General features: G+C 45.8%; 1 protein-coding gene across 1 annotated transcript; it reads right to left on the reverse strand.

The window, feature by feature from the left end:
• Window positions 1-700: 700 nt before the first annotated feature.
• Window positions 701-113,878, reverse strand: PRKCH (protein kinase C eta). Its single transcript, XM_054286683.1, has 14 exons — window positions 113,519-113,878; window positions 86,575-86,638; window positions 67,390-67,540; window positions 66,554-66,588; window positions 65,529-65,617; window positions 63,809-63,938; window positions 62,813-62,940; window positions 60,543-60,686; window positions 59,642-59,815; window positions 44,580-44,734; window positions 19,677-19,815; window positions 18,618-18,806; window positions 2,744-2,887; window positions 701-1,436 (listed from the first exon to the last, which is right to left on the reverse strand). Exons 1-14 carry the CDS (start codon window positions 113,876-113,878, stop codon window positions 1,290-1,292), a joined length of 2,049 nt encoding a protein of 682 aa, XP_054142658.1. The 3' UTR covers window positions 701-1,289.
• Window positions 113,879-144,179: the final 30,301 nt, after the last annotated feature.

Below are 144,179 nucleotides of genomic sequence, written 5' to 3' on the forward strand. Positions count from 1 at the left end.
CTCCTTCTCCAGAAATTCGTATCTGCCCAAGGAAGAGGCTATAAACCTGTCACACAGCTTCAAGCCCAGCAAGGAGTGCAAAGGTGTGCCAAAGAGCTTCAGAAAAATCATCCAGCTTCAAGGAGAACAGGAAAAGCACAGAACCACCTCCCAGAGCATCTGGGTTCCAAAATCTGCACTGAAAAATCATCTCAGACTGCCTGTGGCAGAAGCTTGAGGATGCAACAGATAAGAAGTGCCCTGTGAGTAATGAGCTCTTAAATCCAAAGCAAACCAAGTCACTGTGTATCTTTAGATAAGGTTTATCACTCTGATGGTAGAAAAGCTGTCCTTTTGTGTTACCTGTTGGTTGACAACTCTGCCTTCAAGCAGCTTGCCAGCTCTGCGGCTCCCATCGCAATAGCGCTACAAATAATTTAAGTGCTACCACTTTGGATCAAAATTTTAATGAGGCACTAAACCCACAAAAGGGGCTCTGTGTAACATAATTAAATAGAAAGGGCCTAAATAAACAGTAAAACAAGTTATATTATAGTTGAAAACAGCTGGGAGGCAAAGAAAGGAGCATTGAGGATGCATGATGTAAAAAGGCATTTCACAGAATGCAAACACTAAAACTTTTCAACACGCACAAAGAGTAAAACACTACAAGCACATGACTTCCCTTTGATTTGGAAGAATCTTTGTGGGGCACAGGGCATTTGTTGTTTTTTTTTTTCCTTCTGCTATTCAGCACAATGAAATATTTCACATGGGAACCCAAACAGTGTCAAAAGGAGCCATTTGTGCTTCGGAAAGAAATAAATACTGCAGGAAACAGGTAAAGTCAGTGGGAACGTCTGGTTCAGTCAGGCCATGGGATGTTGGATGACATCTCCAAAACGCTGGACAGTGCTGGGACTCCTCTGAAGAGTCTTGCAAACAATCAGCAGTGTCACAAGTCTGTTTGGCTCAGGGCTGCAAGACACTTGTTCCATGCTCAAGCCGACTCCTGGAATCCACTGGTGACATTCAGGCTGAGCCAGCCAGCTCAGCATCCAATGCTCTGTCTGCATCAGCTATTTACAGTATCAGGTTTGTTCCACCCCTGTCAATATTTGATCCAAGAGCTGCAGAAGCCCTACAAACACAGGAAGGTTTCAATTTCACATTAAGGTAACACTGACAGTGGTGCTGCTGTATCGCGCCAGTCAGTGCACTGCTACTCCTTGAGAATGAAATTACTGGTAAACTTGGTTTTCATTTAATTTCGTCCCAGTCCTCTCATCAGCCTTTCTCCAGAGCCACAGCTATTCCACCAGGTCTGGGTTGGTGAATGAAAAGTGTCTAAATTCATCCTGGTTTATCATTGCAAGGATCCCTTCTTCAATGGGGGTCAGGATGGGCTCCTCTTTTATAAAATCTGGATCAAAGTTGCTCACGTCATCTTTGGATTTCTGTCAAATGAAGAACACAAAGAAAAGACACGTCAGAAGTATGTATGGTCTGCTTGATCCTTGCTCTGTATCTGAGTGCATTGAACCATCACTTCCATAACCCAGGCTGAGCTGACTGAGAGCTTTTTCTGGGCTTGCCTCTCACAGAGCAAAACCTTTTCAAGCCTCTGAAGGTTCTGACAGGGAACCTCTCTCAAATTTAACTGACAGCAACTCTGGGGGCTTCCAGGGCACATAAATCAGCCCCTCCCCTCAAGTGGCAGCACAGTTATCAGCTGTGTTCCCAACTGGCTGACTCCACAGCCCCTCCTCATCTGCAGAGTGTCTCAGCTGGGTTTTGGGGAGAGGGTAGAGGGCACTTCTCTCAGTGCCAGCCATTAAACTCACACAATTCTGAATTACTGGGTTGTGGGAAGACAAATGGCTGGGCTCCAGGTGCTGGATTCCTTGCTGTGTGCCACAGAGTGGGGCTGCTTAGAATGCACACACACAAACTGGGTTTGTGGCACATTTTCATGAGGCATGTGATTTTCCTGCACCCTTAGCAAGATATTTTATTGACACTGAGGTCAATAACATTTATTGACATTGAAGTCTAACATTCCCAGATCCTGCCCAGCTTGTGGCAGACTGAACAGGCTCCTTTAGCCTTTGATTCAGGTTAAGGGGCAACTTGAAATTCTGCTTTTGAGCTGTCACACCTGCCCAGGTGCCTGATCCTGAACCCACTGCCACTGAGAGCTTGCAGAGTGACCACAGCATGAGACAAGCCAGCCCAGGCAATGATTTGAATGACAAGGAAGCCACAGTGACAACCCCAGAGAGCTGTCCATGAAGTGCTGTGCTCTTCTCTCACGCAGCATCCTCAGGGCTGTGTGGCACCACTGGGGACAGGGCCAGCACTGTGTCCTGGGCAGCCTCTCTGCCATTTGAAGCTCTCACTGACAGTGGCCTGGGCAGGGAGCACTGTGCTGAACACAGAGAGGCAGGGGAGAGACAGCCCTGCTGTGAGGGGTCGGTGGAGTGAGCAGGATGAGGATTACTTACCCTGTTTTATCTTTGGGGCAAGCCAAAGGGTACTTGAGTGCCTAACCTGCTGCAGCTGCTTTTACAGATCTGCACCTTTTCACTGAGCTGCCTTTGACAATCCATTATAGAAGAGAAAAGAGGCAGCTCACCAGGTGCCCAACCAGCAACCGAGGCAGCGTCAGAGGCCTCACCTCCCTTCCTTCACTCCTTGCTGTCTCACAGAGCCAAACAGAGGGAACCCCCCGAGGGCTGCCCTCCCCAGCCCCCTCCCCACGTACGATGCGGGGCCGGAAGGGGGGCTCCATCTGCCGCCGGTTCAGCAGCTCCCAGTCCAGCTCCTTGAAGTAGGGGTGCCGCAGGATCGCGCCCTCGCCGCCCAGCCCGGCGCTGCCCAGCCGCAGCGTGGGGTTCTTGGTCATGAACTGCAAAACACAAAGGGATCTTTGTTCCCTCCCATCCGGCACGGCCACGGCACAGCGACCCAGCAGCAGCCACACAAAAGTTTGTCCTCAGCTTTCCTGTTGAACTCGGCTGCTGCTCAAGTTCCTCGTAAGGGAACCGCGTGTGAGGAACTCGACTCGCTCCCCAGAGGAAGAGGTCGGGGTGTGTTTCTCCCTGGTGCTTTTGGTGAAATCCTTGATTACCACAGTAAGGAAAGAAAGTTGAGTTGCATCATTTGCAGTATTACAAATACTGCCCAGTGTGTTTGGTCATTATTTGTTTCTGTTTGTCAGCTTGCTCTCAAACGCCGCCCAGCAGCCAGCCAGGCTTTGGCCTGGACTCAATCCTGAGCTGTCCCTTGTTCCTAAAGCTCTCCCTGCTGAAGCCCTGCCAGATGCCTACGCTTTCCTTCCTGTCATCTCAGGAAACAGAGGAAAATGGGCAAGGCTCTGCCTTTTAGAGCCCTCTGACCCTGAGCTGATGGGAGCAGACAGGTGACCGTCTCCTCTCTCGCTGCTGAAACACCAATAAAGGATTTCATTCTGTAACATTTTTATTCTGCTGGCAGCAAAAAGAAATCTCAAACCTCAGCCAAAGTGCCCTGACTTGCCAGGGAGCAATGAGGAAAGGCATACATCACACAGATGGTGTGAGAGGGCCCCGGTGGGTGCTCTTTAGGTCCTGATGAAAATGATGAAGTGTGAGTGCTGTGGATATTCCTAAAGGGGAGGAGGAGAATCCTTTCTCCAGGAAGAAAAAGAGCTGGTTGGCTTGTTAATTTAGAATTACAGTTCTTGAAAATTCAGTAATGAACAATCTTTCCCCCTCCCTCAAGCATTTCCAATTCACTGGAGAAATCAGGTTATGTTTAAACTGGGAAAATAGCTGCTTTTATTTGCCTATTGAAACAGCAGCATAAAGCAAGCTGCACTCTGGTGGAGGTGTCCAGACGATTTCCTGCAAGATGAAAGAGCATTATGTTTAGCAAACAGCTGAGGCAGCCAAAGCAGACAATCAGTCACTGTTTTGGGAATGGCCAAGTCTGCTGCATCTCAGCAATGGGGGGATGAAAAGAAGGGGAGGTGTGGTGAGAGACCAGCTTCATTCTGCCTGCAGGAGCCTCTCACAAGGTACCAACTCTCCTAGGACAAGAGGATAAAGGGTCTAGTCATTCCCCATCTAGAGAGAAGGTGGGGAGCAGAAAGATGACTGCCTGATTTATATAATTCTCCCCAACACCCCATTCTGAGGGGGCTGCAGGGATGAAGGAGATGGGGCATCTTGAGCTGACACCTTGCAGGACCTCAGACTCTGCTGGCATCAGCACAAACCCTCAGCTCTACTCTGACCCCCTGAACCCTTTGAGGACCCTCCAGATCAGAACCATTTTCCAGCATTCTACCCAAAACATGAGTAGAAAGAGCTGCCAGGTGCCCCCAGATTTGCAGGAGGAGTGACCAGGACAGGGACAAAGCTGAGGTGGCTGCTGCAGCTGGGCTCTCCCCATGCTCCTCTGGACTCTTCAGCCCCTGGTGATGCAGCATTTCCAGGGTCAGGCAGAACTTCTGTCTCCCCAACCCTTCCAGCCTGTTCTTCTCCCTTTCTACCATCAGAACTTCAACACAATTTCTTTCCCAAGAGACTGCCCCAGCATTTCTGTGGGATAGTGATATCCCCAGAAACAGCTTGGTTTCCAAACAAGAAATGGGTCAAGCCAAAATCTCTGAGAGATCTGGTTCAGACAAGCCTTTGCAAGCCTTGGACTTGGCTTCTTTGTTTTGCAAAACAGATCAGAAACCTCCTAGCAGCCCTGTCTTTCTCTAGAGATTCATTCTTTGTCCCCACAGATGGGTATCTGCACCTCACCAACTCTTATTTGCATTGCTGGAACACCTAGAAAGCTCAAACAAGAGCAGAGCTTGCTGGTGCTGGGAGTGGTGTAGACTGAAACATTCCAAAAAGACAAGAAAAAATTGGAGAAAATATCTGGGAATACATCACATGTCTCCTGGCTCCTGCCCTACCGCCACCTCCATCACACCAGGAACCTTCTGTTAAATGTGGAAAGGGAAAAAATAATCATGAAAGTAAATAAACTCTGAAAAGGACTGGCAACAAACTTTGCTTGGGTTCCCATTCATGCCCAACCATATAAGACCAAAACCTGAACCCAAATGCCCATTTCCAGACCAGTTCAGAGTCCTGAGGTATAAAAATATGTTTATACTCCTATCTGCTTGATGTATTCCATGTGATGCCAAAACTGCACCAAGCAAAGAAATCCAATGCAACAAGTGAAGAGCCAACATAAATTCATTCCTGGCTGCTTAAAACACCCTTTTTGTTAGGGCAATGAGGATTAGGCAAAGGCCATCCCTTAAGGGAACACAACATTCAAACCAAAACTGTTCAAATTCAAGTGGCCAGCTTCGATTTTTCCACTGGACCCAGAGACTGGGAAGCCTCAGCTGGGTAACGCTAGGCACCATCCACCCCACAAAGGAGGCAGGAGAAGAGTGAAGGATTCAAATTCATCTGCTGCTGGAGCACATTTCCCTGGTTGGCTCCTGAAACTGATGCCAGGTTTCCACAAAACCCCTCTCTGAATTATTCCTTGCCTCCAACAGGAACGAGCTGAGCTACGGTCAATGCTGCTGCCTCTGTGGCTCTGTAAAAACAGGGCTGAGAAGCACAAGGGGCTGCAGTGACCCCACAGCATCATGAACCACTCTGGAGAGGAGTCTCTAAGCCTGTTTCCAAGGTTCTGGAAGCACCCAATGGAAGCTAGCAGCACCTTGGAAGTGAGTTACAGACCATGAGCTCTACCAAGAGTATGAACACAACGTGAAGAGGCTCCCCTTCCATGGCAGTCACACTCACACTGGTCTGCTTCAGCAAAAATGTGGTAGAGGTAACCCAGAGAATCTCATCCCTGGGAGAACTTAAGGTCAGGTTGGATGGGCTCTGGGCAATGGGGCACGTGGAACACAGCCCTGCAGCCTGGGCAGAGCAGCACCATGCCAGGCCAGCCAGGCTGTGGGGGCACACACACCTCTGCACACAGGGGCTGCCCAGGGCTGCTCCTCCTTACAGAAAATCTCCTGGTGAGTTTTGGAGGTGGCAGGTCTATCAGTCTGGTGAAGGGAGTGTCTTTCTCTGGCAAGAGGCTCCAGTCTCTATCACAGTCTTTTATCATTTGCAGGAGTGCAAATGATGACTACAACAGACACACACTGATGTTCTGCACTGGAACAGTTGCCTGCTTTGCTCTAAGAGGTATACAAAATGACAGAATGAAATTTTGAAGCCTGCTTGCACTAAAATGAATAATAAAGCCTCTCAAACACTATTTGAATTCACCAGGAATTACTGCACTGACACAGAAATGATAAATTTTCAGTTTGTGTTGCCCAGTAGGCAGAAAAACCTGAAATACTCCAATGACCTCTGAAAGGCTCCAAAGCCCATGAATTTGCTTCCTCCCTGCCTGAGGCAGCACTGACATTTCTCTGCTGCAGCAGGGCAGCATCTGGCAGACCATCTCATGCTGCCTCTGCTGCCTGATGGCACTAACAGCAAAGCAAACAGCTCAAGATTTCTGTAAGCTTAATTACAAGCTCAGTCTCCATCTCTGAAATGAGACCCTGCAGCCCATGCCCCTGTTCTGACCATGTGAGAGGCTCTTGTGCAGCAGGAGGGGTGAAGTGCTGAGAGGGGAAAGCTTTTCAGAAGTGTGGCTCCTCTTCCCTGTGATCCCCTTGGCTGCACTCAGGAACAGCTGGAAAATGTCTTACAAAGTGTTTGCTGTTCTGGCATTCCTGGGAAGGCCAGAGGTCGACACTTGCTTCACAGGTTTGATACCCTCAATGTCCTTCCAAGGACAACTCTCCAGTGCAGGTGGTGAGAGATGTTCAGCAGAAAGATTTTTTGTGAAATGATGTAATCTCCTAATGCTTAATTATCCCTATTTCTCCACAATGAATGCATCACAAACCTCAGCCTCTGGCACAGATGAAGAAAAGAAGAAACACAAAGAAAAAAAAAATTAACAGTAACAACAAGGCAAACCAGAGAGGTTCCTGAGCAAAGAGAAACCCAAATCCAAGATGCCTCCCAGCAAAACCAATACCAACACTATCAAGCTCAAACCTGAACCAGGCTGTCAAGCCCTTGCTCTGTGACCACATCCAGCCATGGGAAATTACCCCATTCCCAGGGTAAGGAGCCCCTTGGGAGCATCCTCAGACTGGGATCCTTTGAGCTACACCAGTCTGCTGAGCAGCAAACTGGAGCAAGGCTCTCCCTGACCTCAGCTCACCCTCCCAGCAGCACTCAGCCAAAACCAGCAGCTGCCATGAGCCAAAACCATGACTTCACGAGATCATTTGAAAACCTTTACTGAGAGAAAACGCAGCAAGCCATGACAAGAAATTAAAAGCTGGAGATTAGTCCACAGAGGGCCCGTGAAGTTACAAGGAAAAAATGCTGCCATGGCTGTGCCAACCATTGGGGAAAATGTGTGTCAGCCCTGGGAGCTCAGCCTGCAGCAGGTGAGGGGATCTGTGCTGGTCCCCCCCTTCACTCACAGCTCAGACCATGCTGGGAAGGGCTCCAGGACTGCCAGGACACTGGGAAAGGCTGTGGTGGACTCTTGCAGTGCTGCCCACATCAGCATTGCACTGATTCTGTCTCAAGAGGCTGAGTCTGTAAATCAGTCGAGTGGCCTGGGAGTCACTGCAGGGATGTTTGCACAAATCAGCCATTTCCTTGCATTTATTTCCTTGAATTGCAAGTCTCCTTTCTCAACACTGGAATCCCTGATTGGTTTTACACAACTGATGTATGTGTTACTTGCATCAGGACAATTAATTTCATGAGTAATATCACAGATTACGTGAAATTGCATCACGTTCTAGGAAAACATTAACAAGGCTCAGCTCTGTCACTGCATTTCAGGAAGAGAAATACAACTTTCTGCTCAGCCAGTCCCTTCACACTGTCAGCCATCTGGACAAGAAAGAAATCATTATTTCTTGCACAAAAGAACCTTATAAACACACCAATTCCCACCAGGACTCTGGTGTATTTACCTTGTAGAAAAATCCTGTGTCCCAGCAGCTCATCCTTCAAACACAAGCTCACAGCAGAGAGGGAGGATATTCCCAATCATATAGGCATGGAACAGAGACCAAGCAAAATTCATAATTTTATTTTGCCAAGGGCAGCCTGTCACAGAGAGGGTGGCAGCACCTCAGTGTCACCTCTCCACATCACACATCATGCCTCACAGGCCCCTGCTCAAATTGTGACACTGTAATAGCCAAGTCAAACTGTTAAAGGAATGGAAGACTTCCCTGTTCATGGTTTTAAAATTTGCCTGTTGGTGCTTCTCTCCTGTTGGTACCAAAGTAAAGAGCAGCAGCAGCACAGGAGATTAATGCCCCACAGTCTCCCCCCCAGTAATGAGGGAGAGCAGGAGATCAGGAGATACCCGAGGTGCTTCTCTTCATTAAGATTCATGAGCTAAACTAACAGGGCAGAAATTAACTGGAAAGGAAATAAGATTTCTCAAAGATCCATTTGATCTGAGACAAAAGGGAATCATTATATAAATAGAGCAATTACTCTAATTAAGGCTTCCCTACATGAATCTCTCCACTGAATGCTGCAGTTGCTGAAAACAGTTTGGCTGCCCATTATGTAAGGCAAACAAACCCACGGTCTGGGGTGTCATTAGCCCTCAAACAAAGAAGAAAGATGGTTCTATGGTTCTGTCTGCTAATGCCTGTATTATTTTTAATGACTGGAAGCCAAGAATTTTTTATTTTTTTTTAAATACAAAGCTGCTCATTTTGAGCCAGAATTGTCTTTCGCTCTCCTGGGCAAAGCTCCCATCAGCCTCCATCCCAGTCCTGCCAGGTGATGCCAGGTGATGCTCACAAATGTGCCTCATTTCCCCATGTGAGAGGGAAATGGACACACCAGTGGGTTACAGGAGGGGAGGGAGGCACAGTTTCCCTGCAAGGTGAGGTCAGAGAGCCGTCCCATGCAGTCCTTGTGCTTGGGGCAGCTCAACTGTGAGCCAGGCTCTTGGAACCTGGAATCCTCCTGCCCTGACCCTCCCTGAGCCCTGTGCTGCTGAGAGCAGGTCTGGACTCACTGTGGCTCTCTCAAAAGCCACCTCTGTCTCATGTGGGGATTTGCTCTGACTGCAGGCATCAGAGCCCTGTGGTGTTCCTGCTCCTCTCCCGCACACAGAGGGATCAATTGCTGCAAGCCCTGAGTGCCAGCAGTGCAATTCAGAGGCAGGATGTGCCCCCAGAGGGTGTGGGCACCCCCCTGCTGCAGCCCTGCCCACCCCAAACTGGGAGCAGGTGAAACCCTTCCGTGCAGAGAAGGTCCAGCAAGCACAGTGCCAGGGTTCAGACGTACAAGACTGCCCTGAAAGCATTTAAAGGAGAGGGGGGAGGAGGAGACAGAGTGTGAAATATCTGTTATCTCCTTTTCCAGATAAAAAGGGGATGGGAGGTAAAAATAAGCCTTCAGCCCAGCTCCCTAAAAGCCAGAAGAATGTAACAATAAGCATGACAGAAGTCACATGTCCAGTGTGCCAGCCCCAGGCAAGAAGGACAAAATGTCAGTGCAGTGGGTATTAAGCAGATAAATTTGATCTCACTTTCCCCTGGTACAGAAATGGCTGCTTGATGCCGCCCAGACAGAGCTCGAGGGAACAAGAAGGATTAACTGGATTGCAAACAGTGCTGAGCAAGAGAACAGCAAAATAAACCAAGGTGGGCTGACTAGCAAAATAAACCCAGGTGGACAGAGCAACTCCCATGTGGGACAGACACATCTGGCTCCAGATCTGCCAGGGGTGTGAACTGATGAGACTTTGCTGACTACCACAATGAAATGCTGTCTGAACAGCTACAGACTTCCTCACTGTGCTAAAACCTACCTGTTTCATTGCCTCTCCCCACTCACCAACACTAATGTAGAATAAAAAGGCCACAAGTATCAAGTGCATTGGCTTCTGAGGATAAATACTGATTTTTGACACTTCTGCTTTTGCTACTTCTGTAGTCAGTAATAATAAGTAGACACTAATTTCAGTCATTTGCTATATGGAATATTTGACAAAGGTTTTAGTCAGGATGACACCCCAGAAAGCTGAGCTTTCAGACCTGAGCACTCACCCCCACAGGGGTCACCAGCTGCAGGGCTGCTCAGACAATACCCAAATCCTGCGGCTGGTTTTCAATTACCACAGGCAGGCTACAGGTACAGCATGGGGATATGCAGATCCATTACTAAATCAATACATCAATCAGAGCAGCACAAACATGAAGGCAAAATGAGCATCACACTTATTAACAGACTGGGAGCATGATCCCACTCTCATTTTAAGCAGGAGTAAGATCTCCCTTGGGTTGCGGGGGAAAACAATTAATCCTTTTCTGATAGTCCTGTCAAGAGGAACTGGGAATCTGTTACACAACCCTGGGTGGTCTATTTACATAGGGTCAAGTACAAAGGGGACTAAAGTGCCCTGAACAAACCTGTAAAGTCCAATAAAGAAAAAAAAAATACTTCAAAGGAGCTTTTTTTTGTAGTCCTGGTAATATTTAAATTCTTTTAATTTTAAAGTTCCTGAGAAGACACAGCATGTCATAAAGTTCAAAGCTGGAGGGATGAGTAAGACCTAAAGCCCTGGACAGTTCAGTCAGGCAGAGTTTTGTTACCTCTATCACAGTGTGAAGACCTCCCAGTGAGATGGACTGGCCCCTTCTGCCAGGGCTGCACAGCCAGAGCAGCAGCAATCATTCCCAAATCCAGGTTGGACACAGGTTCTCAAAGGAATCCTTAGGATCTGCCCCAAAACTGGATTTTAATGGACTTTACCAAACCCCTTTTGTGGGTCTTGAAGATCAGTTTAGATATGGCAGAGCTCAGGAAGGAGCCTGGGCCACAAGTCTTAGGCTCAGACATGGGAATTGCTCCTTCCTGAGCACCAGGGAGAAAGGAGGAAAAGAGATGGGGAAGACAATGTTGGCACTATGAATACACCTTCACCTTCCCCCACCCCTGGCAGGAACAGGAGGATGAGTCACACCAGGCTGCTTTAGGAGCCTTTTCTGAAGGAAATCTGAGCTTGCACAAAGCAGACTTAAATGAGAAGCTAATTTCAGCCTGTTGGAAAAGGAATGGTAAAAGACCTAATGATTGTTTCAAGATCAATTTGGCCTTGCAAGCTCTATACAGGTATCTGCAGTTTTCTTTCAAAGTGAATTATTCAGGAGTTTGGACACTGTCGGGAAGAGGAGTGCTTGAGAAAAAGGTGTGATCAATCCACAGAAGAGATTAAAATCACTGGGGAAAGCTGTTTGCTTTTTAAAAATTAGGAGGGAAAGAGTAAGGGAGAGCAGGTTACAGATATGGATGTGCAAGGCAAAAGAGGTAAGAAGGCAACCTGTGGTGGGGCACAGCCCTGTCACTGCAGCACGGTGTGTTTATGGCAGAAATGGTCATTTAAAACTGCAGAGCTCCTCCCCAGCTGGGGAACAACAGGCTCCAGAGCCCTGCTTCTGCAGCAGTGGCTGTGGAGCCAACCAGGAAATGCAAGATGAAAGCATTTCTGAAAAACAAAATAAAGGAAAAATGTGTACACAGATCCAGCACGGAGCTTCACAGGGAGATTTAAATATCAGCCTCATGCTGGAAGCCAAAGCTTAATCAAATTGTGCAAGGGAATTTATGGAGACTGCCAACTCTGAAGAGATGCCAAGGAGAATAATTTATTGGCATTTGAGGGCCCTTTTAATATCTATCTGCCTTTTTTAGTAGGCTCCTCAGCTCTGAGGATAAAGCAATGAGCTCATCCAGCTCCCTCTTTGATTTCAGTGGGTCCACCATCACCCTTTTCCTTTTGAACTTTGCCTAAAAAATACATCTGGTTCATTCAGAAACAAGTTCATTCTGTCTATTCCAGCACTGAATGGGAAACAGATTATCTGCCTTTTTCTGTCACTTGGAAAGGAAGAACCTGGCCCAGATCTGCACGATACAAATGCAAAGGGGAGACACAACTTGAGCAGGGTGACACAAGGGCACCATCAGCATCTGGCCACCTCTTTTCACTCCTTGGAGGTGCTCAGGAGAGGGCTGGGAAGCACCAACAATGGGGTTTGGCTGAGTTTATACAGGGGCCAAAGTGACTGCCCAGGACTTAGGGAAAAGGTGAGGATGAGGGCAGCAGAAAGCACAGAGATGTTGGAATGAGTGATGTGCTGAGGGAGGAGGCAGCTGCTTCTGACCTCCCCCTGTCCAGAGATGCTCAACCCCAAACAACTGCAGAATATGAACAGAATAAAGCTCTCCAAAGGTCCTCACCCTCCTGCTGATGTCAGGGGTGAGCAGCTGCAGCAAGTAGGCAGCTGGGCTCATCCACACCTCTCCTGAATTCAGACATCCTCGTCAGCAGTTTGGAACAGCCCCTTCCCCTCCACCCCACTGTCACAGCAGAGTGTTTGCTTTGATTACATTAAAAAATCTGCCTCTAAGTCTTTCTGCTGTAAAGCTCCATCCCTTTGCCTCCTCTCCTCATCAAGGCATTTTCAATTTGCCCACAGTGGTGGGGCCATTCTGGTTCAGCACAGAGCATTTCAGCCTTTCTGAAAATAAGGGGGTTTGGGCACTCAGGGGGGCACCTTAGGGTGGGCAGTTCACTTTGCCTTCTCTCCCTTAGTAAGCCCTGGATGAAGTCCCAGGGAATTTTCTTTTCTATCTGCATTTGGCCACTTGCAGTATTAAAAGGAAGCTTGTAAAAAGGAGGGAGAGGGACTTTTTACACAGGCAGATAGGGACAAGGGGAACAGTTTTGAACTGAGATAAGAGATATAGATGAGATATAAGGAAGGAGTTATTGGCCATGGGGTAGTGAGGCACTGGCACAGGATGCCCAGAGAAGCTGTGAATTATCCCAAGGCCAGGTTGGGTGGGGCTTGGAACAACCTGGTCTGGTGGAAGGTGTCCCTGCCCATGGCAGGGGGTTGGAACTGGCTGGAGTTTAAAGTCCCTTCCAACTCAAACCATTCTGTGATCCCTCCACTCTTTTCTTCTCAGCCCCCATTGCTGTAGGTGCCTGCACAGCCTGAATCTCCAGGGGCTCTGCTGGAGCTCTTATCCTGCATCCAGCAAAGTGGGCTGCCCTGTGCACTGACCACATGGGACACAGGTATTCAGGTATTCACTCCTCAGTATTTCTTTGGAATGACAACTTGTACTCCCCAGGTAATCCTGGATTCAAATCATACACACAAACATAGTAATAAAATTTATCTCACTTTATCATCCCTGAAAAGTGATGAGAAACACTGCTCCTTTTCATGACAAGGCGGGACAGAGGAAGGTACCTTTCAAATACAGTTTTTCCTCACCTAGTGTCAGCTGCAAGTTTTGGGAAGAAGAAAATCATACACCTAAACATACTTTCCTAACTTCCACCAAACTTATTTCTATGTATGCACATGGGTACACACAGGAAATCCCAACTTCCTCACCTTGTGGTCTGACAGCCAGAAACAAGTCCATAAAACACAGATCATCAGAGCAGGACCCTGCTGATCCCCAGAGCACCATTATTGCTGCAGCTGAGTCTGAAACACCATTCCCAGCCAGGACAGCCTCTTGGGTTAACCTGACAGCACAAAGGGGATTTTACACTATTCTGCAAGAACAAAGTCTCAGCGGTGTCTGCAGGGGGGAAAGGAACTCAGTGACACAAAGCAGGAGAGAGTTCATTCACCCAGACCATTTGAGTCACTTCCAGGCTGCTGTTCTCTAGAAACACAGCTCAAGTCTTACTTTTGCATCCTTGGCATTGTAGTCCTGATGCAATTTTTCTCATGCTTGCCCTCAGCCAAGCTCCCTCACCTTCCCACCCCTCTCACTCTTCACACTAATCCAGGGGCATTTGGGCTCCCCGGTGCTGCTCCACCGGTGCTGAGAGAGCACAGGCTGCTAAAACCACAGCCAATTTCCTCTGCACCTTCTTCTTTTCTTGTCTGGTGGTTATTTTTCACACAAAGCCTACTTGGAGGTGGATATAACCACTTCTGCCCACTCTCTTAACTCCAGTAGGGTTTTTCTCAAAATGCACGTCTTTACCCAGCTGGAGGAAGAACAGGCTTCAGTCTCATTTGTGTCCCCAAAATTGAAAGCTACAGGCAAGGCTGCCTAAGCCTCACTTTTGAGGGAGCATTTCAGCTAGGCCAGAAGTGTTTCAGAGCTCTCATTAAGACTGGGAGTTAGCATAAAAATGCCAAGAGACATCCTTGGCTTGAGCAAACTCAGCTGTGACAGGAATTTGAAAATCCAGGGTGCAGAAGGCAGAGCAGTGATAACACTTCCCTAGGGAGATGCTGCTTTCCAGCCCCTGCTGTTACCAGGCTCTGAGGGTGAAAACATCTAAGCTGCAATCTCTCATCCAAATTTCCAAGCCTTTGGGCCAAGCCTTGCTACTTGAGATCACCAGTCCATGGAGTGACTCCATAGGCTGAGCCCTTCTCTCCTCATCTGAAACCACGCTCAGAAAGGAAAATCCCTGCAGCTTTCCTGGGGAATTTGCTTCCCATTACACCATCAGTTTCTGAGACCTGATTTTCAGTGTGTCCCTCCATTCTGCCCTCAAACTCAGCTGCCTGTGAGCCAGGCAGGGTGGCTGAACTGCATTTGAGAGAGGCATGCACAAACTGAGTGAAACAGGCTGCCAAAAACCCACCCCCCTTATGGGAAGCAAGAGGATTGTATTTCATTTTGCAGTTCACTCAGCTTCAGCCTGCCTGGAAAGCTCCCCTCTCTGCTCCAGCACTTTTTGGTGGTGACAATTAACAAATTCAGAATATTGATATGCTGTAACAAAGTAATCTCTAGCTGCACTCTCCCTGTAAGAGATTTGGTGCAGCAGTCTCTGCTCTCTGCATGCTCACACAGTTTCTCCATGATCAGACCCTGACTGCTCTGTCAGCTGATGGCAAAGAGCATTTGAAATAATTTATTTGACACACAGAAACCCAATAGCTCCTTATAATTGCCATGAACTCCTGGTAACTGCATTCAGGTAGGGCAATGGAGAAATTAAGAATTAAAATCAAAGCAAAACTTATGTCTAGGATAAGCTGAAATGGTCTGGATCCATTCAGCAGCAATTCTCCTCTTCTGCACTTTTATTACTCCTCAAGCAAACCCATGCCCAGTTTGGCTTGCTCACACAAGCAGAGGAGAGTTCAGTTTGAGTCCTCTCCTCCTGCCTTGAAGCATCAGCACCTGAATTCCCCAGTGACACATTCAGGCAGGGCAGGGTACACAAGTGAGATGTTCAGCTTTCCTCCTCTGGGAATACTGACTCCATCAAGCCTTGCTGATTTACCTCTGTCCTACTCCCTCCCCAGCCCTCCAGGGGAAATTTCAAGGACAAAAAAAAAACAACATTAGAAAGGGAAACAGATAAAAAGGTTTCTTTTCTGGAGCACAAATATTCCCACTTTCAATTCTACACAAAGTCCCAGGGCACTGAGGTTAGTTTTGTTTTCCTTGGTACCAGTGTTCACAAACCTTCCAGGAACACCCAGTGACGTAAATGAGGTCCTAAAACGTAGTTTTGTTATTATCAAGAAACTGCAAAGATGAACAGGGTGCAATCTTCAGAAATCATGTGGTTTCTGATGGGGGGAAATTGGTGAAATGCAATTACGCAAAATGAAAGCCAAACGAGGCAACAGCATCTGTGAAATGAGTACTAAAACTTCCTATCCTTGTTTAAAATGAAGCTCTTCACAAAGGCAGATGGACCCAGTGCTTTCTAAACCTAGATATATCTATTTGTAGAGCATCTCTAAGCACCTGTACCCAAGTACACCCAACAATCTGATTTTCATTTCAGAGCTTTGCACCCTTCAAACTCAGAGAATTCTCACTAGTCCTGTTCAAGGTTAGAGAGCAGAACTTTTAGTGAGGGGATAATCCAGTTATTAAGGCTACTAAGGCCTTAGCCTGCAATACAAGAGAATCCAGGTTTAATTCCCTGATCTTCCACGGGCTTCCCATGCCATGTAATTACTTACAATCATTTATGTCACTGAAGTAGCTGGATGCTGATTTTCCAGAGCTCTTAGCATCATGGTTACAAAGCACTGTCACAGCTGCTCTAAATCAGAGAGCTCAAGTGCATGTTTTGTTGGAGAAAAACAAAATAGCAATTAGAAGATGCTCGTTTAGTCATAATGCTGCATCTAAGAGAAATATTAGCATCAAAAGTGTGTATAAAAGAAAATCTACATATTTAGTAGCTAGAAAATTTACTGTCTTTCTCAAAAAAACCCCAGGTTTACCACTCTGTGTTATACTAACTCCTAAAAATACTGACCAAACATTATCAAAAATATAATAAAAATTGTAATGCCTCAGCACTGATAATATTTGTTATCATTCAAAAGAAATCAAAGTGTTTGTGTGTGTGGTTTCCATCTTAATCGAGAGCCCCAGACAATCTCTTGACAGGATGTTTCCTTCCCATTACAGCCAACATGCTCTGATGCTTCTTTAGAACTCAGTGTAAGAAGGAAAGGAGGAAAGAAGGAGCTCTTCCAGTGAACAGCTCTTGGCCCAAAAACAGCTCCTGTGAAGCTGCAGAAATTCAGCCTGCAGGCAGCTATCACCAGTGCTGAAATTGGTGAAATAAGATGCAGCAATCACCTCCAGGCAGCAGAAACACCGAGGAGCTGAAGGCCCAGTGAACATCTCCGTGGTCAATTCCCAAGTTAGCCCCAAGACTTGTGGTGAATGCCCCAAAATTCAGCCTTTTTCCCCAGAGCAGACACAGTGCAGTGCTTCTCTTGAGCAGTGCATGTGCATTTCAGAGAGGCAGCTTTGATTCCATTTGTTTGTCACCAGCACATAACACAGCAGACAAGCAGAGGGGCTGGAGAGGAGGCTGTTTTTCAGGCAAGGAACCAGCAGTCACTGAGCTGACTGGGTTTTGGAGATGCTCATTGCTTTCTATTTGAATTCCCAGCTCCCTGCTCAATTCTGGCCTTTTTCCTCCAGTGCCCCTCATCAAGCTCCTTGTCTATTAATCACAGAAGGGACCTTAAGCTGTTAAAATCTGGGCTCTGAACACAAACTAGAGCAGCCTGGGGTGGCTGCAGCTTGCACTGGCTGTTCCTGGGAGGCCCTATCAGCATGAGGAAAACACTCATTTCATCAAGAGGCTAAAACACAAATCATATTTTATTACACCCTGAGATTCCTGTTATGACAAGCATCTACACGACCACAATTTACTTCTGTCTCATAATTATGCAATATACCTGCAACAAATCCACTCCTCTAGTACTTGTCACTGCAGAAGAGGAATTGGTACTTAAGAGGTACTTAGAGTTCCAGCTCAACCACATAAACACTGCTCCAGAAGCTGCAATGAGTCTGAAGTTCATGTTTATATTTAAAATACGGAGCGAGTTATTTCCAAAACCCAAGAGGGCCTCCAGCATCACAATCAATCAATTCTGAGCACAACCTGTGATTTCAAAGCTCCTCTTACTCCTCCAGGAGTGGATTTTATTGTCAGTTGACTTTGGTGAAATTTATCAGATGTATTTTCAGCTACAGGAAGCAGTTGCTTCACTCACATACAACAGAAACCCTTCGGCAGGAAATTTCCACATTTTTGCAACTAAAAACTCTTATCTTTCCCTCAAATGGTCCCATCACTGACTACCTCATTTCTCTGAGACAGTGCTCCATGAGTTCCTGTAAATTACTACCTTATCCTATTATTTCTTAGATCCTCTGTTACCATAATATTTACTGGTATCCACTCTTAAATGCATCTTTGTCCACAGTGCTTCCTCCAGAAAAGGGAATACTTTGATCCTTCTCTTTTTAAAAGGTTCTTAGAGATATCTGGTGATGTGATGAGGGCCAGGAAGAAGTCAGTAGCAAAACAGTCAAGTTAGGTCTCCCGGTTCATAGTTTAACACTCATGTCATAAATCATCTTTGGATTCCTTATAGAAAAGCCCAGGCAGTTCCAGTGCATTAGACTCACACAGAGCCCAAAATCTTAAAAGCTTAATTCCCATGTCACGGGCTAAGATGTGAGGCATGTGGATAAAAGAACTCCTGGAAAAAGTTGGGAATACATGGCAGGACAAGGACAGAGTGTCACCAGCAACATCTCTCCTCAAACTTTTTGCTGTTTCTTTTCCTCCCAAACACACAAAAATCAAACCCCTGTCTTTGCATGCAGATAGGCAGCAACCCTGGGGGATGCTGGCATTACCAGAGAGGATTATCAGCAAGCCTTCACTTCTTGGCCATATGGTTGCTACTGATTAAACCCCGTATTTACCTGCTGCTTCTGTTCTGGGAGATGACCACACACTGTCAATCATTAAGCAAGCAGGGGAATGCCCAGACACACAGACAGGCTCACACTCTGCTTGCCAAGTTGGCTACTAAACCATATAACTGTGCAAACACACCTAAGTGTGGCAGGATGTTCTTTCTGTTTACCCTTCACTCCCAGATAAGAGGAGGGTCAGGGTCAGGATCTCACGCCATTCCTACGTGCCAATACCCTGGCCCCGCTCTCTTTTGCTGGAATTAGGCTGGAAAAAGCTAGGACAGAGAGCAAAGAGCCAAAGGAACTCACTGCTTTGAGGATGGCCACTGCATCCTGCTGCAGCCACGTTGGGTAGACAACTTCATCGTTGAGAATGGCCTCGAAGAGATCGTCCTCGTTCTCGGCCTCGAAGGGCGCGTGGCCGCACAGCATCTCGTACAGCAGCACCCCCATGGCCCACCAGTCCACATCAGGGCCATACAGCATCTCCTGCAGGATCTGCAGCACAGGGGGAAAGAAACACCAACCCTGGAGCTTCACATCAGAGCAGGGGAGAAGTGTTTGGAAATGGTAACGCAGAGGGTCTCGCTAACAGCGCTCTCTGTTAGGATGTCCAGGAACATGAGGTGATCTCACTCTGGGAACCCCCAGATCAGCACAAAGGCACACAGAGGGCTGAATTACCTTGGCTGGGTCACCTGGGAAGCAAGGCCTTAGAATGGTGCTGGGGCTGAGCTGGAGGAGAAGGGGCACTCCAGCAAAGCCTGCTGAGCAGCCACGTGTGTGAGCTGACATCGCCTCCCCCTTGCCCTTGGGAAGAAAACACCAACCTGGCTCCTGCTGCACGGCTCTATGGAGAGGGGAACAGTGTGAGTGTGGGGGAATGGTGCAAACATCAACCACAGACAGAAACTCAATTGTGTTGAAGGATGTGAAACCTTGTTGGAACATCTGGCAGCATCTGGAGGGCAGCTGCTCCTTAAAGAGGTGTTTATTAAGTTTGTAGCGAGATTGGGGAATGACAGGGAGTGTGAGGAGGTAGAAAAAGGAACTGTGGAATGAAGGAGAATTCAATCTTCTTTCAAACTAAGCTGGGACAGCATCTGTATGTGCCTCTCAAGATTTTAGCAGCTGTATTTCCATTTTTCACCTCATATTTTCTAGAGAAAAATACAGGCTTATTTTGGTGCATACAGCAACCTGAAGATTTACTCATGCTTTACTACACAATGGGCTGATAATACATCTAAGGAGGAAACCTGGAGCTCAGCAATTAAACAAGGCAAAGCCAAAGACACTGGCAGTTCCATGCTAACCTACACTTTTCCCATGGTGCCCATTTTCCTGACCAAGGAAAGGTTTCCTTACCTCTGGAGCAATGTAGTCTGGAGTGCCACAGAAGGTGGCTGTGGTGATGCCATCACGAATGCCCTCTTTGCACATTCCAAAGTCTGCCAGCTTGCAGTGCCCCTCGTAGTCCAACAGCACGTTGTCCAGCTTCAAGTCCCTAAAATGAGAATATTCAGAGTCACTGTGTGCTTGGAGCAGCCCCACACAGATGCAGGCACCATCCCAGGCCTCAGAAGCTCAACCTGCAACCTGGGCACCCTCATCATCATAAAAAAATTAAGTCATGCAGGAGAGGTTTTCTTTTGCTTCATCTCTTACAAAAGGGAGGGAGGAAGAAGCCAGTGCCATTTAATGTGGGCAGGTGCCGCAGGAGTTTGCCCACATGGGTTTCCAAACACACCACAAACCTGGCTGGCAGGGCTCCTGCGCACTTAGCTCAGGGAATCACTGGAGCAGAGGTTGCAGAGCTGTCAGATTGTGTAAGGGTGCTATGATGCAGCACAATGCTGCACACAGGCTGCCCTCTGATTCAGCAAAGCTGCACTGGAGCAGAAACTGGGGCTGGGGAGCCCAGCAAGGCCTCTGCACAGGGCAAGCACCTTCCCTGCTCTCCTTGGAGCTTCAGTCCCAGATCTCCTTGTTATCAGCCTGACTGATAAACCCCATCTGGAGCATCATCCAAGCTGAGAAGAGAAGGAACTCCCTACTGACATGACACCACATGGGCAGGGGGAATCTTCAGGCAGCACAGGATGCCTCCATCAAGAGGCAAACTCCTGAAGTCCTCCCAGCTGTATCAACTCCAGCTGTGCACTGACATAAGCCGTGAACATCCCTCATAGCCCTCACTGGAGTGGGGACCTCCTTGTCACTGTCACAAGAGACCTGCAGCCCAACAAGCTGCAGGGGGACACTTTTCCCAGTACATCCCCTCTAACAGCCTGGGAGCTCCTCATGGAAAGCAGAGCTGCCAAAATGACAGAGCCCCAACAAAGCTTATCAGCTTGCCTGACCCTGAGATTGCCCAAGGGAACAACCTGCAGCCAGAAGCACTGTCAGGAACACCACAGAGTCATCTGCAGCTTAGGCAATGTCTGCCTGAAAATACAGCAGCTCACTGCACCTCTGCTTTGCAGCTGCCAGACGCGCTGCAGGCAGCACTGCAGATGCAGGAGAGGAGCTCTGATGGCAGCACAAACAGGTCACAGCTCATTTTTTGAACTGTCTCAGGTGTTGGGCCAAGAGCTGCCCAGAGCCATCATAGCAGCACTGTGATGGGGTGGCTTGACAAAGCCACCTTCAAAGTCATGCTGATGCCCACATCATGGTCAAAAACTAAATACATTCTAGGGTCTCAGAACCCCTTCATGTTGGCTCTAGATCCATTTTGCCCTTTGGTTGGATATCTATTTCCCTAGGAAGGGTGGTAACAGCAGTGGTGACATCTCCACATCAATATAAAAACCAGTGGTTGAGCTGAAATCTGAATCCAGCTTGATCCTGTTCATGCCCCATCTATGATCCTGAAGTGACAGTCAGGGGGTTGATGGCTCTGCTGTGCACTGGCATTTCCACAGCCCAAGGGACTCCAGACAGCCCTCCCTGAGCTGCACTGGAAAGATCAAGGACACATTGTGTAAGACAATCAGAGCCACATCCTCTGCTGAAGAGATAAGGAAAAGTATTCTTAGCTCTTTTGAATGAATGGGAAAGCAAAGGATAAGAGTTAAGAAATTTGCCCAGCATCCCCCAGAGACAAGGCTGAACACCAGCTTCCTGAAGGATCTTAATCACAAGATCACACATCCTCTCTCTTGAACTTTAGGATGCCTTGGCAGCACAAGCCAGCAAAAACCCTTCTGCAACACTGCTGCCCTTCCCAGCAGGCACAGGAGCTGCCCAGTGAAATCTGGATGCCAAGGACAGTGCCCATGCCTGTTTCAGGCTGCAGTGTTTGCTCTGGGCGGGATTCTCAGCAGGACACACTTATTTTTTCCCTTCTGAGAATCACAAATGATGGCTGAGGCATGTGGGCAAAGGCTTGTCCTGGAAAGGCTTTAGGGGAGCACAGGGAGAGGTTTGTGCGTGGTTGCCCACGACAGCCCATCTTCAGCAGCAGTTTACAGCCAAAGCTCCTGTTGCTCTTCCCTGTGGTTCCTGGCAGGGCAAGGAAGCCCTCCAAGCATGAAGGCAGGCCTTGTTTTCAGGAATCTGCCATGATGTGGCTGAAATGGACAGTTTATTCTTGGCTTGGGTTTAAATGCAGCAAACACCTTCTCTGTCCTGGGCAGTGCTGACTGTTGTGGTGCACCCCTAAAGATACAGCTGGAAGGGGAATTTTGGTGAACTTGCTTGGAGATCCTAGCAAACCTCCTTCTGTTCCCTGAAACATCCACCACGTCCTGGAACACTTTGGGCATACCTCAAAACACACCATCCTTACATGTGAGCCAGCAGAAACACAGTCCCAAATGTGGGAGAGCAGAGGCAAGAGACAGCTACAGGCTGGGCCAGCTCTGCTCACCACATCACCTCTGCCCCAAGGACATGCTGCAGATGTCCCAAACCCCTGTTAGCTGCACAGGGCACCATGCTCACCCCAGCTCTGAGATGGCAGGAGCCCTGCAGGTGTGACAGCGCTGTGCTGGCTGTGTCGTCCCAGAGAGGCTCTGTAATTACCATTAAATTTAAACTGTCTGCCTCTCTCTGGGTAGCTCTAACCACACGAGGCAGAGCTCCAGCCCTTGGCTCCTCCACACTGCACGTTAAACCCATTAACAGTGTCTGTTGTCTCCTCCTGACTCCTGTCCAGCAGTGTGAAACCCAACACTCGCATTTTCTATTTTCACATAACCTGTAATGTGACGTTGCTCTGGCTCTCACTTGCTCAGGCCCTTGGCTACGTGCAGATACTTTCAGAAGAGGACCTCCCATGACCACAGAAGGCTGCTCAATGCTCTCTGCTCAGCAAGGTGACAGGAGATCATCCTACCCTTCCTTCTCAGAGGTCTTGTGGGCCAGCACAGCGGTAGCCTCAGCCACGGGCTCCTCTGGAGCCTGCTCTCTCTGGCTGTCCTATATGATAAATCCCTGGGAAAGCTGTGGTTTGAGCATCTGTCCCAAGCCATCCCAGCAGTTGTGAGCGCTGAACTCACTGCTTGCTGCTGACAGGTCTCCCCATAAGCCAGCATGGCCACATGAGAGGAAAAACACTGACAGTTCTCCGAGATTTACAAGGAGCTCTTCATTTTCACAGCAAGGATTCCGGGAAGCTGATGAAACTGGAAGCCATCCAGCTCAGAAAGGCCAAATCTACCTCATTTCCTTAATACTTGCATTTTCCATCCAATATTTTTAGCAGTTCCAGGAAGCAGTAACGGCACAGAGGTTTTCTGAGGCTGCGTTTCTAAGGTCCAGCTGAGGTTCTGCCTCTCACTGGCAAAGCTTCCCTGGAAAACAGGCTTCATCCTGACTCAGAAAAGGCTGTCTTTGTCCTCACCCTCAGCTATGGCACCGTGGCTTAATGGCCTTGTTTAGTCTAGACCCAGAAGAAATGACAAAATGAGCTGCTTCAGTGTCACTCACTGGGAGAGGTGTTCTTTGCACATCTGCTGCTCGAGTCTGACGTTTGTAAAAAACCCAAAATTACAATTGCAGATGATCTGGTCCTTTTCCCAAGCATCTGTCAAATGCAATTTCCCTGCACCACGGACTTTTGCCAGGGAATGTGTGTGATACACGTACCTGCCATCTCACTCCTGATGTAGAAACTGTATTTGAAAGGATGAAGTTTGGGGAGTTTTTTTCCTTATTTTGGTTTCATCACCCTGTTTTGGTAAAGGCTGTACATGTAGTAAGGATCCAGAGGTGAAAGGGTGGCAGACACTGGCTTCCTGCCTCCCCTCAAGGTTATCCCAGGTTTGCTGATCTCAAAGGTCCAGTTTAAAGCTCATTAAAGCCTGGTGCTCCCATCTCAATGCAAATGCTGCCAGCCACAAAGGTAAGCGTGGCTAACATGGAACTCCAGCCAAATGGTTTTCAAAAAATACACAATGAAAAACAAAATCCTCAAACCTGAAATTAGCTAAATGAGTGATTTTGGCTTTTCTGAAGGGAAAACTTTCGCTTTAGACACTCCTTGGAAACACTTTTGGGTGAGCAAATGTGCATTCAAGTTCCCTTGCAAGCAGGGATGAGATTTTAATTTTTCTCCACCTCTTCTGCTGAAGTCATTTTACTTCACAAAAATACTGCAATCTCCATCACAATGCAGAAAAATGCATTTCTATTGCTTGCTCTGGTAGCCAAAGTAATATACATTTCCAACTCCTGCTCCAAAAACATTGTAATTTTTTTTAATGAACCAACTTCAACAGAGGAGAATGAAAGATGTACAACCTGCAGAATAGGACAGTTGGTAAGACAGTTAAGGCAAAGGCAGTAGTTTTCAAGTTGGAGGCTTTGCTCCACATACAGTGGAAAAGAGATTTAAACCTATACTTTGATTAAATAAAGAGGAGAACAGATGGAGGTCTCAGTTTTATGTAAAGCCCTAAATACTCCTGTGAAGCTGATAATGTTTCCCATTTTCCTCTGCATTCATAAGCAACATCCAAACTAAAATACTTCCTTTTACCTGAAACCAGTGCTGTCTTGACTTGCAAAAAAAAATAAAATATACATAATTGCTTTTAAAAAGCCTTAGCATTTATTTTGGATCCATAAAATGATTTTCTTTCTTTTCATCTTGGAGACTCAGTTACGAAACTCAAAGAAAATAATTATTTTCATGCATCTATTCCCACCAGCTTTGGACTAGGGATCTTCATATTTTGTCCCCAAGATTTTATGCCAAGATTTTGGAATTAAGGCAGTTTCTACTGTAAGTCTTGGGTTGTAGAGAACTTGCTTATAAATTCCTTCACAGAAAATGGATCACATCATCCACATTTTTCTAATAACAACCAAACATTATTTCTATGATCAGGAAAGCTTTTATAACCAGAACCTCACACTCTCACAGCCCCAAGGAAGCATGTCCTAGGCAGTGGTAGAGCTGAGTGGCAGCAGTAAACACAGGCTGAACTGACACCTGCAACATATTCTACCAGAGCTAAGGCATAAAAACCCAGGCTGAGCTGCTGGTATTTGCTTAGGCACATCATTAGGGCAGGAGGAAGCACTGAAATCACAAATGAAACACCAGCGTACTGGCCTTTGATAAAGGGAGCCACAAAGCTGAGATCAGAAAAGGATCAAGCTGCACCAAGCTGGAGAAAAAGAGTTGAAATCCTGAGTTTTGTTGCCAAATAAAAAGAGGTAGGACACTGCTGTTACCCAGCATATAAACAGTGTGTAGGCATTTACAAACACCACTGTGAGGGCATGGCAGGCTGAGATGGAAAGTGTTGCTTTACACACCTGCAGCTTCCCAGCACAATTCCCAAAATCCCATGGGATTCAGTCTCCATCCATCCCCAGCACTACACAAAATAATGTCAAAATACACAGGGACTCAAAACATAACTTCAACTCTTTGTTTCCTTGAAAAACATTCCTTTGGGTAAAGAAAATATTTATTTTGGTTTCCAAACAACCCCTGAGGTGAAACCCACCCAGACCACTGCCAGCCACACAGACAGCCTGGCTACAGCAAACCGCAACCTGCAGTGCAGTGTCACACGACAGAAATGAGGGGAAGATCTCTCCAGATATTTGTAATTCCTAATTACCAGAAAATAGGAATGAAACATAGCAAGTGCCCTTCTACACTGGCCTAACAGCCAAAAGTTGTTTTCAAAATCTGACCAGACTTCAGTGTTTAGGGACTGTAAATACAGCCACCATGGCTCCAGGCTGACCTTCTCATTTCTCACAACAAAGCAATAGCAGAAATGTGATATAATGATTCAAGGATCCAACTCAGACTCAGGGTAAGTGGTACAAATAAGTGAAACTCCACTGAAATCCACACTCATTGCTGGGCCACTGAGCAGTAGACAGGTGCCTATCCTGGCTGGCCACGGGAGGCAGAGGAAAGCTCCATCCTACAGCCACCTCAGCACAAGAGCAGGGCTCCAGCCAGGAGCCCAGCACCATTCCTGGGGCTTTTACAGCCCCATCCCACCACAGCACATCCTGCAGACTCCTCAGACAGCTGGGAGGGGAATGTGGCAGAATGCAAGAGCCTCCTGCCTTGTCTGTGCTTCAGCCAACCCACCCTGCTGGCACTCAGACCTTTGGGAATGCTCTACAGCCACGTGTTGGGATAAAGGTGTGATGGATTAGGGATACTCAGCCTCCAAAGCAGGCTCCACCTCTCTTGCAACACAAGATGTTACAGCCTGATGCAATATAGACTCAGGTCCGGGGTCAGACACAGCACTGGAACATGCTGGAAGCTCTCACCACAGCACATGGCCAAGGAGTGCCTGAGGGCAAGGTCAGGAGTGGAATTAACCCCAGACAGATCCTTACACCTGATCTGTGCTCTTCAGGATGTCCAAAGGCACTTGGTATCAGCCTTGCACACCCATGGGGTAAGGCTCTTCAGGATGTCCAAAGGCACTTGGTATCACTACTGCACATTCATGGGGTAAGTCTGATTCTTGCTCTGTTGCTGTTCAGACTAAGCAGACTGGCAAGCACTGCATCCAGAAGTGCTCAGTCATTATTATTTTAAAGTCAAGCAGCCCTTCAAGCACAAGCACAAGTTCCTACAGGCATTCTGCCTGCATTAGGGCAGCACCATGGGGTTTTTGGCAGAGATGGGCTGGCACCCAGCACTGCTGGCTGTCCATCTGCCTGACCCCTCCTGCCTGCAGGGGCTCCCTGGGAGCAGCTCCCAGCCCACATCAGAGCCCTGGCCCTCTCCTGCCCATCCCCAGGCTGCTGCTCTGGAGACAAAGCAGTGCCCAAGGCTCTGCCTTCTCTTCCAGCACAGGAGATGGCATCACCCAGCATCCAAGACCTCTCTGGTGGTTTGAAGCACCAGCACTCCCACCTCCCCTGCCTCTGGGCACTTCAGAAGGGCACCTGTGGAAGATTAACACAATTACTCACAGGATTTCATTGCTGCTGATTCATCCTCCAGTTAAAACAAGAGTGGTAGAGCTCAAGTATAAAGGCAGAGCCTAAAAACCCTGGGCACACCAGCAGAGATGATCACAGAGCTTCCCCCAGGCTGGTGGTACAGACCCAGTGGGACCTCACTGAGTCCTGTGGGGTCAGACACACCCACAAACTTCCCCTTTACTGCACCCACAGCAGCTCTGAGAGGGCTGATGACAGTGTCCAGAGGCAGCTTTACAAGGGCAAAAAGACATGGGGGACGTGTGAAATGGGGCAGCCACGAGCCAGAGCCATTACTGGTGAAACACAGACGTGCTGGAGGTTGCCACACTGGAGTAATCCCAAAGATGGCACAACCCCTATAATTTATTTATACATCCAAATTGGTGTGCGTGCATTTTTTAATAGATACTTATATATAATCTATGCATTATTTCCTGCACTTTTATGTGGGACTCTGCTCAGCTACACTTGAAGTGTTTCACTGAATCTCAGAGCATTTGTCCTCCCATTTACAGCAGGAAGGGGAGAGGTGGATGGAAAAAGCTTCTTGTCCAGTTTTTGGTATGGATGCCACGCTCTCCCTCTGGATGAGCTGCCAGCCTAGTCCTGTGATGGACTCCTCAGTCCCACTGGGCAGCAACACTGGAATTTGCTGGCCCTGAAACATTACTTGCTGAGTTGCTCCCAACAGAGCTCTCATTTTACTGTTGCCAGAAAAAGAGGGAAAAGGAAAAAAAAAAAAGAAGAAAAAAACCCCAGCAACCACAATGTTTCTTTTTGTGCATCCCATTGCCTGAAGTCTCCAGAGGAGGCACACAACAGACTCAAGACCCAAATGCAGCAACAAGAATCAGGAGACTGATGGAGCTAGGAGAGGTTAAAAAGCACAAGCCTGTTGTGTCACTTTGACAAAAATAGATCAATGTTGATTCAAAGCCTGATACGGAAATTAAAATGAAATCAGGTTTGTGCCTGCAGCTCAGCATGGCCCCAACACTACAAGATGGAGTGAGAGTTACCCAGGATTAGTCATCCCCAGCTGCCCACAGCCCACCACAGGGCTGCTGAAGGCTCCAAGCTGTCCTGGGAGCATCAGGGTTGGCCTGTGCTGCTTCCCCAGCACACAGGACAGGTCCCACTGTGTGCCACTAACCCTGCCCTGGGGGAATGAGCCAGCAGCCACACCAAAGGGACTCTCCTGCTCATCCCACAGCTGCCATGGAACCCACCCTCCTCACCCCAGTCTTAGGGGGAATATTTCACTCCTAGAAATACCAAAGAAAATAAAAATGAAGGTGTCCCTATCCATCAGTGTGCAGACTGCCTGTGGCACTGGCTTGGGCAGCAAACCAGCCTGTGCTGGTACTGGGAATGCTAGCAGGGCTCTGTGGGAAGGACACTCCTGCCTGGAACCTGTAAATCTGGTCAGGCAGACTTCTCCACATTCATCTGATACAGGTAAGGCTCACTGTACTCTGAGCATGACTCTAAATCCAGGGAAATCAGTGAAAAAAACCCAACTCCTGTCAAGTTTACTCAATTCTGAAATAGGCCCTTCCCTGAGGAAAAAAAAATAAATTACTTAACCTTATTAAGGCTCTGAATTACAGATCCAGATTTATAAAGCTAAGGCTACAGGTGCTAATCTCCTTTCTATAATGGAATAAACAAAGCTGAAGGTAGAAGTACTGTATTTTTAGACAGGATTTTTAAAAGCACCTTCCTTTGGCCTGTAGACTTCCATTGTCAAACTTACTATTAACTTTTGAGGGAGCATCTGTGCTGGGCCAGCATGGCTGGGTTTGAGAATCTCACCATCTGCACTGAATTTTTATGCAGAGAGCAAAAGAACAGTCTCCCTGCTAGTGACACATTGTGGGCACAGAGCACACAGCCACCCCACTGCTGCACAGGAGGGGGCTCTGCCTGGTTCCCCTTGGAATAAATGAATGAATGAATTTCCTAGGAAATGCTGTTTCTTAGGAAAATAAACTGACACCATCACTGATATAATTGGCTCTTTTTTTTCTAAGACTCCAGGGAACCTTTAGGCAAACACAGGGCTTTTGATCTCTCTGCTTTTGACCACAGCAATCACTTAAATATAAAATGGAAGAAGTTTTTCTAGGAGCCTAGAAGATGGGCCATTATCCCAAGATTTAGTTTCTCATTTCATGTGAATTACTGCTGTTATTCACTCATTACAGGTGATTCACCCAGAGCTATGTGAAGCCCAAGAATCCTGGATAAGCAGGGCAGAGCCAGGAGCAATTCCTGGCTGGGCATGCTCAGCTCTCTGCAGCCCCACTCCGACTCCTCCAGGCTGCCTGCATGCAGGAACCAGGGACAGTGACCTTAGTGCCAGGCCAGCAGGGACACACCAGACCCCATGTGTCACCCCAAATGCCACACAGCACCAAACAGACCCCAAACTGCCCACCAACAATGCTGGCTGCTGTTATCCCCATGGCAAATCAAGCACTCAACCCTCGAGTCTCACTGGTCTGGGCTCCCTCTTCAGCTGGCACAGGGGCACTGATGCTTTCCCAAGCCTCTAAATTTGCCTCACCAGCTGACAAGGCTACCAAAGTTCCCAAATTAGGTGTTTTCCTGTTAGTAAAGCAGCAGTAACCCAGGGCAGGAGTCAAGTGATGCTCACCTGACACAGCTGCCAGGCACAAGGAGCTGCTCCTGTTATGTATCAAACAAATTCATCACCAAATCAAATAAGCACTGTCTCCAGTGACCCCATAGAGGAAAAAAACAGAAATGGGATATGAGTGAGGAAAGTCTCTACACTGCTCAGCCCCTGAATTTTTAGCACATTCACACATCAAGTCCCTGCAAGTCCCTTTGGCCTCTGACACGTGTGATCATGGAGAAGGATGCCCAGGGTGCTGTGTGTCTAGCCTCACACAGGTTCCAATTATAGGTCTTGCTCATAAATCCCTTTGGTCAGGAAGAAGACACCACAAATCCTCACCAAAACTTATTTCTACTCTAGGGAGACAAGAAACATCAGGCAAAAACCTGTGTGCCTCTTGCTGAAACACCACATCAGATCAAAACTCAGAATTGCAGATTTTCTACCCAGACCTCCCATGTTTACAACACAGACCAGAACTGCACAACAACACATATTTTCTATCACAATACAAAAAAAAATATTTAGTCAACTTGAAGGCAAGGGGATTCTCAAAAAACTCCTTGTCTGTCCTCACTAAAGTTACACTCAGGTGGCATTTAAAGTGCACTGGTTTTTAGCTCATGTCCTCATCAAAGTTAAGCACTCTCCACCTACAAGGCCACATTTTTATTTTGTGGCAGGAAAGTACTTCTTAATTCCAGTGGGTTCTGCCATCAAGTACTTCAAACTCATCTCCAGAGTCAAGTACTGCTGCTCTCAGACTGGACTGCTGCTCTCAGATACTCTCCCATGAATAAATAATTGATAGAGGACTAATGGGAAACCATGGAGGCTCAGGGAAAGCAGAATGACTGTACTGTCCTGAGAAATAGGAATAAAAAGGGCATTATTTCAATCCCAACATGCTGAAATGCATCCCCCACAACTGACACATTAAAGCTAATGAACCCCTGGAACTTTTCCAGATGGGTTTGCAGACATGGAGCAACAGATGGTCCATGTCCCCTCTGCACTTTGGGGACATCATTTGTCAGTTTACCTGTCCTCCATCTCTGTTCTCAAACAGACTCCACAATGCTTTACTTCACAAATGGTTTGCAAACTTCCTCATGGTTTTGCATGAGGAATGACTCCACAGTTCCTGAGATGATCCCACGGCTGTGAGAGCACAGTTCACTGTTTGGGGGTGGTGCTGTGGGTGCTGCAGTGTGCTTTGTCCTGGGCTGTTAACAGGAAAGCAACCACACCATGCCAGAGCAGCTGCCTTCCCATCAAGGTTACGTCCAAGAGCATTTGGAATCAGCTTTTGAACACTGGGTTACTTCACTTCCCACCTCCCATTGTCCCTGTGGTGACTTGGGAAGCACCACAGTGATACAAATGCAAACCCACCCTGCTTCCTCTCCAGCCAACTCCTTAATTTGGCACTGCAGGTTTGGAATCTGAGTTTCCTTTGCACATATTGGCATCCCCACAGCCATCCCACCCACCTGGAACTCAACCCTTGGGCATTTGGTTTGCTGCCTGTTGGCACTCCTGGCACCACCAGCAACCATCACCATGGCTGGAATGACTCAAACCAGACAACATCCAACAAGATGATAATGTTTATCAACAGCCTCTCCTCCCTCCCCAGCAACCAGGGCAGCTCTGCCCAGGCATGGAGCTGACACCAGGGGTGATGCTGGGATGCAGCAGGCTGTGTCCCAGAGCAGAGATCAGGCACAAACACTTTTTCTGCACATCCCCAGATGAGCCTGCCTGGCAGAATTCTTTGGCAAGTGTTTCTCCACCCTGGCTTTCCACGTGGAGCAGGAGCACTGCACAGCCCTGGTGCCCATACAGCACCTTCATTCCAGAGGAGTCAGAGCTGGTGACACATGACTCAAACACGCTGTGAGCTGCTCTTAATCCCAGCAGCCAGCGAGCAGAGCTCCCCTCTGTCCTCAGCTGCCCTTTTCTGGGCAGCTGCAGCTTTTCCTGGCACCTGACTAGAAACCCTGTGGCTTTTACCTCGTGTGCATGAGGTAAAACGGGGATTTGGGCTTAGAGCCTTCCTGCATCCTGAAAGGGAAGTGTTGGGGTTTAGCACTGTCCAGCTGCTAAGGTGGCACTGGGGCTGCTTTTCAGAACCTAAAGACAGCAAGATCCCTTTTGGTGGTGATTTAATCTCCTCCTCCAGCAGCACAGCACAGTGCTCTTCAGCTGAACCTGCCCTGTCATACCCTGTCCCATCTGTGCTTTTCAGGGCAGTGAGGGTGCTGCAGCCATGGAGGGGGAACCCAGTGCTTCCCACACCCTACAAAAACCTCAAAGGCAAGAGGAAGGCCCTGTGTGTGGCACAGCTGCAGGCTCTGCCCCAGGACAGCACTTCACCTTACTCATGTTACAAGCACTTACAGGAATGGAGTCATTTCCCGGGTGCCTCTGGCCAAGCTCCCCCCACAGCTCTGTGTGATGCTACACAGGGAATCATAGAGGAGAATCACAGAGTGGCTGTGGTTAGAAGGAACCCTAAAGATTATCTCATTCCAACCCAGTTGCCATGAGCAGGGACATCTTTCCCTGAAGCAGGTTGCTCCAAGCCCTCTCCAGCCTGGCCTTGAACACTTCCAGGGATGGGGCATCCACAGCTCTGGGCAGCTTCAGTGACTTCAGCCTCTCTTCCCTATCACACACCCCACACTTTGCCTGACCCTGCTCATATTACACTCCACTGCTCACAGCACTGTCCCCTAGCACGGGCTGAGCCATTCCCAGGTCCAAGCTGAGCCATTCATTCCCAGGTCCAAGCTGAGCCATTCCTAGGACCAAACTGAGCCATGCCCAGGACCAAGCTGAGCCATTCCCAGACCAAGCTGAGCCATTCATTCCTAGCTCCAAGCTGAGCCATTCCCAGGACTAAGCTGAGCCATTCCTGTAGGACCAAGCTCAGCCATTCCCAGGTCCAAGCTGAGCCATTCATTCCCAGGTCCAAGCTGAGCCATTCCAAGCTCCAAGTATCACTCAAAGAGCGAGACTGGGAAGTCTCACCCACCTCCACACGAGTCCTCCATGGCTCTGCTGCCGGTATAAACCACAAGTTACTTCATGACTTTCTGGCAGCCACAACTGGCATCATCAGCCAGTGAGTGGGAAGAGCTGTACACCCATGAGAGCAAAACCACAGAGAATTAAACCCTGCAGTGGGCTGGCAGAAAAGCCATGGTACTGAGAGCTCCCAGAGTAGCCAGAGAGCCAGAGGCTGTGACTCACTGGGAGAGGCTGCACAAAAATAGGGCTTTCAGCAAGGCCCACAGGGATTTCTGCAGGGAGATTCCTCCCCTAGAGACAGGCAAGGGGCTCACCTTACCTTTCCCATCAGGGAGCAGATCCAATGACTGCTCTGCCAGAAGAGGAATTCACTATTGTCCGGCTGCTTGTTTCCAGCCTGGCTAAAAATGGGATCACAGGAGACTAATTGCTTCACTGGAGGAAAAAAAAGAACTAGTCTGGAGTGATGGAATTATTTTGTAGACTGTTGTTGTTTGGGTTTGTTTCCATCCTGGCTTAACGAGCATTAATGACTTCAGAAGGGGCGAGGAAAGCCATTAGGGAGAACACGATCCACACAGATACCTCTGGCCCAGCACACACTTCTGTCCCAGCCAACCTTTACAGCTCTAAAGGCATCCCTCCCTCCTCCAGCCCTTCAGAATGCAGGAAGGTGGCTGGGAGCAAAGGGAAATGTTAATTTTTTCCCTTTTAATTGGCCTGACTGGAAGTGCCAGCCTCCCTGCAGCTCAAATATTTAAGCATGTTAGCTATGCTCAGCAGCATCTCCAGAAAATCTGCTGTCCCTCCTCAGTGGCAGGGAAACAAAGGGAAAACATCCCAGAAGAGTGGATGCTCCTGGCAGAAACCAGCAAACCCTAAAGCCTGTGAAATAAAGTTTGTTTGTTTTGTTTGAGGAAGCCACGCTGAATCTTCTGAGATTCATTCTGGTGTCAGCAGAGACAGAAAGAAACCCAAAGCCAAGACAGGTAATTAATGTTGAAATTCCTCCTTACATAACAGCACTGGGACAGACACTCACTTGGCCAGGGCTGTGCAGGGCTGTGCCAGCAGAGCCCAGAGAGAGCCTGGGAGCCAGCAGTGCCTGTGCTACACCCAGAGGCTCCAGCCACCCCTGCATGCTGTGGGCTTCAGGGAAATAGGGATTGTCTGGCCATGATGTGCCTATTTCTATAACCCAGCTCTGCTAAGGACAGCTGTCTTTTAACTGCATCCCCCAGGGAACAGGAGAACAGCCTGAACTGCCCCAAACCACAGCAAGGACCCAAGGAAGACACAGGCAGAGCAAAGACACTTGGAAATATCAGGAGCTTCCCTGGAGAAGAGGTGGAGATTTTCAGCATGAGCTTGGTTGTAAGAAAATGAAGAGAAATTAGGGAAGGCTCTCAGGCAATCAAACAGTGACTTCAATTGCCCTGTTCTAGACATGACAGAGTGTGAAATACCCAATACTCCATTCCACATTTAACTCATGCACAGCAACAGCCAGGCCCCCAGACACCATCCTCTCTCTTCCATGTGTCCCCATTCCAATGGCAGCTTACTGGCAATATTTGGCATTTGCTGCCTTGCTTCCTGGCCAGCAGGGATCCAGAGATGCCACAGGCTGATGCTGGGAAGCAGCAGCATCCAACAGCTCTGGCAGGAACTTCTGACTGTCCTGTGGCTTGGGAAAACCATCAGTCCTGAAGGACCCCAAGGCAGCTCTGAGTGGAGATGATGAGGGGCAGTAAAGAGGGCAGGCTGCAAGATAGTGTCCCATTAATTTTACCACCCCAAATAGCTGTCCTTCCCCTGGGGCTATTACCAGTTTGAGTGAGCAGAGCAATTTCACAAGATCAAAAGAGTGATGGGGAATCTGTGACATGGAGACTTTCCACGCATGAATCCAACTTCAGCCCACTCAAGCCACAGATGACCTGTGGCTTTTGGGGTTTGAAGGCTGGCTTCCTTTGCTCTGGCTCATTTCCAAAACCTCATGAGTTCCAAGAAGCAGCACAGTTCAGCATTGCCTTTTCTGACAGCAGACAGGGAACTATGTTACAAGTGGCTCAGTCACTGATAAATGATATTTATTTAACAGATATGGTGCCACAAAGGCTTATTTGGGCATTTTCTCTGTGTAAGGATGGGGGGGGGAAAAACATTAACTCAGGCTGGAGTTACACCAGTCCTATGTCAAATCTACCATGGGTCAGGACCCATCCATGGGTCAAAATTAACTCTGCAGTGCCAGGCATAAGCTGACTGCCTGAATCTCCCTGGCTTGCTGCATCCCAAGCAGCACAAAGGACACCAAGAATTCCTGTGGGGGTTGTCCCTGGCCCAAAGAGACCCCAGAAGGAGCAGGACTGACAGACCCAGCCCTGGCTCCAGGGTCTGTGCTGCTCAAGGGTGGAGTGGCTGGGCAGTGCTGCCCCCTGACCTTCCCAGGGCATGGATTGTCTCTCTGGGAGCTTGGCCAGTTGGCAGCAGTCACAGCTTCTCCTTGGCTTTCTCATTTATCAAGGCTGGACAGAGTCGCTAGAAGCAGGAGTCAGCTGTCAAGGTTTTTGCTCCCTCTGTGCTCAACAGGGTCTGAAGGTAGAAATTCTGGCTGTAAAGCTGCTGTTTGGGCATCAAGTTTCAAGCTACTGCTCAAAATGTATGAGAAATTATATGAGTAATACTGGAATGGGAAGCTGCAGCTAGGAAGAATGGTTATAAAGTAATGGGGAAAAAAAAACAAAACAGAGAAGGTGCAGGAAATGTCAAAGGTTACAAAGCTGATAAGATTGTGTCAAAATCCCCAAAGCACAGATAAGCACACAATTCCTCAACCTATGGCTAAGAGACACTGACAAACAGAAATACAAAGCACACTAATTCAGCTTTTAGGCACGAGTCAACAAGGACGTGGGACCCTGCTACATTTTCATGCTCAGGTAAATGTCAAAAGGAACGTAACAAGATCCAGAGAAGGGAGGAGAAAACCCAAAGCCTGCTTGCTAAATGTCACACACCAGCTCAGACTCTCAGCACAAGTGCCACAGAGTCTGGACAGGGAGGCACAGGGCAGCCTCAGCGCCACAGCCCACGCTGGCTGCCTGGAATGTCCTTGGAGAGTCTGAAGGGAGCATTTCCCGCTGCCCCTGCTGCCACACAGATTTGCACATGGCATAATGTCCCTTGCACAGCTAACCCTGCTTTTCCAATTCACCCTCTCCTCCATCCCCCTTTTCCTTTTTCAGCACAACACCCACAGATGGCACAACCCACTCTGGCCAGGCACCACGACAAAAATGCTTCAGATCAGAAATGCTTCAGATGTGGATGCACACATCCTATTGGACAGACTTAGCCGTGGCAGAATGCCTGGATCAGGGATTTAGCTAGTAAATAACCTCACCTACTTGGAAGTCATTTTCTTGATTCATGAGCACTCCTCTACCACGCTGCTGAGAGATTTGTGCAAGCAGCTCTGGATGTTAATAATAAATCGTGCTTGTGAAACTTTAATTGATTCAGAAGGTATCAGCTCAGAGCATGGAGGATCTCTGTGGTTCTGAATATATCACATTTGTACACAGTTGAGACTTGAAGGCTTGCTCCCCTTTCCATTGTTGTCAGCTGGAATACTGCCACTGCTTCTTCAGTGGAATAATAACCAGGTAATACAATTCCAAGATTAAATTGTGCCCTCAGGCACAGCCTCATAAAAGGGGAGGTTCTCCAACCTATTAACAGCAAAGGTGCCGTGACTCAGAGGCCAAATGATGAGCAATGCTTTCCCCTTGCTCCATGAGAATAGGCCCATAAACAGCAGCCTGGCCTGCACCAGCAGCTGAGGACAAGCCCCAGCAGCAGTTCAGCTGGCACACAAAGCTGTGCCCACCATCCTGCCCAGGGAACCACTGACAGGAGAGGGAAATCTCTCCCACAGACATTCTGAATTGTAAAACACTTATTACTGCAGCAGTACCCTGTCATAGTTGACATTTTCCATTGTGTTGTTATTTTTAGTTTATATCTGTATCACTACAGGCAGCTCTGAAATAGAATCCATAGACAAGGTGTGACAGTGATGCACCACTGATATTAAAAGTTGCTGGATGGCTTTACAGAATTCCTCTGCTTGCACACAGTAACCCACCTGCTCCCTGGCACAAAGAACAAGATCTAAACATTGGGATTACTGACCAAGGAAACATCAGGTGCCAATCTTGCTGCAGCTAAAAGAGTAAGTCAAATTCTCCCTGGCTAGCTGCAGCTATTGCTGCAGGCCAAATATTTCAACACAGAGTCTCTCATTGTGTCTCTCACAAATACAATTTCACTCACTGCAACACGTTGTGATGCAAGAAATCTTCCATTTCAGCAAGTCAGAGGAGCAGATGCAACAGCATTTTGTCAGCATAATCCTTCTTTCGAGAAGTTGTACAAAACATTTATTAAGGTTGACAGAGAGACCTTTTCCCCAGCTATATATATCAGCCTCCCTAATGCCAACCCAGGGCTCATGTTCTCAGAGAGTGACACTGAAAGCTTCCTCCTTCTGAGATGGGTACAAAGATCAATAAAATTACTGGATTAATGCTGGGCAATTCTGGAAAGCTCAGAGCAAATGTTTTCAAAATCTGTGAAATCAAACACCTGAATGCCCTTGGTATCAGGGAACATGTTAAAAGTCAGATGAGCAGTTCTGGCTAAAAACATAAGAGTAATATTTAGGGGCAGTTTTAAAAAATAAAATTTAAGTAACATAAAATATATTTAAGTTTTATGTTTTCTCCTTCTGGTGACCTTTATGCCTTTAAAATAGAAAGAAGAGAACAGGAAAGACAGAAAACCAGTATTTTTGTAGAAAAACTTCTTTGTTTCAAAAGTTCTAATCTAAATATTCTCTGGTGCTCTAGGACTTAAAGATTGAGCCTAATTCTGGTTTCCAAGTCTCCATTCTTTGCAAACTTGTCTGTAATTGTTACACATAGCTATTTCTTAATTGCATCTGCATGCTCTTTAATTGTGAAATGCCTCCATGAGGATTTATTAGTCACAAAAGAATGCCAGAACACAACTCACATCTAATCACCTATCCCCTCCACAGATTAGGGGATTTTTTTTTATTTTTATATTTTTATTGCATGAGCACCAGAATCCTCAAACAACACCAAGCTCTCATTGCAAGCATTCCCTAAATGAGTCTGTGCCTGTAAGAGTTCACATATTTTAATATGTAAATGTAGCAGCTACACCAAAAAAAGTGAAAGTATGAGAGACTGGCATTCAGCAAAGGTTCTCCAGCCTTGGGGCAGGTGGATGAACTACACAAACTCTTGAGGCCCCTTCGAGCTGGGATTTTTAAATGATTTATACAAACTCATTATATGCAGGGCTTGCAGGGTTTAAAATCAGCCCCTTTAAATAACCATAAAGCAAAAGTAGACACTAGCAGAGCCAACAGCTTCTGTGGGCTATTCAGTAGTCCTTAGTCATGTGGAAAGTTCCACCAAAGTTCACAGACGATATACAGTGGAGTCAATGGGGCACAGAGATCTGATCTGTGCATCTCCAAACAGGACTGCTCTTGCTAAGCACAACTGTAAATCAGGCCTGAGCTGGCCTGCACTCTGACTGATTGAACATGACACAGAAACGTGAGAGGCTGCGATTTTTTTTTTTTATTCCTCTCTGCACTTTCCATTTGATCAAGTGCAGAGAAACAATCCTTTAAGCACTGCATGCCAGAGGCTGTAAGAGAGCCCATCTCACAGGCATGCAGCACCCACAGCAGAGGGGAACACTCCGTGCAAGATGCACTGTCTAGAAGCACAAATCAGTCTGCACGAGCTGTTGACTGTCAGATAAGATAGCCACAGACATCACTACACTCCTGACCCTCAGACACATCCCCTTATGTTTCCTAAAGCTGAATGGAGTGTTTCCAGAGACTCCAGCATGAAAATTCCGCTTCTACACTAGGCAGTTGTTGTAGGGATGGGATTGCTGGTGGGGCATTCTGTGCCAGTTTGCAGCTTTTAGCTGATTTGCTTCACTCATTCACCAGATAATCAGCTTACATTTCATCCCTTCTGCTGCTCTCAGAAAACAGCACATCCCTCATTTTGCTCTGCTTACATTTATATCCACTCTGGTCTTTGGGGCCCCAATCTCACACTACACTGAGCCTCAGAGCTCCCCCAAATGGAGTTCTGGAAGTGACAGAGGAAAGATCCCACAGCTGAGGTTATGGAGACTCACACCCATTCTGGCACTGGTTGAGCTGTTCCCACCCTTTCCTCAGATGCAAACAACTCTGCCCAGACAGACAATTCCACGGGGAAAGGAGGCATAAAATACATCAAATCAGCAACAGTTACCTAGAGAGGCATCGACTGCAGCACATTCAAGCAAAAACTTTCACTGAGCAATAAAACAGTTTGGGTTGGAAGGCACCTTAAAGATCATCTCATTCCAACCCCCACTGCCATGGGAAGGAACACCTTCCCTGTCCAACCTGCCCTTGAACACTTCCAGGGATGAGGCATCCACAGCTTCTCTGGGCAGCCTGTGCCAGGGCCTCACACCCTCACAGTAAAGAATTTCTTTTTTGTATCTAACCTCAATCTACCCTTCTTCAGCTTAAGGCCATTCCCCCTTGTCTTATCACTGCATACCCTTGCAAAAAGTCTCTCTCCACCTTCTTGCAGACCCCTCTTAGATATTGGAAGGCTGTTATCTGGTCTCCAGGCAGCAGCCTGGAGGTCTTTCTTTTAAGGTCTTTCAGAAAAGCTTAAAAACACCTGATTGAACCAAAGGGTTATCTTTATTTACCAAGAAAACAAAGCTCTGCACAGCACCTAAGCAAACCAGCAGTAATCCCTGGATAGCCTCCCAGCCAGGCAGTTTGCCTTGCAGAGACAGCACTGCTGCTATCAGCCACAGATCCAGCTCCACTGCTCATTTACCTCCCTGGGGAAAGCCCCTTGACTTCAGGGGAAACAAGATCTGGCTCCAGATGTGAAAAAAGGCATCAGAATAAACAAAATCAACAGCTGAAAAACACCCACCAAACAAAACACCAACAACCAAAAAACAAAGCAAAGAGTGAACATGAGGAATCCCATGTCTACACTGTCTTGACCCATGGAAAAAGCAAACAGCACACTAATAAAAGTTGCTCTGTTAACAGTGGCTGTATGTAATTAGGAAAGGCATTCAGCTTCTGTTTTCAGCATGTAATTTTTAATTGATTTTGCTGAAAGAAACCTTAGTGTTGTTTCAGTTAACAGCAGTCTTTCCAGCAAAACTGGTCTCCATAAAAGGCTTATGTAAAGCTTCCTTCAAGTGTCACAGGCTCATTGTTTGAACTGGCAGGGAATTAACCTGTTGCAAAAAGCCCATTCCCTATAAAAGCCAACAGTCATGAGACACAGAGCTGCAGACCTGATGGGTCTCCTCCACCAAGGAAAGGTGATGAATTCAGAGGCCTGGCAGTATCCAGCAATCTTCCCAGATCCCACAGGACAAAGTTTTTCCCTGTCATAAGAAGTCCCCCCCACAGTAAGGAGATGCTCTCAGGTGACACACAGAGGAGCAAAGAGTGCCTGTTAATGTGCTTATCTTATTTTCCCCAAGAGCTGGAGTTCAGCCCCAAGGCCAGGCCATGCTCTCATCTGGATAACTGCATAATTATCTTTTGCCTTCCAAAACCCCCATGCATCCTATTAAAGGCCTTTGAGTCACAGGACAGCAGAGCACAGGGATTCTTTGCACACCCTCCCACACCCTGAGGTGTGATAGGGCACCAGCAGACCCTCAGCCTCTCCAGACTGATCAGCTGCATTAGAAACACCAATAGAGACACAAAGGCAGTGAAATGAGCTGACCAGGAAGAGCCCTCAGGATAAAAACAAGGTTCTTCAGCCAGCCAATAACCAGCCCTTCTCAGCAGTGTTTTATCTCCTGTGGCTCCTGGCCAGGTGCATGACCTCCATGCTACACCACCTGTGGCCTTAAGGATGGATCTGCCCCTGTGCTGTGCCAAGCACTGAGCTGGGACATGGAGGCGTCCAACTCTACACCTGGCAAAACCAGCACTAAAGTACAGCTGGCATTGTGTCCTGCCTGCTCTATCACCTCTGCAGGCAGTGGAGGCGTGTTCTGAAGAGACCCTCTGAGCCCAGGCATCCTGCTAATGAGACATTTGCAGAGAGAGAGAGGGAGAAAGGTTTGTCACAGAAATTCAGGCTGTGCCTCTAGGCTGGGCTGATTGCTTTGTGTTGCCTTTAGAAAGGTCTTACTGTATTTTACTGTAAACCTCAAAGCCCCCTCCTCCAAAAAAATCCAACCCCACCACAATCAAATTAAAGGAAACACTTGCACCTGCCCTCAATGCTCAAGTAGCTGACCTTGGCATGTGGATCCACACCTCCTAAATCTGTCCCTCAGCCCATGCCAAGGTCTGAATTTGAGGGCAGCAGGGCAGGCCAGCCATTTTTACAGTAGTGCTACTCATGAGGAAATGCCCTGCTTTTAAAATAAACCCTTGCAGTCATCCACTATCTCTGTGCTTTTTAGCAGACTGTGAGTGGACCAGCTCCCTTGTACTGAGTAAGCCACTGTGCAACCTAATTCTGCTCAGATATGCTGCTTTGTTTTGTTTCTGGCAAGCACAGAAGCCAAAATATGCTTCCCCTACCCTGGGAACTGCTGAACTGGAAAGTGAAAGTCAGCAAGAGCTGCCTCAAGAAAAATAGCACATCCAGCCATTAGAAAAAATGACAAACCAACCCACCTATCTGCAACAGAGCCCAGCACTGTAATTTCCTTTAGAAATAATCCTAGAGAAAGCAGCAGTGCACAAATATTGCCCTGTGAGCAAAGATTTTATTTACAATAAGCATGATTATTACCTAACATTTTCCTGGCAGCATCCAGCATGAGCTGATCCCAAACACGTCCTTGCCCTACTCCTCTGTGGTTAGGGGTGCACAATACACTGTGATGTGACATGTGAAAAGATTGTTTTCATGTCTGGATGCACTCCCCTGTATGATGGGCTAAGGAACCCCCCTGTACTTGCTGATTTTCTTTTTTTTTCAGGAAGTAACTATAAATAGGTGCTGCTAAGTTGACAGCTAAATCTCAGCTCAGGGCAAGACAGAGACCTTTCCTTGATAAGGCCAGAAAGCCATCTCTCCTTTGTAGTGCTGCAAATGAAGAGAGGAAAATAAAAGTTTTTGAAACAGAAAGATTTCTTTTAAAGAGTCCCAAATACATACAATGTATGTTTATGGGACTCTTATTCTGGCCACAGCTTAGTAACAAAAAGGGAGTTTCTTCAAAATGAGAAGCAAACTCACTGAAAATTTCAGTTGAACCACAAAAATCTATCTCATGAGAGAACCAATCCAGCTGTAAGCCCAGTTTTAAAATTAAGAATCACATATAGCCAAAATGCATCATCTGCCTCAAAATCCCATTCTCAGGGACTTACAGCAGCAAATGCAAAAATATTGCTCTACAGCTATTTCAAATTGCTTGTGTGTGGCTGAATCAATGAACACCTGATTTTAGCAGCCACCAGCACCATCCTGTCAGGCCACAATGACAAGTTTCAGCTGCTTCTTGATGAACTTTCAGTGCTGTCTCTCAAACCTCTCTAGCATTTCAAAGAAGAGAAAACCCAGCTTTTGGCAGCACTTGTGGCAAATGCAACTTGACTTAGCAGAAGAATACTCATTGCACTGGTAAATGCAGATTCGTTCCTGAACTGCTCAGTCTTGAAGGGGGCAAAGAAAAATAGAGTATTATTAAGTTAAGCCCAGAATGGCACAGAGTATTCTAGGCCAGCAACCCTCTTCCTCCACTGACCCTGGAAACCCAGAAAGAAGACACCTTGAAGAGCTTGTGGTAAAACCCTTTCTGGTCAGGCTATTTCTGGTGTCTCTGCCCCCTGCTCCCTAAGCAAGCACTCACATTCTGATCATTAAATCTGATCCAAACTCTCTTACACAAGTGCAGTGAGTCCATTCTGAACATCCCCTTCTATCCTGCACATCCAGAGCCTGGTGTTTGTGACCTGACAGAAGCAACCTCAGCTCAGCACAGCCCCAGCCTGCAGCTCTCTCCTCTTACATCTTCCAGAACCCCAGCTAATGATAAGAATCCAAGTCACCCACCCCCCTGCAGACCTGCCCCATGAAGCTGAAGCTACCTGACTCCACAGCTCAACCAGTTTCTCAACAAGATCAAAGCCTGTGCAGTTGTTCGAGGAGCTTTCCAATTATTCCTCCAGTTTCTATCATGAATTACAGCAGCACTTGAAGAGTGCCAAAACCCAGAGGGATCAGTTACTCCTGCCCTGTGACAGGCAGCAGGCTGGGGCAGACAGGACAAGCTGTAAGCACAAGGCATTACATTATGCACAGACCCAGTTTTGCTGCTGAATGACTGACAATAACTACTGGATGTCACTATTTTAAGGAAAATGTCATTTGGGTAATTATCTGGCAGGGTCTCTCCTCAGTGGCTGGCATTATTCACAAGGGAAGAATTAGACTGAAATCCAGCTGTAGAGTAAGGAGATTTGCTATTCTATACAGACAATCACTGTGCTTTAGGAGCTTGATACATAGGGTATATATCACTACTCATCCTCAGGCTCTCAGGACATGGAGAATATTAAAATGACACTCCTCCTCTATTTCACTGTACCAATTATGTCACATGAGTTCATACTTAAAAATATTTTAATATTCTCTGTCCTCACCTGACCATCTGTTTCTTACTGCAGCTCAAGCTAGGAAGAGACAGAGGAGCTGCTTTTACTTGGCTGATCCTATCATGTGTCCATCAGATAGGAAAGTGCCCCTTGACAGCCCCCAGCCCTTTGGTCAATTTAGCCCTCAGCTATTCTGGATTTTTGAGTTGAAACCTGAGTTTATCCGTCATGGGAGGATGTCCTACTGACTGGGTTAAACTATGTCCCAAATCAGAGGACATTTGGCCCAACCCACAGAAATGGCATTAACAGAGCTGGACTGGGATTGGACCTGGTCCCATCCTGCACCCAGCTCTGGATCCCAGCAGTACAACTGGAACCAAGCAGCAAAAAAGAGAGCCTTGACATTATTCTTTGCAGTGCTGGCATGCCACAAGTGGGACTGAGCAGGGCTACAGCAGGCCATGCTCAAAAATACGTGCTTTGCTGCTGGATTCCAGGTAAGAGCATTCCAAAGAAAACAACAGCCTGTTCCTCCTCCCCAGTGCTCTGGGCACAAGGATATCAGAGGTGTTGTGTGAAGTATGGCAGAAAGAAACCTTTCTGTACAACCAGACTGTCTCAGTGCTGACAACTCCCTGCTCCAGCTGTCCTACTCCATCCCAGAAGAGGCCTTGCTCTGCCTCTGGGGCATGAGGGAGGATGCTGGTCAAATGGTGCTGCTGGCCTGCACGGCAGCCTGGCTCTGATCCATGCTGGCTGCCCTAGGCCTTTATGCCTGAACTGACAGGGGAGCACTTCAGCAGCACAGAAAGGAAAAAATATAACCAAACTGCCCTCCTGAGCACAGAAAAATGACAAATAACAAAGGAGAGCTATGTATGGGAAACAGCTTCCTGAGAAGAGCCTTGAGACGTAGGGTGGAGACTGACACATGGAGGCAACAATGCTCCAATCCTGCTGCAAACACAAAGATGCCAGACATGGGCAGGAAGGAAAAACTCCTGCTGTAGGACCATGGCAGGAATGAAAACACTTTTAGTAGCTGAGATGAGTGGCCCTGAATAATAGATATGAGAAATAGATAGGGTTCAAAGACAGAAGCTACTGCAGGGAAGCAGAGGCTTTGGTGTGACCAGCATGTATTAGCCTTGAAATAACACGGCACACTGCGGCCAAAGCAGCAGATCCCTACATTCAGAAGGATCCTTGCAGAAAATCTGGGAAGGTTTCATTTAATGCCTGCCCAGAAGTTTCACTCCCCCCTGGAAAGTGGTGCACCTTGGCTAGTGCGCAGGGGGAATGTGAAGGTAATGTGACCCCAGCTGACAACTCATTCCTGGTGGGCAGCAAGTGACACTTCTTTATTCAAGCAGAAAACTGCAGCTCTCATCTGAACCGTGGGGTTCAGACATAGGGAGGCCATGAATGCAGAGCTCACCTGTAAATGATGCCTCTGCTATGGAGAAACATGAGGGCTGAAATAATTTCTGCAGCGTAAAACCGAGCCCGATCCTCGTCGAAGCGCCGCGACTTCTGGATGTGGAACATCAAATCCCCACCATTGACAAACTCCATCACGAAGAAGAGGCGATCCTACACACAGGCAGACACAGCAAACATGAACAGCATTAATCACAGCCTCACTCAGGCCAGGAAAAGTCTTAGCAAAACTATTTTCTCCCAAAAAAACATTAAGTAAGCTATCAGAAAAACAGAGCAATCCTGATGAGGGGGAGAGAATGTTGAGGAGGACTCCACTGATATCAGAAGGCTAATTAATTATTTTATTATACTAAATTATTCTATATTATATTACACTATATTAAATTACACCTAAACTGATTCTGCACAAAGCACTCAACTTAATTTAACTGCACAGAATCTGATGATTGTCAGCCGACAGTCCTGATACACACACATGCTTGGCTCTGACAGGTCAAGGAAACAAAACACCATCACTTTGGGTAAAAAAAAAAAAGAAATTGCATTCTACTTTGGCACAACACAGGAGCAGCAAATGAGATGAGAATTGTTTTGATTATTCTTTTCTTTGCTTCTCTCAGGTTCAGAGAATGTGAATCCCACAGTAAGCATGAGACAGTGAGTGGGGGAAAAGGTTGATTTTTTCAGGAAACATCAAATCAATGCCAGGAAGATCTGTTAGTATCTCCTTGCCCTGCACTCCTCCCAGAAGTTTTGACCCCAGTGGTGAAATGAATTCCTGTTCATGTGTGGATTTGGCATGTTAGTGTGTGCTCATCAGTAATCAGCTCCCATTGGGTTTCTCTGAATTATCCTTAGCCTCAGCCAGCAGGGAATGATAGCCCTTGCTCAGTACTCTCTGAGCTGAGTGGCACAAGAGAAATCTGCAAAAAATCACTCCCTAGTAAACACCTCAGATCTTGGGGGAAGCTGCTCCGTAACACAATGTGCATAACCAGACTGCAGCTTCACCACAACAGCACAACATTGTCTTGAGGATACCCCAACATTATTCCTGGAGAATGTGGGCTGTTTTCCAGGATGGGATTTCCTGCCATACACTTGCATGGCAGGAGCTTTTAGGGCCCTCAGGTTCCAGCTTTCCTCTGACTAACCTGCAGACACCTCTGGGGAATAGAGGAACTGATAAGCACGAACCATAAATAAAAGTTTCTGCTGAGCAGAAAAGCAACCTGTTTGATGAAGTTCAGTTCATTAACCACAGCTGTTGGTCTCTGAGGTTTCTTTTTTGGCTTTGTTCTGGCTTTTGCAAAAGCCTACAGATAGGAAGGCACTTGCTTAAGCTGTGTGCTCCACAGTGAGTAGGGCTTTCACATGATTTCACTTGATTGTGAGAGGAAGGACACAGAGAGATTTGGCACAAAAATAAACCCTGGAATTGTTGCTGTCCAGTTCAAAAATTCCTCTCAGCAATTGTTTCAGGACTTTCAGTATTTGTTCTTAGCGTTTTTCTCTGAATATCAGGAACAAGCAGATTGGAAAACAGGCACAGAATTCAACTGGCATCAGCCAGGCTTTTAATGGTAATATTTGCCCTTCTTTCCCACAAGCCTCTTGCCAGGTCTGATGCTAATTACCTACAAGCTACTTTTAAACCCTCTCTAAGTTTAAGAGGATAAGCATTGTCGTGCTCCACTTTCTGGCAGCCAGCCAGCTTGAAATGACTACTGGTATTAACATCTTGAGATGCACATGGCAGAAGGAAAACAACCAGAAATTCCCTCATTTCTCAATGGACATGAGCAGGAAAGCAAGTGGCTTGTAACACATGAGCACAGCCTTCTTCACACAGCCAACCTGGGCTCTGCCCAACAGCTCCTCCTGGGCTCCTTCCACAAGGTAAAGATCATTAAATCATAGACTCATCTGGGTTGGAAAAGACCTTTAGAGACCATCAAACACTAACCCAATTCTGCCAAGTCACCCCTAAACCATGTCCCCAAGTGCCACACATCTACACTTCTTTTAAATATCTTCAATGATGGTGACTCTACCACTGCCCTGGGCAGACTGTTCCTAATGTTGGATATTTCCTATTATCCAATCTAAACTTCCCCTGGTGAAACTTCACACCATTTCCTCTTGTCCTGTCCCTTGTTCTCTGGGAGCAGAGCCTGACCCCACCTGGCTCCACACTCCTGTCAGGAGTTGTGCAGAGCCAGAAGGTCCCTCCTCAGCCTCCTTTTCTCCAGGCTGAGCCTCCCCAGCTTTCTCTCATCAGACTCTGCACCCCTGCCCAGCTCCTCTGTCTTTCCCTGGACACACTCCAGCACCTCAATGTCCTTCTTGCATTGAGGGTCCCAAAGTGAATGCAGAATTTGAGGTGCAGCCCCACCACAGCTCCCAGCACTCTCACACACTCCTGCAGCACCAAAGCCATGTGCTGAATTCTATCTCCAGTCCATACAGACAACATCACCTCATTGTTTCACTCTGTCTTTATGAGAGGGCACTGAAAGACACCTGAGCTGGCTTGTGTGGGCAGCAGTCTGAGCCACAGCAGTGTGAACTGTGCAAACCCATCACCAGCCTTGGCTCTTCAGCCCTCATCAGCCCTCCAATGCCACATCTTCACTGCAGAAGGTTAAACTCAGCCTGGTTGTGCTGTGCCTGCCTGTTCCTCTGCCTGCAGCACAGGTATCACCCCTGCCTCTCCAGTCAGGCCAGCTTTTACATCTTGTTATTCTTTCCCACCTCCTTCCTTGCTGATCTCTCCACATGACACATGCTTATCTAGCCCAGCTTGTCCAGGCATCTCCTCAAGCCCATACTTAAAAAGAAATCCCTCTTGCCAGATCCCCAACAGGAAGCAATTTAATTTACCAGCAGCCTGGTGAGGGATGGTGTGTGTATTTATGTAAGTGATACATATGCCTGTATAAGCATGCATGCACTTAGGGGAACACACATGGATTTTCTACTCTTTCCTTAAAGGTGACCTTCAGGGAAACAAAATTAAAACTTTCTATCTTAAAACATGTATATTCAGCTTCTCCAGAGCAGGAAAAACTCCATGGCCCACCTCAGACTTCTGGCTGTCCTCATCTTTAGATGCTTACAGAAAGATACTGCTTCTTTCTCAAATGTTCAGGTAAGCACCAAAACAGCAGATTTTAAAATTCACATCACTGCTGCCATGGAATTAGCAGCTTTTTTGCTAAAAACTCCTTTTGCCTCAGACTAACTGCAAACCTGAGCAAATATAACTGCACGTGTTACATGGTCACACCCACACATGGACTCATTTCACTGGTCAAGCAGAGATACAGAACTCTGGGCTACTGCAGCTTTGAAATTTTTTTTTTTCAATTTATTTTAAGGAGGTCCAGCTTATTGTCTGCCCACTTTCCTAACACTTAGAAATCCCACAGGGCTGCTGAAGAAAAGACCAGGATGGGTTTTACAACTGGTTTATAATGCAGCATTAGTGCACTGGTCAGCTACATGCCTGGCAATAGGCATTTGGAAAACAAGCAGTAATGACCATCCTTTGGAGAAAATCATCTAGAAGCCAGGAAAAGCCTTCCATTTTTAGTCTTAAGGAAGATCAACCACTCTCCCAGGAATCATTAAGAAATAAAATAAACAGTGGTATCCTATTGGAAAAAAAAAAGATGAGGAGAAGGAAAGGAAAAGAGGGGGAAAGAAGGAGGGAGTTCGAGGGAAGGGAGGAAAGAGGGAAGAAGAGAGAGGAAGGGAAGAGCAGGAGGAAGAAAGGAGAAGAGGGAGGGAGAAAAGGAGGGAGCAAGATGAACAGGAAAAAAGAGGAAAGAAGAAAAAAAGAAAGCAATTTGCAGCCAGAAGAGTAAGACTGAGTAAATAACTTAAGAAAGGGCCAGGAAAAGTAAATCTTAAAACAGCAGATAGTTCAGACACTTGCAAATTTGACCTAGAGTCAGTTATGTGTCTCCTCCTTTCTTGGGGACTATCAGTGGGAATTAGGAGGAGTTGAAAGCTAGATTGTTTTTTTGACAGGGCCCAATGCTGGACTCCTCACATGTCTATTTTCTATTGTGCTTTGCCCAGAAGCGTGCCTGATGTGGTATCTCTGTTTGACGTGGTAAGAAAGGAGCATTTGAGTCAACAGGAAACAGAGACACCAAAGGCTTCACAGCAAGTGGCAGCCACAGGAGGAAATCACATTGCACCACTCCTGGCCTGGGATCAGGAAGAATAAACTCTCAGAGCAATTGTTACTGTAAATTAAAAAAACACTTGGAGGAAATAAAATCCACGGGATCAAGCAGGTTTCTTTCAACCTACACGCAGAGATTAATCCTGTCCATTTTCACGCCAGAGAGCTGTCTTTTTTTATTTTTCTTGGCTTTTCTAAAAATTTATTTCTTTTCATTTCAGTTTTCCACCCCTGTTTGTTCACCCATTAGCAGGGCAGGGGCTGTTGGAAGCACAGCAGTGGCTGACAGCAGCTACATACACCCATTATATTTGTTCATTGTCTTAGGGGGTTTTGTGGGGCTTGAAGAAATTTCCTGACTGCAAGAGCCACCAGGAAGGACAACCCACACACTGGTTACTGCCCCTTGCAAACACTAAAATCCATCTCAAGCATCACTTTAGCCCTTTGTCCTCACCAGCTCCACAAGCTGCTTTGGATCCTCATATCTTTCTTCCTTGTCATCACAGGGGAAGAAAAAAAAATCCAGATTTTATTTAAAGAGCATCCTTTTTTTTCCTGTGCCCAAAAAGGACAGTGTGATGGCCAACTTCTACCCTCTTCCACTTAAAAGTCATAGCTTATGTCCATTTATAACCCACACAAGACCTCTTGGGACCTTATCACCAATCACAAGGCTCCAATTTTCCCCCACAAAAAAAATCAGCCCGGCTCAGGAATTCCGCTTAGTTTGCATTTGATCTTTTTGGAAATAATTCATGCACACAACTCCTTAGAAAACCAGCTTTGGGCTCAATCTGAGTTCACTGAAGCCAAAGGGCTTCCCCAAGAAAACAGTCATTTCCCCCTGTTTTGGTAGTTTATGCTTTGCAGAGCAGAAGGGAGGTTTTCCAAATCATCCCCAAACAGAGACAGCTGTGTCGCTGCTTCCCAGAGAAAATTTATTGTTTCCAAAAAGAGTAGCAGGGCTTAGGGAGCTTGCAAGCAAATCATTACAAGATAATTACAAGAGCTGGCAGGCTCTCTCAGTGTTCCCAATGTTCTCCCTTCGTGGTCCACAACCCCCACACAAAGCAAATCTGCCTTAGGTCTTGCTGAGAGCAAGCAAATAAACCATGGTTTCTCAGCACTGGGCTCCAGAAAGCCACATGTCCAACTCCCCAGCAGTGCAAGGGGCCATAGATCTGGATCTGGGTCAAGGCACTGCAAAGCACAGGATCTGGAGGAGGAATAAGAAACAGGCTTGTAACTGAATATTTATTTTTGCAGGACTAACACAGTCATGCCCCACTCTTAGATGCTGCTCTGTGAGGAAATGCCCATCCTCCATTCCCAGGCCTCCACAGAACCCATGAATTCCTGCTGGAAATGCCTCCATGCCCATCCCTCCACAGCATTCACAGATTCTGTGAATTCCTGTTGGAAGTGCTTCCCCTCCTCACTGTGGTTCTTCAGCATCCTCAGGAGGGAGGCAGAGGGGCAGGCACTGATCTCTGCGATGCCCAGGGACAGAACCCGAGGGAATGGCTGAAGTTGTGTCAGGGGAGGTTTAGGTTGGATATCAGGAAAAGGTTCTTCACCCAGAGTGTATGGTTATGCACTGAGCAAGCTCCCAGGGCAATGGTCACAGCACCAAGGCTGGCAGAGCTCAAGGAGGGTTTGGACAATGCCCTCAGGCACAGGCTGTGACTCTTGGGGATGGTGCTGTGCAGGGCCAGGAGTTGGACTCAGTGCTGCTGATGGATCCCTTCCAACTCAGCCTATTCCATGAGTCTATGATTCCATATCAGCCCTTCACAATAGAACACACAGATTCTATGAATTCCTGCTGGAAATGCCTCCCCTCCATACCCAGCCCTGGGCCAAGGCAGCCCTGCACCCCACAAGCTACTGCTGCTCCCAGCTCCAAGGTTAGGGAGAACAGGCTATCCGGGGGGGTCACACATGGTTTCAAACCCAAGGAGCAGCACAGGTGGCCTGTGAACAGTCCCACCATGAAGCAGCCACCACAACAACCCCTGCACAAACACAAGTGTGAGCACAAGAGCAGACCTCATGAGCTCAGTCCCAAATTTCCAGATGAAGCTGCTCTCTCTGGACTGCAGCGGAGCAAGGCAGTGACTGATGTCAGGTGAAGATTTGGTCCTCTGGTTTCAAATCACAGCCGCTACACCTCTGCCCCATGCTGCCTCAGAAGGAAGCCCATGTGGCCCAGGACTCTCAGACAGAGAGGCAGCAGGTTTTACAGCCAGCTGCTCTGTGGAGCTGCTCTTCCTCACTGCTCCAGGGGCTGCAGAAGTGCTGCCAGCCCCAGGAACCACTTCTGCCTCAGGGAACCAAGCCACAGATGGCACACACAGCCCTGGGGTTACCCAGATGAGGGCTCTCTGTGTGATGCAGGGAAGGTTTCTTTCTTCTGCTGGTTTTGGGTGGATTTTTAAGCTAGAAGGAGGTGCAGTGGAAATTAAGCCAGCTCAGAATGGGCATAAGGTGCTTGTGGTGTCTCCGCTGGGCTGGGCAGCTGGTAAGCACATTTCTGAGAATCTCAGGTCACTTCCCCACACCAGGTTCGTTTTTAGGTCCTTTAATTAAGAGTTCCCAAGCTAAATGAGGCAGTTATCACTGGTTATCACCCCATCACATTCTGCTCTCTGACACTGCTGACAGTGGGCACCACAAGGCTCCCTGTGAGGCCACAGCAGCAAGGCACATACACATGGCCCAGAGAATCATAAACTGGCTCTTGCCACTTGCATAAAGAAACTCTGCAGGGTCCCTGGGGGTGGAGGTGGCCCTGGCACTCGGGTGCACAGTGCAGCATCAACACCCAGCTCATTCCAGAGGAGCTCAAGGATGACAACCACAAACCAGGATGGGCTGAGGGGGGTTGTGGGTTTCCACTTGCCCCAGGGGAAAAAAACAAAAACAAACAAGCCCAAATCTAACTGCATCCTCCAAATTCCTGCTCCTATTTTCTCAACCACTTGGCTGAAATGTCAAGCTCATATGCTGGAGAGTTTTTGTAACAGGTAAATTCAGTCATTTGTCTGGAACAATGCATCTTCTGGGGTATTGAAGCGAAGCATACACACATCCTTCCTCCTCATCCCCTCCCTGCAAGGCAGTGTAATTCACAGCAGTGTTACACTATTAGCTCATCTTGTCACTAGAAACTTTTACACAACCATGTGCAAAAGGATGGTTATCCTGTTCACCTGTATCTGTTCCATTTTAAACCAGACCCAAATTAGAAAAAAACCTCAAAACTCAGATAAGCCAATCAATTATGTAAATAAAGTCTCTTTTTAAAATCTCAATTAAAAAACAAAAGGACACTTTGAGCATCATTAAAGTGAAATATTAAAAGGATATAAAACAAACTGAAAAGAAGAAGCAATACAAAATCTTCCCTCTCAGACCTTTTAAAATGGTAAAGAAAAGAAATACTTCTTCCCACCTCAAAGATTACAAAAATTCAAAGGACTGACTGAACTTAGAGGGGAATAAATTGAGAAATAAGGAACTAGAGTGTATGACACTATAGACATTACCTGTTAATCAAAGATTTAAAGGTCATCTGCACCCCTCAGCTGGCTGCTGCCATCTTGGTGTCTCAGGAGAGAATAGCCCTGTAAATACCATGCCTTTTTTACAGCCCTCAGCTCAAAAAGGCTACTGAAATTGGTCTTTTCAGTTCAGAGTGATCAACCTGCAACAGCCCTTCCCATTTTACAAAATACTGAGCTCTGCAATATCTGCTGGCTCAGGCAGGGCTAGGCAAGGCTAGAGACCTCTACAAGCTCAGCCAAAGGTCTTCACAAAAATTAAGAGTGCCAAAACACCCAAAAGCCACTTGGAAACAGCTTGCTGTGAGGATTTGCGAGTCACCTTCTCACCTTAAATATCACCTGTAAATCAATATGGATTCAAAGAGACTGAAAGCTAAAGCACCAGTGGCTCACACCTCAGTTAGTTACCTCTTCTCTGAGCTTAGATTGCCTTTGTTTTGTTCTTCCCCTTCCTCCTCAATACTGACTGGCACTTGCTTGTTCAGGGCTGCTTGAGAGCTGCTTCCATTATGATCTCTTTTTAAGCCTCAAGTTGAGGCTTAAAAAGAGATCATAATTTTGATTTTAAGGACAAAAACCATTAGTTTCACATACTGTGGCTAACCATAGGCAACATATTTGGGTTACCCTTGCAGTGAGCTTGATGATTTTGTCCAAGCTACAAAGTCTCTCCCTTAAGCCAGTGCAGATGGAGACAGGCATTTCTATCAGCTTCATGAAAATTCAAATATCCAAAGCCCCTCAGCCATGTGGGGTCAGCAAGTTACACTGGGGGCTACGACAGGACGATGGCAGCTGACCCTTCCAAGCCTGCAGCTCATGTTTTCACCTCAGCTCTCACTGCCCCAGTGTGCATCCCGAGCGTGGACATCCAGCAAAGTTCACAGATTAGAGTCACAAATGTCAGTCTGATCTTGTTTCACCTCCTGCCTGCAAAAAAACCCCTGGCCTCAAATGTTCCTGCAGCAAAGTGACCACTGCAAGGTGGCACTGCAGATGGCAGAAAAAGCAGAGATTTTCTGAGCAGGTTGCACAGGCCTTGATGTCAGATTTACTGACAACTGGAACCAGAGTGCCAGCAAAGACATCAGGGGGTTTTGGTGATGCGGACACTGTCAAACCACAGGAAGATGCACTTTCAACCAGCCTGGCTTTATTCTGTGCTAAACAAGAGCCAGAGGAAAGCAGAAACTGGCTGTCCCTGCTATGGTCACAAAGCCAACATGAGGGCACAGAGCTGCAGGATCTGCATTGGGGAGTGAAGGGAGAGATAGGAAATTCCCCTGTCCCTCCCTGTCCAAAAACCAACCTGCCACCCCAGGTAAAGAACAACTGCAGCTCCTTCCAGCCTGACTTGCAGAGCCTTCCAGCAGTGTGGCTTGGGGCTAAGACAGGTGCCAAGTCTCAAGAATAAGAGAAAAAGTCTCAATGCCTGCAGAAAAGCATCCAAGAAGTGCATTTATCTGTCATGTGAATGCACACATGGAGCTGTGCCTCCACAACGTGCCACAGAGGGAATGCAGGGGGTTCAGAGCCTGGGAGTGCATCAAAGCCATCCCCTCTGCTCCCAAAGGGCTCCCTCCCAGAGCTTTTCAAAGAGAACATCAAAGAGGCCTCACTGCTTCCTGAACGCCCACCAGCACACTCCAAGGTCTGTGTCAGGGCACTTGTTCATCTCCCAGAGCCCCAGGAAAGCTCTCACTGCCTCTCCAGCCTCCCTCATTCTCCACCACACCGGGCTCTGCCCTGTGCTCTGCCCATCTGGTGATGCTGGAGTGGCTGGTGGACAAGCAGGCTGATGCTGGAGGTCCCCCAGGGGGATCCACGACTGAGAACTCCCCCGGACATGAAAGGGCACTTAGATCTCCCTTGTGGCACCTGGGGGCAAAGGGTGGGTGAGTTGCCACCTCTCAGTGCCAGCACTTCGAGGCCCTCACTTAAAAATGATGCTCCTGTTGAGGGCTCCAGATCAGCTCTAGCACTTCTAGGAGGTGAAATACAGGCTCATATCTCTAAGCCCTTGACAAGGTGATCACACTGACTCTGGCAGAACTGCCTGAGTGCCCCAAGAGCCAGTGGAGATGTGGAGAAGCCTCCCCTTTCCATGCTGAGAGCATGCCATGAGCCCTTAGCCAGAAATGGGGACAAAAAGCTGTGTGCCAAACAGCAGCTGCCCTTGTAAAATGGGAGCAGTTCCACGACTGTGCTGTCCTGGAGTTCCAGGCCAGGCCTGCCTGGCTTGAAGAGCACCCCTGCTCATCATTATCTTGAAGGACTCTCGTTATAGAAAATCACAGCCTGCTGCCAAGTGCTCCTGTCTCACTATTTTTGGAACAACAGGGGCAGGCTCTGAGCCTCAGCAACTGTCAGCAGAGCCAGAGGGAAAGCAAATCCATATAATGATCAGGCTGGCTGATGGGGACAGTGCTGGGAACAGCATTGCCTGGGGGACAGTCCCCTGGAAGGACCCTTTGGTCATGAGAAAAGGGATAAGGGCAATAAACCTAAAACCAGAAGCTATTCAACACTATTGGCATGGGAAGCTGATCTCCCCCAGCCCTCTTCATTCTCATGCATATGAGTGGAGACAAAAGGATTTAAAAGCAAACCACCTGTGCAGGAAGGATGGCTCCTAAACCCCAAAGACAGGAACTGCTTACTGCAAACTGATTTTAATTAAAACATTCCAGGATTCACATTCCCCAGGATTATATTACTGACTTAGCTATTTATACCTATAGCCTCTTTCACCCCTCCTAGGACAGTATTGTTGAGGTGTTGGATGACACCAGGGTCAGGTAAAAGGAAACAAACACTTTTTGGTGCTTGTCACCCCCAATGATGGATCCACGATTATCCACAGGTCCCAGCACCTGTCAGCAACTCACAGATTACTGGAGCAGAAGCATAATCCTCTCTGGCACTAAAGAATTATCCTAAGGCCCTAGAAAAAGCAGAGGTAAATGGCAAAAGAGAGGTGGAAAGCTCCCAGGGCAAAGCCTTCAATTAAAAAAAATTAAAATAAAAAAAACCCAGAGAGGTGGTGAGCAGGAAAGACCTCCTATAGATGCAGCTGAAGCAGGATTTAAACCCCCCCCCCCTGCACTGGAGCATCTGGACTCCCTCCTTGTCTTTCATAGGAAAGGAATCCAGAGGTGCAGGTCCAAAACTGCCCAGGCCAGTGCTGGGCACACAGATGGCTCCATCCAGCCTCTGCCAGCACTCTGAGCTGCTGATATTTCATCCTTAAGCTCTGAAAACTGTGACCTACAGCAGGCAGGGACAGCCCTTGCAGCTCCTACCACCTAGTGGCTGCAGGATTCAGCCCCGATGGAGTGAGGAGGTGCCTGGAGCCCACCCTGGGCAAATAAAGCTGCCCCTGCTGGAGGGCATCCCTGAGGCTGCAGCTGAGACTGGGGCAGGCTCACACTGAGCACAGGGGCAGCACAAGAGAACAGAAAACCTTTCTGGAAACCATCAGTGGCTAATGTAAGCTCAGAAAAACCTCAGCCAGCTCTAAAATAGGCAAGCAGAAAAAGCAGCAGTATAGATGAGCTCAGGTAAGGCATTGCTGTTTCAGGTACTTGTGCCTGCTCAGCTAATCGTGGAATCACAGAATGGTTTGGGTAGGAAGGGATGTTAAAGATTATTTAATTACAACCCTCCTCTCCTGTACAGGGACACCTTTCACTAGATCAGGTTGTTCAGAGTTTCATCCAGCCTGGCCTTGGACACTTCCAGGGATGGGGCACCCCTGGAACAATGCTGCATTCCTGGCACCACACAACATCACACCCTGCTGCACAGACATGCCCAGGCTGCTAAAGTCACCCCCAGGCTGCTTAAGCCAGGGGAAGGTTTTGCTGCTTTGGGTGGGATTTTTACAAGAAGAAAATTCTGTTTCTTTTTCTTCTTGTAAAAGAAACAGAATTCAAGAGGCTCTGGATCCAGTCAAATTCTCAGATCCTGTGAGTGCTCTGTCCTCAAACAGCAGCAGCATCTCAGGCACTTCCAAGAGCCTTCCTTTGGAGTTTCCATGATTTCCTCTTGAACTGGGATGGGGGAGGCTGTAACTGGACACCCCTGTGTCAGGTGCAGCCTCACCAGTGCCAGGCAGAATGGATAATGACTCTTCCAAGCTCCTGAAGCAGGCTGGTCCATAATTTAGCCCACATTCCATAGAGCTGCACTGCTGGCTCAGGCTGAACCTGGCACTTACCATCAGCCCTGTCTGCCTTCCAGCTGGGCTGCTCCTCTGCCAGTCAGTCCCAGCTTGTCCTGATCTTATGGGATCAGGCTTTGACTTGGTCTTGACAAATGGTAAGGGGCCTCAAAGTGGCCAGTTCTTGAAAAATTCCCAAAGGCAGGCCCTGTAGGTCATTATGTATCCAGGATCTCCATGGCAGACTGGAGTTGTGGGTTTTTTTTTTATAACATGAACCATCAATATCACATTTTAAGTGTCTGGGCTGTAACTGTGATACATGTGATGTGGTTTCCATGTAATTGCAAGCCGGGTATTTGTGCTACCATGCTCCCAAATCCATAAATTTTTAAATATGGCTGCAGGATGACATTTTGAATAAGTGGTTGCTCTTTTCATAACTATAATGTTTTTTATATATAGATATCTTTTTCTGCCAAGGTCTTGCTAAGGGATATCCCCATGCCATACAAGCAATTAACAGAAACCCCAAGTTTGTATCAGCCTGGTTAAGCCTTCCTGGAAGGATGTGACCAGTGAATACCCTGCTGTAGCAATAGTTTCTCTGCTATAGCAAAGGGGTTTAATTGTGCTTTCATAAGCAATTTAAACCTGGTTATTCTGGACTGAAGTTGGTGTCACTGAGTGCAGACCATGAGCAAAAGATATCATGAACCACCTAAATTTGAAATCTGCATTTTTTGGGTAAAAAATACTTCCCTTTTCTGTGTTGTTTATCAGCAGAGGGGAAGTGGGATTCAAGTGAAAGAGGAACCCAGGAAAGACTGGAAATAGCAGGGTCCTGCTACACAAGCACCACCCCTTTGGCACCATTTCAAGGAGTGACCAGCTCTGTGTTCAGGGCACCAAGGGCCGAGGGGTTCTTCCCTCTGCTCCTCTGATGACAAGCTGGTCCAGAAACTCCTGTTCCAGACTGCTCTTCTGCTTAGCAACCTCCTTTTAATTTCCAGTCTAACTGTACCCATGGCCAGTCTAGACTCATTTAATCTCAACCAGCATCTTGACAGCTTTGCTTCCCTCCTCAGTGCTTGACGTCTGCAGACATCAATCAGATCCTCTTTTTGCTTTCAATTTGCTAGTCTAAACAGGCTGAGTTCTCCCCTTTTCTTCCTCTTCGCAAAAGACTCTGCAATTACTCCAGCAGCCCAGAAGAGCCTGCCTGCACCCACAGCAGACTGTGTTCAGGTTTTCTGAATGTGACAAACAGTTGCTCACACAGACCTTGAATCCTCTCTGAATTCACAAGAAGCACTCTGCACAGCCCAGGAGCACACTTGCTGCTCTCACATTCACACTGCAAATTTAGTAAGCAAATTCAGTAAGTAATGGCTTTCCTGCTATTTCAGGAAAGCCATTGCAAGTTGAAATATCACAAAATAAAAGTTTCTTTGGTTACTAGTGACAACAATGAGCTTTAAGTTTCATTTCTGCTATACAGCACAGCTGCTCTGTGAACCATGTGAGCTGTGCATTAAATAAAACCCAGCACAAACCACTCATTTCTATCAGATGAGTCTACCCAAAGGCTCCACCCTAAATGAGCACAGTTCTTCACCTCCATAGCTGGCTGTTGCATCACCCCAGTGAAAAGAGAAATGGGTGGGTGGCTGAATATATTTGTCTGCTCTTTTTTTGGTTTTTTTCAAGGTATTTTGGGTTTATGTAGGAGGAGCAAAGCTGCAATTAAAAGGGCAAGTTTCTCCTACCTTCTGTAAGAGGAAAACAAGCTCCACTGCCCTTTAGCTAAGAACAAAATGCAAGTGGAAAGGAGCCCAGGCAGTTTTGAAGAGCTACACTGCATGAAATGCTTTGGTCCTAATAACAGCTTAGCTGAGGGATTCCCAAATTCACCTTGCCATACATGGTTGTGGCCACTGCCTCCATCTCAGCCACCACCCACACCAGCAAGAGGCTCCCAGCACCAGCACACACCAGCTGAGGCTCCCAGCACCAGCACACACCAGCTGAGGCTCCCAGCCAGGCACTCAGCCCATGTCCTGTCCTCCACTCAGGTACACAGGACACAGGGGACAGCAATGCTGCCATCTGTCTGCCCTACACAAAAAGCAACACCAACCATACACGGATCTGACTCAGTGTCCACCCCTGCCAGGTAGACCCTTCCAGTAACCCCTAAAGGAGCTTTTGTTCAGTTCTGAGCAGTCTACAAAGGCTGGCAGACACCAGAGGCTACCTCCAGTTCCAAGTGCCAATCTTAAAGTTTGCAGAAAACTCAATGCAAATACAGCCTTGTTAAAAATTCAGGCAGCAACAGAGCAGAGCCTGAGATCCCAGAGCAACCAGAGGATACTGCAGGTGTGCAGACATTTGCACTTGGAAACGTTCAATGGCACAGAGATGTTTCTAGGGAAGACACAAAGAAAGGCTTTGTGCCTTACCAGTTTGTTAGGGAGCTCAGAAAAGGCCAGCATTTTGTTTGCCAAATGCCCAGCAGATGTCAGAGGTGCAATACAGCACAGTGCTCTGTTCATCCTTGTCATGGATATATTTTATGAAAAATTCTCTTGCTAGGATTTTTCTCCTGAGAAGCTGAGAGGCCTCAGAAATGAAATGTAAACATTGATTATCTGCTGCTGTGGAATACAACAGGTGCATCTGTGATTGGTCTCATGTGGTTGTTTTTAATTAATGGCCAATCACAGGCCAGCTGTCTCAGACTCTCTGGTCAGTCATAAGATTCTATTATCATTCCATTCCATTCTATTCCTTTCCTTTCCAGCTTTCTGATGAAATCCTTTCTATTTCTTTAGTATAGTTTTTAGTATATAATTTTCTTTTAACATAATATATATATATATCATAAAATAATAAATCAGCTTTCTGAAACATGGAGTCAAGATTCTCATCTCTTCCCATGTCGGGGTTGCCTGCAAATTCCACATTTGGTGACCCTGAGTGAGGAGCATTGCCACACATCCTCGAGCAGAGAGGTTTCTCCTGGGTCTGAGGTGGACATTGGTAACAGGCCAGGGGCCAAACGCAGAGTAAGGTTTCTCATGGCAGCCAGTGCCAGGAGGAAGGCTGGCCACTGCCTGGGCTGTACTTACAGGAGTCTGGAAGCAGCAGTAGAGCTTGGTGAGGAAGGGGTGGTTCCTGGATAAGGAGAGGATGCGTTTCTCAATCATGGTGCACTCAACGTCGTCATCCTGGAGAATGACATCCTTCTTCAGCACCTTCACTGCATACAGCTCCCCACTCTCTTTTATCTTGGCAAGCATCACCTAAAACCAAAACCAGGGGTGAATGTCAAGTGTCTGAGCAGCACAGAGCCTCTCACACCTTCCCAGGCTGGAAATGTCACCCATCTCACAACCAGGCTTGTGGACCAAAGTGAGTCAGCCTGTCAGCATGGGCATCAGTGTACAATCAATGACACACACCATGCCTGCAGCAGGCTGCTCTGGACAGACTGCCCACATGCGGCTCCTGTCTGGCACAGGGCTGCCTGGCTGAAGGTCACCCACTGTGCCAGCACAAACTGCCTGAGCAGGGCCTTTCATTCCACCTCCCTCCTCAGTTATAAAACTCAAACACACTCTTCCACATCATCTTCCTGGCAAAGCAGAGAAACAAAACCACGTTTGAAACCACTGCCTTGTTGCCTTTAAAGGAAAAAAGTCTTTACATGCTCCAAGAAATGCTGCCCAAATGGGTGTTAACACACACTTGCAGCTCCTGGTATAGGCCCTGGCATGCAGATGTTCCTTCAGGTGCTAACTTCTTTTTTGTGATATCCAGCTCTTCACTTTGCTGTCAGCTTTCTTTCTCTTCCCTTCTCTCCCAGCTCTCTGTAATCAACTTTGTTGCACAAAGCAAGTACCACTTAGTACTTGCTCTGGAGTACCACTGGACAGCCTGTGCACCATGTTATGAAATCATTTCAGCTGCCTTGGGGCTTCTTAAATAAGGAATGTGGTTTCTCACCAAATAGCCAGGAATAACTCTCACCTTTCCAAAGCTCCCCTTTCCCAACACACGAAGGAAGGTTAAGTCTTTGATCCCAAGTCTGCTTGCTGACATTTCAGTAATGGTGTTGCCATCCTTCAGGCTGCCTTTTCCCTGATGTTTCAATGTAGATCTGGAAACCAGTTTCTGTGGAAGAAAGCAAAGAACTGTCAAGTCTGCAGAGGAATTGTACTTCTGCTTCAGAGGTTCTCACAGGCAGTCAATCCACCAACCAGGGTATTTGGGGCCTTTCCAGGGGCACTTTATGGCTGCAGAGACAGAAAGTTGTGTTGGTAGAATCACACAGCTGCCACATGTGACCAGCCAAACTCAGCACTGCTCAGGGCTGTGCTGACATCTCAACAGCAGCTCCTCACATGGCATTTGGGGCTGTAAACCCACTGCCCAGCACAGCCCAGATAATCACAGAATATGCTGAGTTTGGAAGGGAAGGATCATCAAGTCCAGCTCCAGGCCCTGCACAGGACCATCCCCAAGACTCAAGAGGCAAGGTTGATTCTCTCCATCCTTACTCTCCACAAAAAAATAAAGAGAATGAGTGGGAAAATCCAAGTCTTCTATCTATCAGCAAAGTAAGGAGGACTGCAAAATTTCTGCAATAGGCAAAGTGCTGTGGAGATTTAGAACCCTAGCAGATCTCATCTGAATTTCTTATGTTTCTACTTGATTTTAAGACTCTCACTCAAAGCCCAGCTCAGTGGGACCCCAACTTCAAAACATGTCTCTTTTCCACATTTGGGCTGCTGGCTTGCTCCACCGCTCCAAATTTGATGGAAAGCTGTTCATTCCCATGCCAGCAGCGAGGTGCTGCATATTCAGGAGTTGTACCAGTATCAGCTCACACTTCCGGAGCTCTTAATTTTGAAGTCAGAAAGATCAAGCCAACCTCCAGTGCCCTCTGCTCGCAGCTCTCCAGGTGTGCATGCGCATACAAACGAGCACTTCTGTTCAGTTTATTGGTCTGGACAAAGTCACAGGGACTTCGTGAGCTCCATCTTGTGACTACTTTGGTGTACAGCAAAGTTCCTTCTGCACTGGAGACTCATCACCATGGGCAAAGAACCAAGGGCAGTCACAGAAACACAGAGAGGTTTGTGTTGGAGATCATTCAGTTCCAAATCCCTGCCATGGGCAGGGACACCTTCCACCAGACCAGGGTGCTCAGAACCCCATCCAACCTGACTGTGAACACTTCCAGGGATTGGGCATCCACAGCTGCTCTGGGCAACCTGTGGCAGGGCCTGACCAGGCTCACAGCAAAGAATTTCTTCCTAATTTATTGTCTAAACCCACCCTCATTCAGCTTAAGCCATTCAGGGTTGTCCTTAGAGCACAGTCTGAGCATTTTCCTAGATTCTCTATGTCATGAATAACAAGCAGAGATCATTAAACACCAAACACAGATTTGTTGTTGTTGTTTTCATCTCCTTTTGATGTGCAGATGATGCAAACAAGTGTTAACAAGTGATTTTTGCAGAATGGAGAAGGGAGTATGGGATTTCCCTCTAACTCCCAGGATAACTGTTCCCCAAACTGCTACAGGGGGAAGAGCAGGATAAGAGTTTGCTACAAACCAACTGAAATCAAAAGGGGCAGCGAAGTCCAATGAGCCTGCTAGGCTGATACAGCCTGATGTGGTTTATCAGCATAGCTGGCCAATTGTATCCAAAGACTTACCACATCTGGAAATTATGGTTTGGGTTTTAATCTTATTTTTTTGTTGTTGTGTTGACAGGGACCACAGATTTTTGGCCAGGGATGTCATGAAGAGTGAAATGGTATCCCCAAAATCACACAGAAGAAGTAACAAAGCTGGGGAAGGAACTAAGCTTCTTCTTGAACTCTTTTGCTCTATCACAAGCCATGCATGCAGATAGCATTTGCACTTGCAGTAAAAAAAAAAAAATGCATGGCATGAATCATATTGATCACTAATTAGTCATAAATCATACTAATCACTAATTAGTCAGGGGGTCTTATTCTCCTCTCATTTGTGATAAGCAGATGAAAGAGTGTTGAAGAGTCACAGCACTGTGAAACATAAGCACATTGCAAAGCAACACTTATAGAATAAAACCTGGATGTCAGACATCCATTTTCCAGGGGAGGCCTTTGCCACAAGCCACAGACCTGCTCCTGCAGTCCCCCACCCAACATTACCTGTCCTATGGGAAGCCTCTGCCCCCTCCTACACCCATAAAAGACTCAGTTGCAAATGCTTTAAATAGAGAAGGGAAAAAAGAAATACTCACTGAATTTGGGGAAATGCTTCCTGGCTGCAGACCCATGCAGGCCAAGGTTTTGGCAAGCTCTGCTGAGTTCACCCCACAGTTTGGAGCAACGTTTGCTTGGCATCGGATGTGGACGTTCATTTTACAGACTGACAGGGGCAATGGAAAGTAAGAGCAAAGGAACAATTAAAATAACTTGGAGGGGTTTGCTGCTGACAAACAATTTACTAATTCTGCTTCAGGAAATACACCCATCTGGGCCTACCCTTCCAGATTTACTAGAGGGATGTTTGTCACTGATCTAAATAGAAGCAAAATTAGGACTCTTACAAGAGAATAAACTCTTGAAAACTAGGAACAGACCCCAAACTCTCCAAGCAGGATGCCATTATTGCCTAAGGCTTTTCATAAGCACATATTTTTGAGGTGCATAACTACCATTGCAGCTATGTCTGTAAGTACAATTAATACTTATAATGCCACAGAATTTGCAACAAACATCCCCTGCATTTTCCTGCATCTAATTTTAAAGGCAGTGTTCAGTGGGAAACAAAAATAATTCTTTCTCTAACTCATGGGCACACACACACCCTCTTGTGGGAGATGAAGGCAAGGATTTTACAAGCTGGATCACTGAAACAAAAACTTAACACCAGAACATGCTTAGTCATCAATTAATAGGCAGGGTAGTCAGCCTAAAGCAATGACCTTTTTTCCCCCTCAGATGCCTTTTCACTGCCTTATCTCATTAGCTGAGGAAAAACCTTCAGGTAGAGGGAAAATACAAATGCAGGAAGCAGAATACTTTTAATAATGCAAGTGAAACAAAGTGCAAAGGGGAGTCCTTCGGGCAGGCAGAGATGATAAAGGAGATCAGCCTTTTTTCAAACTCTTACAGAGATAAATATTCATCACTCAGCTTTCTCCTGAAGGTTGCACAAACCAAGCCCACACAGTGCATCAGGAGTCTAAAAATAAATCAATTTTGTGAAGAGGCAACAGAGAGAAGCTGCTCACTTTTACACTGCAGACCCTGTCGCAGGATCCCCCAGAGCAAGGAGCCACAGTGGTCACAGAACGTTGGGACTTTGTAGTTGTGGATGCCAAATTTATGAGGAATGTTGATCCCAAACCTCTGTTCAGCCACCTGCAGCACCAAAAGGAAAGAACAGGTTTAAAATTCAAACCCATATTTGTAAGCTGGTGTTCATTTGTATACAGGCATTTAAGTGCAAATCTAAGAAAATAATTTCAAGTTAGAAAATATCCCAGTCCATCACCTCACTGAGGTTTACAGCAAGTGAATACTGAATTAACAGCCTCACCCGCTGTGAGCCAGCCCTGCTTTCCTTGCTGGCCAGGCCAGACTACCTGGCAAAGCAGATTTTAAAAGCAGGGCTCACTAGCTAATTTTAAATTCTTAAACACAAGTGAGAATTAGAATGCCTCAAAACAAACCAATCCCACTGCAGTGTGAGTTACAGCATTTTTTTAATCACACAGTTTCAAAATTATTGACTTGCATACTATGTGCAAAAACATGTAACTTTAGGTCAAACTGTTGATTTTATTAATTTTAATACAGAACTGCTTTCACAGCTCCTCCTAAAATTCTCATTCCTCCTTTTGCCCTCTTTGTAACTAACAGCCTTTCAGGCACACATTTCACTTTATCACTTGCACTCAATCCCCTTTTTAACCCTGTTCTTTTCCAATTGTGAATCATTCAGATCTCAAGGGCACCTTTAAAAAATGTTTCAATGGCTGAAGAAAGCAGTCCCCATTTAGCATATTCATCACTTTTGACTTTGTTTCTCAACATGCAGATCCTGGAAAGCTGAGGCGGAGCCCACAACTCTATTAAAGAAAAAGTCAGGGGTGTGACTGGAACAAGAAGTTCAAGGTGAGTGGTGCCTCCTCACTTCTGGCTTCTTTTAAAGTAGTTTAAATGTGTCATAAAACCTTTATAATCCCAAGAGAGGGGTGAGGACAGCCACTATTTAACCTGCACTCTACCCTTAGGCTTCTTAACTCATTTTCATCTGGCTTGTCAAGGGGTCATTTTAAGGAGTTCAGCTCAGCAGTTTGGAGGCAAGAAATAACAAAGGCAACTGCATGGCACAAAACACAGAGCTGCCTCGTGAATAAACAGATTTGATTTGATTTTTCCTCAGTTCTTGAACCATTTCCAGTTCCAGAAATGAGACACGCAATGCACAGGGCCGTGTTAGGTGGGGATGTTACTCCCATCCAACACAGCCAAAACCAGCAAGAAGGAAAACCTACAGAAACACAAGTTATGCAAGGATTCTTTATTACAATGTATTTCACACAGCAAAGGTGTGGAGCAACAACTAAATGAGCCCTTCAGGCAATCAGAAAAGAAAAAAGAGGCAAAACAAAGACCAGTGGTTGGCCAGAGAAATCCACATTAAGAACTGGACACCAGATTCTCATTGCACCACAGTTAATCATGCAAGAAAATTACCAAGGAAAACACTGGACTTGCTACTTATTGATGTCTTCCAGTGAAGATATCCTGACTTCTTAAACCATGTGCTAGTCCAAGCAGTTAATGGCATTGACAGAACAACAGGATGACATTGCATGGCTTTTAAGCAGGTCCCTATCACTCTTTCCCACTTTTAAACCCATGAATAAAGACAACATGAAGTTTAGGACAACCCCAGCAACCCAGACAAAGTGTGATGACCCGAAATAACCAACAGGACTTTACCTTGACATCGTTCTTGCTGGCATTGTTTTGGCACGTGCAAGCTGTGACAATGAGGTGATGGCAGCGCTTGTGTACAACACAGGTGCACACTGAAATAAAAGAGGCACACTGAAAAGAGCCCTTGGAAGACTCAGAACACATCAATCCACCAGCTGGGCTCCTTAAGGCTCAGCTGCATCATCAGCACACAGTACAGATGTGAAAAATAATTGGTGGCTTGGAATTTACAACAGATGTGGAGATGTATCTTCAACCCACGGCAACAAAAATTCTGCACTGGATTATTCACACAGTCTAGAAAACAGTTGCTTATATCAAATATGGGTGATGAACACAAAAACAACTATGTAGCTTCTAAAATACTCAAAAATGCTGTTGAAATAATTATCCAGGTAAGAGCGTTTCACACAGCAATATCCATTTTGTTTACATTTACATACATTCCTTTCACAGGACACCAGTGCCCTATTATACTGCCCAGGAACAGACTGTGTTAGGCTATTCTGAATGACCATGAAGCAGGCAGTTCTGGGAAAAAGGGAAAGGCAAAATAAAGGGAAAGGCAGAACAATAATTAAATGCAAACAAGCACCACATCTCCACACCCAGTCAACCAAACCATGCATTCAGGCAGAAGTGCTCTGCCAGCCCATGAAGTCACAAACTCCCAAATTTTAATTTGTTGAAGGGAGAGAAAGGAGGGTGGCCATTCCAGCAGGGTACTTTGTGTCCCAATACCAGCTGAGCACTGCCCTGAAGGGATCCTGGGTGTCTCAAGCCCAGCTGGGTGTTGCACGTAGCAACTGAGTGGACCTGCAAAGGGTGAAACAGCACCCAGACATGCAGGTGTTTGCAGGAATGTCAGTGGCAAACAGACAGGGGCTCAAAAGCACAGATCTGGCTGCCTGGGGAGGAAGAGGAGAGAGAGAGAGGGAGAGACTCCAGAGCAGCTCACAGCTGCATGGGAAAGCACTCCCAAAGCAGCACATCCCACACACACACCACACAGGAACAGAGGACCTTACCTTGGCACTGGTATCCCTGCTTCCCAAACACGCCCCTGGCCAAGAGAAAACAGACACAATTCAATGGGAAGGATGGTCATCTTGCAGATTGTTTACAGAGGGCAGAGCCCCAGAAATGCAGGAGGATCCCAAATTATCAGATCCCATGGCAGAGCTGCTCAGCAGCAGTGGTGCAATCCAGCACAGGGGTGTGAGAGCACAGGAAGGCACTGCACAGGCAGGGCTCACAGGGCAGGCTGTCAACATGCCTGTATTCCCCATATTCCCCCTCACTCTCATTTCTCAGATACCTCACTTCATTACAACACACGCCACACATATTACACTGATCCCAGCAGCCCACACCCTGTTATTATTTCTCCCACTCGATGTTCTTTTGAGGCATATCTACGTTTTTCTCCTTGCTCTGCCTACTCCTCCACGTGCATCACTTCACACCTCTCTGATGGCTTTTCTGTTCTCAGGAATTTTCTCTAAACTTTCAAGCAACTGGCTTTTTTCCTCAGTGCAATCTCAACACTCCACTCCAGTGAGTCGGGTCTTTCTTCATGTTGCTTCATACTTTTTTACCCTTGAAATAAGGGGAATAATCTGTGGTTACAAGGGAGGGACACTGCCACATCCCCACATCAAGCCAGTTTGTTTCCAGCATCTAAGATACACAACACCTCTGGCCTCTCAGCAGCACAAATGTACCCTCCCAAACCCGATGGCCAAAGGGATCACATCAGAGGCCCTGGGTAAAGTCCTAAGTGACATCCAGGACTGGGGGTGCCTTGCCCCCAGAACACAAAGGACTGGGCAGCCCTGTGCCAGGGTGTTAGGGCTGCTCTTACCAGATGAACTCCCTGCAGTGAGAGCAGTAGGTGGGCTGTCTCAGGTAGGTGGCCATGAACTTGTGCCCGTTGACCTGGTGCACCCGCCTGCGCATCGCCCGCTGCCGCTTCCGAGTCAGGTTCTTGAAGATCCGGTCCCTCTGCAGGGTCCCTGTGCAGGGGGAGGAGGAGAAAAGAGGACAACAAAACATTGAGGGCATCACACACAGTTCTTGCTTCTGGTTTTGCTAGAGCATTCAGTTTGGGCCCTCAGGCTAAGGAGGATGTGGGCCCAGAGGTGGCCATGGAGATGATGGCAGGGCTGGAGCCCCTCTGCTGTGAAGCCAGGCTGGAAGAGCTGGGACTGTTCAGCCTGGAGAAGAGATGGCTCTGGAGAGACCTTAGAGCTCCTTCCAGTGCCTGAAGGGGGCTACAAGAGAGCTGGAGAGGCCATGGAATGACAGGACAAGGGGGAATGGCTTCACACTGAAAGACAGCAGGTTTAGATTGGATGTTTTGAAGAAATTAATGACTGTGAGGGAGGTGAGGCCCTGGCAGAGGTTGCTCACAGGAGCTGTGGCTGCCCCATCCCTGGAAATGTTCCAGGCCAGGCTGGATGGGGCTTGGAGAAACATGGTCTGGTGGAAGGTCTACCTGCCCATGGTAGGGGGTTGGAATTTGATTATATTTAAGGTCCTTCCAATACAAACCATTCTATGATTAACTGCTTTCAAAAGCCACAATTACATCCCTGGTTTAGAAGTCAGGGGACTGTGGTCTAGAACAAGGGTGGCAGCTGGAGCAGGTACAGAACTTAACTGCAATGTCCCTTTTAGCTCAAAATTGTATTTTTCATCTAGAAATATCTGCCTTTTCCTATTTTCCCCTCACTCCTCTCCCATGTTGAGGCAGGCCAGTAACCTATTAACTCACAAGATGTAATTCCAGAAGCTCAAGGCTAATGAGTTGTCATAACTCACAGCTTTTTGGGCAATAACTCCTGAAAACAAGACTACACACAACCAACTTACCACCACCACGCTTGCTGAGTGAAAGCAGTGCCTTTCTTTGAGATCAGTGTTCATCCACCTTTGGTAATCTCATGCTACATTTCTCTATCACTATTTGCAGCATTTTTACATACTTCCAGTACTTCCTGTGTTAGTAAAAAAAAAACAGGCTGCTTTCTCAATGATGGCTAGTTGTTTGATATGTGCCACACTCAGCTTCCTTTAAAGGGTTCATTTTCCAAAGGTTAGGTAATATTTGATAGTTCTAGAAAGCAGGGATCTAGGAACTGCTGGCATTCACATCTGAATTGTCCCAAAATATAATTTAATTTTAGAACAGAGTAGACTATTTTAGTTAAAAGGGACTTACAATAATCATCCAGTCCAACTGTCTGACAACACCAGAATGGACCAAAAGTTTATGTACTTTAAGAGCACTGCTGAAACAGTTCTTAAATATGACAGGCTGTGGGCACTCACTACCTGTCTATGAAGCCTTTTTCCATGTCTGAATCATCTCTTATCAAAAAATGTTTCCTCATGTCCAGCCCAAACTCCTCTGGCACAATTTAATAACACAATTAAATTATCTATCAATATAATCTAATCTTTTTACTGAGTTTAGTTCAACCACATAACAATTTCCTAGCAAAGCTCAATTTACACAAAACAAGTGTCTCTCAAAGGGCATGAACTGAGCTCTAGACCAAGACAGCCATTCCCATTTTGGGAGCAGCTGTCCAAACTGCATATCCCAGCCAGCTGGTCTCAGGGATCCTCACACAGACCTGGGCAGACTCAGCTGAGCTTCCCACATCAAAGCCTCATCTGGGGCACACTTGCCTCAGAAGAAAGAAATTAAATTTGTAGTTTTCAAGTTAGTTAATTTGCAAAGTAAAGGCTCTGAAAACAAGGGCATTTTTGGGGGGGAGAACAGACCAGAGCCTGACAGAGGTGACTGTACAACAATGTTCTGTACTCAGGAGTCTTGTTTTGAGTGTGGACTGGATGCAAGAGCAAAGCCAGCTCCTGCCAAACCCTCTGCATGGATATAATTCCACAGGAATGGACAGGTCTGTGAGCTCCCAGAGCAGGGGATTAGCAGCAGGACCCAAACACAGCTGTCACCCTCCCACTTATCTTGCCACAAAAAGGGGGCAGAGCAATCCCCTGCTTTCAACTGGCTTTGCTGATTAACCACTGGGGGGAGAGGGGTGCGGGAAATAGAGGAAAAGCTTCAACCTGATCAAGGCCTGAAATGCAGGAATCCCACATCACAGGCATATTTCCTGGTCCTCTTTGTAGGAGTCAAGATAAGGGAAACCATGCTGTCAGTACTGAGCCCAGCCACTTCAAGGGGCTGTGAGCCACAAGATGTATTCCTCTTGGTACCCTTGCTACAGTTTTAGAAGCAAAGCCAGCCATAAAGCCCACGGGTTTTCTGCCGAGTTCTCCCAGCCATTTGTGCACATGTCCCTTCCACAGGCCCTGATGGAAACCTCCCACCCAATGGCATCACTGTGACACAGAGCATGGTTTGACTTTGGGACAGCTTGCATTTATTTTTTAAAATGGAACTGCATGTTATAAATTAGGATTTTCCCATTTCAACACCCCAAGAAAAAGCATGTGGTAAAGCTGATCCAAGCATTTAACAGAAACCTGCTTTCTCCAGTGCAGAGCTCCAAGCAGCTGGGCACAGACTGGCTCAGAAGTGTCTGCCTTTGTGGGGAAGTGCTTAAACATGTGTTTAATTCCCTCTGAGGTCAACAGGACTCAGGGGACCACAGGAATTACCAGACTGGATCAGAACATTGGTCCATCTAGCTCAGCATCCTCTGTCAATGGGCAACCAGAAACACATGACAGCAAGCTGGAGGAACTCTGCAGGTGGGAGATAATTTGCCTCTTTCCCACGCACGAGATGTCATTTTGATCTCCAGAAGTGAGATCTGATTTGTGGAGGTTTAATATTCCTCTGAAACATTCAACCATCATTGCACAAGTTCAGCTGCCTTGTTATCTACCACAGGAAACAAGCCCAAGAAGAACCTCAAGAGGTCAACCAAAAGGTTCTCTAAAAGAAAGATGAAGAGACTCTGCTTTGCTGAGCCTGAGCCTCCTGCAACTTCATGTGAGAATAAAAAAAAATAAAAATATTTATAGTATTACAGAATGTGCCCAACTTCAAACTGAAGAGATCATCACTTTGATCTAGGTTCAGGCAAACACATAATTGTTTTTCCTGGATTAGGGCCAAACACCTCAACTGGCAAAGTGTCCTGTATGGGTGTTCAGCATGCAGAGGAGAACTTCTGAGGCATGGAAAGGGAAGCACAGGGCTTGAGTGGGTGGTGAGCACCTGAGTAAATCACCCAAACAAGCAATCCAGTTACCAGCCTGCTCCATGCCAGCTGCTCCATTAGAAGCCCAACAGCTAATGCCCTTTAAGCCCCTTTTTAGCAGGGTTTAAAAGAGTACGTTCCCAATTTAGCTCCTACACTTTCTGGTTTTTTTATGGTTCCCATCAAGAAGTAGCATGGGGTAATCACCTCCCTGGAGCGCTCCCATGCAGTACAGACCAGACATGGCAAGAGGAAACCAATCCTTGGCATCAGAAATAGGGGACAGTTGATGACAGCCTGCAAAGCCACCCATGGGACACCGCTGCGCATCCCTGTGGTTTGCCCAGCTTCACACAGACTGCAACTTTGAAACAGTTCACAAAGCCCAAAAAATTACAGGCACTTGCTTTTTCCTGGGCTACAGAGGAAGTCTCCATGCTGCCTGCACTGGTGGATCACATCCAGGGCCAGCCTGAAGTCTTCTCCCTAGAGCTGTACTTGGTTCCATCCTCCATTCTCCAGACACCCAGACCCCACAGCAGAACAGTTCCATCTTGCAGACCTGCTTGCCATTAATGCACATGCCACAAGTTGGGGCATTTTCTTTACTAAAAGCTAACTCGTATTTAAAACACTCCCCAAATTTCACACTTTCTCCCACTACTTGGCTGTCAGACCCTGCTGATACTGCACATCTTTCAGGTGATCCTCACATCCATGCTTATGCTCACCTCAATTTACAATATAACAAAGCTGAGCATCACTGAGCAGGGTTTAGGAAGGCCTGGATTATTTTCACATGCCATCAACTCTTTTGGGCACTCTTCTTCCTATTTCCTGGTGATGGCTCAAGTGAAAAGGAGAGGGAGAGCCCAGCACAACCTCAGCCATACCCTGAGCCCAGGTGTAGCTGCAGGAGACCATCCATCACATGATTCTGTGGATCTACATATACAACCACATCCCACAGTATAAATCTCTGTCTCAGGGCTTGGGTGCTCATGCATCCCACACACCACACCATGGAGCTGGCAAGTTCATCCCTCCAACAAGCTGCAAGTGATTTTGAAATGGTGAAACATATGGCTACCAAAACCTCCTTCCTCCCAACCAGCAGGATGGCAGCTCCTCAGCTCACACCCAGCACATCTGTTCAGCAGGTCCCAGTGCCACTGGGTGAGAGGCTGTGGGCAGAAATCATCCATCAATACAGCACTGGAGCCTGCTAATGGAAAGGCCGAGAGAATTGGGATTGCTCAGCCTGGAGGAGGCTCTGGGGTGACTTTAATGCAGCCTTCCAGTAGCTGAAGGGAGCCCACCAGGAATCTGAAGAGAGACTCTTTGCAAGGGTATGTAGTGCTAGACAAGGGGGAACAGATCCAAACTGAAAGAGAATAGATTTAGATGAGTTATTAAGAAGAAATTCTTCCCTGTGAGTGTGGTGATGCCCTGGCACAGGTTACCCAGAGAAGCTGTAGCTGCCCCATCCCTGGCAGTGCTCCAGGCCAGGCTGGATGGGGTTTGCAGCAGCCTGCTCTAGTGCAAAGCGACCCTGCCCATAGAAGAGGGTTGGAATGAGGTGATCTTTTAAGGTGTCTTCCAACTCAAACCAGTTTGTGATTCTGTGACAAGGAGCCCCTCATGCCTCCCACTCTTGGTGTCAGAGGATACAGAGATGTTGTCTTATATATCAAGAGTTCTATTATCATTATAGTGCAAGGATTCCAGATCACCAGAGTTTCACACCTCCTCACTGTTTCTCATAGGCATCTCCTCTAAGCACTGACTGTTCCTGGCCCTTACAGCAGCCATCTGACTGCAGATCCCACCAATCCACTCTTTTATACCACTGTTCTTATTGGCTACAGGTGTGGCCTGTTAACATCAGGCCTGCTCCTAATCTTTAGTAATTGGTTCAGCTGCAACTCTTTTAGGGGATAAGATTACATTCTGTAGCACCTTCATTCACCCATACTGTATCCCCCTACACAGAGAAGTTTTCCCAGCTCATGTTTTGCATTCTGGCCAGTTTCCTATAGGATACATATTTTCATTCTGGACACAGAGATTGTTTTACAAAACAAAGCCATTCTAGACAATTAAAAAAAAACAGACTTTTAAAAGCCTCTAACCTCTGGTAAAGCAACAACCACCATGAACAGTTCAAATGTCCAAATACTGCTATAAAAGCAGACAAATAATTGCTCAGTGAAGGGAGGTTCCACATCCGTGGTTCAAATGGGACATCTGTAACTATGGGGTATCCACTGTGCCTGCCTATCTGCAAACCTTAACTACAAACTCCAACACTAAAAGCCTCTTCCCCTTTCCTCCTCTGCACTCACACCGAACATGTGTTTATGGCAGTGGAAATTATACATGCAGCGGGAGAGGAGAATAAATAACCCACCAAGTCAGCTGAGGACAAAGGCAAGCACCAGCACAGCCTCACCCACCCCGCAGCCTCCATCCCCAGCCCACCTGGCCCCTGAGCTTCCTGGGCAGAGATCCCTCCTTTCCCCCTGCCCAGTTTGTATTCCAGGGGTTATGTCAGGCAAATCCTTACAGTGGGGTAAAACTACAGCAGGGAAACAAGAGGAAGGGCTGCAGGATGAAGTGGTGTGTTTGGAACTGTTTGACTCAAGGTCTCATCTGCTGGAAGTAAATCTCACCGTGGTGTTATCACCACTGCTGTAACAGCAGCACAGCAAAGGTCAGCCAGGTACCTCCTCACACATGACAGCTCCTAGTGCTACCCTCCCATATGCACCATGGCATTTTAATTTGGAAGAAATAAAGATATTTTAAAAAATAATGTAAAAGCCTTAAATCAACCATGTTAATAGGCAAAAACTTAATTAAGCCTTTTTTTATCAGTACCAGAAGCAGTATCCACATTTTCCTCCCCCAGGAGCACTGCAGGCAAGCCCCCCTTGCACTGAGTGACACACTAGCACAGAGCAAAGACCAACCACTGATTTTACTGGAGTATAAAAATCAAGATAGGAGATTAAGAGATCCCTCACTTCTTACAAGCACTCAGCACTGAAAAACAACCCCAGATCATGCTAAATGCTCATCCAGCTGATGCCCTAACAGTGAGTAGTAGTGGATGTTTTAGGAAAAGAATACATAAATCAGATCAAGTAAATGAATTCACCCCCTACACCCTCCAGCCATGAGTATGTAGGTGTTCTCTCAATATTTACCTAACAGTGGGCTTCCTCACATCTACTGAATATAAACTGAGGCTAAACCAATATGTTTATTTTTCTGGCTGGAAAACATGTAAGTTATGACAAAAATCCCTTACTAAGGTTTTGCATCTTTTAAACGGGAGCTTTATCACCATAATCCTGTGGATGGTCAAAACCACAAGAAGCTTTGCTAATTAAAATGCTGTAAACACAGACAATTGAAGAAGCCTGACCCTGAAAAGGGAAAAGGATTTAAACATCCTATTCTGTTTCCCTAACATTAGTCCTGCAGAGTGAAAGCCTTTTTTTTTTTTTTTTTAACTACAAAGCTTTTCTTCGGTTCTCCTCAAAAGTTAAGTTGGATACACAAATCAGCCAGGTGGAGAACAGCCACCTCCACAAAGAGGTGACCACATGGGGTTTCTCTCCCAGCAGCAGTGGATGCTTCTGCTGCTTTTGCCAGTCTGTGCATAACCCAGTCTCTGCACTCTGGCTCCAGCCCCAGGAGAGGCTCCTTGCAAAGCAAACATGTGGCACATCAAACACAGGCTGGGACCTATGTTTGATCCAGCTGCTGTTTTGCCCTCTGAAACTGGATAAAGTTTTGTGTGAAGATCAGAGAAAGAGACAGCTAGGGCTGGCACAATTTGCTGACTTCCAGGACTTCACAGAAAAGCCCATGTTAAGGGCAGCTCATCTTTTGAGATGCCAACCTGTTAATACTGTCTGAAAGAAGGAACAACGATGCTCTGAATACAAAAAAAGTTTTCCCCACTCAAGAGTATGAAACAGCACTATCAGCAGTCTTGGAAATGCAAACATGCAATCATCCCTGCATCCAATCACACAGAACTGTGCACTGGAGGCAAGACCTCTGTTTCTTGTCCAAGCGCTGAAGCAGGGCAGATCCATCTTCCTTGTTTTCTTGCCAGATCCAGGACACAAATTCATCTCAGCTCTCAGTGATAACAGCATTTGAGGAGTGAAGGATGATGCTTCAGTGTGGCAGCAGTGAGAACAGGATCAGTGAGGTTCACACAACAATATTGGTGAGCATGACAAAAAGCACACCACAGGCTTATCTCTAGAATTACACAAGGATGCCAAAGCTCTGGTGGTACCAGTAGCTAAGACAGAAGAGCAACTTTTGGGGGGCTCAGTTTTCTTCAGCCTCTTGGACTTGGCTGTGGCAGCACAGGGAGAGCAGGACAGCCCTGCAGCTCTCCCTGTGTGTGGCTGCTGGGAGCATCCTCATCCTCAGGAGGGGAGAGGGCTGCAAAGCCAAGGGTGCAGCCCAGAGCTGGGGCTGAGGCAGGAATGGCTGCTTTTTATCTGTTTGCATAACTTCTGTGAGAACATGAGAGCAGGAAGAAGGCAGCTTGAGAACCTCTAAAACAAGTATTTTTCTGCCTCTTCAAGTCTCCCAACCAGTTATGAACACCATACAGGTTATTTTGCATAGAGTTTTAATCCCAACTGCCACACAGGTTTTCAGACATGCACAGAGCAGCTTTTCCACATTTGTTATTACATTATTTTTCTTGGAAAAGTTTTTTTTTCCCCCCTAAGAAAAGTTGGTTTTAGACATTTGCTTGCAGATGTTGACAGCTGTGAAGCAAGGCACCACAATATGTTGCACGATGCTGAAACATGTCAATGGAAAAGCCTTTCCACTCATTTCTATAGTGAGTAACCTTTCCATTCCATCTCTGCAAGTTTTTGCATTCATTTGCAAAACCTCAGGATATATCTGTTTGCCAGAGAAACCGGGCTTGGGCAATGATGGCAAAGAACCATCTCAGCTTGCACAGAGAGGAGACTCCAGGAGAAAAGGATTTTATTTAGAATTCAGAGGAGGGATTTGAGGGAGACAAGAGAAACCCGAGCACTGAACTGAGGCAGTCAGAGCCCCAGACTGGCACTGAGACCAGAATGCCACCTTGTATCTGTCCCTTACCCAGCAAAACACAATTTCAAAAAGCAAAATAAATCAGTCTGGTTGTATCCCAGACAGGTGCTTCCCTCTGGCTGTAGCAGAAGCAGAATCTAAAAGTCACCCCAACCTCACTGTTCCCTCCTGCCACCTCAGACCTACCTGCATCCAGCTGCTCCATAACCCACTCCTGTCACACTGACCTACATAAGAACAGCCAAAAAAACCCCAATAAAACCCAAAACGCTTCTCACTGCATGGCTCATTAGAGCCTTAAACTGATTCCTCTCCCTCCTCCCCTCACAATTACAATCATTACTATTTCCTTGGGCTTAGGCAAGCAAATTTCCTTTGTAAGACCTCCTGTTGGTCCTTCCCACTTACTAAACTCCAGAGAAAAACATTGAGATGAGATTTACTAGGGGAGGAAAACATTTTAATACATTATTCATTAAAAGCAACTTTGATCTTTGTCATGATTAATTCATGTGCCAGGAGCCCTCTGATTTAGAGGATCTCAAACCACGCTGGCTGCAGAAGTAGCAGGAACAGAGCGACAGCGTTTATAAGTCAGAGCTCCCATCACTTGTGCAAAATCCTGCAGAAAAGCAGAATTGGTGGCAGGGAGATCCTGAACCCCCCTGCTCCTGCTGCCACAGGCACCAGCAGCTCACAGGCTGTGGGTGATTCCACAGCAGGGATCACAACTCCCTCCTGGGAGGCCCTGCCCTCACAGGGAAGCACCAGAGCCAAGTCAAACCTATTTTTAACCAAGTGCAGCTTAAAGCTGTTTTTAAAGTGGATGCTCTGGGGACATCCCCCTTTTGGGGCAGCTTCAGAAGTTGGCTGCTTTGGTATTGAAATAAAGGTGTTCACACAATGTCTGACAATCAACTAAATCTGCTGAAAACTCACATTTTTATGTCCAGGCAGTGTAGTTTGCTAGAGACACAGGTCTAACATCAACCTCAAAAGAAGGAAGAGCAGGAGAACACTATTTACAGAACACAAAACACACAAAGCAACCAGGATGAACAGAAAGCCAGTTGAGATGGGAATATCAAGCAGCTTGTGTTCAGAGGGCCCAAAGTTTTGCAGCATCTCCACAAATAAGTAACCATTACTCAACACAGCAGCCATCCCTGGGATGAAATCTCAAACCTTCCTCACCAAGGGCACTGCACTTTTCTCCACGAGAAAGCAAACCGGATCCCAAAGCACAACTGGAATCTAGTCAGGAGCAAAGTACCTGGGAAAGCTAATTCAACAGGACAAGTTAAACATTCCCCTTCTTCTGCCACTGGGGCCTCTGACTGCTGTCATGAGAGGCCTCAGCTTTTCCCCTGGAGCTGCACTGGCCCTGGGCTGGCTGGGCAGGATGATCAACCCCTGAATCACCACCCTGGATTCTCCTGGTGGACTGCTCACCCCACAGCTGAGGAGCCCAAGTGGTCCAGCAACAAACTGAGCTCTGATCCCACAGCTGACCCAGGCACTTTGGAGATTTCCATGTGGCAGCTTGCCAATGAGGCCTCTAATTTCCACAGCCTTAAAAAGCAGGTTGTTTACCATGCTGCTCTCCCACGCAGGTTCCCACACACCATGGGCTGAGTAAGACACTGCCACAGCAAAGCATCTGTCAAGAAAAACAAATTCAGCCTCTTGTATTCCCATCTTATTGGGAAGAGCTCTGCCAAGAAGCAGCACCTCTTCTCATCAATACATCCCCAATTTCCCTGGCAATGCAACAAGGAAATGCTCAGTGCTCAGGCTGGGGATGGCATAATCCATCCTGAAATTTCTGCAGATGGCAGGGACCATGAGTGCTCTGCCCCTCCCAGTGCCAGGGGATTACTGGGATTTCCCAGAGGGATTTCCCAAGGCCTTCAGGAAATGAATGCAGTTGGCCCCAACAGCTTCCCAGCAGCTAACACAGTCAGACCTGATTCTCTCCCCTTCCCCATCTCCTCCCAAACATGATTTTCACCCTGCAATACATATTTCTCCACTTCTGAAATATGTCTCTGGGATTTCAAAAGCAGATGTCCCAAATCCAAACAAATACAGCTTTAAAAATGCTGGCTGCCACATGGAGAGGGTGCTGCTTGCCTCGGCTCAGGCTCACAGAATCATAAAGGTTGGAAAAGACCTCCAAGATCACTGAGTCCAACCTTTGACCCAACATCACATTGTCAACAAAACCAGAGCTCTGAGTGCCATGTCCAGCTGTTTCCTGAACACTTCCAGGGATGGTGACTCACCATGAGACTGCCTGGGCTGGCTGGTGCCAGCAGTTCCATGATGTGACACCATCAATTTCATTCTCCCAAAGAGGTGCCCCTTTCCAGCAGGTGTAAGAACAGCAGTGAATTCATACCCTGCCTCCCCATGGGCTCTGACTCCTCTCAATTAACAAACAAACAGAGGTGGGGGAGCAGGAAGAAAGTCACTTTCCCCAACAGCTTTTGAGAGACACCTAAAACCTGCACCTCACTTCATCTGTTTTCCCAGTCCTTCAATGGGGAAGGAACACTTCAGGAGGGAATTTGTTTAGGTTCAAATGACAGGAGATGAAAGGCAGCCCATGGTTTGATGGTCACAACAGCCCTCACACAGGTTTAAGCAGTTCTCCCCCCACACGGCACCCTGCCTTCCCACACAGCCATTTTTCAGCCAGATCATGGGACACAGGGATTCCTCTGCCATGGCCTTCATGCTCAAGCTGTCATCAGCCCTTTTGGATGCAATAGAACCCTTCCCTTGATGGGCTTGTTCTTCCCACTTTGCCTCCCATTCACAAGTAATATAGAACCAGAGTCAATGCAAATAAAAACAGGAGTAGGACTAGACTGAGGCTGTCACTCAGTAAAAATTCCTCACTGAATACCTAAGAAGTCTGAGCTGGGCAAGCTGGATAAGAAACATTTACCTGCCTTTATCCTTGCTGACTTGCAAGCATGATCTGCAAGTTTATACTGTGAACGTATAGGAAGGACACATTTTAGAACAAAAATTCAGCATTGCCTGACCTCTGAGAGTTTTATTTTCTAGTGATATCCTTCAAATGAAAAGGTTTCTGGCTCTAAGGCCATTTCCTACATTTTATAAACAAAGAAAGTTATTATTGGAAGCAAGTTCCTTTGCTGGAACTGCAGCAGTCTCCTTGGTCCTGGCTCAGCAGCAAGGATGTGGTTTGAGCACACAGCTCCAAGGAGAGAGGAGAGCACTGACAGGGGAACACTTGCCAGGAAAGGACTCTGCTTTAGTGAGGGATCAGTGCTGGTGACAGACACACATGCTCAACAAGTCTGGCAGCTAGACGGCAGAAAAGAGCCGAGATTCTGGGATTAAAAACAGTTCCAGGCTCTAGCAAGAAGCTGGCTTTGATGGTCACAGCTGTGCTGCTGCTGCAGCATTTCCCTGTCCCCTGCAGCTCCTCTACAATCCCCTCTGTCCATATTCTCTCCTCCCACCTCCTTTAACCTTTTGGGTTTCTTTAAGCTGCTTCTTTCTGACTACTCCTGCCCATACTCATCCATCAGCACCCTCCAGACCAATCTCCTACTTCTTTCTCTCTCCTTATATTCTTTAACTCTGGCCTTCTTCTAGACCCTTATGGCTCTATTTCTTCTCCAAGCAACTTTCCCCAGCGTTTCCACCATTCACTGCCCCTGTCCCTTGTCTCAGCAGCTGGGGCAAGGAGAGCAGGACACCTGCTCAGCCAGACCTCCTGCCTTCCTCCCTCCCTCCTCTGCATCACTGCTGGGGCTCCCCCTCCCGCCTCCCTGCAGCACCCAGGGCAGGGCTGAGCGCAGTCAGGGGAATTCTGGCCCAAAACCCAACCACAGCCCTGCTCCAATTTCCCACTCCAGACAGCTGGGGCAGAGCTGGCCTCACTCAAGGCAGCCCCAGGGAAACCCAAGAGCATCCTTTTCAGACAGACAGATTTACCCTCAATTATGAAACTGCCTCATTCCCTCACCTGCAACCCCCAGCAGGAGCAGCAGCCACTGAGGTGGCTCAGTGCAGGTGGTGTCCACAGCACCCCAAGCCATGCTGATGGCATGCAGTTTATCCCACATCACAAATGAGTAAATATTCCCCAAAGACAGCAGACAGGGACAGCAGAAGCTTTCATCCCTCTCTCTCTTGCCTCTGCCAAGCTTGAGATCACCCTGGCCAAACAATGTCAGGATCTCTTTGCTCAAAGCTCTGTTTTGATTCAGCTTTTCATTCTGGAAAACAAACAGAATCATTGCTGCTGAAGCACTCCAGGAAACAAAAACAACTGGCACTGAAGAGCAGGAAACTCATTATTTTCTGCTGGGCATGGTCTGGAACAACCTAAAACAGAGGTGTATAAATTGCAAGTGTGAGTATTCACCTCCTTAAGCACCACTGGAAGGTGAGCTCTGATTCCTGCAGCTCCATGCCAGCTCACCTAATGCTGAACACCCAGTCAGGGGGCAAGGACTTCTGCATGCTGGACAGGCTGGGCTGCCAGGCACCCAGACACAAGGAAAACCCTTGGCTGGGGTGGTACCACCTAAATCAGGAATCTCCTCCAGCAGCCAGAATTGAGAGACTCAGATATTAAATTGGATACAGCCTAATTGTATCCAATTAGTGTGTGTATATATATATATAAATATATATATATATATATATAAATATACTATAATTGCATATATATATAGAGAGAGAGAGATGGATGGATGGATGGATGGATGGATGGATGGATGGATGGATGAAAAAATGAACAGCATGGCTTTGTTTTTATTTTTTCCCCTGCAGTTTCTGGCACAGATTTACACAGTGACCCCTGGTAAAGCACTGAGGCTTCTGGACAGCCATTTACCTATTCCATCAGTCAGGAAGTTCACCAACTGTGGTCTAGAGAAACCCAGGCACAGCCTCAGGTGTGCTATTGTCAGGGTATCCCTTTCATCCCAGTCCAGGATATCATCCAGGTGCCTTCAACCACACTGGGTCCAGAGAGGGATGGCCATGAAACAGCATCAGGGTGTGCCATCATCCCTGGATCCCAGCACTCACCTCCTACAGCTTCATGTTTGTCTCCTTCCATCCTACACATCCCCATCCCCACTCCCAGCAGCACAAACACCAGCTCCAGCACAGCCCTGTCCTCCAAGGCCAAGCAGATTTCATCTCCCCTCTTCACCTCTTCCAGGAATCACAGGGAAATAAAGCAAAGCAACCTCTGTTCTTCATTACAGCCAGGAACACCGAAATCCCACTGATTTCAAGCTTGCATATTTATCTCTAGGTTTCAGAGCCCAGACAAAACACAGCCCACTGAGGAAGGGAAGTTAACCCTGATATTGCTGTTTGTGGCATTTTTACAGTGCCTGGGTATCTCTGCAGTTGGCAGATCTGGGCAAGTCACAAATTACTGACAAAAAATCTCCTGGCCTTAGACACACTGCAATAGCTGTGGGGCTCACATGGATCATTTTCTGAGAAACACAAGTAATCCTGTGGATATGTGGCAGGCTGGGGTGCTGTTTTCCTCCTGCCTCTGCATTATAGGCCCTTCATAAACACCAAGCAAATAATTTCATTTCCCAGGGTCTGGCTCTTCCTGCTACCAGGAATAAACAGCTTTGTTTGTTTACTTCCCTGTTGGAGTATTTTTTCCCTGTGAAAATTCAGAATTTAACAAACTTGCCTGGTTTTGTTCCCCCCCCTTTTTTTTTTTTTTTAAGGCAGAGAGACATATGTGAGATATCAGAGTTCCAGGGTGTAAGTTCTCTCAGGTTCTCTCAGCAATATTTACAAGTGAAATGCAAAGTGCACATTTTGAAAGTTTCACTTTGAAATACAAAAAAAGGAACTCGTGGAGGCTTCAGGACAAGGACAGAGCTGCTCTTGCTCCTCCTGCTTGGCTGATAAACCTCTGTTGGGATGTGCAGAGTGTGACCTCCAGGAGACCAATACCTGCTCAGGACTTCAAGATCAGCTTCTGGAAACATTTTATTTTTTAACCTGGCATTTTATTTTTTAACCTGACTGAAATCTTTCAGCAAGGATGGGGATCCACTGAAGTTCTCCTGCCTGCCCCACAGAGATGCACAGCATTTGTGAATTACATCCCTGGTCCCTGCAAGGGCTCAACCTACTCAGGGTGGATTTTCTCCCCCATGGGACTCAACACTGTCCTGACCTATCTCCATCTGAAAATGCAGAGCTGAAGCAACACAGAGTGGATCTGGAAATCTCTTGCCTACAGCACACAGGTGTGGCAAGTGTAAAGCACTGAAAAAAGTGTAGACACTGGGAAAAAAACACAGAGTGTAGAAATGTATGTCTCCTGCTGGTCTCTGCCACACAAGACTTTGGGCTAGACATTAAAGGCTTCCACGTCCTCAGACTGTGAACCAAGGACAGCAGAACTTTATTTATCTTATTCTGCACTGATCTATATTTGGACCAGCAATTTTTCTAGGTGGCGTCTACTACAAATTTTAAAACCCTGCTAGACCCAGTAAACCAAAAGAAAAGAGTGGCCCTAAACACAGGGTATGAGAACAAGGCATTTCTTAATTCCTGCTTCCTAGTTTTCAGTATTTATTCCCTTAACTATAAAAGATGGGCTGAAAGCAGTCATTATTGCAGTTTACAGAGAACTGGTAAAACTCTTTTTCCTCCCTGTTGTGCAAGAACCTGATAACAGATCTATCAATAGAAATTTTATGGGGCTGAGGAGCTACATTATAGTGCAGAGCAAGGATCTTGTTAACACAATATTTAGGTTCCACTTGACACTTTAAGGCTGCAGATCTTTAGTGGTACCTGTCAGAGAAAACATTATTTCTTAAAAAAAAACCTTTGTGTTAGAAAAATGTATTCTAAGAAAAATGACAGCAAAAGACCAGGAGTCTCTGTGTTTGAGGACAAACCATTTGAATGTGCCAGCTGCAAAACAAAGCAGCATTTCCTGGTCCAGAAACAGGTTTGGGCTTCCTGAACCTGCTCCTTAGGTTAACTGTAGGCAAGCAGGTTCAGCTTCCTCCTTGGGGGGATGGAACCAGATGATCCTAAAGGTCCCTTCCAATAAGATTCTATGGTTCCTTGCTGCTGCAAACCCTACCAACATGAAATATTTAGTAACAGGTGCTATATTCACTCTACCGACTCACTTGGCTTTTCAATATTCTTGTCTTTCTATTTCTTGCCCAGAGCTCAAATTTGTCATTGTCTTTACTGACACTGAAAGAAAAGAAACAAACATTACTTACTTTAGAACTATGAAATTAAAACTGAACTTCAAATCAGAATTATCACTTTGAGTGACAACAGGGAAAAAAAAAAGGCAAATTTCAAGAGTTCAAAGCACTAAAATAGAAACACTCTGTTTTCTACAGGGCTTGCTTCATTCATTAATTCAGTCAAATACTTCATTTGTATTAATTTAATTAGCTTTGCCCAGAATTAAATAGGGCAAACAGAAGGAGAGGTGGCAAACTGAGGGCACCTTGCAGGCAAAGCTGTGAGGGGACTGGGCTGCCCTGGGACTCCAGGGCTGCCAGGGGAGAGGTTCAATCCATCCAGGAACACACCCGGGGCCTCTCAGTGTCCAGCCTGGCCCAAGCACCATCACCAGCTCTGGGGAATCTCTTCTAACATCTCACAGGGGTCCAGAGGCACAAACCACAGCAGGGGTTCACCACGCTCACTGCAAGGCTTTTGATTTCAAATCAAACATATCCTGCCCAAAAGTTAACTCGGGTTTTGCTCTTTCACAGCTGAAACCAGCATTCAGTGGGAAAAGCAACAAGCACTGGAGAGCAGGTCTGAATTCATGTCACCAGCTGAGCAAAACCCTCTGGAGCACCTCAAGAGCCCTACATGTGTAAGAGAGGAAAAAAGCAGATTTTCACTCTTTAAAGAGGGCCTGCAAGAGTTGAGATCTTGTGGATTATCCCAGAGCTCCTGGCACACACATGGATCACAGGGAGGGCTCTCTGAGTTCTGTTAAACCACAGCTCCTGCAGTCCCCAGGGCTGGGCAGAGCTTGGTGGGGTCCCACACACTGCACACCCTGCTCCTGTTCCAGCTCCTCAGCTGACAACGTGCCTCACATCCTCTGCAAAAACACACCTCAGGGAAGGCAAATTCACTATTTTTAAGAGAGCAGAAGCAAGGAGACACAAAGACAGAGAGAGATGCTAAAGCCACCCTTCTGGGAGGAAAAATCGTAAAAGGAATAAGAAAGTTTTCAAAAGGAATTGTATGACTTGGAAAAAATTTGATGACTTGAAAACAAAAACCCTAAAAGGGTGAAATAAAGAAAACCCAGAGAAGAGTAAATAAATTCCTTTGAGAAGAGGCAGGAAATCAATCCCTAAGCAATGCCTGAAGCCTGGCAGGCAGAAGTCAGCCCTCACCTTCTCTATGCAACAGCCTGGACTGAAACAGCTCCTGGGTCAGTGAGGAGATGCCTGGGGATGAGGGTGCTTCCCTCCACCCCAGCTGGGTGCCAGGGCCACCAGGGATGTGTCACCCTGGGGAGTTCAGGAGCTGGACTTTGCTGACCCTTGTGGGTCCCTTCCAGCTCAGAGTATTCTGTGATTGGTAATCTCCTCCCAAGGTAAGGAGATTTTCATTTTAATTTTGCACTGGGTGCTTTACACAGGAAACGTCAGCTGAATGAGGGTAGTTAATATAATCAAATACAGCTTAGCACAGCAAGTATATCCAAGCAGAGAAAATAAAGAGAGGCAGGTATAATTTCTCTAGGCCTCCCTCACTTTCTATTGCTCTGTTCCTTTCTTTTGCTGAAAACATGTATTTTTAACACATCAAACAGGCAGATCTCCCTGCCTCAGAACAGCAGGGTAGCAGTGATGGACAGAAGAGCCAAATGGGAACCTGCACAGAACTGACCCCTTTGCAGCTGCATGTTTGCTGTACTGCCCTCACATCCTGACAGTCTCAAATGTCTCTGTCAGACTCACAGGAGCCACACCCTGCTCCCCCATCCCTGCTGTAGGTGAGCAGAACCAAATTCAGGTTTTGGTGAGAAGAACTTTTAATCAAACCATAAAAGCACCACTCCTAAAGGTAAAGTCTAAGCACCACCAGGACTTACTGTTTTGAGTAACCAAACAGGACAAACAAAATAAGGCAGTCTCACATGGGCCTAAAACCCAGTCTTGATTGTTTTGTTGGGGTTTTTTTGGGTTTTGCTATTTTTTCTTCTTATCCCCCTTATTTCCTCCCTCTCTTTGCCCACTTTTTGGACTTTTACTGTACTGGAGGTAGACAATGGTGACTGAGACCCTGTGAATTTGGCTATTTCCACAACCAAAACAACCAGCTCAGCATAAGAAGTCATAGGGAGCAGGGAGGATGTGGCAGTGGCTGCCCTCCAGATCAGAGGAACGAGTGGGGAGCTGCTTTTTGAGCTTTCAAGTCGTGAATTATTCTCAGACTTTTTTTAAAAAAAAACCCTTAAAATTTCAAATACCATTCAGAGCCTCCACACTTCCAGCAAAAGAGACAAAAGCAGAATTAAATATGATATTATGAACAAGACCTCTCTGTGTATCAGAGGGAAACCCCTGATTCCTCATGAATACCTCCTTTACCCAAGGACTGGGAAAAGTCAGTATCTGCAAGCAGGCTTGCCATGGATTAAGACTTTTTTTGGAAACTCTAAATGTGCCCATACATGGGAACAACCAGACAAGAAAAAACCCAAGAGCCACCTTTGATGTTCCTGTTCTGTAAGTCTACACATCCTCAAGAACAACAGAGGAAAGAGAAGTAAATTATTTCCAACATTTCCCATTCCCCTTGGAAAGCAGTAGCTGTACAAACATCTGAGTTCTGCATTTCTCATCTCTGAGACCTTGCTAGCAACATGCTCAGCCACCAGCACAGGTCTGAAGCACACTCTGCATTTATGCTCATGCCCACCATGCTGTAAATGGCCAAACAATGGATACAAACTGGGATGTAAGTCAGTAAAAGCACTCCAGTTTCTTCTCTTTCCATCCCTGGCTCTATCATAAGACATTAAAGCCAATTTCTAACATCCTTTTCATCCCTGCAAGAAATTCTTCCAGGCCTCCCCAGCACACCTTGGCATTCTCCTGCTCTCTGGTTACAAATACAGAGATTTCCTGGGTTGCTCACATGCACACTCATAACTGGTATCACAATAAACAACAGGGACATCAAAACCATCACAACTAAAAAATGTAGTTACCAAAAAAAAGTCTGCCCAGATACTTTTTGGGGCAGCTGTCACACTAAAAACTTGCAAGCTTCCTGTGCAAAGTGAACCCAGGAAACAGAAACGGTCGTGAAGTAGATGCGAACAATTACAGAACAAAACCCATCCAGATGTTTCAAACATGTTCCATTTTAAACATGCTCTGCTTTCTCCTCAGCTTGCCCTTGGAGAGGCAGCCAGGTGAAAAGCACCAGTGACAAAAACAATCTGTCTGAAGGCCAGCTTCATGGAAATAAACCAGAGAGAACAGAACCAGCGAGCTCCCCAGGTCTGGGATCAGAGCAGAGGGCACACAGAGCTCCAGCTGCCACCAACAGCCCCTTCCAGATTTCCCCCATCACTCAGGAAACCTCAGGCACACCCCAGCATGGGGCCCCTGAAGAATCCAAATGTCTGCACTGCTCTGGAACTGATGGCAGGGACACAGAGCAGTCCAGCTCCAAATGGAAACAACCCTTACCTTCTGTGAAGTTTCCTGTGAGAGTTATCACAACAAACACTTTGCCTTCTGGCTCCAAATCCACCTGAAAGAAAGCAAAGGAAATGTTAGAGGATTGGTTTCCTTGAGGCAGAAATTTGATAATATTTGAAGGTGCATTTATTCTCATGCACACCTTAATTGAAAAAAAAAATAAAATCAAGCATCTGGTGCCCAAATTGTTCAGCATTCAGGGCTCCATAAAAATAAGGAAATTGAGTCCTACGTTTTTCCTGGAAGTGCTGAACAAACTCAGCCTTGCTAGATAAAAAATAATTTAAAAAATAATAAAATACAGTTAATAGTGTTCCAATTCATGAGATACATGAAGCAGGACTAACACTGAATTCTCTGAAAATATCAGTGTGCAGCTGTGTCGAGAATTACATGGATATTTCCTCTATTATATTTTGTTTCAGTCTCTCAAAATACCATCATTGCTGAGGTAAATGCTGATTTCTTACATAAATCACCTTTTGGCCTTAAACCATAGGAAATAGAAAATTGTTAAGTGCTGTTACCTAAGGACTTCTTGTCGTTTAATCTAAATTAGATAGAGATACAGAACATAATTTTAGGGATCAGAGATTCAATCCTAGCATCAGTCAGCCTGTCCTTGAAAGATACCATTTCTTTTTTGGTGGGTAGATTTTTCATTTTGAGATACATTTTTAATAAAGGTCTTGCTTTTGGCGTTTTTGTTGTTTTTTTTTTTTTTTTTATTTACCAGCTAAGGATTCCTGATGTTTGAGTCAGGCTGTCACACAGAAATCTCAGTTAAAAAACAAAAACAAAGAAAGAAGTAACAAGGCACACCCTGAATTTACCACAAATTTCAAGGTTAAAATTAGCAAACAGGAGCTTTACACCTCGTGGGTATGGATCACCTGTGCAGAACAGGAATTTTGAAAATGCAGATTTCTGGGGGAATTAATGGATTGCTGATCCAAACCCTCCCTGCTCCTCCTGTACAACCACAGGATGATGACCTCAGGCTGCCTCCTGTACCCTGTGAGCCCTTTGATTCCTCTGCAGTGTAAACACCCAGCACATCACTGAAACAAACCCCCAAAAATCAACCTGAGGAAAGTGTAAACACCCAGCACTCACTGAAATAAACCCCCAAAATCAACCTGAGCAAAGTGTAAACACCCAGCACTCACTGAAACAAACCCCCAAAAATCAACCTGAGCAACGTGTAAACACCCAGCACTCACTGAAATAAACCCCCAAAATCAACCTGAGCAAAGTGTAAACACCCAGCACATCACTGAAACAAACCCCCAAAAATCAACCTGAGCTCCCCAGGCCAGAGCTATGGACCACTCCTGATCCAGACATTTGCTCCTGGTTTCTAAAAAACGCTGCTGCCACAAACCTAACAGGCTATAATGTTAAAATACTGAAAAAACAGAAAGGTGAACCCTAAACAGAAGCCAAACAGCCAAGCTACAAATGGAAGGAAAGCACCTGCACAGCTGTAGGTGGGAGGAGATGTCTGAGCTGGGCTGACTCTGCAGGGTTAAGGCACAATGCTGACACAACCCAGATGAAACAGCTTTCTGGGGTAAGTGAAGGAGAAGCACAGACAGTCATACATTTCCCTAGCCCACAATTTGTGGCAGAAGTAGAGAAATTGTTATTTAAACTGCTGGGGATCTGTTAGGATGAGCAAAAGGAACGTATTCAGGAAAAAGAATGAGAATCATCTCATTCACATGATTCCAGCTACGGTTGTAAGGTGCCACACACGCACTCCTATCAGTGGGACACAAAACAGGGAGGCTACAACTGCTTGGGAAAATCCTACCAAAATGCTGATTTTATGGACACTACATTCTCCACTAAAAAAAAAATAAATTAAAATCAGTCTCACATGGAAATTTTAAAGCAAATATTTAGTCTTGACTCAATATTAATTTTTGTGCTTGTTTGCACTGCACATTACACTGGTTTTAGGAAGCTGTGTTTGAACAGCCCTCTGTCTCCATTAATATTGAAGACGATTCCCAAATAGATTTCAACTCCAGCAATATCATGCATCCTTTTTGCCTAAATTTCAGTTCCCTGGAGAGATGTGCAGCTTTGTAAAGAGATGGTCCTTTCCAAAATATATAATAATATATAATAACATATAATCATGCAAATTGATTTTTGGGATACCAAGAATTCAGGTTTTATGGAAAAAATCCTTACTTACATAGGTTTCCAAAATAATTTTTCAGTGCTTATAATTTTCCTGCCAGTCTCCATACAGGGTATGTCACATTCCTGCTTCCACACTGACAAACAGGATCCTTCCTCCCTTCTTCTGACACTCAGTATCTCTGCTGGGATGTGGAATAAATCCTGCACTCCTTGTTCAGTCTCAAAAGCAAAGGATTGTCAGGACTCAAGCATCTGGGATGAGGCCAGGGAATCCAACAAAAGCATCACCCACCTTTGACACGGCACAGACAAAATCTGGCCCAAAGTCCTAACTCACCTTGTTCTCCATCTCTGCAGAGAGGATTCCTCTGCCTCTAGCACAGCACAGTCCTCTGCCTACAGCAGTCTCACACAACAGAAACAAACTCATTCAGAAAGCAATAGCAGGAGATTTATGAGGGTTATAAACAATCTCTCTCCCCTCCAGACTCCAAGATTAAAGACCAGTCAAATCCTCTACACCTACCAAGCAGCTGTGCTCATGTTGTAGCACAGTCCAAGAGCACTCAGCCAAGAGGACTTGAGCTACACTCAATGCCTTCTTACAGAACATCTAAGGGGGATCTAATTAAAAATTACAGCTGAAAGGCTCCAAAATGAGGCTGAAGCCCCAGCTCGCCAGGAGCTGCTGAAACTTTGGCACACCAATGCTGATGGATGCAGGACCTATGGGGAATTCTTGTCCTAGACAAGGGCTTAAACCAGACAGTCTTAAGGGTTTCTGTAGTCTTAAATTGATAGCAACAGAACAATAAAAGATAACATACTATGAAATTAAATGAAATGAAATAATAACAGAGCACAGGGAAAAGTGGCTTTTGGACTTGCTGTGATCTCCTTTAAGGATGAATTTGACCAGCTAAGTAGCAGCCATCTCAGTACCTGAGGTAACTCTCAGACGTGGAACGCGCCCGAAACAGAAAATAACGCCTAAAAACCTGAAAGGAAAATGTCTGACCACAGAGCTGAGCTGGCCTGAGAAACAGCAGCAGCTCCCCTCCACATGCCTGACAGGATGTGCTCCCCACCATCATGGGGACACCCAGAGCCATGGCCACACTCCAGAGTGGCCCCGTGCTGGCAGGTGACACCTGTGAGCTGCTCACACTCGCTGGACCCGCAGTGTCCGTGCAGCCCCGCGAGCTGAGCTGGGTGTGAACAGCTCAGGCCCTGGGGGTGACCTCAGGCAGCTCTCAGCACAACCCCTGGTGCTCCTGCCCCTGCTTCACACCCTCAGCAGCACCTTCACACCCTCAGCACCGCTCCCAGCCTTGCAGTGCAGCCACAGCTGAGCACACGCTGTGGGAAACTCTCCTGACACAGCAACTGCAGCCAGAGCTGGGCATGCAGAACCAGCTAAAACCAGAGACCCACAGAGCAGAAGTCTGGCACTCCACAGTGTCCTCAAAAGGAGGAACTCCTGATATCAGCCCTTGTGGGAACCCAGAACATCCCTCTGGCTGTCCAAGATGGCCAAGACCCCTGCCAGGGGGCTCAGAGACCCTGGCACAGAGCCCAAGATGCTCCTGTGGGTTTGATTATGGCCCATGGAGCAAGTTACCCACCTTATATGAAGGTCAGCAAGCCACAACAGTTTAGGTAGGATAACAGTGAAGTTATCACAGGGTGGAAAAGTAGATTTTAGGGTTTTTGGTATGGGGGTTCAGGAGGCAAGATGGAGGGATCTGGGCATGTCCAGCCTTTCTCCTTCTTGGCCTCCATCTTCTGCTGTGATGTTGGCACTTACAGATTGGTTCAGAAGCTCACTGTCTAACACAGGTGATAGGTATTGGAAAGTAATTGTAAACACTGTATATGTAGTTTTTGGTATAAAGACATAACACCACCCCAGGGGCAGGCAGAGTGCCTGGACTGTCCTGCTGAGAGAACCTCGGCAGGACAGGAGAAAATTTTTTATAGATAAGATACAATAAACAACCTTGAGACTGAGAAATGAAGAGCCCTGACTCCTTCTTCAAGACCTGGGCTGGGAAAAGAGACTTTCTAACCTTTCTTGGGGTCACTCTGACCAGCGAGAGATCCCGATGAGCCCTCCTTCAACCTGTCCAGTCACCAAAGCACTTCCAGCACCAGCACCTGCTTCCACAGACAGAGAGGGCTTCTCACCGTGTTCTGTTACTTCACAAGACCTGAGCACTTCCAAAGGGAGCAGCTGCCAAAGGACTGGCCCTCCAGCCATGGAAGGGATAACCCGAGCTGGGCTGGCAGCCCAGGGCCTGGCTCCATGCTGGCACAGCTCCAGGGATGCCAGCACCTCCCAGCACCAGCAAACACCCTCGGGATCCAGCCTCCCAACAGCAGCGGGGGTGGAACAGGAGCACCACGCAGATGCCAAGTTTTGCTCCTCACTTCTGCTCTGTTTTTCATTTCCCAGCACGGACATTAAAGGCAAAACCCCTACATTTCTACAGAGAAACAGGGTGTCACAGTATTAATCTTGATAGAGTTGATAAAGCCCAAAGTAGATCATAAAATCAGTTTGGGTCAACAAAGCAGATGATATTTATTCCTAAAGCAAGCAGGAGAGGCTCAGAGAAGCTCAGCAGCCTGAAGGCAGCACAGGTGATGCTCAGGGGGAACTCCTACACCACAGCATAAGAGAAGTGATACAGGAATGTAACCATCCATATGTATTTGACACAATCATCAAAGGGTAATATGTACAAAGTTTCCTAATGCCAAAGATCTGGCATGGGATAACTTATTTTAGGGAATCACAAGCTTATGCCTGGAAGGTTTAGTATCAAAGCCAAAGGAAAGTCCTGTTGTATTGGGAGCAAAGGAGAATTATGAAATTCTATGCGTGCCTGATGCTGTCACTGCTGTGAGGTGCAGTGATCTCAGAATAAATCAAACTAAACTGGTAGTGTGCAGCATCATATCACTGGCAGGCAGATCTGTAAACAATCATCACATTACCCCCTCTCCAGCACTTTCATCCTCAGCCTGGTCCCCAGGGAAGAACCAGGGGGAAAAACACAGACTTTCTGGCTGGTTTAGAGGTAACTTGGCCAAGTTTTAGCTCACTGGGAGACGAAAGTATGCTTATCAGTGTAGTAAATCCTTTAGTCACCCTCAAGGAAATGAAGGCAGCACGTTTGTCCACAGCACAAGGGGTGGGAAAGATCAACTGCTGGAGCTCAGCTGTACCTGTGAGAACAGCACAGGATTTTGGCCCAGAGCTAAACACACACTTTAACTTCTGCTGAACTTTAGAGCCCAACCAGGGAAAGCAAGCGCTGGAGGATTTTGGCAGGCAAGCTGGAAAGGGGCAGGTAAGGATGAGGAGTTCAGCCATGGCTCCATTACACCTCCCCTGAGAGGCACAGGCCCCAGCCAGGACACTGTGCTGGGAGTCAGGAACTCCACTCCTAACCCAAAGCACTCACAGGGTGCCCCATGCCTGAACTTGCTGGGATCCTGCTGCTCCACGTGACTTCAAAGGGAGCTGCCGGGGACTGGCTTCCCACAAGGAGGGGCCCCAGTGAACCATCTCACAGAAAAGGGCTGTGCTGACATCCTTCCCAACCACAGGCCAGGTGTTACTGACTCCCCTTCTCTGCATTACAAAAAATAAATCAGCTCAGGAGCAGAGCAGATGCAGGGAGAGCAAAATAGGGCTCCTTAATCACATGCCTTCACATATGTAATAAAAACTGGCCGTGCGTGATTCATCAATGGAAGAGGTTTGGAAAACAAATTCAGAAGGAGGGTAATCTCTCAGGCAACATATCAACACCCAGCTGAAGCATCCACTGAACCTGCAGAGCAGGTAGAGTGAGTTGGCCTCGAGAGAGCCCAGCCTGCCCCGGGAAAGGATGGGAAGAGGCACATCCAAAGGGTGCCTGCCTGCAAGTCGCTCACTCTCCAAAACCAAGATGAGGTAGATAAGGTGGCACTCCAGGATGAAAAGATATCTTCAACACTGAACCTGGCAAGAGCACTACATCTCACAAACACAAGTTCTTAAGATTTTTTTTTCCCCCTCCCATACCCTAACAGATAATCCAGTCTGGGAAGTGTGATCTGAAGCACATCAGAATCAGTGGGAATCTTTTCATTGTGTTTGGATCAGACACAAAAGATTATTCTGTTTACCCTGGAGCCTAGAACATCCCTTCTGCCATTGCTGCCCTGTCCTTCCTTGCCCACAGGCACAATCCATAACCATCCTAGAAGTACAGCCTTTTTCTGAGGCATGTCAGTGCTGACATGGCTTCAAAAACAGAACAGGCCAGACACTTGCAGTGAGTAAAGCAAATATAAAAGCTACCTAGGGACTTCATTAGCTTAATTAAACAAGTAGCTATATCTTTTGACTTCCTACATAATTTTTAATTTTAATTAACAGAACTGCATATGTAATCAGTCGTTTGTAGAGGCAATTCCCAAGGCTCAGTCGAAAGAGCTGAAAATTTGGGTTAGGCTAAAGCTGGTTTTTCACATGCCTCTAGTTATTTCTTGTCATCTTTCTTGTTTAAGCTCTTACCAGATCATGCTTATGGAATGTCAGATCTTTCTGTATTTTAATAAGGCAGCACCTCCTTGGACAGGTCAAATGGCAATTTTCTCAGCCAAATACATAGTGTCTGGATTAATCAGTCCCTCTTATACTTTTTGAGGCTGACAGACACCTGTCTATCAAGTCAGACACCTTTGAAAATCCTCAGGGCTGTCTAGTACAAAGGGGATTTTGCATTTCCACACCAACACATTAAAGTGTTTTTCCTACAAACGCACAGCATGCACTTTTTAAGATTCAAATTAGGGTGCCTAAAAAAAAAAGCAAATACACATAACAGACTATCAAGTATTTTCTTATTGCAGCAGAGGCTGGCAAGTGCTCAGGGCAGCAATTCCCACCACAGGTGCTGGGGCAGACCTGGACAGCACTGGGAAAAGCTGCCAATCCCACCTGCAGTCAGCAGGTCCAGGTACCCTGAGTGTGGAAGCCCTCACAGCTCACCTGAACACAGTTTAACACTCAACAGCTAAACTCACACATGGGTGGAAAGTCAGTCTCTCTCAAAACTCCCACAACCAGTTATTCCAGCTATTACTGTAATATTGTCATTCTAATTTTTTGTTTCAGGACAGCTGCTTAAAATATTACTTTTGTTTTTGTTCAAGCTGCCTAATTATAAGCTGTGCACCAGCCATGAACAAGTATGCATAACTAATGACTCTTAGCCAATCCTGGACTCTTTAATCAATTTTAGTCTGGTTTCATCCAAGAGATCATCCACCTCTACAGGAGATTTGCTGAAGTGGGAACAAGATTTATTTATCCTGTGAAAATTCCTGCCAAGAAAATCTGCTTGAAGAGGTGCAAATATAATACAGATAAAAAAGGAGGTTTCAAATCTTAAAAAAAAACAAACAACAACTTTTGAAAGCAGGAGCTAGAGCCTGCTCATATGGTGTTACAGCAATTTATATTGCTTTTGAGAAATACCTGTAAAGCAATGAATGATTTACAAGTAATGGTTGCAGGAAGATGCTCTTTAGCATATTTGAAAAAAAATTAATAAGTTATAAAGTTATAAAGAGAGAAACACAGACACAACTGGTTCAGGGACTATTATGTTTTTGTTCTCCTTATATTTTCAAAGAAAAACAACAACAACAACAACTCTTCAGAGGGATTTTTTACCTTTTTTCCCAAGTTATGTGCCAGGGGGAAAGGAGCCAATTGCCTGTTTATAAATCCCGTGGTACTGAAGTTTTTTGAAGACAAGGCACTGATACCAACAGTAACAGTAAGAACACACTCCTTTAGAAATTTAAGCGAAATTTAAAATAAAATGGGGGGATGTGGGAGAATCTAATAAATCGTGCACACACTGGAGTCTGCAGCAGGGGAGAGCTTTCATCCACAGCCTCCTACAAGTGTGGGGCTAGAAATGGCTGGGCTGGTCAATGGGCTGAGCAGAAAAAGTGAAGGATGCCCAGACCCTGCTAACGAGGGTCCCTTTCCTGAGGGCACAGAACATGCCCAGCGTGGGATGACTCTGAGCTGCCACGAACAGCAAAGCTGCTGGAACCCCCAGTGACAGCACATGGTGCCAGGGGAGATGCCAGGCACAGAGAAAAGGCTGCTCTGAGCCTCCCTGAGCAGAGAGAAAGGGCAGGAACCCCCCAGCTGCCTCCCACAGCCCGTGTGAAACCACAATTGTGTGGGCAGGATGGATGCTGCCTTTCCCTACCACAAGCACACACAAGCACAGCTTTAGCTCTGCTGAGCACAATTAAACCTTAATTATTCACCATGCATCTTTGTAACAGCGTGCCAAATACCATCATGTCCAGTCCATCACTGTATTTTCCTTCCAACTCCTCTTGTCTTCCTCCTACAGCTAGTTTTTTTGAAGGGATGGGAAGGAAAATCACAGATTACTTTAATTTCCCAAAGGCAAATGTTGACATCAATGCAGGACCACTAAATTAAAGGATGGCAAATGCAGGGCTTCATTTTCAGCTGTCTGAACACTTGATTACAGCAAATCCACCCCTGCTCACATTCAGTAGCTGCTATCAGGCTATCAGCTTTGCATATGCAAGGTATGGAAATCTGCCTGCAGACACCTGTGTGTGCAACTGCAGGTAAAAGAGACAGTGGGACAGGGTCTCTGCTCTTGAGGGGACTTCAAAGCATTGACCAATAACCAAACAACAAAAAATCTTCTATTTCCATTCAATTAACAGTGACAATATAGCAACAAACCTCAACAACCAGTTATTAACAGCAAAACAAAAATCTTTCAACAGCTGTGGAGCTGGAGTTGCAAAGGGATGATCCTGACAGTTCATGTTTTAGGTCTATCACTGAGCACACAACACAGGAATTGCCCTTCTCTATCTCCAAGATCTGGAGATTATCAACAAGAGTATTTTCTGTCTCCTACATGAAACCAACATAACTTGGCAGAAAACACAGGAAATTGTGCCACTTTTTCTGTTTGCAGCCATAAAGAAATAAATTCATTGACTGGTGCCAAGTAGGCAAGTTGGTGGCACTTCCCACATGGAAACATTCCAAGGGCCACCACAATGAGATGCTGAGCAGAGCTTCCTCAAAGTAAAGCAGTGACACAGATGTGCTTAGAACTGAGGCAATGCCCCCCAGGAAGGAAAGAGCAGTGCAAAAGCAAGGCCAGTGCACACCAGAGACCTGGGTTTGGCCCAGAGAGGAACAGAACAGCCACCAGGCAGAAATACGGAAGGAGAAACAAAAATATTGGGCAGAGGAGCAACAACAGTTCTCTCAGTCTTGAGAAGTCATCCAAGGCACAGCACTCACCTTCAGCTTTAATTAAGCTCCCTAACAAATCTAGGCAGACTTTATGAATCATTTATGACTTTACATTGAGCAGCACAGTCTGCACATGGTCTGAGGTTCTGTGTCTCGCTGGTTGCCCAGGGACCATCACTGCACAGCTACAGCAGGACAGAATTTAGGGGTAACTCAGGGGCAATCCAGCATCAGACAGAGCCCCCAATATCCTGTTCATGGGTCCAACTCAAGGAGAAGGGACCTCTAAACCAGCTGCATCTCTATGCAAAGACCCCTCTGCAGCTGTGTCCCCAGAACTTTGCTCACTCACCTGCTTGTGTTGTTCTCCACTATTCAGTGCTGGGAAATATTTTTTCGTTATTCATAGGCTTTATTGCATAATCCTAAACTTCTGAGAAATTATTCTCATTTGAGTCTCTATTAGGCGTGTCACTATTTTTAAAATATCTTCCTACTACATGTAATTCATTTGGTGTACTGCTGCTTTTCCATTTTTGTCCAATAGCTCTTTCTTCTTTCTAAATCCAGGCCACAGCAGATGAGATCATGAACCATTAAAATCCATTAGTCCTCAAGATAATCCATCAAATTTCTCAGCACCTCAGGTAAAAAGGGGAAAGGTCACAACTTTCTCCTACTCCAACCATTTCAGTCAGATACTGAGGGGCCAAATACCATCCTTTTAACAACAGCTAAAAGTTAAGTCCTGGTGCTGCAGCAAAAGGCAGTCTGATGGAAAAGTTCAGTTATTTATGATGCTTGATCACTAATAATGAGCACTGTAAGCTAAAAAAGGAGGATTCTGGAGTGAGATGTGCTCAGCATCTTGATGCTAGGAAGATGGGGTTCTACAACACAGAGATACAGACACAAACCAACAGCTCTGCACAGGACCTGATTTACAGGCACCTTCCTTCTTCTTCCCTCCCTTCAACACCAAGTGTTGAAAATACTTTAATGATCTTTCCTGCACTGGGGACAGCTGGAACCCTAAAAAGTGGATGTAGAAGTTTCAGGAAGGCCCACAGTGCTGGCTGCCATGCTGGTGTCACATTCCTGCAGTGCTGGAAGCCAACGTGACAGAGGGAAGGAGCAGCACAGGAGATCATGCACTCCAAACACATCCCCCACATCCAACCCTTCCCACACATCTCCACCCTTCCAAACAAAGACAGCAAAGCCCCTCTGTGTGCTGGGCACATCTCACACCATCAGTTTCACAGAAAAGGAAAGCCATGTATGGGGATGGCAGGAGCAGAGGTAGAAACAGGGATTTGGGTCCTCAAAAAACAGACCTAGCTCACTGCACAGCAGCCACACTGCTTGGAAAGTGCAAGGGAAACCCAGCAAAACCCACAAAAACAACGTGAACCTGGACTCCACTGAAGTCCAGACATCAAGAAGAATCAATTGTTTCAAAGCACCAGAATTCCCAGTTTTTTCAATGACTAAAGTCTTGAGCTAAGCGATTGAGGGGCACACACCACCTCTGTCAGGATCACAATGAATTAATTTATGTGCAGGATCAAGTTACCAGCAATATTTCTGGCAAATCCTAAGATTTCAAATGGCATGTCTCAGGGGCATGCCAGTCTTTAGAAGTACAGCTCCCAACACAGCTCATATTCCCACTTACAGTGCTAATCCCATTACTCATCCTTAGTGAGGATACAAAAAGGAGAGATTAAATCCAGCAACTTTAAACCTTGGCATGGGCTGTAACACCATGGGAAAGCCCAAGCACCTCAGCTCTGATAATTCTTCCCAGATCTGGAATTGATCACAGTGACTTCCTCCTTCCTCCTCTCACTTCCTCACCTGGCAGTTTCTTAGCACTGAAATTATAAAGCATAATACCTAGCCAGTATTAATCCACCACATCCCCTCTCCATGTTGCAAGATGATCTGCCCAATGATTTGAGACAGGGGAGAAAAACAAACTATCAAATATGAGTGGCATGTCACAGGAGAGAACCTGCTTGGGACACAGGGAATGATGAAAAGAAAGGTTTAAAAGTACTTTAGCCCACATACTCCCTCTCCCATTCCCTGCCAGCCATTTGTGGGATTGCCCCATCTCCCTGGTACACACATCCCAGAACATCATGTAAAAGCACCAGCAGTTTCTGGCTGCACAGCCAATTAGATACTTCCAAAGGTACAAAAAAAAAAAAAAAAAAAAAAAAAAAAAAAAAGGAGTGCCAAGGCATGCACTCCCCCAGCATTCCTGAAGGTATGATGCTTGCTCCTGCTGTCCAGATGTTACTGCTCATGTCTCTGCTGCAATCCCATGAGGGCCACTGCTGGGAGCCACAATCAAGTCTTCAGGCAGCAAAAAGAATGTAGGTTGCAGCTGACAACACCCAGAAAGGACACACCGCTGCCAACACTTGCCTTGCCAAGTTAGATCATATCCTATTTGTACAGTGGGTTTTGTTTATGTGTTTGGTTTTCTGTTTGGGATTTTTTTCTTTTTTTTTGGTGGGGATGATGGAAGATTACAATCAAAATATTTCCGTGAAACAGCAGTTAGAAAAAAGGGTGCAGAGGTGAGGTTTTTCATAAGGAAGGAAAAACCTTGGACATCAGTACCAAAAATAATATGGAAAAAAAAAATTGCCCTGAAATCCTGAGGCCAAGCATTACAATAAGAGACAGACTGTCCAAGACCAAGCAATTTTTAGCCCTATCAAGTCTGTGATTACAGCTTTCCTCATCTACCTCATGAGAAGATGATCTCACTACCCACTTGTGACCATAAAGCCAGAGCTGTGACTCCAGCACTGAGGCTGAGGCAGGAAGGAGCTGCACAGCCCTGGCCTCCAGCCCTGCCCAGCCACCGGACGGTGACGAGCTGCTGTGTCACTGGGCCATGCTGCTCAGCTGACCCAGCTGCCTCCTCTCAAGGACAGCAGGCTCTCCAGGGTTTGGTGAACAACTGGAACTGACAGGCAGCTCCTTGGGACCTACCAGCAGCACTCTGTCACGTATTTCCCCTTTTTAGTGTTTCTTTTTCCCTTTCCAAAGCGTGGTTTCAAGATGAGGAACCAATGTGACCAAGATTTACACCTTAGATCAAATAAACCAGAGGGTTGAGACACCCAGAAAGGGTATGCAGAGGAAAAGGTCAGAACATGGTTGGAGTGGTTTTGCTGACAGGTCAATGGAGAATATAACTTGGGTGCTGACCACATTTCCCATTCAAAGCTCAGCATGACCCACAAACCTGCAGATAAACCTCCTGCTCTGCAAACAAAGCTTTTGCTGAGGATTGCCACAAACCCCAGCACACGGCAATCCTGGGTAAGCCAAGAGCAGGACAGGCTCACTTACAAAGCCAGTCATATTTAGGACAACTGTTGCCATGTTCCCTCCTTGACAAATGTTTTAATGTTTTATTTCTTTGTGAATGGAAGGCCTGGCATTTTATCTGTGCCAGAGTGTTGTATGTGTTCTATATACAAACACACATGCTTTTAACTCCAGCACACTAATGTGTTTAAAGTATAAATTCCCTCCTGGAGAAAAGCACATCCCCACCTGGGTGGCACAGCTAATGTGCACCTCATGCTCCTCTTCCTACAGACAAACAGCCCTTGCTGTGTGTGGGGACACGTTCCTGTAATTCCCAAAGCAAGATTTTATTCACTCTGGGAAAAGTCACATCAGTTTTAGTCTCCTACCTTAATTCTCACCAGCTGAGGACACAAATCCCTTGGACAGCATTTGTGTCCTCTGAAAATAAAGTCAATTCACTTCCTTCTTTAAGATTTACCAAGCCCTGTAACATAAAGCCAAGAAGCCACTCAGTTCCTGTCCTCTCAGCAACCACCTTGCAGGGAAGTAAATTAAGGGATCCAGGCCCTTTTAATGACTGACCCACATTCAGTGAAGGGAAACATTACAAACACACTTCCCTACGAAAGATAAAAAAATACCTAACACTGTTAAACTCCTGATACACTTTACATTGGAAGAACCTGAGATAAGATTACAGTAGTGAGGGGTTTGATGGAACCATAAAAAAAAAAATCATAAAACAGGAAGGGACCTCAAAGATCATCCAGTTCCAACCTCTTGCCATGGGCAGGGACACCTTCCACTAGATCAGGTTGCTCCAAGCCCCATCCAGCCTGAACTGGAGCTGCTGATAGATCTTGGCCGCACCACGAATTTCGACTTTTTGTGATTCTAAAAAACTCCTCTTGCAGCCCAGCAGAGTTTGAAAGGCTTCTGGGGCATTACCACACATGAGCAACACGAAACAGGGGGGTGGTTTCAGATACTGAGATAGAAAGTCTGAACAGGTACTGACCCACTGGAAAATTCACAGCGAGAGATGGAAAGATCTGGTGCTCTTCAAACACCTACATGTTCTGGCTGTGGCTTTGAAGCAAGCCACAACACTGTCTATTGTAAAGAGCACAGTTCCTGTGGAAACACTTGCTTAATATTGTCAGAGATGGAGGAAGAAGAAATGCTATAGGTGTACAGAATTTTACAACTACCCATTTACTGGCTAAAATATACATATCTATTCAAAAGAGAAAAAATTCTTTATTGTTAATGGCAAAAAACATTATCAGGCAATGAAACAGCATATTTTTGTGCAACTGGAGTAATTAAAAAAGAAACAAACAACCAAAACCAGCTAACCCAAATTCCACAGAATGGTTTGGAATGGACTTAAAGATCATCTCATTCCTACCCCACTGCCACAGGCAGGGATATTTTACCTAGACCAGGTTGCTCCAAGTCCCATCCAGCCTGGCCTTGAATTCACACTTCCAGAGATGAGAGATTTGCAAGTTTTTCTGCAAATGAAATTTCCCCCCACCAGAACTATTAACATAAAAAGATAGTTTAGTCAACCTAGAAATGAACCACAAAACTTATACTGAGAAAACACTGATGAGCTTTTTTGAGGTCACAAAGATGTTTTCAGAGGAATCTTTCAGAAACAAAGGGACACCAAGGGCTACTTAAAACCTGCAAGCTCAGTTACTCTTTTCTCACCTAATGTTCATGTCCAAAACAGGAACAGGAGCTTCAAAAATGTTACTAAAATAAGAAGTGCATTGCTTAAAAACAATGAGTATTGCATATGCATTGCTGAGACAAGTATCTTTGCACTAAGCTTATTTATATATAGAAATAACATCAGTGACCTCGTATTAATCACAGACACAGCTTTCTCCAGGACAAAGGGAAATGACAAACTTGCAAGGACACACCAGAAACCTTCTGGAGATCACATCCACATAAGCCAAAACATGTGACAACTTGAATGATCTTTTGCTCCTCCTTGAAGAAATCCACTCAGGTCCTGCAATATTATTCTTGACTAAATCAGAATAATGCAATTCTAAAATGAATCTAAAATGAATCAAGTGATTTTAGATATGGCTTCCACTCTCTCTTCTGAGCTCCTTCTCAGAATTTCTGAAGCTTTCAATTCTAAGAATTTTAACCAAGATAGGGCTAACCAGAAAGAACATAACCAGCCAAAAGGGTTTCTCCTTGCTAGACACAGTGCCAAGCAAGAACTAAAATGAATGTGCATCGTGTCCTGTCTGTGCCACAGGACACAGGCAGCTCCACACCACAGCACCAACATCCTGCTCTCCTGCAGATGGGCAGCCACAGGCAGTAACTCTCACCCAAGACAGAGAGGAGAGCAGCCACAGCTCCCAACACCCATCCAGAGGAGCACAGGTAACCTCAGAATGGGGCTTGGTACAGTGGTCATCAGAAAATGCTGAGGAAGCACAAGGTTGATGATAGTTCATGCTGAAGGACGGTAAATATTAGAGATTAGGAAGAAATTCTTCCCCCTATGAGGGTGTGAGGCACAATTTGCTCAGAGAAGCTGTTGCTGGCCCATCCTTGGAAGTGCTCCAGACTAGGGGGGGATGTGGCTTGGAGCAACCTGGTCTGGTGGAAGGTGTCCCTGCCATGGTCCCTTACAACCAAAACCGTTCTGTGATTTTATTAACTGATAAATCACTAACCAAGTCCTTTGATAGATACAAAATACAGGGAAAAGCCATGCTGGCATCAAGCTTTGACCAAAAGCAGATTAAGGGCCCCAGCTGCCCCAAAACTGTGCTCCCGCCTCTTCTTCCGGCCGCCACCGCTCCCGTGCCGAGGCAGCACAATGGACGGGCGCCTTCGCACGACTCCAAAACCACAGCCAACAGCCCCCCACACTGACTGATGCCTCACTGATGGTTTCTTTAGCAAGCTCAGCTGTGAAATGGGGTAGGAGAGAAGCAGAGACTCAAGCAGGAAGCTCTCTGCCTCTCCTGCTGCACAGCGACTGCCCATGGGGCAGAGGAGGGCAAGAACCTGCTGGGCGCCCTCCTGGATCTGCCCTGGACAAGCTGCCAGAGCCCAAAAGAGCTGAAAAAGTGCTCAATCACATTTAAACACAAAACTCATTCCTGCACTGGAGGACTTCCTAAGTATTATATTAGCCCAGATGGAAAGGGTCATAGTAGAACATGAACATGTTTTGTCTACAAGAGGGTGAAAAACACTCTGCGTGGATGTGCAGCATAGCCTGGATTTTTGATGCTTTATTCCTGATCCTCCAGAATCCAAGGGTCTGCTCTTCCTTTCAACACTGTCACTCCCAGATGATGACAAGCCCTAAGGATGTGGACACAGTGAGTCTTGGCCTGCAGAGACAGCTCCTTAACAGTAAATAGGGGGGGATTCCACTGTGCTTTAGGTAGGGCTGGAGAAATCAGCCTCAACCTGTGCAAATGTGCCAAAGAAACTTTTATCTATTCCTGTACCATTTATTTGGCCTACATCTTACCCTTTTTGTCCCTCAAAGGGAAAGAGAAAAGCTCCACTATCTGGGCTCATGAGAACAGCTCCAGACCCTGCTCCTTTCTTGGACGTGAGCATGAATTTGAAGATCTAGGTTTTGATAAACCATTCAGCAAGAGCATGTTCCTTTCTAGGATGAAGGAAACAAGGGAAAACATCATCCCTATTGGCAATACAGGCTAGATGTTACCCAAGCTAATTGTTTGAAAGCCTGGTCAAAATGAGTTACTATCATTAGGTATTGATAGGATTATTGTAACAGGGGCTAATTTTTGAGAGGAAGATGATTTATCTTAGTACAGCTGGGTTTCCACTCCGTTCTGCTCCACTGTAAGCTGAGAACAACTTAGTTGTTTGTAAAGTAACTACTAAATGACCATAGTTACATCCCATTACATTACAGAAAACTAAATAAACCAGCATTTCTTCTTGGCTGCCACATCAGGAGTCCCTTGCAGAAACAAAGGACAAACTTCTACAAAAGAAAACTGACTGCGGGGTCATTTTCAACCATCTCCAGTAAATCCTCCTCCCTTACAAACCAGTCTGGTGAGCAGTTCCTGGGAAGTACCCAAAGCTGGACTTATTACTGCTACTGAGTAAACCGGTAATGAAGTGATAAGCATGGGGCTCCATGTAGAAAACTGATTATCAGCAGCAATACTCCCACCAAGCCCTATTAGGAGATGGAGGCTCACCCTACACAAAGCTCTGTAGCTTCTGTATTAGCAGTGTGTTCCAATGAGCAGCTTTGACAAGAAATCCCACCATGGATTTGGACTGCACAGGAATGTTTCCTCACATGGTTATATCTTCTTCAGGCTCAGGAGCAAACTGCCTCAGAGAATAAATTTTCATTGAATACATTAATGTGAGATGCCTCAGTCAGTGAATGACCTAGATAATAAACTCATTGACAGAAGCCAATTCCTTCCCCTTTCTCAGAGCACCATGGGCACTCTCTGTGCCCAATAAATAATGTACAGCCCAGCCAACATTATCAACTCTTGTTGCATGCAAGAAGGGGGAAGGAAATGTGTCCAGGTCTTCTCTCAGTTAGTCAGTGCAAAGCTGGCAGTGTAATTCCATCGAAGCCATGGGGAATCCACTGATGTGAACCTCACAAACAACACCAGAAGCAAACACCAGGCTCCTGTTCTGCTGGAATCTCACAGAAAACACAGGCAAACTTTTTAAAAACAAGTGAGAAAGGAAAGAGGCAACTTTCACATTGATGTTATTAAAAATTGATGCCAGAAAGAAGTGAGGTACAGAGGGCTTCATGTATGTGTCACTTTACATGTGAGGGAAGGATAACATGTAAAGCATGTAGAATTTAAAAGAATTGAAGGATATGAGATAGAATAAATCATGCTGAAAATCAATCCCAAATTCCACTACTTGGAACTCTATTTTTCCTCTGCTCCTCAGCCCTGGGGAAAAGGCCAAGAAGCTATATGTCCTTGTTTACCAAGAAAGCAAATACAGGACAAAGCAGGAATTCAAACAGGACAAGCTAGTCTTGCATTAGTCATTCCTGATTTAAACAACCTTTGTTATTCTGAAGGAGCAAGGCCCAGAACTGAATACATTTAGCATGGGGTGAGCACACTGACCAGTCTGGGTGGAGAGAATCCCTCCAGGAACTAACTCACACATAGACAATGCTATCAGGGACAGCATTGATTTGCAACTATCTTGTCAGATAAAAGCACTTTGGAGCACAGACATCCCATGCTGACTTTTACTGTCATAGTTAAACTGTCATCCTCTTTCCCATCCTGACTGTGGAGCCAGCCAGCTCCAGAGAGCTGCCACAACCCTAAATGATCCCTCTGACAGTGCACAACCCTGAATGATCCCCTGTGACTCACACCCACAGCACCCAGCACCACTGGTCCTGCTTGAACCCACCACAGCATCCATAAGGCTGCGAAGGATGGCAAACATTTTTCTATCCAAAAATGACAAAAGGATTCCCAAACTAAGATGCCACTGCTGTCACAGGAGGTTTAAGACACTAAATTTAGCAAGTGGAGATGTACATGAAGAATTTAATTTCCAAGGGATGTCTTGCTCACATGACAGAGTAAAATTAAATGTACTCATGAGAAAAAATGCAAAAGACCGTGCTATGCTAAAATGCAGACTGATGGCAAGGAATTAAAAAAAAACCAAGAAACAAGCAAAGGCAAAACAGAAACCACAGAGCAGACCAGAGTGTGAGAGAGCTAGAAACCAGAGGTGGTGTTAGAGAGGTGTGAGCTGCTTTTTCACACCAAATGAGACCAGCTGGCAAGTCAAAAATCCTGTCTCTGAGAATGGCTAACATAGAATATATGAGAGAAAGGCAGGAAAAACACCACAGTGTCAGATCTGGAGGTACCAGCTCAAACCTCTCCTCAGCCCCTGGATGCACATTATCAGACAATCTGTCACTGTCATTCTTACTATTAGATGTAAAGTCCTGGGACAGCAGAGACCCACAGCCTATTTCTCACATCCTGCCCTTTACTGCCTCATTCTGAGAGATTACTGGGCTCTACTGATCTGTTAGGTGATTTCACACTGCAAATGATTGTACTGATCTTTTTTTAAACATACAGCAGACGTGCAACACTCATACAGCAAATCACACATTTAGAAACGTGTCCTGCATGGATGCATTTTCCTCCTCTCCCCATTTTGACAGAAATATCTGTACTGCAATGAAAAGTAAAAAAAATAAAAATAAGAGAGAAATTCCACTAAGGCCTAAATAGCATTCTCATGTTGGTTAAATAAAATAGATTATTTATTCTATCTCCCATTTCCCAAACTGAAGTCAGCTACCAAAGCTGCCCAGCTTGTGTTTCTGCACCAACACTTCATCTCCTGCCTGTTCCACAGAAAGGAGATCCCTCCTGGAAGGAGTCTGGAGAGCTGCCACTGCATCACTGACACAAATACAACCAACTCACTCACAAAACTCAAAATTTACCAAAGTGGGCAGGTGAACACCAAGAAAAAGCCTTTAAGTAATGCCATCTAACAGATTCATCCCTCCCTTCCTCCATCTTCCCCTGCCAACATTTTTTTGTGCTGGCAAAGCTCGTGGGTAAGTACAGCGACAGCAGCTGGGTTTCAGCTCTGTGCGAGCTCTGCTGACCCAAAGGACAGCCCCACACCACATGATGGAGCACAGAAATTCCCATCCAGAGCCATGGACGTCCAGCCAGCAAATGAAAATCTTATCCCAGACCTGACATCCCAAAATTCCTGTGGTTTTGCAGCCCAGGACAGATCTTCCCCAGGATGGGCTTAATTGCTTTGCAATGTGGCACTCAGAGGCGCCAGCCCTTGGTGTGACATCCATTTGTCACACAGGTCACAGGCATACTGTCTCTGTCTTGAGGGCTGCATCTGAACACAGAGCACTGATGGGCTGGAGAGCACGAGGCTCTCTGGAGATGCAGTGGGTCTCACAAGGCACACCAGACAAAAAAAGACCCTGGCAGTTACCAGAACAACTGTTGTGCCTGCAGCCAGCCCCACACTGGAGGAGCCCCAGGACAGGGCAGCCAGGGAGCGGGGCCATCAGCCGGTCAGACTGCTCCGGCCGCCTGCGGGATGGATCTGGACATCGATCACATGCCTCTGCTCCAGCACAACAAGGGCACAAAAGGTCTTGCAGGGGCAGTGAAAAAGCAATTTTTTCCATCACCTTGGGCCCAGGACAGACACTGAGTATCAAGAGCACAGGAGTTGCTGAGGGATGCTCGTTCCCACACAGCGTTGCTCAAACGTGACAAAAGCTGGCTCACATCTGCTCGTGGTGCTGGCTCCTAAATTAAAGCAAAATGGTTTCCTCAGCAATTGACCTCCCTAAGTGATGAGAGCATCTCATGATATCAAAGCATACAAAAATATCATTGGCATTGCAGAAATACAGTTGCTTGTCTGGCTTATCCTAAGTGGTTTAGCAATGTTAATGGGACGCTTCTGGATGCTCTTTGTTCCAGATACACATTTATCTTTGATATCATTATTCTAAAGCAGGGCTTTCCCTCACAAGCAGCCAGCAGAAGGGCATGGCTTGGGGAAGGAACAGCCACGTGGTGATCTCCACCAGGACACGGCGCCAGGTGAGTTATCCACAACTCCAAACTGGGTCCAGCACTGCCCTACAAATAGCACAGGGGTGGAGCAGGCAATCAGAGCAAAGATTGCTCATTGTCTCCAGAAGAAATTAAATTTGCAGCATGGTCTGACATGTCTTAACTGCATGCTTAAATAGGATGAAATCTGGGAGGCAAGAAGGTGCAATGGCTGATCCAGAATCCTTATAAAAGCTGCCAGTAACTCATTTCATGTGGCAACTCTGCTGTTCATCTTTTTCTCCATGGTTACACAAAAGGCCCCCAATTTCCTGGCTGTATTAGCAAAGCACAATAGCTAAAGCCTAAAACATCAAAGGAGCCTTGATAGTTTGTGAAGAAAGGGTGGGAGTCTTATTCACTTCAGTAAGGGATATGTTTTTCATATTGAATTGCCCTGTAAATCAGTAGACTTTCTAATGGCATTTCAATAGCTCAAATGGCCCCCTTGACAATCCATTCTGCAGAGTTTATTGCCTATAAGCTCAAAATGGCCAGAAACCAAATCATTACTCAGAAAATACTCCAAACAAAAAGCCTCTGACAGCCTGGGTGAAATGTGCTTTACTAAAAGACCTGTGGAAAAAGCTAAATATAAACCACCAAGAGGGTGAGGTGGGGCCAGCAGGGCTGGGGACAGAGCTTCCTGGGGTGCTGGGCTCGCTGGAGCTGCTGCGGTCAGCCTGCTGCCCCCTCCTCCTCCTCACAGCCTCTCTGCAAAAAGCACCCCCAGGGCTGCGGGTGCAGGTCTGCAAACACCTTCTCACGAGCTTCTAGCCCGACCAAAGGCAATGTGGGCATCAGCCCTGGCTGCCTCTTCTCCCTCCAACCAGGGCCTTCACCTGGTCAGCAGCAGCACCATCAGCAGAAATGTAAAGGTGCCCTGGCATCAAAGGCAGCCCCCCACTCCAGCCAACCACATCAACAAGGGCTTGATGGAACCACAGAGCAGAAGGGACCTTAAAGACCACCTCATTCCACACCCTCTGCCATGCACAGGGACACCTTCCACCAGACCAGCTTGCTCCAAGCCCAATCCAGCCTGGCCTTGAGCACTGCCCAGGATGGGGCACCCACAGCTTCTCTGGGCAACCTGTGCCACCCTCATTGTCAGAAACTTCTTCCTTACATCCAAGCTAAATCTCTCCTCTATCAGTTTAAAGCCATTACTCTTTTGCTGTCTCTCCATGCCTTTGTCCCTTCCCCAGCTCTATTTTAGCCCCCTTAGGCACTGGATGGTGCTTTAAGGCTTCCCTTTTGCCTTCTCCAAGCTGGAAAGCCCCAACTCTCTCAGCCTGTCCTCACAGCAGAGCTGCTCCAGCCCTCTGAGCATCTTCATGGCCTCCTCCGGACTCCCTTCAAAAAGTCCATGTTCCTCTTTTATTGGGGCTCCAGGGATGGATGCAGTACTCCAGCACCTCATTCCAGTCACCTCGAGGTGACTGCCACTGCTCTTGGTGGCAAGAATACCCAAAGGGTGCCCATTACCTGTGTGACCATGTCCCTCCAGGTCACTGCAGCACCTGATTGCCTGGACTGTCCTGCCTTGTTCTGCACTCCTGGAATTCTGGCTCTGCCCCAGGCACAGAATTCCCCCTCTCTCCATCTCAGCCACAGTCCCTGATGAATGCAGTGACATCTTTGGAGGGGATAGGAACACTGTCACTTCACTGCCTCCCAGAAAACCTTGAGAGCCAAACCCACATCTTGCTGCACTCAGTTCAAAGCCAGGACATGAACTCCAGTCCCACACCCCCCTACTGGTCCCAGCCACTGGAAACTGGTTCTTTTCATGCTTGGGTCAAATCTTCTCACACTCAAGCAAAGTGCCCACATTCTCCAAGGATTCTCACAGCTACCAGCCAGGCCTTTTACTGGGGAGGAGCAAGAAACAGGACTCCAAATAGCTCCACTTCTGATGCTGGAACAGGGCAGGACATGTGCAGCTCTTTGTGACAGTCAGCTGTCTCATCTGCCTCCATCAGAACAACTGTTTTTAGCATCACACCCCCACAGGCTATTGAACACCTGGCAAATAGCAACAATTTTTCCCTTGGTTATCACAGCCTCTGTTTTAGGATGCAGGGCACTCTCAGGTAGTCATGGTGCATGGGTCTGTTGGCATTTTGAGGGGATCTCTTCATAGGGCCAAAGGACAAATTTATGCTAAAGGAAAGAAGGAAAAGCTGAACTTCCACTAGCTTTCAGACCTACCTTATCTTCTGCAGTGGGTGTTTCTCTCCACAAGTCCTATTCAACTGCATATCAGTAATAACAATTACAGAAACAACTTAAGGCTTACAAAAAGTTGGGGAAGGAGCTCATTTTATTCAAGCCTAATTAATATGCAGTGTGACCTTCACAAGATCAGAGATCTGCACTGTGTACATCACTGTCATGTGCATGGAAACAGAAGTCAAATGGACTTCACCCCAGTCTGCTCCTGCCCTGTGAATGGAGACACCACTTATTCCACCTCTACAAGCTTAATTTATCTCTGCAGTTGGACAGACACAAAATACTGCACCACAAAATCCTCTGTCAAGAGCTATAAAGTATTTTGGCTTCCTGAAGCAACTTTTGCCCACCCTGCAGTCAAGCAGGAGCCAAAAGAAGCAGCAAACATATTATATTTGACCTGCAGTACCCTGCCTCTCTCTCATGGCCAGGGTGCTCTGAAGAGAAGGTGACTTATCTTTTAACTCTTGAACTTCACATTCAACAAACACAATTGTATATAAACACGGGTAAAACATGATTATTTCTGCCTTAAAAAAAATAGGGAAGGATACAGGCAAAAGAGCTGAAGTGAAGGAACACACAAGAATTGCCTTAATCTCTTCCTGCACACGAGCAACAAACTCATCAGGAAGTTGTGACTGGCTCACTAATCTTATAGCCCATCTGTTATGTGATTTCCTTCAGTGTACTCTCATGATTTGCTACTTCAAGATCACGGTTTAAATGTCTATTCCTTGTTAAAGTCTTACAAATTATGGCATCTCCGCCCAGGGACTAATAATTTTTACAGTCGTGAATAAATAATTCCCTTGTAACAATGCCATTCAGTATCTGTAAAGAGTGTTTCCCCAAGGTTAAAAATTACTTCAGCTACTACATAAAACTCAGGTATTGTAAACATTTCCCATTTCAGCCACACTGAGTACTCCATTCGTTTCACTGATGTGTGACAGCTTTCTAAACTGCACTCAGTCAAAGAGGAGATAACACCTTTTAAAGGTGCATATGTGAAGCAAAAAGATCCTAGCACAGGCTAGAGCAGAATTAAATGCTTTCAAGAGGCAAGTTTGAGTCCCAATGTAAATCCCAGCAAACAGCTCCAGAGAGCAGGCAGCCCAGCTCCCTCCCTGCACCTGGTCATGCACACCTGGGTAAAATGCAACCATTCAGGTTTGCACAACCTCACACCCACACAGGCAATGCCTACCAGAGACAACATGGCACTGGGGAGAGGGTGCTCAGCACTCTGAAGGCACGATGGCATTTAATTGACAATGTTGGCAAAAACTGCTTTGCTGAAACCTGACAAGTTAATATAAAAAAGGGGAAACAGCAAGAAGGATATTGGAAGTTAATAAGCTCTTGCAAATTTGATCTGTGGAAAATTAGTCAAATGTGTGTAACAACAAACTCACAAATTAGAAGATATCCAGACCATGCTAATGCGTTTACTAGAAAGACTTTGGCAAACAACCCAAATGGTTGGAAGGAAAAAGGGTCAGTTTTGAAGTCTCTGAAACATGAATTCTAAAGCAAACCATGAACAGAGAACACTGCTCCAGTGGGATGACTCAGGTGTATAAGCATTAGTGATGAGACAGCTCATGTCCATACACTTACTCATCTGCATAAGTGTTCAGGTCATAATTGCAGTAATGTACCTGCAAGTCATCTGGGAAGCACCAGCTCTTACACACCAACTGCTCCTCCTTACCTCTCGCTGAAACCTCCTACAGTTCTCACAAAAGGTGCTGAACAATGTTACAACTAATCACTTTTTTCTTTTTTTTTTTTTCCCCAGCAGGAGAAAATCCATGTTTATAAACAGAGCAGCATGAGCCTGAGAGCTGACAGCAGCCACCTGCCCTGTTTTCCTGTTATTAATCATTTGGATTTTAGCAAAATACTGTTTCACCTGTCTCTGAAAAGTGAACATAAAAGTTCTATTTCAAATCAAAATGAAAAATTGCACAGCCAAGTGAGCATACGCCAGGTTAAACTTGGGAAGATTCACCAATTTTCCTCTCACTTGATTCACTCCTTTGCTGCCTATCTGTGCTTTTATTTTGGGGATGGAAAAAGGACAGAAATGAAGGATTTTGGAATGGAGGTGTTTCAAATCATGTACATTTCCTTGTGGTGCTTTTCATTGTGCCAGCAGCTCGTAGACCTTGGGTTAGTACAAACCAGCATTTCCTCTCCTTCTGATTACACAAACTCCCGTGACAGCCTTGCTGGATTTATCAAGACATATTAAATTATCAGGGCAAGATGCTGTTCCCTGTCATCATGTGATCCAGGCTGCACGCTATGCGAGATGCTAACAAAGCACATCAGAAGGGAGGGGAGAGAGAAAGGCAACAGAAGGCAAACATTTGCTCATTCCCCTCTAAATCCACCCCAGCTGTAAGTTTCAGACCTTCATTTAAAGGGAGAACAGCAGCTCTTAACCTCTGTCTACATGCCCAGATATAAAACCAGTTTACATCAATCTAGTTAAAAGAATTCACTGATTTCCCACCCCCTTGCACCCATCAGCTCACAGGTACAGGAGTTCATAAAACACATGGCTATCCTGAAAGGGTTAGAAACTTTTCCCTCACCACCAGATGAATATTTCAGGCCACAGTCTGCATCTGCCCTAAAAATCAGCACAGCAGGATGGACCAAATGGAAGAAATGTACGTGCATCCACACCAGCAGCAGTATTATGACAGGTATTTTAGTAATGTAAATAAGGCCACCACCTTTGCAGCAGAGCAGTCCCACCCCATGTCACCAGCTCAGTATGACCAGGACTCCAGCCTCCTTATAGGACTGGGCCTCTCTCAATAGCAACTCAAACATCAGGAAAACCCTCAAAACCACAGAGCTCTATCCCAAACTCACTCCTCTGCCTGGCCTGTGGGGTCAGCTCTGTATTTGAGCCTGGTTTAGCACAAATCCCAGGAGCTGAGCAGATACTTTCCAGGGGCACAGGTAGCCTGGGAAGCTGGGCAGGCATCCACCAGGCAAAGCCCTCAGCTCTGGCTGGGCTGTCAGGAGGAACTCCTCAGCTAAGCCATTGGAGAATTGCTGGGACCTTTCTGTCTGACCCAAAAACCCCATCAGGGATTGCCTGAGAGACCACCTCCACTGCACAAACCTCACACCCATCCACAAGGTACCTAACTAAATGGCCCCAATACACATTAATTAATCATTGTCTGTTATCACCCCAAAGGTGCAGCATCACACCTAAGCCACAGACAGAGAGAGCAGAAAGTCCCAGCATTCTCCCCAGTGATAGGATCAAGATGTTTATCTGTTCTCTACACTGTCAGCCTCAATATCTGGTTTTATTGTGGTGGTTATCTGACCGCATATCCTGAACTTCTCAGCCTCAGAAAGTTTATACCCATCACAGCCTTGAACATTCTCAGCTCTTATGCACCTTCTCTACTCAGAATAAATGCCTTTTTTTATTAAACTAACTCTTACCAGCAAACTGTCTGGATCAATGCAGTCACCTTGTCCTCCTTTACAAAACTGGAAGCAAAGGTACAACTTTAGAGACTGTACTGTTTCTGTCACCATCAGGACTCGTCCATACATGATGTTCTCTGGGCTGCCTACAAGCGACATTTACCAGAAATTAACCTAGCATTAGCTCAGAGTGAAACTGCACTGACCCAGAGCAGCGGTGTACATAACAGACACAAGACTAGTCCTGCCATTCTGCTAAGAAGTCAAAGAAATCCGCATGCACACATCAAACTATTGTGCAAGCATGTGTGGAGCTGGGCAGAAATACATCCAAGCCAGGTATCCGAGTCTCCCAGTGCGCCTCTGTGCGCTGAGCAAAAGGAGGGAGGAACACCTTTGTGTGAATTTGCTGGTGTCGTTTGCAAGTTACGTACTACAGGTCTTGTCTCCGTTCATTTACAAACACGAGGAGAGACTTCACAGGAGAAGCGTTCTCACCCTCAAGCTACGACAGCTGAGGGTCCTTAGGGTCGTAAGGAACAGCAAATGTGAAGCAGAGGGACACAAACAGACGCGTGAAGGAGCACACCTGTGTACCTGCAGACACACACCGGGCTGCGTGTCTGCGGCACAGGCATGCAAGGACAAGCCCCGGCTCCCCGAGCGCCCTCCATTCATTCCCAGAGGAGTCTCCCAGAGGCTTCTCCTCCGCACGGGTACTCACCCAGCCCTCGAAGGTGTCGCTGGGGGCGGCGGAGCGCAGCAGCTCCTGGAAGTGCAAGGTGCAGTTGGCCACGAAGTCATCGTAGCCGATGGGGGTGTCGTGGAACACGGAGAGCTCGATCTGATGGCCGTCGGTGACCGTGGCCGAGAACTCCTCGTTGTAGGTGGGTTTGTTGGTCTTCTGCTTGGTGCTGGTCTGCCCCACGCGCACCTGGTCCACGCTGACGGTGACATAGGGATCCAGGAGCTGGTATCCCTTGCGGAAGAGCGAGTGCCGGAGCGACCAGCGGGTGGGCTGCAGCCCCACCGCCTCCCCGATCCGCACCTTCAGGTACCCGCTGAACTTCATGGCTCCGGACATGGCCGCGCCCCCGGGGCTCCCGGGAGCCAGGAGGAGAGCCAGAGCCCGCTCCCGCCGGGCGAGGCTCCCAGCCTCTCCTGCCGGCCCGGCCCGGCCCGCCGCAGCCCCGCCGCGCCTCCTCAGGGGGCCGGCCGGCGGCACCCCGCCCGCCCCCGGGCCCTGCCTCCGCCGGGGCTCCGGAACCGCCCGCCCTGGCTGCTCCTGCCGCGGGGGAGCGCCGCGATCCGGCTCGGGGACACCTGGGCGTGGGGCGGCGGCGGGCGGGAGGAGCCGCGGGGCCGCGCCGTGAGGGCGGGGACGGGCGGGGAGCGCTCGGCCCTGCCCGGCCCGGCCCGGCCCGGTGCTGCTCGCAGCGAGGGGCAGCCCCTACCCTGCCCCGACAGAGGACACAGCTCCGGGGGCAAACTCTGGGACACCCCTAAGGGGCTCCGACCCTCCGGTGCTCTCCCGGGAAGGGCTGGGGCTGGCGCTGCGCCCGCAGCTCGGACCGGCGGCCCGGACGGGAGCGACCCAGACCCGGACCCGGACCCGGACCCCGAGCAGCGCTGCCCCCGCACCTCGCCCCGGGCAGCGGCGCCTCCCCGCCTCGCTCCGCCGGGAGAACGAGCGCGGAGAGCAGCAGGATGTGTTCGCGGGTTAATTGCGGGTGATTAACGCGCCTGGCACTCGGCGTGCAGGCTTGGTTCTAGGGTGGATTGTCTTCGGGGGTTTGATCGCACTTAATAAAGTCGGAATTTAATTAGTTGTAATTGCTTTGTAGATTTCGCAGCAAAGCGGTGCGAACTGGGTAGGGAACAATGAAATCCTGCCTTCCCGGTGGCATTGTTCAGCCGGCATCATCTGAATGAGCTTGCACTCCGTAAGATGCGGTCCTTTGAGTGACCCCACCGCAGCTGGATGGTGCCGAGAGTGACTGACAGCTTGCAGCCTTTTTTTTTTAATGCGTATATTTCTTCTTTTTTTTTTCTTTTCTTTTCCAGACCACTCCTCTCAGCTCAGCTCTGCCATCTTTCACATTCCCTAGCAGACCGTCTTTGTTTTCTCCCATCCCTTTCCTCGCTTGCCCCCTTCTCCAATTGTTTTCTGCTTCTAGAAGTCCAAGTTTCGCAGGAGCACCAAGCCAAGGCTCCTTCCAAGCCTCAGACAGAGCAGGTTGTCTCTGATTGCCTCCTCTGGAGAGAGCAGGTGGAACAGGTTCAGTAATGTGATCACTCCTCACATGGAAGCAACTGTTCTGCCAGAAAAACTTGTAGACTCCTTAATCAGACTTCTGACAGGTCTCCTTTCAAGGCTTTTAAGTTCCTTGCTCTGTCACTATTAACTGGAGAAGACAAGTGTTTAAGATTTTTTTGAGCTTGGTTAGGACAGCTCATCCTGAGGAGGAATACAGGCTTAGCTTTAGAAATTGCCACCCCAGGTTCTGGGATTTTGTTTCCAGGGGTGACCAGCTCCAGATCATTTAACATGGAGTACTCTCTTCTCATAAAAGACTTGTAGATTTAGGATTTTTGTGTTGATGTTTCTTCTGAAATGCATTCTAGCATTAGCGGTGATCATTCTAGGTAATTTTATTTTCCCTGATTTTAATCTTTGTACCTTCTTGGAGTCCAGTATCCCACAGCAGTGAGCTGGTTAGAAATAAAAATTTCCTTTTATCAGCTGTGTATCAGCCATTGCTTTCATGTCTGGATTCACCAATTCCTTAACCACCATAAAATTAAAAAGTCCCCTATTTACCTTTTCAAGAGCACCAGTATCTGTCATTTTGTACTTTCACCACTTCTGTCCTTTTGAGTTACAAGCTGTCCCTTGAAGCCAGGGCAGAATCCATGCTGACCATCGTGGGCAACTCAGAGTTCTTAAAGACTTCACCAGGACTCACTCAGGGCTGCAGACAAGGTTTAAAGACAGCCTAAACTTTAAAGCACCCAGCATGGGTACCCAAAGGACAAGGCTGGAGCACTCACTCTGTAAATTCCAAATCATCAAATATAGATTTTACTTTGCTTAGTGCCCTTTCAAAGGGCTCAGTGCAATAGCAGTGAAGAATGTTTGGCACTAGGAGACTATAGTTAAGAGATAAACATTAATTACAATCAGAGACTGCCACAGCACTGTCAAAATTTCTCTTTACCTTTTCCTCAGTTTCCTGAGCAGGCAGAGGTGAAAGTCATCCCAAGCATTACTTGTTAGAAGTAAGGGCTGGCTCACATATTTACTGTCAGAAACAGGGAAAAGACAAAAATCTGATGGTTAAAGGCTCATTTCCTCTGCTTCATCACACAAGGTGAAGTACTTTGCCATGCTGGAGTTTCATCCATAATAGGAATGAGGGCTTAAAGAACTTTTTCTATACAATGGTTCATTGGAATCTCGTGATTCCAATGATTCATTGGAATAATGTGATTCCTCTACCCAGACTTCAGATAAACCCAGCAAGTATTGTAAAACTCATGGAAAAAAGCAGGTGAGCCACATTTGCAAGTATTTATGGTGAACAGCAGTGCAAACCAGTTTGCTGCTGCAGGAAAAAATCAATCCTGTGGACTCATATGATGTGAATCTAATTAATTTTGTTTATCCACTCAAACCAGTCTGGAGCAGATCATCTCAAACAGCATCTGAACACACCCCTATTCTGAGCTCCCAGCCAAAGCCCAAATGTCCTGTTCTCAAAGAGAACTGAGCAGCGACGTGAAGTCAGAACCTACCCTGCCTACTCTCCAGACATCCATGCAGTGGAAAAACATCCCCAGTTAGGTATTTCCTTCCAAGAATCAAAACAGCCCTGCACACCATGACCTTGCAAGGCTGAATGCAGCTGCACCATCTGGTGATGGCTGCATTGATCCTCCTTGCACAGCTCTGGGGGCCAGCCAGGCCTGCAGCAGTGTGGATTCTCTTCCTCTCCTCAGCAGGACCTTGGGGATCAGGCTCCAGACATGGCAGGGTGATTCACTCTGTGCCCTGCAGTGCTCAGGGAGGCTGAGCTCTTCCCAATGCTTCCTGCCAAGCTGGATGGTTCCCTGAGCAGTCAGCACATGGCACAGAGCTGCTCAAGGAACCCACTGAGAGGATCTCCTGATGTTCCTGAGCAGCAGAGTGGTGGGAGACATGCAGTGGCAGCAAACAGAAAATAAAGCAGAAAGGCTGTGCAATCTGAATTATGGGTAAATTACGGGATAAACAAGCCAGAGCAGAGGCAATCTGATTAACCTGGAACTCTAGGAGAAGGTTTTAGTGTAGTAGTGGAAAACCCCCTGGAAATAAAACAGCTTAGAGCTCACCAGCAATCAAAAAGACAAGGAGACTATTGGTAATTGTTTGAAACAACTGACAGCAATGCCAAAACTGTCACTCAGGCACTGTATAAATGACACACTCTTACCATTTATAGTGTGCAAGCCTGCTGCTCCCTCCATCTCAAAAAATGCAGAATAGATCTAGGAAATGCACAGAAAAAGATAACAAAGGTGATGAAACATGGTTGTGAAGGGAAAGAGACTGCCTAGCTTGATATTTCTAAATCTGGGAAGCAAAATGAACGAAAAGGGAAACATGAGCAAGATCTGTACAATCATAAACCACATGAGCTGTATGAATGGGAAAGGGTTTTTCATTCTTTCCCAGCCAAGACCTAAAGGACACTTACAATTGTTTTGAGGTCAGAGGTTTAAAAACATAGAGAAGCAAATGCCTTTTCACAGAATGCATAGTTATAATTTGGAGTTCATTACAAAAAATGGAGGCCAGAAATATAAACAGCCTTATCCAGGAGTAGGTGTTAATGGAGGATAGACTTAATAGTGGCTACTGACCATGAGATAAACCCTGGCTCAGGAATGTCTTAAACCACAAATTGGCAGCTGAAAGGAATCAACAGGAAGGAGATGGAACAGCATGGCTGAGGTATGATGAACCTAGGAGGGACACAGTCAGCATGCTATGCTCCTCTGAACTGTAATTTCCATATCCAAGTAAAAAACTGAAGAATGGCACCTCCTTAGGCTGGCTTAGGCACCATTCCCTGCTGGTGGGTGAATGGTCAAAGATGGGAACAACTCTCAAAGTTTACTCCGGCGTTCTTCCTTCAGACCACAGTAACCTTAAGGATAAGTTTATGCAACTTCTCTCTTATGTTTTTGGGAATCTGTCTGAAAAACATCCAGTTTAGATCCACAAACAAAGCCAAAGAGCTTGGCCAAGTCCTGTTGTAACATTATGATTTAAGCCTGGCCTCATCTCACACTACAGATATACACAAATTTCATGCACCCTGTAAAAATCTCCATTTCTTTTTCCTACAAAACTGTGTATTATTCCCTTCCCCAGTAGCCTATAATTCTGTAACAATTTAGTATCATCCTCATTTGGCAATTTAAGGGCAAAGTCTTAAATTGCTCCACATTAAATTTCTACCAGACACTGGTTACATTCAGCAGTGAGTCTGTAAAGCAATGGAAGAATTTTGCCTTTCACAGCTACCATTGCAAAAAGTGCCAGTGACACTTTTTGTAACTGAAACTGCAGCTAAATACACTATAAAAATTATAAAAATTAAGAGAACTATAGAGGCAATTGAAGTAGGAACTAACTCTATTTTGTTCCTCTATTAATTTTAGACTATTTATACCACTTCCCTTTTATAGTTCTTTCTATAAGACTGCTTGTTAAACCTTTAAACAATGACAGCTGCTGAAGACTGAATATCCCATATGTGGAATCATTTGTAGTCTAGGGAGAAGAAGAGAAAAAAAAAAAGATCAAATTCCTCTCTAATAATAATAATTATAGGATCAATCCAAAACTCACTGAGTCAAAAGCAAAGCTGTCACTCATTTAAGCTATACAAGAATCAGGCTTGGTTTGTATGTTTGCTGTTGCTCCTGATTTATTCCAGTGCAAAAGAGAAAAAGAGATTGTAGCCTAATATCAGCTTTTCCTAGTTGCCATGAATACTGATTGTCTAAACTGTAGCTCACCTGATCCTTATTATTTTTTATTTTTTGGAAAACTAATTTTTTTTAAATTGTAGCTCACCTGATCCTTATTATTTTTTATTTTTTGGAAAACACCGGGTCATTTTATAAAGTGCTGGTATTATAAACTGCAGAATATAGTTTATAAGAGCTCTAACTCCTACAAGCCAACCATTAATACAGCTAATGGTCTGTTTGTTGTATTAAACTGCTCTCATTTGTCTGGGTCCATTAACAAATGCAGTGGTCATTAACTGTTAACAGCAACTCAGTTATTAGATTTTATTACTTGTACAGGAAACACTGGAGAACAAACTGATTGTTCTGGTTGACTGGGGTTTATTTCTTTCCCAGCAGTCTTGCTCTATTATTTATAATTTAGTTTCTCACTTATTCCCGAACATGATGGACGTGCTCAGAAATGGGTTCAAGGCATCCATGTGGACACTCAGTTCACATGGCCCCTACCCCTGAGCCAAACAAACCTCTCCTCTAAACCACAGAGCTCTGAGGCACCAGGCATCTGCAGTGCCCTCTGCTTTCCTGATTTTTCTGTATTTTTTCCTTGGTCAGCAGCTTCCACCCATATACGTAATAATGAGATTTAAGTAAAAGATCCAGTAGTGTGTACGTAGGAGGCTGGAAAATCTCCTGCTTCATTCATGGTTTTCTCTTTTTAATCTACTGAAATCCAACATTCAAGTTTAAAAATGTCTTTTACTTCCTCTTGATGGGGACTGATGTGTCAACTAAGGGTGAATGTTTTGTGTCCCTCATTAACATTTAGTCCAGATAATTGAACAGTTCTCTTCTGGCCTTGTGGCTGACAAACAAGCTTAGAGCCACAATCTTGCAAATGCCTGCACATGAGGAATATTGCCCATGTGAGATATGAAAGCTCTTCCCTTCCACATTTTGAATTCTCAAAGCCCCTGATTCACTTTTCTCTCTGCTTTCTTCCCCTTTTTGCAGTTCAAAGCAATGGGAAAACACCACCAGTGCCAACATGCCATGAAGGCTTGGCAGCAGCTTGCCATGGAAGTGGCTTTTATGGAGCAGTCTGAGCAGTGTTCTTCAACCTGCAGTGCCATGGCACCCAAATGAGGGAGGAGACACCCAGAAACACCTTAGTGCTCTTGGGGAACACCATCCTCTGGAGTCCAGCTGGTGGAATTGGTGTTACAAGACAACTACCAGCACTCCAGAGGTGGAGATATGTGAGATGACTGAGCTTTACCCTCTGTGTTGTTGGGTGTATTTAATGGTGTTGAAATAACTCCATTTCTGAGCCACACTGCAGTTATTAATGATACTTTTAAAGTTGTTCTCTCCTACAAAGGCACACCTGCTGTAGGTGATCCAACCTGCTCACTAAAGGCCTGGATCAATCAGATAGGGCCACAGCCAGCACAGGGTATTGGTGGCAGATGTGATGCTTAACCCTCTGAAGAGGAGAGGTCACGCTCCTCCAAATAAAGTGATTCATGGTTCAGTATCTGAATGCATTGCACTGGAGGTGCCTCACCAACCCTGTTCCTGTTTGGCTTGTGAAATGGGATCTTATCATGGTTTGACTACACACAAAGTGGTCAGAAGACAAGCATGGACTTCAAATTTGGTCAAATTACATCAGCCCTGTGCTACCTGCAAGCCCATTCAGATGCTGCGGCAGCCAATGGATCCATTATCAAGGTGGGAGAATTTTGCTAAGAACAGGCTAAAGACACTGCTGGTTTTTACAAGCAAGGATTAAAAAGTGCTTCTGTCATCCCTGGGGCAGGAGTTAAAGCCTCTGTTGTATGCCCATGCCTGAGTCTCACGTGGTATGAGCATGGGGACATTGTAGTGCCGGGGACTCAGAGATATGAGTCACCTTATCTGCTCCTGTCTATAAACAAGCACTTGGGGTACAGCTTCCCTCCTATCAGCCTCTGGTAACAACTTCCTTCCCACCCTCCTTCCCAAGCCAGCACGTGCTAACATGTTGTGCAACAGAACCAGCTGGACAAGAAATCCAGGAGTATTTAAGCAGCCCAGGGATGTGCAGTTCATGCCTTTGAGCAGCAGAGGCTTGCTGGGAATGGCCCCAGACTGGCAGGTGTGTGCACTCTCTTTACCTTTTGGAAATGGGGTAGAATAAAAGAGCATCGCTGCCTCTTTCAGCTTCTGGTCAGCTCAGAACATAATAAATCCTGGGATTTTCCATGAGGAACATAATAAATCCCGGGATTTTCAGTGAGGAGCATAATAAATTCCAGGATTTTCCATGAGGAACAGCAGAACTGTTCAAACACTGAAGAGACCCCAAGTCTTTGCCCACCTGGGGTGCAGCATCCAGCTCTGGGGTCCCCAGCACAGGAAGGCCATGGAACTGCTGGAGATGGCCCAGAGGAGCCATGGAGGTGCTCAGAGCTCCTCTGCTCTGAGGAAAGGCTGAGGGAATTCAACCTGGAGAAAAGAAGGCTCCAGGGAGACTTTTTAATACTTAAAGGGGGCTTGGAAGACAAATGGGGACAAATTTTTAGTGGACCCCGTTGCAATAAGAGTAGTGGTTTTAAACTAAAAGAGGGATGATTTAGATCACTGATACAGAGAAGCTGTGGATGTCCCATCCCTGGAAACATTCAAGGTCAGGCTGGATGGGGCTCTGAGAAACCTGATCTAGTTAAAGATGTCCTTGCTCTCTGCAATGTTTTTCTAATATTAATGTTACTCCTTAAGAAGTAGGGTGTTGTTCATTTCTTGAATAATTTAAATTTGCATTTTTTTAAGTCCTCCAAAGACTGAACTATGAGCTGAACTAAAACAATAGTAGCCATTGTTTAACACTAACCAGACTAAAGAGGAGAAAAAAAAAAGTAATAATGTTATGGGGCTATTATGACTACATGTTGTAGACTCATTATATTAGCTAAGAATACTTAACTGAGTTGAATCCTTTAACACTGGCAAAGGATCGACAAGTCTCAAAGTTCTTTTTTCAGTCAAGACTGAGCCTGATCTTTCAGTTTCCTGCCATGTCTCTCATAAAATTTCTTTTTTCTCAGTAGAACAAAATCCCATCTGCCAAGAGCTGCATATTCTTTCTCAAGAGCTGAACTCTGTTCTCCTGAAATGCAGGGATTGACCAATAATTTCTATTTATCTGTACATTTTCTAGCAACCACAAGATCTATCATCTTCAATATCTATAGTACAGATGGAAGTAGAAAAGGCAGCAGGAAAGGGTTAGAAATAATGGAATTAAAAGTATTCTAATGAGAATACACTATAGAGAATAAAATGATGATGAAAGATGCTCAAAGGGAGAAGGGAGCAATTACCTGGACTGGATGATCAGAAGATAAAGAAACACATAGGAAGTATTGGGCATTATTAACCTTTGAATTCCATCTAAGGAATATTGATTATTATTCTTCAGTCCATTACAAAGAACTCTCCTCTTGGTTGAGAACCAAACCCCAGCACAACCCCCAGCACAGGATTACAGTGCTGTGGCAGGGGATGTATTCTCTGTGGTTTTGCTTTAATCATCACTGCGAGGAAGGAAAAAAGCTCTCTATGCACCTTTACTGAGATCTTTAAAATCTCAGTACAGCCCAAAGCTCTGGGATATGAAGACGCCATCCCAAGGACCCTTTGAGTCAGGCAGATTTCTAATTACTTAAAATAACATTTCTGTTGTTACACACCTATGAGTAAAAGTTACCTGCATGTCCCCATCCCCACTCCATGGTGGTTCCCACAGGGGAACTCTTCCCTTCTTTGGGATCAGGGTGTGCATTCAGCCAGAAAATACCCGAGCAGGCTTGAGCACAGTCCTCTCTCCCACACTGCATTGAGAAATTCTCAGATGTCTGTAAAGAATCAGGGAGAAACAATGCTCAGGACCTCCCTGACCAGCCCATTTCTGTCCCAAACTCTGCACACAGGCAGCCAGCTACACACAGGGATGCTCTTGCTGAGCTGCAGCTCACTTTGAATAGGCTGGGGAAATAAGAATAGCTCAGGATTGCTCTAAAACTTCAAGACCTTGCTCCAAAAATCTTAGAACTTACAAAACGTTTAGAAACCAGAAGGAAAGCCACGCTGAACAGGAGAAAGCACTCCCACATACACAATGCTGCATCAACAGAAACTCCTAAGAGCAGAGCTGTGAGAACCAGGATTTCTTCCCTTGTCACAGACCTCTAGATGGAGCTGCCTCTTTTGTTTTCAAACCGAGCCAGAGCCACGGAAGCATTGCCATAAGGCAAGGCAATGGGAATGTAATTTAAATTTAGGCATTTGCAAGGGGAGAATGGAATGGGAGCATTATTTTGCATGCATGTTGTGCTGTCATTAGGTACTGTCAGCTTCTCCATAGTTCTTTGAGAAACCAGCTATGTTGCCCGTGCCCTTGCTTAGAAAAGTCACTCCTTCCAATTGTTTGGGAGTGAAGAGACAGATTCAACTGGAGAGTGCTGAGATCTGAATGTAAAGAATATCCCTATGAAGAGGGAAAGGCTGCAAAAATTTGGAAAACAACCAGTGAAACAAGAAACAAGAAAGACATTGAGGGGCTGGTGCAGAGAAGGGAATGGAGCTGGGGAAGGATCTGGGGCACAAATCTGATGAGGAGCAGCTGAAGGAGCTGGAGGGGCTCAGCCTGGAGAAAAGGAGGCTCAGGAGGGACCTTCTGGCTCTGCACAACTCCTGACAGGAGGGTGGAGCAGCCAGGTGAGGGTCAGGCTCTGCTCCCAGGGAACAAGAGATAGGACAAAAAGAAATGGCCTCACCAGAATAAGCTTAGATTGGATATGAGGAACACTTTCTTCACTGAAAGGGTGGTCAAACTGCCCTAAACAGGCTGGGGAAATGGTGGAATAATAATAACACTCTCTGGAAGTGTTAAAAAAATTTTAGATGTGGCACTTGGGGACATGGATTAGTGGTGGGCTTGACAATGCTGGGACAATGGCTGGATTTGATGACCTAAAAGGTCTTTTCCAACCTAAATGGTTCTCTGCACAGGAAGAAACACAGGTGTTGTGTCCCTCTTTGCACTGCATTGCTCCCACCAGGCCTGGGAACCACAAACCCCAGATTTTGGGAGGATTGAAGAAGCACACATCTCCCTTTAAACATGACCCCTAAAACCACCTGTACCTTGTCACCCTTGCACAGCACAAATGGTCAGGATCAGAGTCAGCATTTCATATTCCTTAATTTCTCATCAGCCTTAAAAAAGCCCCTGGGAAGACAGAGCATCCCTGTGTTTCGCTGCTGCCGGTGCCTGTTCCTCTAGAGGGTACCCTCAGCCCACAGGGAGCTCTGCTGAGCACTGCTCCTAATGAAACCTGAAGGCCAGGCCCAGGAAAGTAAAAATAAAACTTTACAGAAAAGCATGCTGTAATTTTATGATGCACTTTAATTTGATTCTGGTTAGTTAGAGCAGCCCCCTGGGCAGGCTGGGACTACACTGAGCAGCACAGGGCTGTGCTTTCAACTTCCAGCTCTTCCAAGGACATAAATGTTAAAGCCTCCTGTGCAATCAAAGACAAAAATTACTCTGGGGTGTAAAGGAAAACAACCCAGGAGACCTGTAGGAGCTCACATGTAAAATACATATTTCATCTTATTAAATACATAAGAGCAAAAATGTTCAGATCTCTCATGTTATTTGCTTTTTAGTGGTGCCTGAGGGGAGTGAAATAAGCATAGGACTGCCCTGTGGTGGGAACTGGGTGAATACCTAGGAAGAAACACACAGCTTGTCCCACAGAGCTTGCCATCAAAACAGACAGTGCACAAGGGAAGAATAAAACAGACCAAAGAGGGGGAAAGTGTTGGCCTGAGAGTGCCCTGCAGGTGGGACAGAGCCAGGAGCAGGACTCCGGTCACCCAGTTCCCCTGCCAGGCTCCCTGTGCTTGGCTCGCACTGTCTCAGGTGCTCTGTGCCCACAGTGCCCTGGTTTCTCCATGGATTGGGTTTTTCCTCCTAGGATACAGACATGGATGCACAGGAAATGTTTACTCACTGAGCACGAGTAAACATTAACCTAAACTGACCTAGCAAAAGGAACCAAATATTTGGAAATGCCACCTCTTTTCATTTTTTTCAAAGGAAAATACACCCAGCACTTCAAACTCTGCCTGTTCCAGCAGCTCCCATATCCCGGGAGACTGGTGGCTAAGTCTGCGCTTCCCATGTTCTAAGGGAAGCTCAGGGGGATTTAGTGAGCAGTTTGGCTCACATGCTAACAGCCAGTTTTCCACATAGATTAGGGATATCACCCTGGAATTCATGCAGCTCCATCCAGAAGTGACCATAGAGCAGCAAACTCAATCCTCCCATTCTGCATCATATTGGTACAAGACCTGGTTTCTCCTTGCTGCTAAAGTGGAATCTTTCAGCAGCTTCAATCCAAGGAAAATGGTGTTTATGTAAATATTCAGTCACTGCCAGTGTCACTCCTGTAATGGGATTGATTCAGGAAGGAAATGTTAGAAATGTAACACACTGAGGTCCCTCAGTGCAAACACCATGGAAAAAGCATGAACTAGTAGGGCAGAAGAGACCTGTTGAACAAAATGGATTAAAAAATTCCAGTGAAAGGTGCTGGTTCCCACCCAGATCCCTGGGGAAAAGCTGGCTCAGCCCAGCATGGGAATTTGGTCAGCAGGCACTCTCATGGCATGTGGCACACCAAGGGCAAACCCAAAGTTTGCAAAAGAACAAGAATTTTAGTTTTCACCATCTCTAGGGGTCATCAGAACCATAGAGTTGTTGGCTATTTTGGTACCAGCTCTCTTACATGGTAATTTTGTAGTAAGACAAGAAAAAATAGTTAATAACAAAATAATAATTTAATAACAAAATAATGAGTTACTAACAAACATATTTTCTCTTCAGAGGGCTAATTTTTTTTTTTTTATTTCCCCTTACAAATTTACTTTACATGCCTAAACTCCCCCCTGATGTCTAAAGAACAAGTTGAAAGGGATCTTTGTGAGCTGAGCATTACTGGACTTGATGTGAGAGCCAGGAAAACCTGTGTGCAGGTACTTACATTTGTCCTTACTGCAAAAATTATTAAAATCCCTTTGACATTCCTGGGCAACTTCTCTGTCTGAAAAAGTGATAGAAAGGTCTGTCTATGACATCAAATGTGACTTGTACAGATAAAGTTAGTGGTTAATTTTTTCATTCATACCTTTATTGTCTTTTTTTTCTTTTATTACCATTATTTGGGAGGGGAATGAGGGAGTAAGGGGAAGGGGAAATAAACCATGACAGATTTCTCACATAAAATTATATGATGTGGTTTTGACTGATATGAACATTTCTGATCTATGTGTCTGCACAGCCCTGCCTGTAAAACATTTCAGGAGCCTTGTGCACAAGATGTGCTCTGACAGAGGTAAATCACACAGGAACAGGCAGAGCAATGAATGCACCCTCACGTGCTCCCCAAGCCCCTGTGGGATGGCAGATATCAAAACCAGAACCTGAAATTCCCCTCTGGAGGCATCACATGTGTGCTTGGAGCTTTCTCCTGAGTGATTTACAAAATGAGTCGTGGGTGAAGGGCTGTCAGTCCCTGCTGACTGGGACAGTGGCAATCAATGTTCTTTTAATGGAAAACACCACGTGTTTCCATTGGATTGCTTGGTTATATTTTGGCATTCTGTTTATGACAGAGAATTATTTGTTATCGAATCCTTAGTGGTCAATAGCTTCAACTTCATTCTAATTACCAAGGCAGCCAAGTCATATTTTTTCTCCATTTACAGAATTTGTAGGACTATAACCAGAAAGCAAGCCACGAGTGACTTGGCCAGTAAACAGTGCAGTTTGCTGACTAGTGTTTGTTTTATAACCTTTGGCATATCTTGATATGTACATAATAACAGTTCTTAACCCATAAATAATATTTTACAGAGGTCACACTATAGTTATTTAAGTTCAGGGGTTTATTTCCCAGAACACTAAGTAGCTGTGAATGAATTATGTTTAGTCTGATCTGCCACAGAAGGGTCATAAACTTACAAGTTGTAGCAAACCATGGAATATTACTCCTGTATGTCAGGCAAACTGTAAATGTAAAAGAATAATGCTTGATAAGGGGAAGGTCTTTTTATTTTGTTAAAGTAATATACGTTCCTAGGGAAAGGCTGTAAAATTTCATGTTCAGTGACAAGTTGGGCAATCTCTCCACACACAGCTTGTGAATTCTGCTTGCTCTCTGGGACTCTCTCTGCATGTCTGAGAGGCTACAAAACCTACTCTGAGCAGGGAATCTTTTTCTTTCTTGGCTCCCTTAGGCTTAGAGTGTCCCAGAATCCACAGGAGGTGATGAGAGAAACTTTAGTGCCTTTTCACAGGGCTCATAAAAAAAGGGGTCACTCAATGCTGCCAAAAGTCTGTTCCACTGCAACAGCCATGGACAAGGAGAAAGCTGCTGCCTCACTTCTTAAGCATGATGAACATCTCAGGGACTGGGAGGGAAGAAGACCCAGCTGCTGATCTTCAGGTGGGGACCTGGATAACTTTGGAGGCTGCTTGAGGCCACCTGACAAGAGAGGGAATAGCAGAAAACAGTGGCAGGGAATTGCAAATGAAGAGACCAAAGGGACTGTAGGATCTGGGAAAGACACCACGTGCAGGAAACAGGAGGTGATTTTATCCTGAGGAATGTTGGTTCCAGGACCAGCTGAGATAAAGAAAATGTGCAAGAGAGGAGCAGAAAAGGCTCCTAGGTCCTGAAGCAAGATGTAGTGACAATGAGGAAGAGCCAGACCTGCAAGAACTCTGCCTCGATCCCAAAGAGCTCCCCAAAATGAGGAAAGCAGGGAAGTGCATCTGAGTCCCTGTGCTTTTGGTGTTGATTACTGTAATGACTTCAAAGCAATAATAGAATTTAGAACCTGCTGCAAAACCCAAATTTCTGTGTGCTCCTCCAAAACAGTGACCTGCATGGGCAGAGCCCTTGGAAAAAGTAAAGAGGAGGAGCTTTAGGTAAAGAGGAAGAAAAACTCCAGTCCTGAGGCTGTTCAGCTGCTGTGCTGTGAATCCAGTGTCAGGGAAGAGGCAAGATCCTGTGCTGAGGCTGGGAGCAGGGCAGGGACCCCACTCAGCTCACTGAATGAAAGGATGTGGGAATGCCAGGTCACACTTTCCTTCCAAGCCTTCCTGGGCTCAGCACTGTGCCATTCCATCTTTTTGTCACCAGATGAACTAGAGAAATTTGAAGACCCTTAAAATTCTAAAAAGTTTCACAGGTAGCCTCTAAGAGATGCTGTAGAGAGACAGTGACACTTCCCAAACCAGAAATAAATATGAACCAAGAGGATCAACAATGTAGATCAGATCATTCTGGTTCTCCAAAATTTTCCTACCCCACCAACTACTTTGCTCCTGCTGTCTGCAGGGGGCCTTGCTGGGGAATTCTAGCTGGCCTGGAGACTTCTAAGAGGAGGAGAAAAATCAAAATGAAGCAAAAAGTCACCAGCTGCATTTCTCAACTTGCACTCCTAGTGCTGGATGCCTGAATCCAGGGTTAGCTGTTGTGAGAGGGCTGCAGCATGGTGAGGCAGGACCTATTTCACCACCCAGCAGAGCCCTCTGTTATTTACAAGTTGTGCTAATGTTCTGGCACTCCTTCTATACAAAATCAGCCCTGCCTAAATGAATAGTTGCATGGTGGTGGGGGAGATTTTTAAAGAAAAAATATGGCAGTGAATTGTTGAGTCCCCACTGAAAGCCAGCAGGAGATGCATGCCTAACTTGCCCATTTGCCTTGAAAAACTCCGATAAATATTATTTTGAAATTCATTAACTAGAAATAAAATAAAATTTGGGTGATTTTTTTCTCGACTTTTAACAACTGTAACAACAAATTATTTCTTCTGTGAGTAACCTTTGAGAGAACTCATAAAAACAAGCCTTTTAAACAAAGTAGAATTCACTCTTCAGTGTCCTGACCATACTGCAAGTATTCCATTTCATAGATGCAATTTTATGATGCTGAATTCAGAAGGAATTTTAATTTTTGGGGGTGAGGGTCTAAAGTCAAGGGGTTCTGTAGACTCCATAACTGGTGAAACCTGTGGCTGTGTCTCATGCTTGGATCAGAACTCCAGCACAGGCTTCATCACTTCTTGGGGCGTTCACTGTGAATGTTTCACAGGTATTTCCCATTTCTGTCAGTACAGCAGGAGCTCTGCTGCTGCCTCTCTCTCTCAGGGGGGATTTTATTTACATCTTTCACAGAATCATCACAGAATGGCTTGGGTTGGAAGGGACCTTAAAAATCATCTCATTCCCTTGCCATGGGCACCTTCCACTATCCCAGGTTGCTCCAAGCCCTATCAACCTGGCTTTGAATATTTCCAGGGATGGAGCAGCCACAGCTTCTCTGGGAATCATGTGCCAGGGCCTCAGCTCTCTTATAGGGAAGAATTTCTTTCAATCTAAACCTCTCCTCTTTTAGTGTAAAACCATTCCCCTTTTTCCTATCTCCCTCTGCTTGTGTATAAAGTCACTCTTTTTTTATAAGCTCCCTTGAAGTACTGAAAGGACATTTCATTTTACACAGACATCACTTTCCATAAAACCTGCAGGAATCCCCTGTGAATCCTTACTTTAAATCTTCTTTCTGTTCATCTAATTTGGTTGAAATGCCCTAAAAATTTCACACAACTTTTACTGGATGAATGGAAGCCAAAAATACAGGCGTGGGAACACTTGATGTGTCAGGTAATTTTGCTTGGTTCCTTAAACAAAACCATAAGGATAATTTCAGCTCTATTTTATCCCTCACTTTATTTATTGTGAAATTTTGATTTAAAATAATGGGATAATAAAAGAAATTGACTGACCATGACATCTGCTATGCCCAGACAAATTTGAGGAACAGAGACTTGGCCTCCCTGGTGACCCAAACAAGTGATGTGTCACCAAGTCCTTATCTGACCACTCATTTCAGTGACAGCAGTGTGAGGTCATGTATATTTTTAATTACCTGTATTTTAATTGAAGCATTTGAGATTACAGCAAATATCATCACTGTTACAAAAAGCACAATCATTATGGAAAGAATGAAAAGTGGATGTCCCCTGCCCATGCCTGGTTCTGTTCAGCAGCTGGGCCCACAGGCACATTTGTGACCATCACTTCCTTGCTGCCTGCACTTACCTGTTACAAACACAGCAACTCTGTGCTCACAGGAAATTCCACTTTATGCATCATTTTTCCATGCCTGTACTTTTTTGGGAACCAAAAACCTAAACCAGTGCCCCTGGAATTTCTAAGGGAAATTTAATCAAGTAAACAAAGTTAATTAGTTGGTTGCCTAAACAGAGCTGGATGTGTCCTTTTGAAAATCCTAAGCCTGCAATCTGAGGTGCACCATAAATTAAAAAAAATAAAAATTAGACTCGTTCTGTCACTATAACTAAATACAGTATATGATAATTCATTTAAGACTCTGTGTTTATCCTTCCTAGACATGAATCATTTCCTAGCACCACCAAGCATCACTCAAGCACCATTCTTTGCTCCCTATAATTTACAGTGTAGTCAGCCCTGACTAATCATCCTAATTATGTCTGGTACTAAGGACTGCAATTCCCTCTTCTCTTCCCAAACACACACATGCAAGATTAGAAATACTTTGAACATATGATGTTTTCTTCACAGCTTGCAAAAGTGACATTTCTAAATTATTATGAAACCATTATTCATTACTTACAATACTGCCTAAAAATCCCAAATGCCATTTTTCAACCAGAACCTCCCTCTCCCAGAGAGAGAGAGATGTAAAAGCCCTGTAGATGAAAGGCCCAGAGACACAATCAAGTTGCAGAAATTCAAATCACCACAGGTCAGCAGAACTATTTACTGAGCTCATGCATATTCTTAACCTGCTTCAGTAAGGCATCAAATGCATTAATTCAGACCTCTCTTTTTGAGATGTGAGTGTATTTTACCTTGTTTCATGGCATGGTCTCAGTGAAGAAGAGCTGCTGAGCATCTTGAGCTCTGCCACAGTTCACCCAGTGTTTGGACAATGCTCTCAGATGAGTTTTGGGGCTGTCCTGTGCATGCCAGGAGTTGGACTCAAAGATCCTTGTCAATCCCTTCCATCTCTGGCTCTTCTGTGGTGTTAAGGCAGTGTAAGTGATTAGGACACCTGGGCCCATGGCACCCACATCACCCAGGTGCCATCATCCCTGCAGGCCTTGGCTGGGTGGGGTTCTGCAAAGCACAAGGCCAAACACATGTCCCTCCTGTTACCCTCTGCAAAAAGGGCAGATTAATAGATAATTAACATCTATTGCCTTGTCTTGTGGTGCTTATAAAATGTGGTTTGCATTATGTTTTTGTAACAGTTGGCCAGCAAGCCTTGACCTGCGAGGGTTAGGATGAATACCTGCACAGCTGGAGCCTTCAGTGGCCAATGGCAGCCCTGCTCTCATCATTTCCCCCTTTTATAAATGTAAATATTGGAGGTCTTGTTTAAACCTTCAGAACCTAAACATGTCATCACTATTAATAACATATGTTATAAGACACCACATGCTGGCAAAATAACCTGCGGTTAATGACACCAAAAATATTGAAAAGCTTAGCATAAAATTGAAACTTGTTAATGGTACACTGTGCAGTTTGGCATACAACTAGGGGCAGGAATTCCACACAATGGGACTGTGTGAGTGCTAACAGCAGGCTCCCACAAGATAAAATAAACTTGTTTTATGGACATGAGGAATTGATTTTTAATGAGATTCTGCTCGGCCGTAACATCATCCTGGGAGGGTTTTCTCCCTGCCTCTGGTGCAAAATTATAGTTTGCAGAATAAAGACTCACTTAAACTGGGCCTATGGATTTGCACCTTCATCATATTAAGTGAAAAGTAGGTGTTATCCCAGGTCTGGTTGTTAAAATGCCCACAAGGAAGATCCCCTCTTCCCTGCATTCCCTATCTGTGTGCTCTGGGATCAGGGAGGTCAGCAGAGCACACACTCCTCCAGTTCTTCCAGAGATAAACTATCTTTCAAGCTGATTTCCTGAGGACAGAAGATCAGTAATGAAAAGGGATTCATCTCTCTAGAGAACCTGAGTAGAGGAATTTGAATTTATCTTTCATGTCCAGGTCTCAGCTGCCTGTTGAGAAAACATTAAGATATAGTGAGGTTATCAAACTTGAGGTTTGGTATCAAAACACTGTCACATACAGTCACAGCAATGAAGGACTGTCCCTTTGCTCTCTGTTCACATTTGATTATCTTTCTTATCCATTCCATCAATTAAAACCAATACTGAAGCTCCTCTTTGAACCCCAGAAAGAGAACCAGAGTCACACAGCTGGGAAGCACCTTGTAACTGGGCAGCCCTTAGGGAAAAACAGAATACAAAAACAAGAACAACTATCAAACCTCTTCAGCTTTAAACTCAAAACATTTTCTTTGCGATGAATTCACATTTTTGCTTCCCAAATCAATGTCACTTGGCCCTGAACAAGCTGAACTGCACTGTGCTGATGCTTTTCTTTCCTCTCTGCTGTTGTGGTTTGCACTGTTTGTGTGCAATCATTGGCTTTTAATTGCTTTCTATTGCCTGTTTCATTTGTCAATAAATAGAAAGTGCAGACCTATCACCAAAGGCCTTACATCTGTTTCTCATACATCTTAGCCACCCATGGTGCCTGAAGCTAAAGCTGTCCCCTACTGCTAACCAGGCTACCAGTTTATTAGGGTTTTTTCCCCTGCCCTTTTAAAAAGATGAAAGCCCCTAAAAGCTTTTTTCTGTGCAAGTGATGGTTGAAGTTAATGAAGTAAGCATCTGTTAGGTGAGAGAAGGTCACTCTGGGGTTGGGCACCTCCCCGTGGTGGGACTGGCATTCACCCAGCGATTAGTATGTGATGACAACACCTTAAAGATAATTAGTTGACAATGAGTTGAGAGCCTGTTAACCCCTTTAACACCTTATAGTTTATGATTATAATGAAACACTTCAGGACAAAACAAAATAGATGTAGTTTTCCTTGAGTGATTTACCTTTTTTTTCGGTGTTTTCGCTTATCATTTTTGTGACCTTCTGCCCAGAGCATGATTCTTCATCTTCATCAGCCTGGGCTGAAATGTAGCCCCAGTTTTCTGTGAACTTTCCTCCACTGGCTGTGAGTTTAAGACTCTTTGGGCTGTGCTGGGAGATATTGCTGAGACAGAACCATGAGAACAGAGATGTGGATTCGTGGCATTTCTCAGTGGCTGAAATGCCAAGCTGAATGGGTTTTTCCCGGTGGTTTTTCACACTAATGTGGATATATCCCTGCAATGTTAATGGAAGCCACTGGATTTGACTCACCTGAGTGTTCCAGATGGGCTTTCCCCAGAAACAAGGATTACTTGGCAGAACAAGAGAGAAGCTTTTGAAAACTAAGCTGGAAGAGAGGCAGGATGAGGACACATGTGAGTGAAGCAATCAAGAAACAGCTCTGATCATGGGTGTTGGGAGACAACGAGGAGGAGCAGGAGGAAGCAAATGGAGAACAACTGGCATTCTGTTGTGATTTATGTGCACTGGCATTTCCCATCTTCATTCAGTCACTCAATGGGTTTAATCATGACACGGGAGCTCAGATGAATTACGACTGGCAGTAGTTCAAGAAATTTGGCAATAGCAAAGTGAAACAAATTTGTGCACAGCAATCAAGAAAAGCCTGTCTTGAGATTAAAAATAAAATTCCATTTCATGTAAAGAGATACATATCTTGCTTCCCTCTTCCTTTGCACTTTCAAGTTCAATGTGATGAAGGCAGCCCCAGTGGGAAAATTTTATGACAACATGTCTGCACCGTTTTTTTGACACAGACCCAGGGAACAAGGGCTGGTCTTGCTTTCCTGAGGTTTAGCACAGGACTTCCATTGATTTCAGCAGGAGCAAGCTTTGTGTTTGGTAAGTACCCAAATATGTGGCTATCTAAGCTATTCTGTAAACTTTCTGCCATGTGTCCATCATTAACAGCTGCCAGGGTCCTGGGATGCACAATAGATCCTCACAATTCTCATTTCTCCTGTGCCTCCCACTTCAGTCCTTTAAAGCTCTTTAAAAACATCAGTAAATTAAGTTCCACTGTGGCAAATGCTCCCTGGAGAGACTTTTATTCCCAGGTGACAGGCAAAGGCAAGGCTTGCAAAGGATCCCCTCAGCAGTTACAGCCCAGACCTCCTGGCTCCCAGCCTCGTGCTTTACTGCTAATTAAATACATCTAGATTAATGCAGAAAATGTAGAGTTTTGTTATGCTTTTTACATTTAAAGGCAATATATGGATTCAGCACTGTATCAAATGTCCATAAACTCAAAAATTAAGTATTTCCAGCAACTTCTAAGTCCCTCATTAACTAGCTTCTACTACTGGGTAGAACAAGGCTTAAGGAAAACTTGCTATCATTTATCTTAATAGAATTCTAGGAGTAGAACTGTCCTCCTCCAAAATTCGAGATTATTATCCAAAACTGATTGATCTGTCTGATGTTATGGACATCAGCTCTTCTAGCAGTCAAAAAAATTTATGATAACTCCATCTTAAACACAGTTAGTAAAGGTAATTTGCTCTTATAGGGAGATGGGTCATAAAATCTGAATTCCTGGAACACATAATTGATTGCTTGATTATTAAATGTGATTCAGGGTTAATTAATCAATCTATTTCATGATACAGAACAAAAATATTCTTAAAATGCCATGCAGAATCAGTTTCTGTTTCCTCATGTGAATTGCTCTTTTATCGGTCTTTAGATTAACTGGTCCCTCTTCCTGCAACCCTATATGCACATTTAGGGACAATGTTAATTACAGAACTATTTGTCTAGCTATGAATTTTAAAAACACAGCTCATAATTAATGATGGACAAAAAATGACAGCTTTATGTGCTGAAACACCAGTATAGCAAAGTATGAAAAGGCTCCACTGGTTTCAGCAGAGCTACAGAAATTTAGGCCAGCTGAGAATCTGTCCCCATCTTTACAACATATTTTTGCCCAGTTATTTCCTTTATCAATTTTTAAACTAGTTTAGAATATTGCTCTGGGGAGCACATCTAAAATATCTGTTTGTAATGGGATTCTGCATGAAGCTACACAATCCTGTTGAATTTTCTTACCTGCCTTTTTTGTTATCTCATCAAAAATGAGGGAAACTCACACTGATTTCAGCACTCCTGAGTGCAGGACACACCCAGATTGGACAGGTACATTGGAAACTGGAGCTATGCAAAAGTCTTTAGAGTAGCTAGATGTGGAAAAAACAGAATTATCAAATCAAGGAACGGTGCTCTGTTTTTGTACAATTCAGGATTTCTTGCAAAGATGTTTACAGCACTGGTGCCACCACCCTGCTCTGCTGTGGGCTGCTCCTCCTCAGGGCAGGGGTCAGTCCAGCTCACTTTCCAGCTGGGCTTGCATTACCCCAGCAAAATGGGAACAGCTGGTTCGGTTTTGTTGATCATAAAGTATTTCCTTAAGAATTTTCAAGCTGTATGGTAAAGTCTCTAGGCATTTTCTGCTTTCAATGAGAACAATTTGTCAATGTGCAAGGATTTGTGTATTAGGTATTTCACCCCACCACATAGTCTCACAAATAGGTGGGACCAAAGCATAGAGGCTCTTTAGGATGGGTTTTGATGGAGCAACAGTGTGTCTTACAAGGAGGAAGGAACAGCATGAGCTGGACATTTTTGGCAGACATTGTCATTACTGCTCAGTTGCACAATGTTGAAACAGAGGTGTGGCCACAGCCAAAACACAAAGCCTTGCAGTGGCTGATCTCCTGGGCAGCTCCTGTGACAGCATTCCTACAAAACAGCAAAGCTCTCCAGACTGCAGAGAAGCAGGAGCAGGCTGGACATGCCCATCCTGTTGTCCAGTCATGGAACCCACTTGTCTGCCTGCTCAGACAAAAGGGTGTCAAAAGGGACACGGAGAAAACGTCTTTGACTGAAGACTTTGCCAGCATTGAGCCATTTGGAATTAAAAAAACAAACCCTCAGATCTCTGATGAGCAGCACTGCAGATGGAAAAACTTTCCATTGGTATAGAACTAAATAAATACTCCTCTCTCAGTCCAGTCATGAAACCCACTTGTCTGCCTGCTCAGCAAAAGGGGCACAGAGAAAATCTCTTTGACTGAAGACATTGCCAGCATTGAGCCATTTGAAAAAAAAAAACAAAACCAAAGATCTCTGATGAGCAGCACTGCAGATGGAGAAACTTTCCATTGGTAAAGAACTAAATAAATACTCCTCTCTCAGTGTCAGCAAAATGCCTCTGCCAGCACAGCCAAGAAAAAGAAGGAAAGCAGCGTGGGAGCCAGCGCACAGCCTTGTTTGGGGCTGCTTGAGACAGGCATGGAGCCTGATACGCTGCCATTTTCCATACACTGGCCATCACAGCAAAATAAAAGTGACAGAAATAAACTTTGTGGGACTTCAAAAAGATGAACAAGATTTTCCAGACCCCCTCATGATTCTACAGTGTTAAAAGATTTGCTACATCAATGAAAAAACGTACTGCCAATCTGTTTTCCTGAAGCTGACAGAGATCCTACCTAGAGAGTATGACCAGACCTAAATCCTCTAAAATTAGGAAAATGCTGAGACCATGTGAGTGCCTTTTCAGTAACAGAGACAAGGAAAATGGCAGGATAATTGTCATAATTTGCTTTGTCACCTTTATGTTTAGAGAAGCTTATAAAAGTTGCAAGCCCACACGTTGAGTTTTGCTCTCAGAAAATGCTCAAGATTTAAGCAAGAAAGGCAATCCAACACCTCCAAACACCTCCTTGTCCTTATGTTTATTTGGCAGCAGCCCCTGTTTGTCACACCTCGTGCCACAGAGTTATCTGTAGCCTGTTTTTCAGGATGGCAAATGTCACTGCAGCTCCACCACATCTCATTAGGGCTGCTGCTGGTCTGCCCATGAGCATCAGCTTTGGGAGATTTCCCTGTTCATAGGGCAGCTGGCCTCTGCTCTGAAGTGTCTCCCAGCACCCACAGGGACACCAGGAGCAAGTAGCACCAATCCTGTCATTGTCTCTGAACCAAATTGTCTAATTTATTCTAAATTATAAGGTGAGTGATTTAACACCCATAATAAAAAGGCATCAAACCTTAACACTTCTCTTTTCATATGAAGGTTTCCATGGATAAAGAGTCTGTTTCTGCCCAGGTCAGACTTTTTCCAGTTTGGATTTAAGGGCAGGAAGGGACTTGGGCAGTTTGTTGTTTCATGGGGGACCTTGGCCATGAGACAGCTCTGTCCAAGGCATGGAAATACTGGGAAGTACAAAATTAATCTTTACCAGCTCCTTTGGGAAGAGACAGATACTGACTTCATTTTCTGGAGAGGACAATGGGATTAATCATGGAATTAGCAGTGAAAAATATGTGAAAAGGGTAAGGAAACTTTAAAAAAAGCAAATAGGCAATTTTAAATTTATCTCAGAAGATGGTGTAGATTAACACCATTATTAATTTTAAAATTAGAAAACTTTATTCATCAATTGTCTGTGTTTTACCTGTTATGCACCTCTGAAAATATGACCCCTAGGCCTGGAGAACACAGAAGCTTGGAGCTCTGCAGAGGATGTTTGTACTGTCTGAAGTGTCTTTCAGGCTTTGTGGAGGTTCAAGAGAACAATAAAGTCAATTTTTGCAAAAGAGAATGGAGAAAAGGCACCTTAGGAAGGTTGCCAGGTACAGGAGGACTGAGAGATGTCATTCCCAATCCATTCCAAAAGAGGATTGGGATAAACAGGCCTTGTGTGGTGAGACCCACACACAGGAGCCAGTTGTGTGTCCAGCTGGAGAAACTCTGCCAGGGCCATGTGACAGACACACGATGTTCAGGTTTTGTTAGCATCTGTGTGGTCCAATTTTCTGTTACTGTCAGCAAGTTATTTCTAGGAGTGCCAGGTTATTTTGTCCATAAACATTGTCCCCATCACACATTTCCAATTTTAACCCTATTTGTCTCCAGTTGATTTACATTTGGCCAGAAGCAAATTACCTATTGGAAGCATTTATTGAAAATTAATTAGGTGGCTAAAATACCTCCAGCAGATTCTGTTAACAGTGTCTGTTCCTTGTGGCTCTCCAGAATTCAGCATTTTCCAGTTAAAACACCTAGCAATTAAAAAAAAAAATCATAAAATAAATGATATAATTAGTTCCAGAATGGAACTTGGTCTCTTTGAAATCAGATGCTTTCTTTTAAGGCTGCAGTGCCATACAATAGCAAGGGATTTATAGTGCCAGGGGATTTTTGATAGAGGAGGGAGTAAGCACTTACAATAACTAAGTCACTGCATGAAGCAAAATGAAGGTGTCCTTGGAGCTTAAAACCAGCCAGGCACACAGGAAAACTGTGCAAACACCAGAGTGGGGACAGGAGAGAAGACAAGATGTATGAAGTGAGATTAGAAGGAAAATTACAGGATTAAATCAGAGGCAATCACAGCACCCAAGAACATGGAAAAACACCCTTCATCTCTCTAAAGAAAAGCCAGGATGTTAACATGATTTACTGCAAATAGTTCCACAACATTAAAATGAGTTTTTATTTTCTGTGTGTGCTGCTTCAAAGAACAACTCTGTAGGCTCATAAAAATGCAGAGAACAAATAGGGGCCTCTAAGACCAATTTATATGCCATGCCCACTGTGCACTGAGACACATATAATCTGTAAAATGTCAGCTTCAAAGTTCCAGAGAGATTGGTGTTAACCCTGACCCCCGACCTTGCCGACTCTAGCTGGGCCCTCATGCTCTCTTAACCAGCTGTTTTAGATAAATGTGCTCCATTTTTAAAGAGATTGCCTCAGAGTTTTACGTGAATAGTAGTAATATTATTAACTCTCGCTGAAAAAACCACCTTAACCGAGAGTCTTTACAGATGGGCCAATCAAAGTCTTACCCCATGCAGAGAGTGGTGGGTTAATAAATATGTCATTGGACTGAAAATATTTAAACAACACCAGGAGAAAAGAGCAAGGCATACGACAAAAGGAAAGCATATTAGTACTGTTTCCTGTCAAAATACACAGAGGAAGCACTTTACTTTGACCATTTTCCTCATAAAGAGACACGGTAGGCCAAAACAAACAAAGCTGAGGAATCTGGTTTATCCCACTGTTGGATATCGAGGGTTATCAACTCAAATGAAGTAAGGTTGAGTGACCAAAGCCAGGTTCTCCTTGACAGGACTGTTAATTGAACATCTCAGCAAAGGTAGCACACAAGCTGTGGCCCTGTCCATCAATAGTTCCATTCCATAAGGCCTCATTTATGTTTTCCTTATTTCACTTCTTGCACCGCTCCAAAGGGAGATGGGGGATTGGTCCCTCGTGGTCTGTCGGAAGTCCAAAAGTATGGGGCAGCCTGCTGCTTTGGCAAACCCTGGACAAAGCCTAAATCATCCTCTTGGAAGGAAGATGTCAAAGTTCAAGGGCACACAGTATATTTCAGACAACAAAGAAGCAGCTGGTGTCCACTCATAATAAATAAAAATAAGTTGGGGTCAGAATTACAAGTCAACTGACTCCCCACTCGCTGAACACGAGCCAAAGACAACTGGAGTCACAGGGAAAGCTCAGAATGGTTTTGTGAGCTTTTGACTCAGACCCACTGGGAATCCAGACCTGCTTTGCATGTCCATGGGGTGAGAATATATCCACAGATTTCCATGGGACTTGTTCTTCAGAATTGCTTTCAGAACCACCCACCCTGAGCTTTTTGAGGGAATATGTTCAAAAACTTTCTGAATAGATAAAGGAATAAAATGTAACTCCTTAGAAGACACAACAAGCACAAAAATACAGCATGTGCGTTAAAAAATTAGAAGATGCACAAATATTCCTGTTCTTTAAAAATTAAAGGGTTTCAATTCAGTTAAATTCAATTAAAATACTGCAGCCAAATTGTTTTCATGCTATTTACCTTCAGAGACCTCGTGCAAACCAAATTTATCACTGTGCCTCCAAACTCTCATTATAGTCTTTCTGGGCTAACAGTAAACCATAACATTGAAAAATCAAATACACAACAGTCAGAACATAGAAAATTACATCTGAAAGCTCAACTTTGGCTCTTCCCTCCAGCACCTCTTGACTTGTAATAGAAAATTCCCTTATCATTACCAGGTGCTTGGTTGTCACTGTAATACACACAGGAATCTCACTCCCATTCACAGTGCCCTGCCTGCGAAACCAAATCAGTTTTAAGCATCAAAGTGAGACCAACAAGAAAGGGGAGTTTGAAGAATAACCCACAATCTTCCAAGATTAAGCATATTTACATATTTGCTTTCTCAGCAGGTTTGACCTTAAAGTTTGAAATTTTCCAAATATTCCAAATTCTTTGACAATGTCAACAAATTAGAAAGTTATTCTCCATATTATTGGATTAATGTTTTCTAAACAGAGCATAACCTCTCACTAAGACATGCACTGCTGGGAGAAATTGACAGAGACACAATAAACTGAAAGGCAGAGAAAAAAACCAGAAGCTTCAATGGATTTAATACATAGAAACAAAAATACAAATAAATGCAAGCAATAGATTTAACAAATACAAATATATAATTATTTAATGTGTATTATTGAATTGATGTAATTCATAATTTAATATTTAATGTAATACAAAGAAATCTAAAATGCCTTCCAACAGAAGAAATATTAGAAAATATGAGGGCAGGGCATACAGAAATCCTTTCTGTAGGACTGATCTGTGGCTGGTTTGCTTTTGTCAGCTTTCTTTAATACATAGGCTGGCTCCCTAGAAAATCTGTTTGGTTTGAAATGTAATCTGCTTAAATGGCATGGGAGAGAAAATGAGTTTAAATTACAGGCAAAACAAGTTTGTGAGGGAAAACATTTTGTTTTCTAAATACCCAAAATAGGTTAATAGTTTTGAGTTCTGTGGACTTTGGGAAGTTTGCCTTTCCCCACATGACAAATTCCCTTCCTGTTCCCATTCGTATCCACAGAAATTCTCCCAACTAAGAGGGAAGGGAAAAAGCACATGAACAACCTAAATAAGAAACATGTTTCTCAATGCTTGTTTATGGTAAAAATCCAATTATGGATCCTCAGGATATCTGAAGGGAATGACAAAGCCCTCAGGAAGTAGTAGATTGTCTTGATTTCAATTACAGCACTTTGGAGGAGTAAGAAACTGTTCATTCTTTTAAGCTGATCCATTTATTTGAACTGAGTGTCATTTCTACTAGAGCTACGTACCCCCCCTTGCCTCTCTTTAGGATGCTCTAAATTGTGTGTGGAAATCATGGAGCAGCAGTGACCCTCTTTGTAACCCTTCCCTGATTTGGTAAATCAATTTTTTACCAATCCCTGGTTGGTAAATCCAAACGTACATTTCTTTCTGCGCCACACCTCTGCTTCCACATCCAGCACTGGGCTTTGTCCTGTTCCTCTCCTCCCTTGGCAGAATTTCCTTGGTTGTAGCACTGCCATGTGCTGGTTCTCTTTTTAACCTCTGAGGGAAAAAAATAATCTCTTTCTCACCCTAAATCTGGTCACTGCTACTCTTGTGTTAACAGAGACATCACAGCCCCGTGGCCAAGGTACTGGGGGGTGATATTTGCTACACTTGAGCTCCCTTTATTACCAAGAACCTCTGTGGCCTTGAGTGAGCCACAAAAGGCTTAATCTCAAAGCACCTTTTGGTGCTGAGCCCACAAACACAGATTTCCAGCACCTTGGGTGCAGTGCCAGTGGAGCTGCACCTCTGGACTCCCACCTGTTGGAACCCTGGACGCTGAGAATTTCAGACTTTCTGTGCTGGCAGGCACCAACCCCCAAGAGAACACTGCATTGACCTGAGGCTGTGGAGGCTTCCAAAACTGAATGACAGAACTGGGATTGTGGGTGTGGAGTTTGAATAGAAGTGTGCAATATCAGATGGCGGAAAACGGAGAGTTTTAGGTTTCAGAATATAGTAATATATATAAAGCGAGATGGAGGTTTTAGGGTGGAGGCTGGTCCTTCTTCTTCACCCTCTCCTTCATGAGTTAGGGTGGTTTTGTGTAATTGGATAGAAAAATCCACATTGCAAGGCATGGGTGGTTGGTTATTGGGTTAAAAGTAAAAATAATTTAGGTGCAATTTCTCAATTTAAACTTTAGGAATTAACCTAAATTAATAATTCTTAATAATTAAGGTGTCATTTCTTAAGTTTATCCTCAAAAGGATAAACTCTCCTTGTAGAGAGAGAGATAGGGCTCCATTTTTAGTTTGTTACAGTGAAATGCTGTAAAACTCACAGCTTGTGAGACTGTAACATGGATAAGAACTAACAAACATCTGAGTCCCAACGAGAAATTCCATCTCCAGCATTTAATCCCGACCATGGCAGAAGAAAAGAAGATAAAACATGACATCCACCCTCACAGACTCTTCTTCCAGGACACCACCCCACCACTGAGCACATGTGCAGCCACCCCAACTCTCAGCCACAAGGAAACACAGCACAAAACACTGGGAAGGGAGAGGTGTGGAAAGGTGTTGCTTTTATGTATCCAGTATACAGAAGAAGGGAACTTTCCCCACACATGTGCTAAGCTTTCAACATTTTCCCCCTGCCCAATTCAAGCCTCTCACCTTCCCAGAGATTTTCCTAATTCCTGCACTACAGGATATTCAGAGGTAGGAAATCTTCAGCCTCTCCTGTTTGTACAAAATAATTAAATTGTTATTAAAGCAACTGCTAACCACCAGGCTGGAATAATTCACCCCCGACCCTTCGTGCATCTAAGTGTTCAGAAAAATTATTCCTTGGAACATTGCAGAGCTGCAGTTTTCAACAGTTTTCAATTTACAAGCTGCCTATTTTTATTTTTTTTTTCCCTCCAAAAGAGGTATGTATCCTTGTGCAGGGAATTTAAACCTCCTGACAATAGCCTTGCTCCTGTTAGCTGTTTTTCATGGACCTCTTGGAGCATTCTACAGACTCCCAGAGGCACACAGACCACAGGCTGAAAAATAGTGTTGCAAAGGGAGGAAAAAGCACAGGTTTAATAACACTGGCTCATTCTCCTGAGGCCTGAAGTCTGCTGCCTTCTGCAGGCCCTGCCTCTGAGGAGATGGAATATGAGACACCACCTAGATGTTCACCTGCTAAGGGAGGAAAATCCTTTCCCTCCACAATGAGACACAAATATGGGCGCAGGAGGTCACTAAAACCAAGTGCTTGCTGTTGTGGTGATGTGGGTTTGAAAAAGACAGATGTGTGGGAAACAATATCCTCTGTTCCATGAGATCCCACTGTTCTACAAGGAAATCTTTTGGGAACACTGACACAAGTGGAGGCTGTTCAGCTCTGAATTGCAAAAGACATGGTTTGCTCCCCTTTGCCCTCCCTGCAGACAGAAAGGAAGGGAAAGAGACTTGTCCCTGCCTGGTGTTGATGGAAAGCACATTTCAGTTTATCTGGAGGCATTTCTGAGCTACAGCTTATGGTAAGAATGTCACCGCTACAACACCTGATTTTTACAGTCACCCTAAGATGCTCAGAGCAAGCAGAGCTCAGCCTGAACCTGGTGAAAGAAATACAATCCTGAAATCAACAGAGTTCAGACTTTCAGACATCTTAATTCTGTAAGGACTTATAAAGGATTTTGCACTTAGAGGTCTGCATTGTAACCAAATAAAGCTGCCTTTAATCACTGGAGAGAATGAAGATGAGCTACATCACTTTCAGGTCTAGCTCATCTGAATAACTTCATACATCTTGAATGAGATAAATCACAATCTCCATATGCCCTTTCCCTCCATGGACTGTAAAGAAATGCAGAATATTAGCACAGTACAGATGAATGCAGTGTAGGCACTTCCACCTGGACACATTTCATTAATGCTGGTTTAAACTTTCTGGTGAAATAGCAAAAATTCTGCATCTTCAGCAAAGAAAACTTCAATTTCTGTGATCAACTTTGCAGAAGTAATTTCATTTTCCTCCACACAATAGGACCTGCAGACCAAATACTTCAGCCAAGGTCCAGTAGGTCAGAATGTGGAGCTGGACTGTTTCCTGTGATGAACTGTGGCAGTTTTGGCAACCAGGAGAGAAAAATCCAGCTACTACTTATCTGGAGCTGGAAGGAACTCCTTTTTTCTGGGCTGCATAAGAAGGGGATTAAGAGGAAAATGCTGGAGAGCTTGAAGCCAGATGGCTGGGGAGCAGAGACTGACCTTATTCAAAATGAAAGACTCCTGGAAGCAAGCAGGGAACTGAAGCAGCTCAAGAGTCCAGTGACTG

Source organism: Melozone crissalis, unplaced genomic scaffold, assembly GCF_028551555.1.
Source record: "Melozone crissalis strain CALT ecotype California unplaced genomic scaffold, PUWL_Pcris_2 ptg000056l_1, whole genome shotgun sequence".
NCBI lineage: Eukaryota > Metazoa > Chordata > Aves > Passeriformes > Passerellidae > Melozone > Melozone crissalis.

Coding starts and splice junctions, on each gene's coding strand:
- PRKCH (XM_054286683.1), bottom strand. CDS start 113,878: ATGTCCGGAGCCATGAAGTTCAGCGGGTACCTGAAGGTGCGGATCGGG. Junction 86,639..113,518: donor GCGACACCTTCGAGGGCTGG/GTGAGTACCCGT, acceptor GCTTTCTTTCAG/GTGGATTTGGAGCCAGAAGG. Junction 65,618..66,553: donor GCAGGGATACCAGTGCCAAG/GTAAGGTCCTCT, acceptor CTTTTATTTCAG/TGTGCACCTGTGTTGTACAC.